The following is a 120,711-nucleotide window of genomic DNA, read 5'->3' on the forward strand; positions in this document are numbered from 1 at the left end:
CATCGTGTTTTTTCCTGATAATAGAAATCTTGCACAGCTGTCTGGTCAAATGTCAAATTCAGACCCAAGTCTCCTCAGTTTGCCCCATGACTGCTGACATAACCCAGGGTGAATTTTCAAATTAAGTCTACAAAGGCACTTAATTTTTGAGAAAATAAGTCTTTAATTCTGGAGTTACACTCCTAATCTTTACAGGTTGCTCCAATTGCTCAGTCTTACTGTCTAGGATAAGTTTTCCACTGGATAGTAATTTTCAGGTTGGTTGTATTTTATGCCTAAACTACATTATAATGCCCCATAAAACATTATGTTAACCGAGTTTTTGATTACACCATTTTGTCTGTGGTCTAGGCAAAATGGGGTTATCCCCAGGCAAACTTCAGATATCATTTCACTTTCTGCCTGGTTTAGCATAACACAAATTGCTAGTGATTAAATTTGCATGACTTAAGAAGTTATTGGACTTCAGCTGGTAGTTGCTGTCTCTCAGCTTGAATGTGATTCTAGCAAGGCCATTTCACTTGACGGGAAAGCAACTTCCAGCTGTGGGGAAAGAGACTTCTCTCTCTATTTCACTGATAGTAGCCAGCCTAGCTGGAAAAATCTGAATTATTTCACTATTTACATATCTGATCTCCTTTATAAATACATTTCCAGAGGACAGTTCATGATACCTGAAGCAGGAGACACTTTCTCTATTGCTGCATGCTTAACATGAGCACTGATACTTCCATGATAGCGTTAGACAAAATCCAGAGTATTTCACTCATTTTTCAGTGTACATCATTCTAATCAGTGACCACTTACTGTGTTTCCAGCAAAGATGTATCCTAACTGTTGTAAATGTATGTTTCTAGATTTTGTTGTCCACCAGATTTTGCCCTACCAGTCTGTTTCAGTGGATACGTTCAACTCAAAGAATGATGTGTTTGTAGCTATTGCACAGCCCAGCATGGAGAACTGCATGGTGCTGGAGTGGGATCACATTGAAATGAATTTCAGGAGTTACGACAATATCACAGGTATATGAACACTGGGATTCTAGTCACTGATGAACCGTTGGCATTTCACAAGGATAAGATTTGTAGATGAGATCAGTTTGTTGGGTTTTGTCCTGAATCCCTGTTGAATTTGGCTGATTGAAGTGAGTGATATTTGGACATGACTGACTCCATGGAGTAAGGCATCTTGTTGACACATGTACATTTAACTGTAGCACACAAAGTAGGCTTTTTTTGTCCAACCTTGTAAATTTTTCTGAAGGCACAAACACTTGCTATGAATGTCACACTATGGCCCGGCATAGCACCCACTGCCTTAGTTACACAGCAAGTTAAAGCAGAAGCTGAAGGAGCACTTGATCTTGCCAAAGTACCTGCAAGTATAAACAGAATATAAAAGGAATCTATTGCATGTAGGAGGAAATGGGTCTGAAGGATCCTTTTAGGGTGAGCTGACCAGGAAGCCAGTTAAAAACGGACAGAAATATTTAAGCTGTGATTGTTACTTGAAGAGATGTTCTGTAAAGCTTCAGCATTTACTTTCAATTTACAAACACGCTCAATTAACATCTTGACCAGATTACTGATCAAACAAAAAGCCTGTGTGGATGCCAGGTGATGTTCTAATGCTGATTTTCTAACAACCAATCCGTCCCTAACCAACACTTGTGGTGCTCAGTCTCACCATGACAGCAGAGACGGAGCCTTCAAAGCTGTTATCTGCTGCCTGATTTCCCAGATACTCCAAGCCAGAGGTTTTGAAGACTCAGGAGCTAAATTATCCATGGAGCATCTTTTCCTCCTGTTCCTTGTTGTCTGTGACTGATTATTTTTTACTTTATATTTTGGGAGACATAGAGTACACTGTGTCCTCCTCTGGTGTTGGCTTCTACAAAGGCAGCAAGCACTTACCCCCTGAGATCAGCTGTGTGTCTCAGTAACAAAAGTTTAAAAGAAGCTACCCCTCTGCCAGGAAATTTTGGAAATGAAAAATTTTGCTTTTTAAGGTTTCATTGTGTTTTAGCAGATTAGGGTAAAATATGCACCAAGGATGTAAACTGAGAAGTCAACAGCCCAGAGAGAGCTAGCTGAGCCCCAGAAAATCTCCGGAAATGAAATTGAGAGTTTGACTCATTTGTGAAGATAGCTAGCTGCCTTCCAGGTGTATTTCACCTTCCTCTGAATGACTTGATCAGGAGACATTTCTGCCAGGGACTTATGTCCTAGCTCCACACTCAGAGTTTGTTCCTGGGAGGTCTGAGCTGGAGCTCTGGACTATGAAATGTTCGTGAACCTGAGATTTTTGCTAGGGGACACAGGCACATAAAGAGCCTCCTGCAGAACCTGAAGTGTGTTTTGTAGAGCTCTGGAGCCAGCTCCACAGAGAATTTCACTACTTACCATTTGCTTGGCATTTGGATATCTAAATTTAGCCCTTTACAACGTAGGCTTGTGGAGCTGAGCTAGTTGTCAAGGTTGCCTTTACAGTGCACATGAAGAGAAAAGCATTGCTGTCCTCTGCAGAAGGAGACAGGTGAAAACTCTCCTAGAAGAGTTTGTGTTTTGACTAAGTTAAATCAGAAGAAGCCTGCATGATCAGCTCGACCATTCATGCCTGCGCTGCAGATACCTTGCTGTACTTGAGATGAAGGTACTCCCAGCTCTCCCACACTGGGAGGGTGGCAGATCACCCCAGGCCAGCTCTGAAAGCCATGGGTAGAGGACCAGCAGAGGAGTCAGGGTAAATCTCCTGTAGTGACTGGCCAAGGATGCACTGGGGAGCTTGTGCAGCTGCAGTTCTGCTTAAACTGTGGGCTTCACAAAGGAACTCCTCTCTCCTTCCAACAACACCTATCATAATAGTCTCATTGTTACTTTTTTGATGTGGTTCTTGTTTAGTGGAACTTGACATTCTCAAAACAGATCATAACCTGATCTGATCTGGCAACTGCAATATTCCGAAATATTTCTAGTTTAATAAAATCTCAAGAATACCTAACACAAACAACAGAGTTAGGTTTCTCTTTTTCATCCTGTTGTCAGGTGATATATCCAAAAGATACATCAATATTTCTATGTACAGTAGAAAAAAGCTGACTCTAACCCTTCTAGAGCAAGAAAAATATACTATATTTCATTCTTCTAGTGAAGATAGAAAGATAGACATTACAAGAATAAGAGAATTTCAGATATGCGACGAACGGCAAGATAAAAACTCTTGTCACTTCTAAATAATAAAATTCAGCTTAAAAAATTTTTTTGGATACTAGGGACCATGTGTTTGAACAAACAGAGAAATTAAAAGTATTTTGCTTAAAAAGAAATTAGCATTTTATGGTACATCATACTTGCACACATTGCAGGGTGGGACAAGTCATCTCTCCAGTTATTGGGAAACAAAAGGCTTGAAAAGATGCTCTGATGGCATGTAGCAGAAGACAAAATTATGAGATGGTGCAGGTTTAAAAAAAGAGGAGGGATGATTTGATAATGTCTATGGTGCAAAGGGTGGTTTGTACTGTGCTAATATGTGTGTTGTTTTGTTTTCTCTCTTTGGGCAATAGGTCAGTCTATAGTGGGATGTAAAGCCATTCTTGTTGGTGACCAAGTCTTTGTGGTGGTGGCACAGCTCTTTGGTGGCTCACACATATACAAGTTTGATGAAAGCTGGACGAAGTTTGTCAAATTCCAGGATATTGAAGTATCTCGCATTTCCAAGCCAAATGATATAGAGCTTTTTGAGATTGACAGTGAAATGTTTTTTGTCATAGCAGATAGCTCTAAAGCAGGTTTGTCAACGGTGTATAAGTGGAATAACAAAGGATTTTATTCGTATCAGTCTCTTCACGAGTGGTTCAGGGACACTGATGCTGAGTTTCTTGATATAGATGGGAAATCACATTTAATCCTCTCTAGCCGTTCCCAGGTGCCCATTATACTCCAGTGGAACAAAGCCTCCAAAAAGTTTGTCCCACACAGTGAAATCCCCAACATGGAAGATGTCTTGGCTGTGAAGAGTTTCAGGATGCAAGATGACCTTTACATCACACTCACGAGGTTCATTGGTGACTCCAGAGTCATGAAATGGAATAGCAAACACTTTGTGGAGATACAGGCTCTTCCATCCCGAGGAGCCATGACGCTGCAGCCTTTCTCCTTCAAGAACAATTATTACCTAGCCTTGGGAAGTGACTATACCTTCTCCCAGATTTACCAGTGGGATGGTGAAAAGAAGATATTCAGATTATTTAAAGAAATCTACGTGCAAGCACCACGGTCTTTCACAGCTGTGTCAACAGATCGAAGAGATTTTTTCTTCGCATCTAGCTTTAAAGGAAACACTCAAATATTTGAACATATCACCATTGACTTGAGTTTATGAAAAGCTGCTGGAGTGAAATTTATGTAGAATGACATTTATACACAAACAAAACAAAAAGAGACCTTTCCAAAAACAGGGTGCACCTATGGAGTATGATGACATTTTCTGAACTTTTCAGACTTGCATATTAATCAGGGACTGCATTTACTTGGTTACTGCATGACATGTCCATTTTATCCTTTTTCAAAGACACTTTGCAATCTGCAGTCATTCAAAGAGGAGTACAGCGCATTAGAATTAATGTTGACATCTAAGAGAATGATCTAAATTTTATCCAGAAAACTACCTTGAGCTGAACATCACATAAAGAAAGTGAAGAGTGAGCCAAACAAAGCAAAAAAAATTATCTTGACTCCTAAATTAACATTTTAGTAGTGTAAGTTTTAATATTAGAGTCAGTTCTTCATGGTTGCTGATGAATTGTAAAAGCAAACAGAAACATTCCAGAATACACTGAGCTCTCTCTTCAAGATCTTTCTTTCTGGTTCACAATAAATCCGAGACATCATTATAATTCATTGCAGACTGAAGGGAGAGTCAAAATCTATTTCCATTTTTCTTCCATTATTCACTTTTTTCCAGCAATAAATTGTGCATAACAAGTAGTCCAGCCCACAGTAAATGGGTAGCCAGGAAGAGTGTGTCTCTTCAGGACTGTGAGATCTTAACAAGTTAACAAAGACAGAAAATACCTGATGTCTGCATGATGCCATGAACAAATCAACTACAAATCCCACCCACTCTCTGTTTTAATAGGCATTCCAGACATCTATTCCATTTTGCCCCAATGCATACTTTTCTTGATGATTCCCAGTATACTCTGGGTGTTTAATATGTTATTTTGTGGTGAACCCTCATTCCAGAGGACAGAGCTTAAGTTTTGCCTGAAACACATATCAGCATTGATGCACTCCATGTTGTAGCTTCTCTGTACTCAGTGAGGTGATTTATTGTCCAGCATTTCCCCCCCAGCACAGCTCATCAGCAATAAATTCAGGTTCAGGACATGAAAGTTGTATTTCGAAAATCCTCCTTCTGGCTAAAGTCTAACTGTGACTTCAGTGTCACCAAGTCATCTGAAACCAAGCTGTTGGAGCTGTTTCAGGCTAGAACTAATCCTCCAAGAAGGATTTCCACTGGGTGAGTCCAGGCTGTTGCCAGGTTGCCAATCCATTGAAGGTTAAAAAGGAGGATGTGGACACCGTGTTTCAGTGGTGCTTACAGACCAAGGCATTCCATCACCCTAAACAGGGCAATCCTGGCACACAGAGCCTCTCTCAGGATAACAACAAGGGACTGTTTTCCTGGAAAGGCTCTTTGTCACCCTTACCCAACAAAATTGTGTATCAGAGCTTTTGTTTGTTCACTTACACAACATATTTCTTTAAGCTTCCATACTGCTTAGTCTACTAGGTTGCTGTATCATGTCTTGCTGCTGCACTGCTGCTTTGGATAATAGGGAGGCTTTGCATAAAGCAGGAGGAGCAAAGGAAACTGTCCTTTATTCCTTCATGCTTAGGCCTATCTCACCATCCTTCTGCTGAGTGAGTTTCACATTTTTCCCCTGGACGTGTGATCACAAACAGAGATGTTCTCACAGGCTTTCTGATACCCAGGGTGTGAAGTGTGCTGCACAAGAGGATTATGTATAATGACTCCTGTGAGGAGTCATAACCTATCAGTGACGTGGCATATCACAGTCTTCCCCAACTTTTGCCACTCTGCTATGAAATGCAATTATTACTGGCCTGTCAGAGACATAATTCATTCTGATTTTCAATTATGTGTTAGGGGTCTTTTTTCCTACAGAGTTGTTTGACCTGGTTTTGTTTTTAACTGCACTGGCAACCTGGCCCATCCCACCCTCTGAAATATTGAGCACTGTCCTACAAATCCCAGTGCAGTGTCATTCCCAGTGGTTCAGTCAAGACCAGTAGATGCAAACCAAGGCTCTGCAGCAGGGTTTAGCAATACCTCTCCCAGGATTAAGCTAACAAATCTGACAAAACAAAGAAATTAATGTCTGCCAGTACATGCAACTTCTTATGGTGTTACCAGTTTACTTTTTATAGTGGATATGGCTGGCAAGCAAAATTTATTTAGCCTACGTTGTGGGAAAGCATTTTGTATTGCTTTTCTGTCAAGCATGCAAGTTTCACTGGAGTTAGATATTCTGATCAGGGTGGCATTTCTCAGTGCACCAGCACTTTCTTTCAGGGCTCAACTGTGAGTTCTAGTTACTCAGGAAGGGGCATCAGTCAGAGTGAAAAGGTAGTTTAGAGAAATTGGATCCTTGAAGGGAAGCAAGAGGATGCTGGAAAAAGGCTTGTGTATTGAATACCAGAAGATTGTACTGTCTCAAGAGCCAAGGGGATTTTGAGACTTGGCTATCAAGTTGGATTAAATTAAAATGGTCTCTGCAGAGACAGGCTTAATAAAGAGGATAAAGTGATGCACAGGAGTCTAGTTCATTCACATGGGACCAGAAGAAGAAAGTGAGGGAAATGAATTCTGCAGGCAGGCTGCCACTTCTGCTGAGTAGCTGTGTTGGTTGGTCAGAAAGCCCAGCTCAGCATCCCTCCCAGCTTCAGGAAGAGCCTGGAGTCAGACACTGGCCTGCCTGTTCTGCTGAGTTCATGCACAGGAAGTCAAAGCAGCTAAGAGAGAGGACAAAAAACACCAGTTGAATTAAGAAAAGGTTATGGTACTTTACACAGGATTAAACAAAGGCAAGATCTCAAAAAGAGCCTTGTTATGCTCTTCCTGCTCCCAAGGAAAAGCTTCAGGATGCAGGCATAAAAACAAAAATCGCTAATAATTGAAAATACTTTCTGCCTTTCCAAATGCTACCATGGGTTTGTCTCCATTGCCTATATTCTGTAATAGAAATTGTTTTCAATAGTAAATAAAATATGCATATCCATAATTCATGGAAATGTTAGAGCATCAGTGAGTTAAAAAGGATAACAACATGCCACTGATAATTTTTAATGTATTCTAAAATACATAAATCTATGTAAAGATTATTAGTTTATATAAGCATTGATTTAATATGCACTAGCTACAGCAGCAGCATTTTAAGGTTGTATATACATTGAGCTTTTTTTAGTAAAGAGGAGCTAATGCAATCTATGCTACTTAGATGTGTATGTACTCTTTCAGTAGATGAATAAAATGTAGTTAATGTGACTAATAGTGGTGTGTTACACATAAAATACCCATGTTGTGAGGACCTACGCTGCCAGAGGAATGGACAGGGTGGGAAAACACATCACTGTCTATTTATGATCAGGTTTGGCTTTTGACAAGGTGGAGAAAGCCATGCTCAGATTAGTTAAATCTTTCTTCTGTGCCTGAGACCTCCAAGGTTTTGCTGTTCCCTGATTTTCCCCTTCACTCTTTCCTTACACCCCATCTAGTGTTAGCAAGTAAGTAACGCAGCTATTGCTGCGAGTTTCGTTTATGAGCTGTTCTTTATTACCACAAAGTAAAGAGGTCTTGATTTTCAAAATAATTAAAAAAAAAATACTTAAGGTATGTAAGTATACTTCTTACATGCTGAGTAAATAGGAACCAAGCCTTAAAATTACTTCCAAGACTTTCAGATCTTTGCTTCAGGGTCTCTTAAGATTTGTTAAATTTTACTGTATCATTGACATTTACTCTGAAATGGATAAAAAGAAATCTATCAGCAGTGAATGCATTTTATTTAAAGCAATCCTTGAGCGTTGCCCATTAATCCTGCTAGTCATTAAGACAGGGGGTAATTCTTTTGTTTCCTCTTAGTTCTTCAGAAATAGCACAACTCTAACTAATTATAGGCTTGTGCAATCAAAGACATGTCTGACATACCATAATGGGATGCAATTGCTGGGATCATTGCTTTCCTTCTGGGTATTCCACCTTTTTATGAGTCAGCAGCCGTTGTGGTGTGGTTCACTGAAACTCCATCATGGCTCAAACATCAGTTGCAAATCAGCACTGTTTCCCCACCTACCTTCCCCTGCTTCTTTTGCCCTTGTTAGGTGAACGTTTTTCTCCTGCTCATTACCACATTCTTCAAATCTTCCTTGGAAAGTATCTATTATTCCTTGAAAGTCATAGCAAGATGCCAAGAGAAAAGCATTCCTAAAGAGCAATGCAGGATGGTCACTCCTCTGCAAATTTCTAGGGGAAGACAGAACAGGGTGTTTGTGAGACATTAAGCTAAAGGCAGATGTGCAAGAACAGCTCTAAGAGTCCCACTCATCCCCTCAGTTCCACTCACTCTTGGCCCACAGAGATGAGTTACTACCACTGCTCCCTCTTGGCAGCACTGCTCACAGCCAGGAATTACTGAGATTTCTTTTTCACTCCCTATCTCAGTAGCAATGGAGCTGAGCTGCTAACACTGGTTGGGTTTCTTTTTTTACTTCCTAGCAAGCCAGGCACTTGACAACTCTTCCATTCCCTGTACAGTCAGTCTCCTTTATGAGAAACTGCAGGCTTGAAGGTCTAATGGACTTCAAAACTGACCTTTTGAATTGACAAAACCAGCTGGCCACATGATGTTAGATCCCCCACAAAATAAGAGACTGATACCATGAAAGCAGTTCAAACAGCAACTACAAAAACCTAATCTACCCCACAGTACCTCTTCCCCCATAAGCCATTGCCATTCTTGCCCCAGAATTGTGTGATGAGGAGTCAAACATGCCCACCATTACCAGGGACATTTTCAACTATATCAAGTAGCTCAGAGCCCTGTCCAACCTGACTTTAAATGTTTCCAAGCAACCATCACATACCTCTGGGTAACCTGTTCCAGTGTTAAACCACCCTTATCTTAAAAATTTCTTCCATCTACTCTGAATTTATGCTCTTTTAGTTTAAGACCGTTACCTCTTGTTCTACCAAAAAGTCTATCCCCATCCTTCTTAGAGGCCTCCTTTAAGTACTGAAAGGACACAATGAGGTCTCCCCAAGTATTTTCCAGGCTGAGGAACACCAACTCTCTCACTGTCTTCATAGCAGACATACTCCAGCCCTCTGACCATTTCTGTGGCGGCTTTTTGGATTTTGTCCAACAGGTCAATGTTCTTCCTGTGATGGGAGCCACATAGCTGGTAGGGTCTCACCGGAGCAGAGTGGAGGCGGAGAATCACCTCCCTCAGCCTGCTGGCCACACTACTTTTGATGCAGCCCAGGATGTAGTTTGCCTTCTAGGCTTCAAGCACTCACTATTGGCTCATGTCCAGCTTTTCAACCTCCTGTGACTCCAAGCCCTTCTCTGTAGGGCTGGTCTCAATCCCTTCAACCCCCTGTATTTATTCTGGGGGTGGCCATGACCCAGGTGCAGCACCTTGCACATGTTCTTGAACCTCATGGGATTTCCTTGAGCTCATCCAGGTCCCTCTGCATAACATTCTGTCCTTCAGTTGTGTCAACAGCACCTCTCATCTTGGTGTCATTGGCAAATTTGCTGAGGGCACCCTCAATTGCTTTGCCTATGTCATTAATGAAGATGTTAAACTGTACTTGTCCCAGTGTAGACTCCTGAGGGACACTGCTTCTCACTAATCTCAATCCAGACATTGAGCCATTGTCCACTACCCTCTGGATATGAATATACAACCAATTCCTCATCCACCAAATAGTCTATTCATCAAATTCATCTCCCCCCAGTTTAGAGAGAAGGATGTAGTGGGGAGCCATGTCAAAGCCTTTACAGAAGTCCAGATAGATGACATCTGTAGCTCTTCTTTTGTCCACTGACACAGTCACTCCATCAGAGAAGGTCATTAGGTTGGTTGTGGAAGGATTGAATGAGACATTTCTACAGGCATCTCCTTATTCCTGTTTTGCCATGTCAGTGAAATAGCCTAGGTAGAATTTGGTGGCAGCAAGGAAAGAAGGTGCCAGAAGTTTAATATAAGTAATATTGAAGTAGAGATTAGAAAACTAGAGATGGTGATGCTGTAGACAAATGTACAGTTACCTTGAGGGAAACAAATCACATTTTCTAAGCACAGAGATAAATCAATGTGAGATCAGGGAATCTGAGAGAATAAAAAGTATCTTTCTAAATAAAGGAAGGGAATAGGAGTGACAGCATATGAAGTGTGAGTTTACTTAATTGCCACGTAGAGAAAGTTATAAGTGCCTTTCAAGGTCACTCAGAGAATGCAATCCACATCATTTTCCTTTCAAGAGTCACCCTAGTTTATGCTTAATTAAACTATGCAAGCTCTGCACACTCTAGAAAATGCCCTTTTTATTACATTGTAGGCAATTTGCATTTCTGAAGGGCATTTGGGAACCATGACATCACCAGAATGAAGGGCTTCTGGTAGCATTCCTCACATTTTTATGCATTTGTAATTGTTGACTTCTATTCCAAAGTTCATTTCTATTTCCTGCTTGGACATTAGCACTGGATTGTACAAGAATGCTCATTTTCCAACTTCAGCGGCTGTTTCAGTTCTTCTGACTCAGCAGCCCCTTGGGGCTGACTCATCCTCCAGTTGCAGGTGCACCCTGACAATTAATTCCTCATTTTAGTCCCATGAATAAAAGGCCAAGAGGTCAAGAAAGTAGTCACTGCCCAAAGCTGGCGGGGTCAATGTGGATGGAGCCTATTCTGGCACATGGATGGAGAGACCTGTATGTGGATTCATCTCTTATGTTTCTTTCTTTTTAGTTTTGCCAGTATGGAAAAAAGTTTTTCCAGAGTTTTTATGGAAAACAATGGTGCAGGTTTACTTGGGATGCTTCTGAGACCAAGTTAGAAATAGGCAGAGGAAACCAAAATTAAATCAGCAACCCTGGTTAATGGCATCTGCCTACCATTTGTTTGCAAACTCTGAAGCCCAGGGGTCTCCTTGGATCCCAATCTTCTCTTGGTTCCTGCTGACAGCATTTTCTGACTCTGCTTTGTGCCATTAGCATCTGGGGAGAAAACTGCAGGCCTTTCATTTCAGAGGAAGGCTCATTACAATTATCTGTGTCTCTGTCACCTCAGGATCTGATTATGGTGCTTGGGTTGCACCTTGCAATCGTTACAATTAAGACTTAATGAAGTGAGTAACTACAGAGTCCTGCAGTTACTCCCCACAAACTAACTGCAGCTACCTCTATCTGAGGAATATCTACCACCCAATTATTATGATTTGTAATATTTGGAGCTTGTCCTATAAGCCCCCACACAGCTGGGACTGTGAAAGCCTGGCCAGCTCTCCCTCTCTGTCACAAAAACAGACTGGATGAGCTTGGAGCATATTGCTGGGTGAAGATGGGTGAAGATGGGTGAAGATGGGTGAAGATGGGTGCAGGTAAAATTAAAAAAAAACCCAACAAACAACAACGTTCACTGCTTTTTGAGCTGGAAAATTATAAAGAAATCCTGGATGACAACTGTGTGGAGCGGGCTGTGCTCACATCCGTGCTGAATTCCAGTCCCACCCCACATGGTAGAGCAGGTACAGAGGTGCAGGCAGCTGGTGTGCCTGAGCCAGCCCACTCCAGCATTGCAGGAGACACTGGCTCTCACATGGTTTGGTTCAATGTGCATTAAGGATGTACCTGACTCAGCCAAGAGAATAGAGTGAAATACAGAACAGGCACTTCCATACCTTTCTGCCACCCTTGGCTTAAAACAGAATGCACATATGTGCAGGCACACTTGCCAATCCTGTGCTGCCTTGTTACTAATAAATAGTGATTGGTCCCTTTGCTTTTCTCAGATACAGTTGAAGACAGATTTAGGGGTAAAATGGAAGGTAATAGAAAGTTTATCATCTTTCAATTTTCTTTCTTTGCTTGTCTTCATAATTGCTGTGAGATTATTATGTCTGAATCATCAGACTTGAAGAACCATATGCCATTTCCCCTTAAATGACAGCTGAGATATTTATCTTTATTGTTGTAGGGTGTCTGGTAGCAACATCTGCAGGTCAGCAGAGGAAAATTTGTCTTTTGATATTTTTGATAGACTATCAATGAGGGCCAGCTGGAGCCAATCATGGCCCTTTGGTGTGGTGGGCAGAGGAGAACAAAGAGATTCTTGTAACTTGGCACCAGTTACTTGCTGATGTGCTAACAGCTGTAGGGGTAAGGGGGTGAGAATTGCCTTTTGAATTTGGGAGTTTATGATGGTGCTGAAACCTCAAGGCTGCCAAATGGAGCTGTACATGTCTTTGTTATCTGGCCACAGGCACTTGGCCTTTTCCAGGAGTCTCACTTCAGGGAGAGCACTGAGAGGGAAGGATCCATTTGCAATATGTAAACTGTAGAGAGAGGTGTGCAAATCAAGAAGAGCTCTCTGCAGTGAGAAATGCTGCACATTTGCTGCAGTCATCAGTAGATTCTTTAGGAAAAATGCTAGATTCTTTAGGAAAAAATGCAGGAATGTCCACATTTTCAGCTGCTATTCAATTCCTTATGGGCGATGTCTTTAGTGTTTGCTTTATTGAGACTCCTCTCCAAGTTTTACTTAGTGAGCTGAATATTAATTTTGTCTTCTACCTTTGTTGTACATGTTGGTCAGACCTGTGATAGGAAGGATCATCAGAGACACGTCATTGTACAGATTAAATCAATTCCATGTCATTTGCAGCACCAAAGTGTTCCTAAGTATAGACCTAGCTTAGTGACCTTAGTGAATGTCAGCAGTCAGTTAAGTCACCACGCAGCACTGACACTGGAGCTATTTAGGAAGTAATGAGTTGGCACAGCACACTAACTTCTGGAATAACTGGGAGCTTGCTAAAGTCTGATGCATGTCCCACATTGTGGTATAATTTAGTCAAGAGGGTGAGTCACTTCTGGTCCCAAGTGCAGCCTTAGGCACGAAGTTTGTCTTCACTAAAAGCATCTCAGGCTCATCTATGTGCACCCTGCTGTGCTTCACCTTCACTTGTCTACACTGACAGCTAGCTCAGGATTTACCCCTTAAGCTGAAGAACACCAACTATCTGTAGTTATCCATGAACACTGACACTGAGGTAAACACTATAGAAATTATCTAGAGTCATAGCAACTGTGACAAAATGGTCTTTCACAAGCCCTTTGATCTGAGGTAACTCATGAGTTGCTGACGGTTGTCTCCCCACGGATGGGCTAAGGAGAATGCTTATTGGGCCCTCTACTATGTTTAACAGCTTGGGTGATAGGAAAGCTCAATCCTTCCCAATTCCAAGGGGAGACAGGGTCTGAGTCCCAGTCCTGGTGTGCCCCAGAGCCCACACTTGGAAATGAGAATAAATAAGCCACCCCTTTTCTTTCTTGGAAGTGATGGGTGGTTATTTGACACAGGCAGCATCCCCGAGTGCCCAGGTCTTTGGGGAAAAGACAGAATGTTATAAGCAGTGGATTTAAATTCTTCCAAGCAATAGAAAATTGGAATGGGAGCTGTTTGTGGAGCAGCTCTTCCCACCTAGAGAGGGTACCAGCATGTGGGAACTGCTCCTCTAGCTTATGTACAAAGCAAATTTCAGTCAGAAACACCTGATTTACATGAACAGTTTAGCAAGATAAACAGGGAGGAAGATTGTTCCAGTTGGTGCAAACCCTGAGGGATGGGATTTGAGCCTTCTCTTCTTATACTTGGTAAAACCTGGCAGTTGTTGTCACCAGGATACCAAGGCATAGCACAGTTACAAACCATATTGTGTGGGAAAGCAGATGCCCAGATGGTCACAGTGGCTTTCCACACTCCCTGCTTTTTGCAGCATTGTCTTGAGCAGGTACGGAAATGTGCCACCTCAATGTGCTAGGCTGTAACCTCCGGTTACAGGCACGAGCTCCAGTAGGAATCAATCCTGCATTATTCTGTATTTTTGTTTGTGCTCTCAAATCAAAATACAGCTTCAGTCTGAGGTAGCTTCTGAGCAAGACAGACTACTTCTTTCACCGAGTTTGTTCTCTAGTGTCAACAAATCAAATCTGAATTTGCTCAGTTTAAATATATTTTCAGAAAAATTCACTGTTGGATACATCCTATTACACAAGTGTCTGAAAACCAAAGGAAAAATGATTAGGAGAGGATTCTATCTTCTGTTTTTTACTGTTTCTTCTCTCTCTGAAATCTTTCACATGCAGATGTTGATGGTTTGTCAAGCACACAAAAAACAGCTCAGTTTCTGCAGATGCAAGGAAATAGAATATCTAAAGAAATTGCAAAGAGTAGAAGTAAATGAAAGATCTTTTTCAGTAATGTGCAAGGTTATGGAAAACAAAGATATTCATGAACCCTCTAAAACAATGCAAAGCAGCGAGACTGTATATACTCTAACAAGAGAGCGTTCTTTTGTCTCTGTATTTAACCCCAAAATATTTACATTGTCTCCCATGACAGCAAATTCAATCCTTTGGAAACATATTTGCCTTTTGCAAGTAATATCCATCACAATAAAACATATGACATTTGTTGTCAAGACCTTTGTGGGTGTTGTTAGATGGAAACTGAAGGTAAAAAAGAGCTGGTTTATTATACCACGAGTTCAGCACACCAAACTGCTTAACCTCTTGTCTCTAGTCTTTCACTCTTCAGGTCAGCACACACTTGAATTGTAGCCAAGATTACATACTCCTTTTGCATGGACTAGAGATTGTCCAGTTAAAGTCTGGACTAAAAAATGATTGTATGTTGCTAGGGATTTCTGCCTCATCCTGCTTGGCTCCCTACTGAGAAAGACCATGCAGGTAGTGTTTGCTAACAGGTTGTTAAATGACTTTCAAGAAACAGCATGAAAGAGCAACTTCAGCTGGTGCACACTGAGGTTGGTTTTCTTCCAGGCCAACGGTTAGGTAGGTAAGACAAACACCAAGAGCAAGATGTTTGTTCTGTGTGATTGCAGCACTGCTGGGGACCAAGAAGAATGGGAGACCAGCAAAATTTTCCCACCTCACATGGGTTCATGGCTGAGGCAAAGTATTGTACCAACAGAGCACTTCTGGACTGTTAGATCCTCAGGTCTCCACACTGCACATGTTTTTTTTTGGGCTGGGCATCATTGCAGTGCACACTGATGCAGGTGTGCCACTGTGCTTCAGTGACTGTAAATTTGGTGCCCTAGACAGAAAATTCAGAAGAAGAGATGCTCCTTTTTGCTTTCTGACTCTTTGGAATGAAAAGATTATTTCAAAGACCTTTCCTTGCCTAGTTCTCAGTTCCTCTATTGACACCTGAGATTTATGATAAGCATAAGATAGGGTTTCGAGCAGTTCCAGTAGTGGAGGGAGCCTTGTTCTGGAGGAAGAGGTGGTTTCTGACCAGGCAGACAACACATTGTTCTAAGCCATCTCTGCTCCTCTCTTGATGCAGCCCAGGCCCAGAGATAGGCTGGAATAACCATGCAGACATGTACCACTGCTGAGATGGTGCTGGCTGGGGAGGACAGCAGAGCAGGACTTCAGTGAGTTCTCAGCTGTCTATTTTCCTAATCAATTGCATAATTATGGTAGGTCAAGGAGTGACTTGGGGCTCTTCAGGTGGGAAGCAGACCTGCAAATACCAAAGGACTACTGCTGCAAATTGTGAGGAGGGAAGAGTGGATGGGAAGGGAGAGTAGCCCAAGAGCTGTTGTCTACATTGATGGGAAGGAATCTAAACCACCGATAAAAGAGGGGGAATGGATGTCTTGGTCTTTTTTTGTACATGTTTTCCTTCTGTGTTCTGAGCTTCTGACTACATTCTGTTCTGTCAGGCAAGATATTCCTCTTTGTAAACAGCTTCAGTTTGTCATATGTTTTGGACAAATGGGTGCATTCAGTCTTCTGGGGTTTCAGGAAGCATGTTTAGCCCATCCTATCACTCATTTGGTTGCTCTAAGTACCCTGAACCATAACACTCTGACAGCATGGCAATGTAGTCAAATATTCCCAAAATATAGTGTAGTGGAATACACAGCATATGCTGTGAAAACCTTTGCAGAGTTCAGGCACTGCATATTTCCACCTAAGACTTGCATCTTACCCCATTGTGTGGTTGAGAATAATGGAAATATTAGACAATGTTTTCCAGCAGTTTCTCTTCTAGTACTGCTGTGCAGTTCTGAGAGGGCTTTTCAGTCTGAACCCTGCATAATCTATGCCCCCAGAACTGGAAGAAAAATATGCTTAAGAAAACCAAAAACCAGCAAACTTTGGACTTTTCACCCCTGTGATTTTCCTCACTATTAGTCTAGTTTATGCTTCCAAAGACCACCCATTTATTTCCTCCTGGCTGTTAAAGCTACTTTTCTCTTATTCCCTCTTCCTACAGCTTTTTCACCCTACAACTGGTGTGGACAGCTAAGATGAAATAAAGAAAAAATGAATGGAAAAAGATGAAAGACCTCTACCAGGAACCTCTTGCAAAAGGAAATTTGATGTATTTCTGTGGTATGAGGGTAAGGTGTTTTGAGAGGTCTTCCTGTGTTTGTCTTTATTGTCTGTCAGACAGACAATAGCAGAATTAAAGTGCTAGTCTGAAATTGTTCCTGGGACTACATTCCTTAAGCCTTTATGGGGTGGTTGCATTCAAATGGGGCTGACTTCTCCCAGTGTTTGCCAGCCCCATTTGAATGGGAACCTCTCATCCCATTCCCAACATCAGGCTGAGCCTCGTGAGCATTTTTTCAGCAAAGTAACCCCCAAGGGCACTTCTTGCCCCCTCTGTGTTGATTTGATTAATAGACTGGACAGAGCACCATTGTCTTCTCAGAGCAACCTGATGTCACCAGGAGGGTGCAATGGCTGCTTTCCAAACCCAAACCCTGCAGCAGGGAGCACTAGGGCATAAGAGCTGACTTATATGTCCTCATATGCAGTGACAAAGGAAGCAGGGACATCAGTCACAAAGAGACCAGGGCTTTGACAGGGACAGTTAATGATATACAGCAGCTGCATTTGGTTTGCAGTCAGTTCATGCTACACTTCAGATGTTTATGTGTCTTTTTGGGATTTTTTCTCTTTTATCATATCCACGGAATTATGCACATTGTTCCAGTTGCTGTGTATATTCCAGCCTGAAAAATTGTTCTCTTTCAAATCCCTGGTGGCCTGCTAAAGCCCCAAAACAAGCTGCAAGGATTAATTCCTCCCCAGATAAGATTTTCCTAAACCCTAACAGATAATTTGTTTGAAGTTTAATTTTAGTCTGTTATTACACACATGGGCCTTATCTTCATTCAGAGTCGTTAGCAAAATTTAACAAGCCTTTGCAAACAGGAAAGGGAAGCATGAAAGAGCCCTAGCATATAAGTGACACTCAGAGTTAAAGGCACTAATGGTAGGCTTATGCAGTGCTGGTGAGTCTGAGCCCTCAAGGGACTGGTGATTTGTCATGATCTTCATGACCCATGCAGCAGGGGTATATCCTCCCCTCTGGGATCTCATGATGCTCAAGCTGCCTCTGCCATGGTCCATGATAGGGGACCTAAGCCTTGTCCCTCCTTCTAGTTAACAGGATGCCTCACTCTGTGGTTTCCCAACTCTTGCCCCACTCCCTACATTGCAGCAGCCTGGATTTGTTCTCTTAGATGCGGAAGAAATTACAGCAGCTGTGCTCAGTGGAACAAAGAGAATAAAAGCAAGGCCACACCACATCTTGTGTAATCCATTGAAATGTTCACTGAATCAGTGGTACCACTGATTGAAGTCTATCCTAACTGCTTTGCACAGTGGATCCATATCCCCACCAGTGGGCTGAACTCTTCCCTTCTATCCATCATGGCACAGGAGCCAGGGGAGAAAATTGTCTCCCTACTGAACCACTCCGTAAATAGGATTTGGGCCCTTAGTCTCAGGGTATAGGAGGGTGTCTGAACATGTTAGCACTGCAGTGTACTCCTGATCAGGGTGCTGTTTAAGGGAATATCTAGACACATTTGTGCTATTTCACCTCAGTCAACAATGTCTAAACCAGAGCTCATATATATATACCTCATATATAGTCTTGTCATTACAAAAAGCAAGACTCTTTTCAGGAAGTGCTCTGAAAGTCTCCATTCTCCAACTGCAGTTGCATAAAAATTCCAGATAAAGAAAAGATAAAAGGGACTACTATTACTAGTGACTTTAACCAGCCTGGAAAAGGAGCAATGCTGCTGGTCTCTGCCTTTAAATAAGTTTCTTTCTTCTTTAGCACTGCTGTGACCACCTAGGTCCCTCTAGAGAGTACATGAGTAATTCTGCTGCACTGGAGCTGAAAGGAATACTTGGAGCTCTTTAATTTAGGCATATGATTAGGCCTCAGGACAGGATGCTGAACACCTGAGTTGCATTTTCTACTCTTCCCCAAGTCCATAGGTCCATGATCAAGTCCCCTAGGGATAGACTGAGAATAATATCAGGAGGATGCCAATGAGCATCCAGCCAAAGGCTGAGGGCTGCCCTGACCTCTTCCACTACTCTTAGGTAGAAGCAGGCAACTCAGAAAAGATGAGAAATTGTGGTGGCCATTGTCATATTTCCTAATAATCCAGATGTATTATCAACATAGTCATCTAAGTTATTATTTTCCTATGGGTATAAAAATTATTATGATTAATAGAATTGTTAATTTTTAAAGAGAAAAATTATAATTTGGACTCTCTTTGTAAATCAGTTGAACAAAAATTAAGCAAGACAGTCTAGGTTAAGGTTGTACTCCCTTAATCTCCCATCCACACACTCTACCTATATGTAAAAATAGAAATGCATTATATGTATAATATTTCAATTACAAGAATTATAATATAATACATAATATAACTCTTAACCAGCTATTTTAGTGGTTACAAGTCTGCCACATATGTTTTAAGGACAAAGTAAAAGACATCACTAAAAAGTGAATATCACTAGTTTCTCATATTTCTCATAAATGTGAAAAATCTAGTGTGTTTCTACCACAGAAATGAAGACTTGCTGTCTTGTAAAGGCAGCCTTGTGGCATGGGAAATCTTGTTTCTGAACACCAATATGTTGCATCAATAAAAACCATTGAATTCAGCTATTATTTTTGTTGATGGAGAACTGGCTGTAATTTCATTTAGGGCAGCCTGCAAAAAGAAGCTCTAATAGGCAGAAAACGTCTTCATTCTCCCTGCTTTGTAAAATGGGTAGGTATGTGTAGAGTTAGATGGAACAGAGAACAATTTTTCTCCTGATTAAGTATTACACAGAAAAAGAACAAGAGGCAACAGACACGAGTGGCTATAATGGACATTCTTCTTAGAATCACAGAACAGGTAAGGTTGGGAGGGACCCCACTGATCTTCTTATATCATCAGACAAAAAGAAATAAATTCATTTACTGTGGTGAAACACTGCTCTGTGTTGCCCAAGGATGTTGTAGGATCTCTGTCCTTGGAGACACTCAGAACTAGACTTCACAAAGCCTTGTTAACCTGACCTAACCTTGACATTTCCCATGCTTTGAAAAACGTGTTGGCCCAAATGAGCTCCAGAGGTTATTTTTATAGTTCTATGATTTTATGATGGACACAAAAGTGCTTTTGATGTATTAGTTGACAAAGTTTATTATATTACCAAGAGGGAGCAACATGTTTTAGTTCACGTACATGAATACACATGCTATGCTAGATGACTAAAGGCAGGACAAAAAATACCATATATACTTCAAATACCTACATGTAATTTCACAACTTCAGAGAGCAGCCTCTTGCTCTGGGTCATGAGTGTGGCTGTTTCCTAGAGGTTAGACCACATCTTTGGTAGAGCATCTGACGCACTGAGTTCTATAGCTGAAAATAAAATTGGAAGTAATTTAATCAGAATTATATTTTCAGACTTTCTCCTTGCACTAATTTTTAGTGCTTTTCCCCCATTTTTCTCTCTTTCCCCCCCCCCCCCCCCGAAAGTATATACTACCTTCAAACAGACTAGGTAGTATTATGTTCCTCCAAGGGGTCACTAAAATCAGGCCAGTTCTTAAGAGATTATTGGCAGCAGGTAACACTTCAAAATTATTTATTTCCATAATATTTTCCACAAATAATTTTAATCTTTTTTTTCTCTTCCTTAACAAAGTGAGCTATTTTGATAGCAAAACTACTAAAAAATAGTGTATATATTCAAGTTTCTGTGAAAGCACTACAGAAAATCTTCATGTGTGTTCCTCCTCAGCTTGCACAGTCATGCCAACCTATTTGCTGTAAACAGTAACAGCATGTTTTAACTTCATACTGGGAAAAGCAAAAAAGCGTTTTCAACAGCAGTCTGAGTAAGATTGTAAACAACATAACAAGCTGTGGAAAAACTACAGTGATGCTCTCTTGCTGAACAAAGACCTCTAAATCACAGATAAGCAAGGTAAGGTACCTGGGTATCAATATGGCTAGTGCAGATAGGGGCTGAATCTGCATTTCTCTGCTATGGAACCACACGTACCCTGTGAGATGCAAAGCATGCTTTCGTAGACTGAAAGCGATTCTGATTCAAACAAAACATTGTAACTCATTCTCATTAGAAACAACTTAGGTAATTTAGATTAGTCTCAGGCAATTTAGGTCTCCAAATCCAAGGTTCAAGTGACCAAGGAAAAGTCCTCCTCTGTTTCAACATACTGCTCTCATATGCCTCAACATACTGTTCTCATACGGAAAATATGAACTAGTAGAAACTCAGGATTCAGAGACAAGGAGGCAGAAAACCCCTCAATGTTGTGACTCTGGTGAGCAGATGACAGGGCAGCAGGGAAATACCAGATATTTGGATTGCCAATGGTGGTGATATCAAGACTGATTTCTCTTTACTGCAATCACTTTTTATAGATTTATTTTAAAATTCTGTACTAGTTATTTAAAGTCATAGTTAAGCTGTTAGTTTTTGTGGGGAATCTGGCGCTCACTGGACAGTTAATTATATTTTCCTGAAAGCACGCTTCAATAAATCTTTATGCCAACAGAGTTCTGGGATCAATCAAACCTTCACGTGTTGTCCAAATAAACCATATTTTCAGACCTTTTGGGCTTGATCCAAAAGAAAAAGTGCTTCAAACACCTCAGATGTTTTGGGAGGTAAATTCAAAACTCCCACTCTAACGTGGGGTCACCTTTAACAACTTTATTTACAGAAGAAATATTCTCTCTCATCAAGAGAATGGTCCTGAAATTTATAATGGGATCTGATTTGTGTGGTTTGTTTTCATCTGGGATTTTAAGACTGTTGGTTCTTATTTCTTCATGTGCTATTGATTTGTGTTCCCTGACAGAATAAGCACAAGATTCATTTACATGAATAAACCCTGAGGCTTGAAATGCCCCAATACTCTAACAGAACACCTTATTTTTATTTATTTTTTGTGGGAGTGTATTTTCCCCCACTGGTTACCAACTGCTCTCATCCTAACATTATGCCAGTATAAAACCTGGGAGCTGATTCAAATCACTACCTTAGAAAGAAAAGACAAATGGTAGCTGTACTGGCAGGCATGAACCCAATAGGAGATGCAAATGGGGGGGTTCACTTCTCCATGGATTCTTGCTGGTGTGGTACTCACGGTCCAGGTCACACACACCAACACAGCCCTGCTTCCCACAAGATGTCTGTGGGAGAACATCTCAGGTGCAGCCTGCATGGGACAGGACAGCTCTTTACTTCTTATATAGAAAAGCCATAGGGTAAATGCTATTCTGTGGGCCGCTCAATTTCATTAAGTTTTTCGTCCTTTTATCTTAATTTTCTTTTTCCTGTATCTTCTTCTACCATGTTTAGTTTTTGTAAAATTTAGAAAAAATATTATGTATGTGGAATGGATCTTTGAGCAGGGAATGTTTAACAGAACTGGCAACACCATTGCTGTTCACTTGGAGCCCAAAAATGATGAATCTGACCCTTGAAAAGTCACAAAATCCTGCCATTTTTCACTTACATGTAGGATCATGTAACACCCCTGACTCTGTGTGTAGTTTGCACAGCGTGCAGCTTGCTGTTCCATGCCAGGACCGCTGCATGTGGGCTGAGAGCTGAGTAGCTTCATGTCCAACATTCTCCTGAGAATCTGCCTCTCCTCAGGTTCCTGTACTGCTTTCTCCTGTTGCTTGGAAGGTGTTTACTGCACTCAGACTCTGCTGGTAGGTAATGCCCTAGCGCTTTGACTCTACTACAGGAACATGCTTTCAGCTCAGTTCGGTGTTGTCCAAGTTGCTTCTTCCCCCTTTGTAAGTTGTTAAGGGGCTGGTTCTTTTACCTGTCAGCCTCTGCTTGGCTGCATTTTAGTCTCTAAAGGATTAAAAACACCATTACTGCCCGTATCCCTCTGCATTGTGCCTGTCCTTCATGCCTTGTGCTGCTTGGCGAGCAGGCATTTCTCACTGAACCATTCTGCAGCTGCACACCAGCACCACAACCTGACCTGCTCTGTGTGCTTGGACTGGCCATGCTTTGCATCACATGCTTGAACACTCTTGCTGCTGTGAAAAGAGGGCAGTCCAGCTCCCACAACCAGAACATAACATGCTACCAATATGTTCATCCTGATGAATGAAGGTAAGAAGCACCCCCTGGCTTTTCCCCAAGTAATAGCTTCCTTTTCTTTTTAGCCCTTTAATTTTCCTTTAATTTTCTTTTATTTTTTTGTCTCTTGAGGTGGAGCCAGTATTTGTCTTCATATGTTCAACAGTTCCCATTGTATTCTCAGATGAATGTTCAATGCACTTGGCTTAGCTCAAACTCATACCTTTTACACCCCTGGCTTTTTATGGTAGGTATTAATCTTGTTTGGTCAATTCTTGCGCTGGCATTAGCTGACATTTTGTGAAGTCCTGCCTCATACACCTGACCCACAGTCACAGGGAGCAGTGTGAATTCTCTGAGAGCCACAGATTGATCTGCTGGACCCAGCTCTTTTGTATCTCTCCTGGGAAGGTGATGGTCCAAGAGTACCCTGACAGACCCATGTTTGTCACACACAGCCTGTGCTTATACCCCAGTGAGTGTGGGGCTCAATCTGCTGCCAGTAGTTACTCTTGTGCTCTGACTTTTTCTTGGCTTGTGTTACTGGAGGCTCATGTAGGATGTGCTGTAGTGCCTCACAAGTGCTCCACAATGGCTTCTGATCCAGCTGCACACGTAGCTCATGCCCAAAAGTAACTGCCAGATTTACACAAGAGACAGTGGTCCTCACTGCCCTCATTTGAGATAGACATTGGAACCATGGGTTGGCCAGTGATGGATATTGGGATTCAGGCAAGGAAAGTCTCTCCAGTCTAGTATTTTATAACTGTGAACTAGTTCCTCAGTCAGACCCTGCTCAAAGGCAGGCAGACACATAAAATAAAGTCAGGAAAAGGGCCTATCTAGAGTCAAAGAGTAGAAAGAAAAAAAAAATACAAAGGCGGGGAGAAACATACAATGCAACAAAACCAGGGAGATTTAGAGTAGATTCATTGTAAAGAGGGAGAGGATGGGAAAGGGAAGATGAAATCTAGAAAGTTACTCAGTAGGCTAATAAAGAGCATATTCTCAGATTTTAATTGTCCTTCAGTAAAACTCTTATACTTTTATTTAGAATTAAGATAAGGAAGGTGGACTTGCCAGCACATAGCAAGCTTTTTTTTTGGCTTTTCTCTTTGATCTTGCAGATCTAGGGATAATATTTTCTATATTACTTGTGGGCTATCTCTATAGCACACAATTCTATGTAACCATGCCACAGAATGCAAAAACTTTAATAACTCCTGTCTCAAAAAGAAAAATCGAAACCTTGGCTTTTCTAAGGTCAATGAAAAAACTCTATTTCACTTCAGTGAGAATTCAGGATTTCATCTCAGACATTAAGGTTGTTCAATATTGAGAGTTCTGTGAACTTCAGGTCATCACCAAAGCCAAATCTTAGGATTCAGGTGTTTTTTTTCCCTAGAAGCTAATGTAAGTTGGCAGGAGTTTCTCCCATTCCTAACAAAGCAGAGAGGCTGTTCCAGGGTTAGTAAAAAATAAGCTGCAATTCTTCTGACTTTGAAGATGAATTCCTCTGTGTGGTGTAGCAGGGGTAGGTTTCACAAAGGTGATTAGAAAACAAGCATTTGTACATAGCACTTTCAATGACAACGTTATCTCCTCTAATCCGAGAATTCTCTTTTTTCCTGGCTCGGGGAGCAACGCTTTACAAACACAAAGGCAAAATAGCCATGTGCTCTGAATAACTTACATTCAAATTAGATTGACAACATAAGGAAAGCTGAATAGTTTTATATTTGGAAAGTCATTGATAGAAATCATCCTCAGCTCGTATCTTGAGACGATAGTAGGATGAGTGGTTATCTACGCCTCTGCTACTCTGCTTTTTCTTTCACAGTCATTTTTTATTTTCTCATCTTGCCTGGCACTCTTCAAAAATAGCCTCTTTAATATATGAAATTTATCTTTATTCTTTAAAAAAAAAAAATCCTCCTAACTTTCTGGATGGACCCTTATAATGCTCTGATAATGTTTTAGAGTTGGTGTACTCAAATCCTCACTGATTTCCAGGATGGGTCTTAACTCACACATTATATACTCTTATCCACCAATACTCTGCTCTGGATTTACAGTTCCAGTTAAAGTTACCTCTGTGAAGGAAGATGACATCTTGCTGCTCCCTATCTTTTTAAAATATCAAATCGATTTAAAGGTTTAACTTATTGTTATAGTTTATCCTGAACCTTCTGAATCAGTTCATTGAATTTTAGCTGTAGCTATATAAAATTCTATACACTGAAATTGTTTGACCATACTGAGAATGTCTATGCCATGATCCATCACTGCCACTAACTGCCAGCAATAAAGAAATTCTCCTTTATTCTCCATTCATTTAAGTGAATCTCTAAAACTACTATTGAACACCAGGAGTACATCTTACTAGATTTTAATTTTTTTCTTCTTCTTTTAAGGAGCACTTAATATTTACCTGAAATGCACTTCATTGTTGAGTGTCTTCAGTAGCTGTCAAAAAGAGACACTGGGAAGACCCAAAGAAATACAGACTTGTGAGACTGACTGTAGTAGAGAGCAAGATAATGGAAACCGTTATAAGGCAGATTACAATTCATTTAGGAATGTGATTTAGTAAAAGGAAAGCTGCCTGGTTCTGCTAAAAGAGGATCATGTTTGACAAATGTATTAGGGTCATTTCAAAGCATTGCTGAATTGATAAAGATGAAATCGTTGACATAATTCATCCAGATTTCAGGAAAGTATTTGTTACAGGTTGTACAGGAGATCAATTTACAAGGTCAGAAGGCTGAGCATAGGGGACAACTCTTGAAATGGAATACAAATTGGTTGAGGCGCAAGAAACAGATGGTGTCAGTAAAATGAAACAATTCAGGGCACGATGAGGTACGGATTTGCCTGAACATGAATACCGAATACCACACGACTCAGGTCCCAAATCATTTGTTGTGCTAGGAATGTGGACATGGGCAGGTCTTCACTGCTTCAGAATGAAGAGACTTGTAAGTCACTCTGGGATGATTGATTGAAAACAACCATGAAAATGCAAATCATGGTGGAGAAACCACCATGCATGCAGTAAATGCACTTCTCAAGTCCTCTGTGGACAGCAGAAAAATGCCTAAAATTCACAGGTGATTAACCACTTCTACCTGCTTTTTAACACCATCTGTGCACCTTGTTAAATACCAAATTGAAACAGATACATTTTCCTGGTGTGTCAGAATCTACCCAACCACTAAAGCTGAAAAAAATGACATTGTGCTTAATGAAACCCATGCACAATGCAGAATTGGAAGTACAGAGCGCACTCTCCAGCAGCAAAATGTCCAAGGAAGTACCTTAATAACCAGGCTTTGACTTCTTACTGAATGGATTTTTTTCTCCTTGTTTTTGGAATAGACTATTAAACAGCCTAGAATTGAGTACAAATATGACTGAGAACAGCAAACTCATAGGAGGTGCCTAAAAGCTAGCAATGCTCCAATAAAGACTCATTCTCTGTGTATACAGATTGGCTCAAACATGAAATGAGGGGCCACATAACTCAAGACACACTGTTAGATGATATGTTATTGCTTCTTTTAAAGGAGAAAGGTTACACATCTTAAAGTTTTCATGGGAATTAGACACCTTATAGCATTTAAAGTCCCACCATGGAACTCAGCTTCTAGCCCTGAAGTTGTTGGAACAGTATCATGCTTTTGGACCACACATCCAACAATGAAAGCATTAATTAATTTTATTTATTCTACCCTTTAAATGTATGTATTTCTAAAAACAAAGATACTTCTACTTAATGAGAATATTGATTTAAACCTTGAAGCCTATGACAGAGAAAACTCTTGATGAAGGAAATATTTTTGGCAAAAACATATAGAGTTTGACCTATTCAGCTGAGATGCGTCTTTGTCTCCTTATTTTTGGATACCACACCAAATTGTTAGTACATATCCACAAAACTACTTGTACTCTGTTATCAGGTTTCAGGAATCTCACTTTTAAAAGACAGTAGATGTAAACCAGATGGCTAAAGAAGGTACCAGAGATATGCATGGCATGTACAAATTAAATGAAATCCATTTTTTCATTCATTTAAGTATGTTTGATTTAAATTGTGATTCAGAAGCTCTTTTCATAATTTTTATTTGTCCCCACAAGCTGCCTCTGGAGAACAAGGCAAGGGCCAGGGAGAGACACTTCAGCCTGTGATTTCTACCTGCTACTGAATACAAGTCAGAGCCCTCAGCCACTACCTTATCTAGTTTTATGGAGTTCTTAGTACTGACTGTTTGATGCCTCCACCATTTGTCAGAGTGAATAAGTAAACATACCAGCCACATATGACCTCTCACTAGGACCAGTAGATTATATTTAAAATTGATTCAGTGACCAACAAGCATGATGAAAAAAAAAAACTTTCTCAGTGAAAGGAAAGAGTTTATTTTTAAAATAAACAGTAATAAATCAAGAACAAAAAGGAAAAAGGTATGAAATTCAAAGATAGATCAAACAGTAATAAATAAATTAAATTTATAGATCTACTTTCACTGGAATTACTTAATAAGATCATAATCCAATCAGTTAAATGGATAAGCCAACTGAAATTCTGGAGTAATGTTAAGACTTTCATGTAATATCTACATCTTGTCCAGAGCAGTTAAAGGGGAAGCATGTACTTGAAAAATGCTCCTAAGCAACCTGGTAGTACTAGGTATAAGAGCAATTATCTGGCATTGAACAACTAGAATTTACACAGAGAAAGAAGCAGGTGGTGTCCACCATATAAGAGAGCAGCAGGAGCAAAGAAAAGAGACAGTCACTCCAGAACAGCATCTACTCCAATGGGTCTTGTGATAATTAGAAGGTTCTGTGTCTTTCCATTTGATCCAGACCTGGAGCATATAAACAGATCCCTTAATTATTTCTGTTAAATCTGTTGTACTTTTATTTAGTATTTATTATTATATTAGTACTATTTAGTATTTATTTATTGAGTATTTATGTGAAGAGAGAGAAGTTATATCCTTTCTATTACAGTCCTATCTGGGATGAGAAATAAAGCTTCAGCTCCTTGATTCAACTGTTTTTACTAACTGGACAAGTTTCTAGGGAGATAAGGGAATGCTCACCAAACTTCACTTAAAAAAGGCTGAGGCTGAAGTCCCAAAAGTCTGTGTAATTTGAACATAAACCAGGCAAACTTAGCTCAGTACCACTGTCATTCTAAAGCATACATTTAGGGTTTGATGGGAAATTTCCTCAAGAACCCAGAGAAACTACACAACAAAGCTGAGAGATTTTGGTTTGTTTTTTTTTCCAGACAGACATTTTCAAATGAAAAATTATTCTGCTATGACATTCTCAGTAAGCTCTATTTCAATCCCATTTTTTGCTCTTTGCCAGTGGGCTTTTTTTCTTTATTCTCTATACTGACTAGAAAGAACAGGATCCAGCAGGCTGTACTTTGTGTATCCCATCTTGTTCTTTGCTTACAGTCTGCTGAGTATTGACCACATATGTAAAGTGACGGTCTACATGCTGAAGAATCTGGTATGGTTGCAGCAATAAACATCTCTACAATGGTTTGACAGTTTTCAGGGATTTAACATACCCCACCAGTTGAAAATTGAACCAACAAGTCTGAAAAATCACTCGTACGTCAGATTTGATGGTAGTACTGGGTCACTCCTTAATTTCACAGTAGCAGAAAGCAGGGTGAATTTCCCACCTGGATTTTTAGTAAAACGAACTATTTTTTATACTTTTTCTAGTGCACTCAGAGGAATACGGAATGCAGTACATGTTTGCTTAGTATCCATCAGTTGTGCCTGTCTGAGTCACTTGACAAAATATTTTCTCTGATCTTATACTCGATTTTTAGTTACATCAATACCAAGAAAAATTTAAGGAAAATAATAATAATGCGGGAGGGCAGTAAGAGACTTTCAAGTCTCTCTTGAGAGTCTGTCTTGACAGGAGGAATTTGATGCCTCTGGGAAAACAGAATTCATTTACACTAACTCTATTCAACTGTAATGACAAGCCTTAAAAGAGGCTCTGATATGTACTTGTTTTCTTTACTGCTATCTTTTAATTCCTACCGAATTTTCCTTATTCTTATGGTGTGGGAAGACCCACAAATTCTGCTAGTGAACATAACTTGTTATTAATCCCTCCATAGTTATTTGCTATTACTAGGACAGACAACAGTGCCAAACTTTTCCAATACAGCCTAGATCATACCAATTAATTTTACAGATGCTTTTAGAGAACTTAAAGCCTTCTTGTCAAAGTTGGGTTTGATGCCACCAGCATCTTGCAGAGCCTCATCCACACCCTGGTGTTCCTGGGGGACTTCACTGAAGACCATACTTGGTGTCAGGCTAAGTATGTCCACAAAAGAGAGTGCTTGAACTGAACAGCTCGATGTAATGGGTGTTTGCCAGCAATTTTTCGGGGCTGGTTACCTGCTCTAACACCTGTGCCCACCAGCCAACCCATTTTTTTAGCACTCCCACCCTAGGCAAGCTAGGAAGAACCCAATCAGTTGTTTTCCAATGAAGACTTAGGTATTTGGAGTCCAGAGGTTTTTCTAGACAGAAGTGTGCCTAAGAGTTAGATGCTGCAACATCACAGGGCTTTGGAGAAACCAGGGTTTAAAACAAAATTATTCAGAGCACTTGCATATGAACTTATGCATAAAATATTACTACTAGAAAATCTATTCAACAGAACACTCCTAACTTTGGATTTTCAGTCGCTCAGAAAATCTCAATGTTAAGACAGTTCTCTTGGTTATATGTGTTTGTTCATTTCCAAAATAATTTTGTTTCCAAGCTTGCAGTCTCTCCTCTGTCCCACCATCTCACAACTTTCCCCTCAATTCTTTCCATGAGGACCCTGACTGCTGCCTGCACTCCCTGCTCTTAACCACTGCTTTGCCTTGGATTTCCCCCCTTCTTCGACCAGACCTCACCACCAAGTTTCATCCTAGAGTTGGTTTGTGCAGATCATAGTCTGTTCCTGTCTGTTCCTCAACATTCTCTTTCTTCCACTCTCTCTAGAAGCCCTACTCCGAATTCCAGTATTCAGTTGCACCAACAGTCACAAAATAGCTTAAAAAAAGCAAAAAATAAGAAGATTATAAAGACTGCGTCCAATTTTAATGATACAGGAAGCATCTAATACACAAAGAAAAGCAATATACTGAAGGTCTGAAACCAGTGAACAGGAAAAGAGAAACACCATCAAGTTAGTGATCTTTGTTCTTTGCCTAAGATGTGTCCTTCACGGAACTTGACTGGCCACAAAAGGATTCAACACAAATTAATAACTGCTAAACTGCTTCTGATCTGCAGATCATATTGTCCTGCTGACAGATCATGCATGGTGAAGTAGAAGAGCTGATACAGGATAGTGAAACCAGCAATGAACCTGAGAAAATATAGAAGGTGCAGCTGGAATATAAATAGACAAAAAGCAGCCACTAAAAAAGGAAAGGAAAGAAAACAAATATGGGAACACACAAATGCTAAACGCAATGGTAACCCAAACAAACACAGTACACTTCCTCCAAAATGTGTGCATGAAGTTTTGAGCATGTGATTATCATCAGATTAGCAAGAACATGAAAAAGAGTAATGACAATATAAATTATCAAGAGTAAAATGAATGTTTTATTTTTGATAAGTTATATCCTCATTCAGAGGTATTTAAACCCTGATTAAATGGAACCCGGAAACATCCATGGACAATCAGATTGAATCAGGATTACATGTTTTCATTACATTTCAGTTATGTAGCCTGTCCAGATCTTAAGGATTTACTCATAAGGTTTTTACTTATATATTTCCTTACAGTTGGACATAGATATAATGATGATATTAGTGCAGCAGACAAATGTTGACAAAAAGAGGCAGCAAAATTTGAAGCAATCCCTTATCCCTTCATTGGTTTACCTGTGGATATAAACCCAGGCTATTTTCTTTCTTAATTTACGACAAAGACGCTGATTTCTGAAAGCTGTGTTTTAGAAATGTTGATTAAATCTCCTACAAATTAAAACTTGTTTAAATCTCTTACATATGTTTACTTGAGTACTTTGCATCAATGAACCACAGTAGCTTAGATCTGATTCTGAATGTGTAATTTGTCCAGGCCAAAAAAAAGTTTTTTTAAAAAGTTTGAAGCTTTCTTAATAAAACGTAGAAAATGCTTAGAGAAGTGGAGGGTAATCTGGTGAAAAGACGGATGAAATCAAGATACTAAGGGAAAGATTGATCACAAAGCAGAATTGCAGAGAAGGAAGATGAAACACTAGAAGCAGATAAGTTTATCTAGTGAATGTGTAGAGGAAGAAAACAGAGAAGATAACAGATCTAGAGACAAAGACAATGGGATGGTTGCTGAAGAGGAAGGTTGAGAGATGATTTTTTGTCTCAGGCATTCACTGTGTTCTTCTGGCAAGGCAATGGTGCAAAAGCAGTTACTGCATCAGGAAGGAAAAAAATCAAGACACACTGTTTGTTTTGCAATTAAAACAGCAAATTAGTACTCCTGAAACCTTCAATTTTGCTTCCTGGTTTTGTTTGAAACTTCAGTTTTCTTGGGCAAAGCAATCACTACTCTTCAGTTTCCTATTTATAAACTAGGGTGATAGCACTTATTTCCTGTCATCTTCTTCTTAACTTAGTTGTCTAAGTTATGACAGGACCCGTATCTCAGTCTGTTCCTGCCTAGAGGCTGGCAAAATAGCCTGGTTTGGACTGGGACTGCTACATTGGGGTTTTGCTGTAACCATGGTAAGGCAGAGAGGAACAGAAAAGCCAAAGAAACTGACAAAAGTCTTAATATCAGGAACTAAAAGCGATTACTTAAAAATACATATTTGTGTTCTTTTATTTTCTTTCTGATCCTATCAAATATAGTCAAGGTACATTTCAGCTTATTTTTAATTTATTCCCTTGAATCTTATTTTTACTTCAAAAGAAAGTGGTTGTTCTCATACAAGAGCTTGGGCTTTCTGAAAAACACCAGCTCTCATCAGCCTCTTGATAAAATCATAAGAGCTGAAAACATTGAGAGTTCCTTTTGTTTTAATAACCTCTCTTTCTTGAATATTTAGTGCTCATTTGAATACTTATCATCAATAAAAATTAAAACCTTATGTTTGCGAGGAGTGAGAGTATATTTAGGATTAAAATGAGTGACATCCCTCAAAAAAGAGGGCTTTTGAAGGGTTATCTTTCTTAAAGCAGTGCTCTTTCTGCAAGAGTATCCTGAGTCCAGCATGCTATACAAACAAGAAAACAAAGCAGAGGAATTCTGTAAATGAGAAGCAGAACTGGGAAAAAGATTCTGTTTGGTTCATCTGCACTAGCAGTTGTATAATTTTAAATATTAACAACACTAAAAAAATTAGTTTCTAATATAATTAACAATTCTTTAAACAGTGGTTTAAATTATAGTTATTTTTAATTTAATTTTCATTATTTGATATTTGCCTATACAAATAAGGTGTTGTTTTCAGAAACAGTTTGCTGAGAAGCCTGCAAGAAGATGCAGAATTGGGATATATCACACACACGACAATGTAAACCACAGAAAAATATGGACAAATAGCAAAGACAAATGTACCCTCTACAGCATTAAAGTTACAGAATGCCTAGAGATGAGGAGCAGCTAATATAGGAGAAAATGGTTTATAATTTGGAGAAAATGTCCAAGTTAATAATTTGCAGGTGAAATGTATGAACTTTGCAACTATCCAACTAAAGTTCCATACTAAAGCTAGCTGCTCTCCTGGACTTTTTTTTTTTTTTTTTTTTTTTTTAATATGGAGACAACCACTGGCATTCATTAAAATTTATAATCTTCCATTCAAAGGGAGTTCCTGCTGAGTTTAGATACGGCCTATATTTCTTTCCATATAAGCCATTAATTAAGCACCTGGAACAGAAATGTTCTCAGTGGCAAGGCCAAGGCATCACCTGCTCAAAGGGATGTGAAGCTGTCAAACGAGGCTCTCTAAGCCATTTTAGAAAACAGAAGGACATTGTGCCTAGACACCAAACCACAAACAAATCTTAACAATGGGTAAATTGTGGTAAGGAACAAGGCATGCATATTTTATCGTGTTGTCTTGTGCTGTTTGTGGTGTTATTTAAAACAAAGAGTACTTGTGGGTTAAACTGCTCAAATACTCCATGCAATTACACTTGGACTCGGCCTGGAAAACGTAAGTCCTGGGGACACTCTTAGTGTTAGGAGTACAATAAAGATGATGTGCCTCATGGCAGACCTGGTCCATGGGGATGCTGTACACATGGGAGCGGCTGAGAGCAAGGCTAGAGCAGAGCTATCAGGGTGAAGAGCGCTGTGTGGGTGCCTTGCTCGGGTTTCAGGGCTGATGGAGGAGCGTCTGTGCCGACGGGGATATAAAGAAGCCAGATCAAGTCCTGCATCATTAGGTTATTTAATAGGTGTTTCTCCGAGAACTGAGCAACAACAGAGATCTGGGCCCAAAGCGGGCAGTGTTCCATTATCACGTTTTGACAAAGTGGTTGCTTTGTCCTCCCGCTGTGGCTTACATTACACACACAACACAAGCGTGCACATAATTTTGTTACGCATATACATAGTACTAAAGCCTCCCTGTCGCCGCTCCCCTCACAGACCAGTCCTCACGGAAGTCTGGCTGTCCCGAGCCTGGCATGGCAGCAGTGCCAAGCTGTTATGCAGGAGACTCACGTAAGGAGAGGAGGACCCTTCTCTGGGACACGCACCCCAGGCACTCCCGCACAACCCTCGGCAGGTGCCGCTCGGGCCTCACCGCTCTGCCCGCGGCCCGGCCCCGTGCGGCGGCCGCGGCCGGTCCCGGCGGCGCTCGGGGGGCAGGGCGGGCCGGCAGAGGTGGCCGCAGTCCCCGCCTCTCCCGCCGGTTGCTCGGCGAAGGCCGGGCCGGGAGCAGCCGCTCACCGGCGCCGCGGCCCGCCGGAGCCATGAGCTCCCACCGCAGCGAGAGCGACTGGCAGGGGCTGCTGAGCGAGGTGAGGCGGCGGGGGGCCCGCGGGCTGGGGCGCCGGGCACCGAGGCAGAGCGGCGGGCGGGCCCGGCTGCTCCCCGCGCCTCGAGGAAATGCCGGGGAGAGTGGCACAGCCGCCGGCAGGGGAGCCGGCCCGCGGCCGAGCGGGCGGCAGCGGCTGGAGCGGCGGGCGGGGGGCGCCGAGGTGTGCCGGCCGCGGCTGCGCTGCGTGGCCACGTCTGCCCCTGGCCCTGCCCTGCTCGGGCTGCCGCCGCGGCCCTGCGCTGCTGCCGAGCACCGGCAGCAAGGGCCTGCGAACCTCCCCGTGTATCAGCCGCCCTAGGGCTGCAGAGAGCAGGTTGTAGGCTCTGGTGCTGCTGCTGCGGCTGGTTTGAAACCGCTGAGGATTCCCTGAGCTGCGGGGATGGCCGGGGCCTCGGGCCCGGAGGAGCAGCGCAGTGCAGCTGCGGCACCCGCCCGGGAGACCGGGCTGTGCCCCTGTGCTGTGTGCCTTGTGTTCTTACTGCACTTGAATCACATATGAAAGGGTTTTGAGACCCATGGTGGCATTTATACTATGGGAGAAAAGAATGTAATAGCACCGTGCCCATGAGCCTCAACAGGTGGAGGATTTTCCAGTTATGTATATAGAAACATTATTGTCCACTGCATCCCCATTAAAACATCCACAGCATTTACAGGTACACATTTTCATGTAAGGTAAGTTACCAAACTCAAACCAACTTGAGGTCAGTATCGTTTAAATGAGTATTATTGAAGACAAAACTGTTTATTAGCCAAACTCATGAAGTAGGCTGGCATGCTGACTTTTACATTGCATTACTGTAAAAATAGTATTTTTATGCTTACAGCTAGCAGATAAAACTGTGCAAATGGCATTGGCCTGGCCTGTCCTATAGTATGATGCACACGGGTGAATTCCCCTATTTTCAGGGGGGCTTTGCCTCCGTTATGTTAACTGAGTGTAAGGCCTAAGGCCCTGACCTATCAAAAACATCTTTGAGTTTAGGGTGTTGAACCTGTCGGTACTCCTGGTGATTTCAATGGGAGTTTGTATGGGCCTAGATATGTGCTGGTACAATATATCCAGAATTGGAGATTGTGTGTCAACACAATACTTCCAAAGACACAAAATGATCCAGGAGAAAGTGAAAAGTGCACTTTTAGTAGTATGCACTGCACCTTGTTGTGCAGTGTTGCCATCTCCTTTCTCAAATGGGGTTTTATTTGGGATGGGGGTGATTTCAGATGGGAGACAAATCATGAGGTGTGTTCAGAGGAAATGTTGCTATACCTTGCTTTAAAAAGTAGTTTAGAATTACTTTGGAGCTTTTTTACTGTTTATATAATTTAGCCAAAAAACTCAGTGCTAGAATTGAACACTTCAGTTTAGAGGCTTCTTGATTGTAGTAAAGTTTAATGAGTGTGATAAGCTACATTCTTGTAGATACTTAAACATACATATAATTTCTTTTTTTTTTTCAGGAAAAATTAGAAGCATAATGACTTATATTCCACCTTTCCTTCCTTTCTGACTGTTTCCACAGCAGGTTTGCAACCCATTTTTCTGGGTAAAGTCTGTAGTATGTGCTGTCAAGATACAGGTTTTTTGCTTTTGCCTTCCTCCTTCTTTGGCTGTTGTAATTCACTCCATGTGTTTTACCCATTAGCTCTAACATCCTAATGGGTCTGTGAGAAAGTGGCTTAGACTTCTGAAATAACTTGTAATAAGTTTTTTTAATTTACCATATCACTCAGTAGTACAGATATTCTCAAGGCCTCCTAGCTTCAGTGTCTGCTGGGTATTTTTTTACCCCTGTGCATTTCATAAAAATCCTGAAGTGCTTTCAAAACACAAGGTAACACAGGGAAGAAAAGACATGGTGGCTCTGAACAAACACTCTCCCATTGCAGGTGGTAGACAATTAAGACATAAGATGGAGTTAAAAATCTTGGTGTAAAAGACCAGAAGCTGATGGGTTCAGACCTGTGGTCACGTACTTTTTCGTTTCCATAAGCCAAATCCTCCAGGTTTGAAAGGTAGGAGTAATTGAAATACTTGTCAAGGCAATGGTAACTTTTAAAACTATGGTGCTACAGCTGTTAGGAAAAGTGGTAAGGATGTGTATTTGGTCCTTATGCACAAACACTTGTACACACAGCATTTATTTTTGTAGGCTGCCTTTCCATTTTTCATTAGAAAAAAATAAATTATTTTTGTATGTTTCAGTCTTTTTCTGTATTTACTTTTCTTTTTCCTTTTGACTTTGGTTCCATTTTAGTGCCTTTTGCTCTGTACCCTTTCACATACCTTTCTCTGTCTTTACTATTCTCAACACTAACTTCTTCCTTGTTCTTTTGCCTCCATATTTATGTATTTTTCCACTTATTTTACAGCACGTGTATTTCAGGCCTAGTGTGCACCTGGTACTCTGAACAATCTTTGCACCACATGTACCTTGAGCATTCTGTAAACTAACTGAATAGGATGACGTAGGTAGGAATACTGGGACAAAGCCAACTTAGCAAACACTGAATGGGCATAAAAGTCATTATTTCCATTGGTAGTCTCACAAACTGGATGCGGAAGTGCTCACTTCAGGAGCAACAATCCACATAAATTTTAACTGTTCTCTAGCTAAGTTTATGTATTGGTGATGGATGTATATAGATATATGAAAGATTAATTACTCTGTTGAGTTTTCATATAGTTTTTCTGCTTGGACTCTTGGTTTTTGTCTAGCATTTATGTCACTCAGTGACCCACATTAAGAGTATTTAGAAGCCAGGGCAAAGTTGTAGGGTGAAGACCTGGTCAATAACTGGTGAGATACAAGAGACCGAGCTGTAGCAAGGGCTTTCTTGCTGGCGGCCCAAGTCCTCCATAAACCAGTGATCTTCATAAATCTCAAAATACAATCCAAGAGTACATTCCATTCCTCATCCCCATCCCTGGAGTTGTTCAAGGCCACTTTGGATGGGAGTCTGAGCAACCTGGTCTAGTTGAGGGTGTCCCTGCCGTGGCAGCGGAGTTGAAATGAGAATGAATCTTCAAGGTGCCTCAGATTTGCCAACTTCTATGCTTCTCTGTCACCTCCCACACATTAGTGTTTAGTGCTGTTTACAGCTACTCATTTGTGACTGTGCCTCCTAAAGTTAGTTTGAAGAGATGTAATTTCCATTTAATTTTTCATTCACGAGAGGCTGTTTCTTGGTTATTGACTGCCTATGGTCTTCAGCAGCACAGACGGAGGTGATATGCTTGTCTTTTGAGCTCCCTTGCCTAGTAATTTTGGACTTACCAAACTGTTGAGCAGTAGTTCTAGCTAAAATAGCTAGATTTTAACATGATTTCCAGACATGAGTTCTGAAGAGATACCTAGCCTGCTTGTAATTGGCAGAGCACATCTTTCCCATTGGTTGCACAATTTTTTATGTGGACAAGAGAGAAGAGGAAGAAAAACTGGTGAGATTTTCATATTTCTATTATCTCTGTAACATTCTGTCATGTATCCTTCTCAAACAAAGCATGAAATACAAATTTGCCAAGCCTCTATGAGTGGCCCAGCAGGCTTTGGAGCCACTAGTTTAACAGCTTTTCTTGATGTGGACAAATACAGGGGCTGTAGGGAAGAACAAAGTGGAGCAGATACTCTAAGGTCTAAGGTCTGCTCTAAGGATGGCATTGTAATGACTTTGACATTTGGGAAATGAAATGAAAATGCTGAAAGAGTTGGCACTGTGATTTACTGTACTCCAAAATTCCCTGGAGCTGTGGGAGAGTGCTGTGAAGACCTGCATGCTGGACTTTTGGACAACCAAAAAAGTGTTTACTTTTTTAGATGTTTCCATGTTTCAGGTTGGACTAAGAGGCCCACACGGATGTTGTGAAACAAGCAGAGAGAAATTGATAATATTATCTGATACACAGCATGTAAATCTTCTGAGGGTTGGGCCACATTACACAGAAATGTTAACGACTAAATTGTGGTATTCCTAAATGGCCAGTGAAGATGATGTGGTGGTGTATTGCCATCAAGACAAGACATGGTGTTCTGAGGAGCTGCTTGTATCACTTCTATCATCAGTTAAAGATACCAGTCTGCTTTGTGTTTCAGCAGCCGGGAGGCAGCCAGTGAAGCAAGAGCTGGGCAGCAGGAAAAGCAGAGTTGATATGGTGGGATAAAACCAAGGTCACTGTATTATTTCAGGTTTTATCAGAGATAAATCACATCAGGAAGTGAGATGGCAAGCAAATGGCCAGTAATTGTATATTTCTCTGGGTCTGAGTGCTTGGCTCTCTTAGATAAGTTAACAGTTTAATCTGAAGTCAAGGGGAGCCACATTATAGAAACAGTCAGCAAACATCCCAAACGTGAGATTGCAGTGCATCTTGGGGCCCTTCAGTTTCTACAACAGAATTGTCTCCAAGAGTACAGTCAGGAGAAATTTGATAAAACTTCAGGCAATTTGGTAACAGCTGGATCTCTTGTCAAAAGATGGTGAGTAGATGTCATGGTTTCTCAGAGAGCAGGGTTGATGATAGGTTTCAAGGTCCAGTGTAATGTAGTAGCCTTTCAGCATTTGAGGACACAAGGTGCACAAGTGTCAAGAGAAGACAGAATATTATCCACAGTGATTCCAAAGCACAGATTGGAGATAGTATCTCTGCTTCTATTTGCAGAAAATTAGATGTTTTCCAAGACATTGTCATTAAATACCAAAATATAGGCCAGTAATTTGTACAAATTAAAAAAAAACAAAACTGATAGGAATTCAGTGTGTTTGTTGGTTTAAAAAACGTAAGTCTAAAACCTTGACTGTGTCCCAGCTTCATCAGATTATTAGACCGTGTCTACAGCGTCATTAATGAGATCTACCCAGATTTGTCACTAAAAATAGCAATGGACAAATAGTAAGTGTTCGATGCAGAGGGTCACCTTGGAGCAGTTACACTCTTCTGTAATGTCAGTCTCTTTTTACTCAATTTCACTAAAGTAGTCATCTGGCTGTAAAGCAGTTCAGGCAATAATGTAGGATGTCATATATATTCCTTTAATTATTATGATCTTCCTTGTAGCAATTGTAATTTACTTTATTGCAGATAACAGCACATTGGTAGATAAAAGTCACTAGACAGATATGTAAAGTTGTACATTGTATCTTTTAGATTCAATATATAGAAGCTGGTTCCCATTCGGCTTTGTTTTTAAATTCATAGATTATTTTGTGCCAATAATTTAAAAGAAACAAAAGACAATAAGAATATTTCATAATAACTGTAGTGCATAACAGAATTCAATTATTTGTCTCACTGACAGACAGCACCTGAGATGTGGGCTTTCCTTCAGTTGTAGGGGAGGGAGTCTACATGAGTGAATGTAGGAAGCATCTACATTTTTTCAGAATACTTTTATTATATAATACTTTTTTTCTGAATATTTTTTTTTCAGACTGAGAAAATTTGCCTTATTGCTTTCGTTGCTCCAAAATGACTTGTCAAACTCCTATGTTCTTTTTGACAGCATACCAATTTTGTTGCACTTATTTGTCCATATAAGGGAAATTGCTGATGAGACTCAGTTATTTCCCTGACTAGAACCCATTTCTCGTATACAGTTGTTGGGTCATTTTATGGCCATTATTGCTAGGCTGTTTTTTAACATTCAGAAACAAATACATTGAATAACCTCTTTGAGGTCTGTCTTTGTGAAATTTGGTTTTCCTTCAGTAATGGTAATGGGAACTGCAAACATAGCCCTGTTGAATAATCAGATTCCACAGAAATGCTCTGGCTTTATTGTTTCTTGTACCATAAGCTCATGGAAACATATTATTATGTTATTACTGGTTTTATTCTGTTTATTTGGGAAAGTCAATATGTATAAAAGGCAAAAAATTACTTCAAAAAGTCTTTTATGTGGTCATTTTTATATTAAAATCCAAATAGCACATTGAGAAGAGATGCCAACATCATCAGTATGTAGTTCATCTAGTTAAAACAGATTTTAAACAAGGAGGCCATCATTATTCCTTTTCATTTAGATCCTGAACATTACTGTCCCCAATCTGTTTATGGTTCGTTATCCTCAGGCTAATAGGTAGTGGAGAGTTCCCCAGCCGCTGCCAGTGCTGCTGCAAAAGGTGAAGCCTTCTTGTATGCTCTGAGTGTGTCCTTTGTAGAGGGTTGTGACTCATGGCAGAAGCAGGATTTGTTGCTGCTAGGTCTGTATTTCCTGCTGGGTAAGTGCTGGGTTTTGCCGTCTAATCCACATGCTCTGGTTCACTCCTGACTCTCATACACGGTTTCATCCAGCAGCACTTGAGGCAAGGCTTGCAGGCACCTGCAGGTATTGTGGGTGTATAAGGCAAGATGTTTGGCTTCTTTCCACTCTCACTGTGTGCATGGTATCGGCTGCTCTACTCCACACAGGTGTTGGCTGGATGGGCCGGCTTCATTCTTGTTGGGATTCTTCCTGTTAAAGGAACAGGTCAGGCTACTTGGTTCAGGGCTTTAGGCTGTTGAGGTTTGTTTTTTTTTAAGTGATTGGGTGGTTTTATTTTGCTCATTTTTATTAGCAACTACTTTATCAGATTGTTAATATTTAGAAACAGTTTAGCAAAGGCTTATTTTAGAATTACTTAGGGAATGAAATAGGGGAAAAAAGAAGAGAGATTGACAAATATTTCACTGTAAGGGAAGGAATTACTTTATCAAGTTTGAAGCAGTTTAGTATAATCACTTACTGACAATATTAAAGTTTAGCCTCTCATACCTTTCAGTCCTTTATCAGGGGATTTGACATTTGTGTAAGGTATCAGTAAGGACATAAGTACATAGGTACACTTTCCTTTGTTGATGCCAAGGCATCATAATCCAGAAAATTTATGGCAGGATTTCAACTTCAGTATTGCCAGAAATAAAATTAATCCAAGGTGGAAGCGTCCTTTTTGAGAGTTCACATCCTTCTTGGAACTGCTTTTCTCATTTCCTTCCCACTTTTTTTGCAAGTAAGCATTTACCATTTTTGGAAAAGGTTGTCTGTACTAATACACCAAACTCACTTTTTCCTTTCTCATTGACTTGAAATTGAGGTTAACAAAGTTAGTTCCAAGCAAGTAGTACATAGAAAGAATGATTTTTGTCCCAAAGAACAGCACTGACTTGAACAGTATGGAAGTGCTGATGTTCTTGCTTTGTGCAAGAGCCCATAATGACAAAGTATTCTTGTCAGAGGATATAATGAAACTATAAATTGTTTTCATGACTGCTGTGGTATTTGGTCTCTTGCAGATCACATTCAGAAAGTATTTAGAGCCACATCTTATGTCAGTAACATCAGAGATAGAAATACATACTTTAGCATGAGCAGTGTCAAGTGAAGGGCTAATAAGTATCTGCTGATCGAACATCATGTTAAGTGAAAAAAGTTACCTGAAAGTTCTGACAAGTAACATTGAAGATGACATACACGTTACTCTTCCTTTCAATGGGGAAAGGCAACGAAGCAGATCAGACTAATGCAGAACAGCTAAGATTTGCAAGTTCTGCTTCGCTTAGTGAGTGAGTCCTTCACATGAGAAGTGGCTGCAGGGGAAGGCTCATCTTCTGCCCTCCCTCCCCCTTTAGGTGTTTATGGCATTCCTGCATTATTTTCCTTTTTATTTTTGCCTCAAACAAGCATGTGCCTGTAGTATCACAGCATAATTAAGTTTCTTTTATGTGTGGCATTAGGGCATCACACTAAAATTGTTTCATAGTCAAGGTAAATTTTGGTTATCATTCATGCAGCCCCTTTTGCTGTTACATGGTGCTGTTTCAGTGTCCAGTTGGGAGGCTGAGTCCAGAGGACATTGCTGGTAGTGGGAAGAAGGATGGCAGTGGGAAGTGAAGCAGGAACGATTGGTTGCTACCTGGCAGCTGGTTATTGTGAGCACATGTATAAAGGGATTTTGCAAATGCTTCTTACTTCTAGCAGACTTGTCAGGGCTGCTGGGCAAATTGCAAGGTTCCTCATGCTATTGCATTTAAAGAAAAGAATGAGAAACTGAAATTGATAAATTTTTCTAAGTCACAGTGGTCAGGTGAACATGTGGCCTTACAGCTGGATTTCAAGCTTTCTGTATGAAATATCTTCCCCATGATTGTTATTAATAAGATGACTTGTGGCAGACTTTGATCTTCTGCAATCTTCCTCCAACTTTTCAGAGTAGAACTTGAGCCTCTTGAGTATCCAGTACTGACTTGGGCAGAAATGGCTTGTTACATGTATGGGTTTTTTCTTTTCTGCAGTATCTGGTGTGCAAAAGGAAACTCGAAAGTAAAAAGGAGGCATTGCTAATCCTTTCCAAAGAGCTGGACACCTGTCAACAAGAAAGAGACCAGTACAAACTTATGGCCAACCAGTTGCGGGAACGACACCAGTCTCTGAAAAAGAAGTATCGGGAGCTGATTGTAGGTTGTTCTTTATGAAGACTGTATAACTAGGGGACAAAGGTGAACCTCCAAAAAAAAATTGGAAAGGAGTCCATAATGGCTGCTGTAAAAATGTTTAGGTACTTGTTTGCAGTATTCCTGCAGTTGGACAGCCCTGATTATATTATTACTCATTTGTTCTACATTGATGAGGCAGTTCTTGTTATATAGGAGACAGAAACGCAGTGCATGCTCTGAGGAAATTAGTTTCAGTGATAATTCCATTTAAAAACTGACTGTGGTATTATTATTCGACAGAAACTTAATGTACCAGTATGAAAATTAATGCAACACAAATTTGTAATGAACTGCTGTTCTAGAAATCTAAACAGATCTTCAACTTTAGAATTTTTTTAAGTTGAAGTTAGTATTACTGGTATTAATCAGTAGTATTTTAAAAAAGTTTGATAGCATTTTAGTTAAAATATATGTTCTACAATTAGATTCACAGAATTAATATAGTTTCTGGTTTCAGGAATAATATGCCAATAAAATGTATCTTTTTATTTGTAGGATGGGGATCCATCGCTTCCACCTGAAAAGAGGAAACAGGTAGGAATTTTTTTCAGGTGATGTTATTTATCTGCTACAAAAGTACTTTGCAAAAGACTAAAAATATTAATTAGGAAATCTGGTAAAAAACCAAGCATTTCTAAATATTGAAAAGCTGAATCTTTAAAATGTGAAATTATGCTTTTGTCTACACGTTTCACTGTGAAATACCTGAACTACAGAATATATGACTATTGCTTTCATGTTCACCTGAGGCTGAAATTGGTCAGTGTATAGAGACTTGAGATTGTTCTCCTTGTTGTTTATTCTTCTGTATTGAGGCCTAAAATGGATTTGTGACAGAACTTCTCATACTTAAAAGTAATCTGGGAATGCATTGTCTGCTTTCCATAATTGTTAATTTATTGTTGTGAGTGCTGTTTTCCATTAAGTATTCTCCCAGGCCACTTGGACTCTGAGTTATAAATGGTAAAACAGTGATAATTGCATTTTATGGTTCCCCTGAAAAACTTCTTGCCTGCTCACATGCATTTTTGTTCCTGGATATCCATATAGTGTGTCCCTGTTGTGGAATGTTGGTTGTCACATCTTAAAATTAAGATAATTTTTAGAGAAAAATGGCACCCAAAAGTCAATGTGTGGAGCAGGGAGATGAGGACAACCTAAAATAACAAAAATTGTTGCAGTAATTGGTAGTTTTGGAAGTCTTAACTATGTTTAAAACATGGTTATTACATTCTGTTAATGGATCAGAAGTTTTACTCATCACCCTTTCCCAGAGAGTTTGCATGTAGTTCTTGCTATTTGCTTAAAATTTTACGGCTTAGGGTTTTGGTTGCTTTAAACTAAACTTCCAGAGGCAATATAATTACTCCTTCAGGCACTTAAACAAATAGCTGCCAAGAAGTCAGTGGCTCAGTGTAGAATCATTTAACTTCCTCATTATTTAGCATAATTTATTTGCAATTCTGTTATTTCAACAGAATTCTAATAAAACTTTATGACCAGATACAAGTTTGTGCATTTTGAGTGTTGCTGAGGAATATCCAGTTGAAGGAGAAAAACCAAAGCAATGTATGCATCATTACAGAGATAAGTAGGAAGAAAGATTTGCCATCCCATAGCTCATCTAATTCATCTTTCATCTTTCAAAATAAATAAAATTGGAAGTTGTTTCTAAAATACTAGCCAAATTCAGTCAAAATTCAGAAGCTGTGATTGCATTAAGTTTTGGCAATTTGTCTTACCAGGGCAAATGCCTGGAAAACCTTTTATCTACCTAGGAGTAATTTTTTTTTTTCTGAGGAAGTTACGTGTTCATGCTGGTAGCAGTGAAAGAAAGAAAATCTTGTCTTCAAATGGGGTCATTGATAGGTTCCCTCCTAGAACAATATATATGTTAGGTTGTACAGTAGTAGACTGTTAGTGTACTTCTTGAGTTTTCATTTTCCTGAAAAACATGTCTGTAGCATACAAGGTGGATAACCTAGAGTAGTTAGTGCAACCTTTCTGAAGAAGAGTATAGTTTTGCCTTGAGAAATGCATCAGAGAATAATAAAAGAAAGTTATGAATATTTTTCCATTATTGCCATACATATATTTCTTAGCATTTTCTCACCTAAGAAAGAGGAAAGTTCACTCTCCCTTTTGTGCTTCTTCCATTCCCTTTTTTCCTGGACCCCTAGATGTGTGCTGGGAGAAGTTTGTGACCTCAGTCACTTTATGAAAGGAGACCCTGGTCTCCAATGAATTCTGCACAACACAATGTGCATACTGTTTTCATGGTCAGAAATGAGATGAAAACATGATATGCTTAACAATTTTCTAGCTGTTGCATTGGTTTGCCACAACTGAGAAATTATTGCTTATTATTGAAATTTCAGTCTAAAACGTTAAATGTAATCATTTGGTTGTAATTGCTGCGGTCTTCTCGTCTTCATTTTTCCTCTTTATTATCAATTATTTTTGGTGACTGTTTCAAATGTTGTGTTTTCCACCATGCCTTCTCATCCTGTTTTCCAGCACAGAATTTTCATAGTTTTTATGGAAATATCATGTAACCAGGCATTTTCTGTCAGCAAGCAGCTAACTCAAAATCTGGTTTTGCAAAATTGTTACTTAAAGATACCTTAACATGCAGTGCTCTGTAGTGTTTTCCCTCTCAATGCTGTGTTTGCATCTCGGATCTTTTCCAAACTAAACAATTCTATGATACTATGATGATTCTATCCAAAGATTGCTCTGTGTGTATCACCTTCTGCCAACCAGCAGAAGCAGAAAATGAGAAGCAGTGCTACAGAAATCTCTATTTCTACTGTGGATATTTCTCATTAGTGTTGTTCACTTGTGAGCTGTCAGTGGCCCCTCGTGCCTAACACTCTCAAATGGTGTGGTTGAAGGTAGTTTCATAATGTCTTATGGTGTCAGGTGTAGAGTAATTTTTGGATAAGTAATGGAAGGGTGAATTGTTTCAGGACAATAGGAATTAGGAAGAGTGTGTTTTATGTTAAAATTAATTCAGACATGATTGTAGTGGTCTAATCCCAGCCGGCAGCCAAGGCCCACACAGCCCCTCACTCATTGTCTCACCAGGGCAATCAGAGAGAGAATCAGAAGAATAAAAGCTATGGAACTTGTGGGTTGAGATGAAGAGTTTTATAGGAAAAGCAAAAGCTGCTCACACAAGCAAAGCAAAACAAAACAAAACAAGGAATTAATTCACGACTTCCATGTACAGGCATGGTGTTCACTCATCCCTGGGAGAGCAGGGCCCTTTCAAGCATAATGGTGACTTGGGAAGACAAATGCCATCACACCAAACACCACCCCTTCCTCTTTCTTCCCCTCATTTTATATACTGAGTATGATGTCACATGGTGTGGAATATCCCTTGGTTCAGTTTGGGTCACCTGTCCTGGCTGTGTCTCCTCCCAATCTCCCAGGCACCCCTCAACTTTCTTGCCAGCACGACAGTACAAAAAGCAGAAAAGGCTTTGGGTCTGTGTCAGTCCTGCTCAGCAATAATGAAAACATCTCCATATTATCTGCTCTGTGTTCAGCTCAAATCTAAAGCATAGCCCGATATCAGCCACTGTGAAGAAAATTAACTCTACTCCAGCTGAAACCAGCACAATAGTAAACAGTAGACACTCCCTGTTTTGCAAGACATGTTACAATATTTCTCTGTCTACATAGCCTCTGCCGAGCATCCTATATAAATAGAAATTCTACCATTCTACGGTTCTGCAGTGATATGTATTTATATGCATTAATTGTGATGCAGGATGTTTTAATGGAAGTTTACTACTTATATGTTGGCCGGTGTTGCTGCACTGGGAAACTTAAAGAAAAAAACATAGATTGGATTTCTATAATTTTCATCTACATTAGAGTTTCAATATAGCTTCAGTTTGGGAGAAGCTTTGCCATTAATATAACAAATCAGTGAATCCTTCAACCTTCAATTTGAAATGGAAGTTTTTTTAATACAAATGAGATCCTTTGAATAAACAAAGATGAAATAAAATGCATTGTTAGGAAAACGGCTGTGCTGGGCTACAGTCCTAAATATACTTTCCTTAATTTGATCTCTGTGAGACCACTCAGTTGGAGATAATGGATTTGCACTGGGGCTGTGTGTCAAGAATAAAGCTACAATGCATGTGTCACTGGGGAGGTCTTAGATTTGTATTTTAAATGTATAAGGAATCAAATTAAATGGAACTGGGCACCACAAGACCACAGAATAGTGGAGGTGGAAAGACAGCTCTTGAGGTCAACTAGTCCAATCTTCTTGCTCAAATACAACTACCTAGATGAAGTTGAACATTTTCAGTATGGCTTTGATTCTCTGTGACTCAACAGCCTCTCTGGGAAACCTGTTCCAGTGTTTGAGCACTCTCGCAGAAAAAAGGGTGAGGGGCAGGACTCTTTGTCACCTTCTTGCTGTCCTAAGGAGCCTGTATCCCTTCATTGCAGCACTCCAGTTGTGTGAGCTATCCCACAGATTCTCCATGATCCCAAAGTTTGTAACACTGTAACTTACACACAGTCTTCAAATTCCTTCTGTTTATTCCCCCTGCTGCATGTGTTAGGGACCTTGGAGAGGCATCCAAGTGTGCTGGTTCTGTGGTACAGGCTTAGAGCTTTCCTACAAGGCTGTTCTATGGTAGTCTCCTTTGCTACATGCCTATGGTCAAAGGAATTACACTTCAGCTCAGTTGCTTTGTGAATTGCTATGTCCTTTCTCTTCCTTTGTCCCAGCCTCCTGGCTTGCCTACCCTATCCTAAGCTTCCTCCCACATAATTTCAAGAGTAAAGCTCTCCTTTTAAAGTTCTCCAGCCTACTGGCAAAGATACTTCTGCCTCATGTGGTCATGTGGATCCTGTGTCTCCCAAGCAGGTGTTGAGCCTTAGAGAGGATCCCATGGTCCTAGAACCGTCTTTGAGGCTCCTGTACTGAGTCCTGTAATGTAATTATGCCGTATTCCTAGTACAGAGCACAGCTTGATGATTAATCCTCCTACCAGCCAGAAAGTCCCACCAGAGAACCTGAAGGTCAGGGCCCTTAATGCTGTTACAGTTATCCGTAGGTATATGGATCTCAGCGTATCCATAGGAATGAATCCCAAGGTGATTCATTCAAACCAAGATTCTGACTGCTTCAAGGACCCTTGGTATCACAGCAGCATGGTACCCACTCACTGGGATGTTGGTCAGACAACTTGTCTCTTGCTAATGAATATGTCTGTGGGCATGACATTTTGGCACAGGCATAACATCAGAAAGACCGGAGGTTTCAGACAGGATTATGCTGTGACATGCCACAAATGGACCTATTTTGATCCCTTTCACTTCTAGCTCTAGCTCAACCTACTCGGCTATCACTATTCACTTCTGAAACAAACTTCAGGGATTACCTTATGACTGTTCATGACATCATCATAAATAATGACTAATGTGGCAATTTTTTGTTAATTAATGAATTCGCTAAGTTTTGCTAGGCTTGTGTTAAGGTGCACAATCTGCATTCAGATTCCTATGAGAAAATCTGTAGATAAAATACACTACAGGGTAAGGAATAATTTTGTATTTATCTCACAGTGGTGCTGTGAAGATTTATGTGATTTCCTCTTCTCTACAAGGGGTTTGAATATGAAAAACATTATGCATATGCCAAATGTGGACTGGTGCACTTTGCTTTGGTTTGTAGGTGCATGTGTTTGACTCCCATAGCATGAGGTAGCAGCTGGAAAACAGTGACACTGTTTGTCCTTGCAACACACAGAAAGCAATATTCCCATGGATTTCCTGGCTCCAGGAGCATAGCTAGTAGAGAGATTTTTGTTTCTGGACACTGAAATCATCTGTTCCATTGGTCAGAGCAGGTGGTAGTATGTAAAACCTAGAACTTGCTAGCCACACTAGGAGTCATGCTTTGTGAAGTGACACCATTGTTTCTTCAACAAATACATTTTGCACTGACACAGAATCATAGAATCATTTTGATTGCAAAAAAAGGCTCAAAGACCATGGAGTCCAGCCATTAACTTAATGCTGCCAAGTCCACCAGTGAAACCCAGAACAGAAGAAATGCTCATTCTAATAGGTATGATAGTCCCTCAGGCCTGATGTGTACAACATCTTCTCTGGTTGCTGTGTCTTACCTTAATGGAATAGAGAGACACTTGTGCATACCTCTGCACCTGAGTACTCTCAATAAATTTTCCATCAATTAATTACAACACTCAAAATGTTTAAGGGATTTTGACATTTTTTGTGCATTATCTCAAAGCTTAAGATGTTTTCAGGAGCTCAAAATATTTAGGAGAGGATTTTCTTCTTCTCTTGTTTTATGTCAAGTGACTGCTTGGCAAAGCTTTGATTTTTGGTGCTGCTTTTTTGGCATGAAAATATGACCGAAATTAAGTGTATTTTGTTTTGTATACTCAGGATCTGTAATTTTAAAAGTCTTCTCTGGTTTTTCTTCTTAAAGAGAAAAATACAATAATTTTGGGATTTTATTGCAAGGAAGCTAGTGCTAAGGGAGGTCATCAGTTGCCGTATCTTGGAGTGAACAGGGGTAGTTGGTAAGTAAAACAGGTTTTTCTTTATTAATTCAGCCATTGTAATCATATGAATTCATTGGAGGAGAAACTGCTCTTAAATTTGTGATCAGTCACACCCATCAAGTGTGCTGAACATATCATCAAACCTTTTTCTATCAGACCTATAATTCAGTGTTCTTCTTTGTTTGAAGGTGTGTCTGCAACAAACATAAAAGACTGTAAATTGCAATATAGGAATGTTTGTATTTAAAAATACTTTTAAATGGTAAAGCTGTGTTGGAAGTTTCCCCCTCTTCCCCCCTCCCCATATTACTTTTTCAAGTAGTACCCTAATGGCAAAATGTTCTTCTTTATTTTTTTTTTTTAAGTGTCAGATAAGATTTATGTGCAAGAGAATTGAGAGCTATATTAAAGACTGTTACTATCCATCATTTTTAAAGTGCTGTGGAGAAAAAAATAATGCTGTGTGTATGTGTAGCTAGATTTGCAAAATGGTTAAAGGGGCCAAACTCCAGTGTGGTGCATAATGCCAGGGATGACTATTCGGAGTTACTGTTTATTCTCATCAGGTCATTGGTCACTACTGAGCAAAGATCTGTTGCTGCCTGACAGGTATTTACTGGCTTATGCTAATAAGTATTTATAGATATTTTTATTGGTATTTTTTTTATGTTCATCTATTACTAAAAGAGTTATTTTCCAACTTTTATCCCAAAAAAATATTCTTGAAAATTTTAACAAAGCCTAAGTGGAAAAGGAGGAAGTCTGTAATCCCATCCCATTGAATCTTTCACTCTCTGTTCAGTTCTGATCTATCATGCTTTTTTTCCTTTATGTAATAAAAGTAAGCATTTCCCACTTGGCACTCTCACGGCCATCTTTTTCTCCTTTCTTCTTAGCTTCTGATGGGATTGTTGGCTGTGGTTCCACTTGCATTTGGTCAGAAAAGAAAGGAATGTGGGCACAGTGTCTTATGTCTAGTGCTGCAGTGGAGGTTTAGGCTGTGCTCAAATCTTGCTTCACTGAGAAGTCTGGGCACTTGAACATGCACCCCAGGGAAGTGGCTGCAGCACCCAGAGTTCAGGCAGCATCCGGACAACGCTCTTAGTATATGGCTTTGTTTTGGGGTAGTTGTGTGAGGTGGAAGCAGTTAGACTTGATGGTCTTTATGAGTTCCTTCCAGCTATTCTTTGAGTCTATGATACGTGCAAGCTTCCTGTAACAGATGCATATAAAACAAATAGCTTGTTGTGCTGCAGAGGTTCCAGAGAACCTGCCAGAAACAGAATGTGGCTAGAACTCTGGAAGCTTGTCTAATACTGGCCAGTTACAGAGACACGGCTGAAGCAATACTTGTTCCTTTGTATTAAAACAGCTCTGCTGAGAAGAGGGTAGGAGAAACAGTTTCCAGTGCTGCTGGTTGTTGCAGAGGGAAGACAAGATCAGGCAGCAGAAAGGTAGCTCTACATCTTTCCCTTCTTTATTCATGGCTCAGAAGCCTCTCTTCATTGGTACTTCAGAGTTAGTTTGTGTAGCGTGAGTGAAAAAGTAGTCTTTCACAGCTTCAGGAGCCTTTTTAAGGCTTCACTTAAAATCAAAAGAAACTGTCAAAGAAATTGAGTCTAGAGAAGCTGAATTTGGCTAATTTTCAGAGACCTGTTCTTGTTGCATGGGTAAATGATGTGAGCTTTATTGTCTATTGAAGTAACTCGTCTTGGATTTCTGAGTGAATTCAGAAATTGTTGTACTATGAATATTGAAAAGAAATTGCCATTTGGAAAAATGAATTGCCTTTGCATAGATTTCCCCTCTTTCCTCAAAAAATAATGTGCTTGCAGGTTCACAAAGGCAGTTCCCCATTGTTAGTTTTATCATCTTTCAAGCATATGGTACATTTTCTTATATCTGCCAAAGAATTGGTACCAAGTCCAGGTATCAATCAACATATGCTCTTGGCTGGCTGTCCTTAAGCCAAGTAGAGCACTTTTGAAAATCAAGTATTTCTCCTTCTAGCCACATTTAACCAAGAGCTTTAATAAGGTCTTGCCAAAACCTTTGAAACTCATAACAGTCTAAATTATACATTGTATGGAACCTCTAAACCAGGGGAATGAGTAATTACTGGAGACTACTTCTGTGACATAGCTTGGTTGTTTCAGTTTAACAGAAGTACAATACAAGGCTTGCAGGAAGGAGTAAATTTATACTTAGCTCATTGTAATGCTCTTGGCATGGTCAAACAAGGCAGGTTTATTTTGGTGTCTAAAATTCTTCGTTTCAAGTTTCTTCCAAAATCTCTGTCGTGAGTATAAAGGTTTTTGTCACGTTAAGTCATTTATATGACTGACAAATAAAATTCAGCATAGAATTGCAACCCCAGAGAAATGGTTTTAAAGGAAATAAATCTGAGCAGGAAGATTTAGTATAGGCACGGTAATGCCTTTCCTGCAGTTACTGGGAGCCAGGTTTTAACTACAGACTGCTGAAATCATGGTGTTATGGCTGTAAACACTGATTAGTGAGATTGAGTTCTTTCCAGGTGTTGAAATTACATGTGCTATTGCAGTGTTAGGAGTTGTTCCAATTCATCATAAAAAAGAACTTTATAAATAGAGGTGTTTCAGAGAGGTTTGTGCAAATCTTATTCCTTTTAACTAACGCAGGCTTTATTGAAAATCAACTTTGTTTAAAAAAATAAAAAATGGCATCTAAGCAGTAGCTGTAGATACTTCAGTTTAAATACAATTTCCTGAAAACACAGGTTCTTTGTATTCTTTCTTTTAAATGGCCATTAGAAGTACTTCTCAAAACCATTGATTGAATGTGTTCTGAAGCTCCTTGATTCATTCATCCTGTGAATGACTATTGTACTATTTGTTTAAGAGAAAAAAAATCAGTCCACCAAAGCATACATGAGGAATCTTTTGCCTTGCTTGAATGGTTGTTGTCTTGAAAATAAAATTAGAAGCAGCTTAATTTTAGTCCTGTATTGGCTGTAAATTGGCTATTTATAGGGGTTCTTTTGCTATTACACTCTTCCCCCAAATTATTTATTGCAGTCTTCAGGTTTGTCAGTAGTTTAAAAAATGCTTTAATCTCTTCCAAAACTTTGAAAGTTACCTTACTTTCTTCTGAACTTTTGGTCTCAAAGCATCAGAAGTATAGAAGCTCTAGCAGTGACTTAGGCTTCTTGTTCATCAAGTAGGATGTTGCCCGTTTCTTAAGTTATTTCTCCTGTTTAAAAGTTCGCAGCTATTGCTAATTTAGACCAATTGGATTTTGGAGTTATCTTCTTCAATAGTAATGTACAAAACTTCAACTTGATGGTAGCTTAATAGTCAATCCTGCAAATGGTCATATGCACGCATAGCTATGTTCATGTTACTGAACATTCACATTCATACATTCCTCTTAATAGTTCTCTTAAATGTAAAGCAGGACATGTAGAAATAGCAGTTGTTAGCGAACAAAGAGCAAGATTGCAGTAATGGCAATCAGATGCCTTGTTGATTTGACAGTGTATGAATTGTAAAGATAAAATTCATGGAAACATCCTATGAGACTCAAGTGGTAGTAGAATCACCGGGTAAAAGAGGCAGATTGAAAAAGAGAGATGTCAGAATAGAGAAATGGGAGAGTTGAAAGAGAATCACAGCAAGTAGGGAATCTAAAACTAAACCTAAAATACCAAGAGAGAGCTAGGAACTGTCACTAGATGAATTACAGTCAGTTAATGCATTTGCCTCAAATCCAGGGAGTATGTGTAAGGGTGGCTCAGAGATACTGACTCATGAGGCTTTACTAAGTCATGCTTAGAAGATCCAAAAATTATTTTTCATTTCTTTTCATACTCTTGAGATTTATGGCAATGGGTGACAGTCTGATCTGTCCATAGGCAATGTCTTTAAAGGTTGCACCTTAGCCACTATGATTCTAACTCTCTTAGAAAAGCTGTCATTGGTAGACTTTTCATGTGTTGAGTCAATGTTTGTGTATTCGTGAGACATTTTTAGGGTAAAAATGGAATACATTTACCTCTAGTATTTGCTCATTTTCAGATAGCATATATAGGAAAAGATTTGATTTATTTTTTAGTTAGTGATCAAGCTGATGGAATTTAATTGTAAGATCACAGACCAGACTGCTGGCCCTGCTAACTTAGTAGGCTAATGTGCATGGCTACTTTTAACTTGGATTATTTGGTGGGAAAAGGAGTGGGTTTTAAACTCCACCTTTCACCTCTATTTTTCCAGAATCTAGATGATACCTAACAACAAAAATCAGGTCATGTTTGAAGTTTTATACTAGTAGATATCCATGTTCTAGCTCCATGCAGGGGCAGGGACTTTGGCTGACAACCTCTTCACTTTCTGGAAATCTGCTCTAAATGCTATTGAGGACTTTTCTTTGTGTCATAATTCTTTCTCACCTCTGCCTTTTGTCTAATTAGATTCAAGTTTAAAACTATTATTTTGGCATCTTTGCATAAATACTGTCAAAGCATTCTGAATTTAATTCTTCCCACCAGCCACAGTACTGGAACTAGTGTAGATGTTTTCAATTTGTCTTGTTTGGGCTTTATGTGCTGTTCTGGGAGTCTGTATGCACTCATGCTGTATGTATTTCCTACTATGAAAGATAAAGGAACCCAGGTGACTTTTCTTGTTATCTCTCTAATGATGCATGAAGTCTGGGTACCACCAACAATAAAAATAAAGATTGTTGGCAGATAAGGAGTAATTCAAGGGTTTGTTTTCAAGGACCACTTAGACTTCTCTCCACAGACACTGACTTCTGATTGATATTTGCTCCTTTTCTAGGCAAATCTTGCTCAACTACTGAGTGAGGCTCAAGATCGAAATAAACATCTTGGAGAAGAGATTGGAGAGCTTCAGCAGAGACTGGGAGAAGTACAAGGGGACAATAAGGTATTACAAACTGCCAGTAAATGGCATGGAATGCGTAAACTGGGCTAGAGTTTTGCATTTACTTCTTAGGAAAACAAAATAATGGGTTACCAGACTTCTAGAATACTTTAATTAGAAAAGTGCTTAAAACAGTTAAACTGCAGAAGCTGTAAAGGATACTAGTAAGTGCATCTTATTATATATTTTTGTATGCTGCTTTTGCTCTGTTGTCCTTAACTATGTATTTTGTATTTAGCCTTGCTTTAATGCTCACACACTTTCTATGTTCCTTTCTTTTTTTTAAAAAACACATATTTTATTATTCATATTTCCTCTTAAAAATAAGTACAGATAAGCATGTGTTCTTCATGTGATAATTTTCAGGGTTTTGTACTGAAATGTAAAATTTTAGTAGATGCTGGAGGAGCATAATTTTTCCCTTAAAAAATATGGAGTAATTGATCAGAAACATGTATACTGAGCTTTCTGTTAAGCCCTCATCCCATTACCCTTACATAACCAATTTATTTCATTGCTAAATTTAGCAGGTTATATGGAACATTGCTCAAAATCTGCCATTTGGTATTAATCAAACTCCTGTTGTCTCCATTAATTGAAATATTTAAACTCAAGCCAAATGTGTGTAACATTCACAGCTGGAGCTTTAGGCAAAAGTATATTCAGAGATCAAGCTAGTGAGAGGTTGAATTGGAGAGTTGAGGTGGTTAACAAAGTAAAAAATTGAAACAAATAATGATAGCTTCTGCCCCTCAACTACAGTTTTTAAATTTAAATAAGAATGAAATGTCTTAATTATTTAGATGGGGTTTGTTTCTTTCAATTTAAGTTTATTTTATTTATTTTCTTTTAAACATAAATATATTGGGATAATACAGGTTTTTTTCACTGTCACAAAGACCTCCCTTGAAGGTGTTCATAGAGCTGGGAAAGGGTCAAGTGAAACCTGAACTTTTAGTATGCATAGCATTCAGCATAACTTGCTCAACTCTTCAAAGACCAGGTTTCCCACTGCTTATTTTCATTTGCTTGTTACTGTTTGAATGGTATTACAGTGTAGAAGTCAGTGCCTTTCAGTTCTCCTGTATCAATATTATACCTCACAGCCTTCCCAAGCCAGTCCTGAACAGATAGCAAGAGTTTGTAAGTACAAACAGAAAGCAAAGGTAGGAAAACTACAACACATTTAAATATCAACAGCAATATTGTAGTTCCTTATGACAGTATATGATCTTGGTAACCTAATTCCTTGTGCCTGAACTGGCATTGTTTAAGTTCACCAATAATATGGTATTAGCTAGTTATCTTTAGAACATCTGTATTCTCAGCATGAATTTAAATTCATGATCTCCAAGATGAATGGAAAAGTACAAAAGGAGTTATTCTGCCCGGTGTGCCTTTCTCTGAAAGGTGCAAAATAGTGCATCACTAAATAAAGAGTGGGAGGAAAGAGCTGCATCAGGCTCAGATTAATTTAGACTAGGATTTTCATTTTTGGAACACATTCTTCACTTTCCTAGTAAATGAGAAATAGAGCTTATTTTAGAGTCAGGTTGCTGGTTTTCAAAGTGCCTAAAAAAGCATTGCCATCTCTCTGAGGGATTTAACACTCTCCTCCTGTGTCAGATTTCTCTCCCTACAAGCTTCAGTGATAAAATTCTAAGCTTGTTCACAAAGCCATTCTCTTCTACTCATCAGTTCTTCTGTACTGGCAGCTGGGCTACCTCAGGCACTGGAGTCCAGATAATGTGTGGTATATACAAAACCCAAAAAAAACTATAATAATTTGCTTGTTCTTACATTTTTCCCCTGCATTCTTCTCACTGCTTTTTCCAAAGTGAGGGAGGGCATCCTGCCCAGCTGGTCTACGTCAGCCTTACTTCTGGCAAGAGATGAACAAACAGCTGCTTTTGCAGCAAGTGAAGCTGCTTATGGATGAACAATTCTGCCTGTGTCTGAGCAGGGGTGACTCATGCAGGCTTTGTCACTGAGTGGCAAGAGCTTTGCAGGACTAAAAAAGAAAAAAAAAAAACCCTCTTTAAATATCACACATTAGCTCTATTGATAAAGAAATGTTTTGATGGCCTGACTTGTTTTTCACCACTTTAATGTTTGCCACAAGTAGGATACAGTCACTTGGATTAGCAAGAAAACCTTGAACCGGAGGTACTTTACTTGTTAAACATGTCATCAGGCAATAACAAATTACTTGCATTTGGTTAAACTGGAATAATTTTTTCCTCTCATTTCAAGTTGATTTTTGTTGGCACAAATAACAAAACTTCTTCAGACAGTCTCTTGAAGCATTTGTTGCTGCAGTTTGAAAAATACAGCAAATAGTTAGACTGCAGCATTCCAGTGACAGATGTCTAAGGCTATTTATTTTTATGATTGATTACAATCTCCCAAATTCTGACACATGAAAGCTCTTCTATCTTTATGGTAGTTATTTGTAAATATTTCCCTTCCTAATGTTTTGGTAGCAATGCTTGGAAACAATTACTAAAACATAGAAGATAGCTAAAAAATCTAATTCTCTCATGTGGAAAGGTAAAAACAGAAAGCTTAAGAGAAACTGGAGACTTCTGCAAGACAAGATGACTCAGTTGCCTTTACCTGAACCCCTACCCACGCAAAGAATTTCTTTTGTAAGCTGCCAAGATCTTGCAGTGCTGAGCGAGAGGAAGGTGCATGGGGAGCAATGGCTGCGGTGTTAGTGTCCTTTCTGTATTGCCAGGCAGACAATCATTCGTGCAGCAACAGGGAGAAGTGTTAAATGGGGTGTGTGTGTTTTTCGGCAGAACTGGGACTTCAGGTGGCATATTTGCAAGTTCTGGTCCGCATTTTAAGATTTTGTAAGATAACATGGTGAAGACAATTGATGTGACTGTGGCTAAACATGATGGTTTCTGCCTTCTGTGAAGAATTGGTTATGCTTGTTTTCCTTTTCCTTCTGCATGTTTTATTGACAATCAGGAGTGTCCAGCTTTGGTGCAGACATTGTCTGTGGACTCCTAGACTGTACAGCAGCTGTCCCAGTGATGCTGCTTTTAGGCATTGTGGGGCTGATACAGTGTGGCTACTTTGTAAATAATTAGCTGAAAGTGGTGTAAGAAAAAGCTGTGATAGTAAAATAAAAAGACAGTGCTTGCAGCAGTGGATTGTTTTGGTTAACAATTTATGGGTTCTTGACAAACAAGAGTTTGCTCTGGTAAAGTGCCATTAATTTAAATCCGTTCAGCTGTGAATGCTGTTCACTGAATCCTGAGGGGTAGTGTTAACCTAAATGAAGTTGAATGGTCTTTTCCTCAGTGATCTCTGAATGACAGAAACAAAAATACAGCAGCTAGAGGGCAAATGTATAAAGTTTATAACAAAGCACTAATATATAAAATAAAACCTTAAACCTCTAGTTTAACAGTGTCTCTTTGGGTCACAGCATTTTCAGGGAAGAATTTTATAGCAGGTGGTGCTGCCTCATGAGACATTCGCAATGCAGAATTAAACGACTTGGCCTGTTCTGCCCTGTCAACTCTCTGATTGGCCAACTGTCTGGAAGAAGCACTCTGTTGTTTTATGGATTGATATTTTACTGTATTTTGTGTATGTGAATAATGCTGCTTTTACTGAATTTGGATTTCTAAAGCATTCTTTCCATAAGACTCTATGATTTTGGGGTTTTTTTGCCTTAAAATTGGTAGTAAATAAAAAGTTCTCCTTCTATTGACAGACTGTTTGACCTTGCAAGTTATAATTGCTTGCAGTTGTATCTTATGCTTCACCCCCTCCTGGGCTGGAGGAGAGTTGGTCATAGTGCATGAGTGACAGCTTTGGTCCAGTTCCTAGCCTGGTGCCAAGCGTTACACAGAAGTTTTGCTCTGCTGCAGGCATTGGAGGCATTAATAAAGGGTGATTCCTCTTCCCATTTCGAGCTTTTTTGAACAAGATTGAAACCTCAAAATGTTACCACATTTGTTTTGTGTGGTCTTTGTTATTAGAGAGAGATTCTGAAATTCAGTTAATCTATCTGAATTAAATGACATGACATGACCACACCTTTTGTTCATCACCACTTTAGCATTTTTTAAAAAAATCCAGTAGCTATAAATCTAGTTGCGTTTTTGACTTAATTGTTTTGATAAAGAAATTAAAAGGAGTTCTATCTCTTAGTATGCACTCAGCCTTACTAGCTATGCAGTGGTTTTACACTTTACCTGTGGGAATAGTGAAATGCAGTTTGCCAAAACCAGTTACTTTTGCAGCCACAGCTTCCCCTGAACAAGTGAACTTCTTATCAGCACACATTGTACTAGCTTCAGTGACTTGCACTGAACTGGAGCTGAAATAAGCGGGAAGGATGATTTTGGTAGTCTGTCTTGCATCAGCAGGATTTTAATTGGCATATTGTAGCTATGGTGACTGGCATCCCATAAATACCAAAGATAGATTTTCATATACAATCTTCTACTTCAGAAGATTGATTTTTTTCCCTAACTCTGCAATATAATGATGTGCATTAATTCCTCAGTGCAGTCAAAGATACAGGAAAAGTCAGGCTGGTTATTGTGGTGGGCTTCCCTGGTCTTTGCAGAGCTCCTAAAGATGAGGCCTAGTTGTACTGAGTATAAACAACAGTATATGCTGAATGCCTTATAGATTGGTATTTAATACTCCGTGGTCTTTGAAAGGTCATTGCTTTTTGATTTGGATATTGAATGTAAATGTGTCGTAAGTCAGACTGTTTTCAGCAGTCACAAGCTCAGGACTTCATCAGCTGCTTGAGCATTTTGGCCAAGTCTTTTTGTTGCTGGCCCATTTTTTTGCTTTTGACATGAATTAGCTTTTGTGAGTAGACTAAAAAAATAATGCCTAAGCACATGTATTAACAGCTATTCATACAAATTCTGTACTGATGTAGCACGGGGGAGTTTAAGTAATGTCAGTAAAATGAAACTGGAGTAGCCACTTTGTTCCTTTGTTCCTTTGTTCCTTATTAACTAGGAAGACTTCTCTGCCGCAGAGAATTTTAATATTTACGTATTTATTAAAAGGCTTTCTGATAATTCTCTAGTTTTAGTCTGAGTGGAATTAGTTCCTGTCACTCCTAAAAAGCATTGACCACATACCTGTGTTTTCTTGGTCTTTCATAATTTGTATACTCTGATGACTGTTGTTGCAGGGTCTGATTCAATTCCTGTGGATGCTTTGACTGTTCAACTGGATTTTTTCACTAAAAAATGTATTTGACCATCCTCTCAGAGGCCTCCCTGTGATTTAAATAATACTAGCCTTTTGGCCTGGAAGAGGCAAAATCTGACAGCTTTACTCTTTCTAATACAGATACACTCTGCTGCTACAGCCTATGTTTTCTTGCTTACTGAACTCTGTTTTTGTCATGGCAGCTCCTTCGAATGACCATAGCAAAGCAAAGACTGGGAGATGATGAAGTTGGGGCTCGCCACTTTGCAGCACATGAACGGGAGGACCTTGTTCAACAGTTGGAGAAGGCTCGAGAACAGGTAACAATTAAATGGGCTTATAGTATCATGTTTTACAGAGCTATTGTAGTAGTAAACAAATAGCAAGTAAATAATTTCTGTTCTGTTTGAAGGGCTGGTAGCTGTTTGATGTTGGAAGTAGTGGTTAGAGTGAATCCTAATCTCAGGAATTTTTTCTCTAGATTACTGAGTCTCCTTTTTAATGTCCAGCAACAACTTGTGACAATTGAATATTGACAGTGAATGTCAATGAATGTCAATGAAAGGTATCCTTTAGCAAAAGCTGTTACAGGTATTCAACACAGTGTACAGTGGCTGATGTACCTTCTAAAGATACCACTGAATCAAATTTTCAGTAAAAGTGTTGTTAATGTCCTCTTCCTCCTGCCTCCAAGCTATTTCTTCTCCTCTTTTGAAAAATTCTCACATCAGACCTGTTTCCCCTTCCTCAAGCCTGTATGACTGCTCTTCACAATGCAGCATCAGACTTTTTCCCTAACACTTATACATAAATTTCTGGACAGTTTTGCAGGTCTGTGGTTCTCACTTTTCCCCACACTTATTCTTACCAGTATCAGTTCCAACCTGAATAAGCCATTCTGTGATCGAGGAATTTCTAGTTTTTCAGTCTTCCCTCAATTGCAGCACTACTCTACTTTACCAGAAAGGCTGTTGGTCTTCTTCCAGTGTGATACTCCCTGCTAACTCTGCTACCAAGCTTGTGTTCTTTCTGTTCATCACCCAGCCTCTTTTAAATGGTAGTCTGTTTCCCTTTCTGGCATATCCATGTTTTCTAGGGTGTTGGAGACTTCTGTCGCTGCAGACTTTTCTCACATCCAAGGAGTTTCATCTTGGAAGTTTGAAGCTCTTTGTCCTTGAATGTGTTTCACACTGGTCTTCTTTGCTCTTTTGCTCAATAGCAAAGCTCATCCTGTTGCCTCTGTGTTGGTTTATTTTGTACTTTCGCAGTTCTTATTCTGTGAAACCTCATTGATCAAGTCCTATGATTAGTGTAAATTTCCACTTACAGGCTTTTTGACAAGTTTTTATTTAGTTGACTTAATTCTTAGAGTCCTAGAAATTATATGATAAAACCACCTTAATATGTTTGTAGAGTAAATTACAGTCGGGATTGAGGTTCATTTGCTGTTACATTTTAAGTGTTTTCTAGAAATTTTGTCAAACAAATCTAACCTGTAAATTTACTTAATTCCAAATTAATGAAATATTACTGAAATTGAGTAAAAATACCTGAGGTTATGAGCTTTGAAAAGACTTTTGACTGTCCAGAATCAGTATTGTTCAAACATGTGCTTGTTGCTGTTTTCAGGCCGGGTCCTGTGTTAGCTATTGTTTAAACTTACACTGATACAGCTCTCCTTTCTTCTCAGATTGAGACTCTGAGATATGATCTTCAGGCTGCACTGGATGAGTTACAGGATGTGAAAGAGGAACGTTCTGTTTACCAAGATAAGTCTGACAGACTAAACCAAGAGTTGAATCATGTCTTAGGAGGGCATGAAAACCGTATCATTGACATAGATGCTCTATGTATGGAGAACAGGTGAGTGCATTACTATTTCCCTAGAAAAACTGTGTTGTTGTAGTAGGAGTATCAGGAAGTCAGTCACAACAAAACTTTAAAGAAAATGTATCCAAAAATGAAAGCTAAGAGATTTTGGTAATTTGCTTTGCCTGTTTTGTTTATACTGTAATGTTTTATTACATTATTATTATTTAATGTAAGCATTAAATAATATTGAGGAATCTAGGCTACAGGAAATTACCAATGCTGTATTTGGCTACAGAGATGCCAGTGATGTTCCCATTAAAAGTTAAACAAGGAAAAGGAAGAGAAGACCTTTTTATTCCCAGCATTGTATGGCACCACAACCAGGAATATTAAAAATTTGTGTATTCAGAAATTCCCAGTGAGCTGTAATGGACTAATCTTGAATTGGTAAGAGAGACTTTGAGTACCCTGAGTTAACAGTTACAGACATAATTTTCTCCACAGGGAGAGGTTGTCAGCATGGAGTGATTTGCCAAAAAAAGTTGCTGGTGAAATCACCCATGTAGGTATTCTTGCTGGTTTCTTGGGAAAATAATGTGTTTTATGGTCTCTACTAAGGGTGACAGAGAGGAACCTCTGACAGAGCCATAGCAGGTATCTCACTTAATGTTAACAATTACCTTAAAGTGAAATAGAACTTGTAAGACAGTTTCCATTTACAATAACTTTGCTTTAGGCAAGAAGGTGTACTACCAAAGGCATTGCTTCTTCCCAGCAACTTCAGGGGTTTTTTTTTTTGTTTTGTGTAGCCTACACACAGAATTTTGTATTAATTTAAGCCTCCTGCTCCCCTGACAGTGATGTTTTTTCTGTGAAATAACTAAATTGTCACAAACCCTAATACAGCTGCAGTTGTACTACATGAAAAAAGATAGCTTATAAATATACATATATATATTTTTATATACTTATAAGTATTATTAATAATATACTTATTTTATACATAAAAAATATATTTTCCTGTTTGGAAATAACTGTCTCATCCAAGTGCATAAACTCTATTAGAGAGAACTTTGCTGTTTCATTCAACTGTGTACCATTTTTCAGCTATACTGTTAAATTTTCTACTTTGTGATCGCTAATGAGAAGTGCCAAGTAAGTGATGGATATTGCAATGCAAAAGTTCTGCATAGCTGAGTCTTGTGTTGACATATATACAAATCTTCATGTGTCCATTTCGCAGACCTTCAAGTACAGAGGGCACACATAAATGCTTCCTGACTATTTCCTCTAGACATAAACATATTCTTTCAGTTTTCTTTCCCAGGAACCTGACGACCAATACAAAATAGTTGTGCAGCATGCTTGACAAATCTAACAGGAGGGCAGCCTCCTGTTCTGATGCAATTTGTTTCCCTACTTAAAGTTTTATGGGGTCAAGAACAGTAAGATTTTGTTATTTCATCCCTCACAGAACTGCAGAGGGAAAAGAACTCTCAATAATTCAAAGAGAGAACATGCCAAATAGTAAAGAAGACTGCTTGAGGCAGTATTTGAAGGTAAGTAAAGGATTACATTTTTTTTTTCAGGTATCTTCAAGAGAGATTAAAACAACTTCAAGAGGAAGTCAACCTTCTGAAGTCTAGTATTACTAAATATAAGGTGAGATCCTCTCAGTATATCATCGAAACTGTGCTTCTTTGTTCATCGAAGTTGCTGTTCATTTTCATGTTAAATGTGTATGAAGAACAAATTTGTTCTTGCAAGAAAAATCCACCATTGACATTCTAACAATATTAGTATGTATACAAATTACGTGCTCATTCTTCCTTGTAGGCTTCTCAGCTGAGGGCAGTACAAGGGGATACCTGTTAAGAGTATTTTGAAAAATCAATGAAATACTTTTTTTAAGTTCTGTGGGGGAACCATCACTCTGCTGGGGGGCAGCTTCCAGCCAGCTGGTAGGTGAAAAATAGCAGATCATGCAGTGGTGAATGACTGCAGCTGTGTTGCCGTCAAAAAAAGACCTTGTTTCCCTGTTCTCTGGTGGCTGTGCTATTTCTTCATGTAGCTTAATGGTCACTAAGCTTTCATTGTTCTTTTTTTCCTGAGTTAAGGTATATACTGTTTTACATAAAACCTTCAGGACTGATTTTTGCCCTTCCCAGAAGCTCTATGCACTCTTATTTTCTTCTCCAAGGAATTTTTGGGGATTGGGAGGGGAGGGCTCCACTCCTGCTTTGATTTTGGGGAGTGGGAGGGGGAGGGCTGCTTGTCAGACCATGAGAAGGGTAATCTTAGAATTGTCAGTAGGACTTCTTCATTTAGGTCACTATAAAGTAGTTGCAGCCTTGATTGTTTTTTGTGCATGAGCAAAGCCCCTCAAAGTACCAACTTCATTTCATTGTCTATTCCTGCTTGCAGCTTGGGTCTCTTGAAATGTGAGTTAGTTTATTAGTGAGAACTGAGCATCTTGATGGTCTGGTGGGTTTCACAGAACTGTAATTGAAAGAGCTGGGCTTCTGTAGCAAGACCATTCTGCTTCTAATTCTTGAAAGTCAGTATTTGGTACTAAAAGGGCTTATAGAAACCCTGGTAGAGGAGTTGGAACTTTTCGTATGTAACCTATCCAAAGAAATGCTGGGAAAAGTCTGCTTTTGTTTCCAGTTGATGCTGTCTACAGGAAACTGCAGTATCTTCTCTGGCAGTCAGCAGATTATTAAAAAATAGGCAAGTCTTAAATATACATTGGGGGAGTGGTGGGAGAGACTGCAGTAAAGTGATTATGATGGGACAAATGAGTCTTTGTAATATTATGGAGACTTTAGGCTGGAGAGTATTAATCTTTGAGTTGCACCCCCATAGTTTACTATGGGTATAAGGCCCAGGCCTTGCAGAGTTGCTCTGAGACCAAAATTCAAAGTTCCAAAGTCTTTCCTTCTAATGACAGGATTTGTTGACTACTGTTTATCTAAATAAGTTATTTGTTGTTTTCCTAGAATGCACTAGAGAGACGAAAAAATTCAAAGACTCATAGTAGATCCAGTAGCAGTGCTCTGACTGGAGTCCTTTCTGCAAAGCAAGGTATTGCATAAATGCAGCATGGTGTTGCATATCTCATTGAATTCCTTTCATCTAACTTCTTAATTTCAATAATCCTTTCCTTACTAACCAAACCAAAAGCTCTCTTCTTGTTCCCTGTTTTTTACTATGTGCTATATCTGTCCTCTTCTCAGTTGACTTGACAATATAAAATTGGCCTCCAGATTACTGCTTCTTCTTTTGTTAATTCTTTTGCCATTCATTCTCTCCCCCATTAGTTTTATAAAATATTTCTTTACTGTCTATACCCTGACAAATCACTTCTTTATTCATCTCTTTGCTCTGCTAACAATGGCACTCACTATTCACATTCCAATGAAAAATAGACTGGGTGGTGGAGGAGGGGCACTAAGTCAGGTTATCTGCTACTGTTTTGGAAGCTTTTACATTCAGATGTTTTACAAGAAATCTTTGCGTCCCATGTTTCTTCATGGGTAGAAAAATGGAATAATCTCTTCTCCCTGTTTCAAAGAAAATATCAAGATTAGGAAAGAAAGGCAATGAGAAAATTCTTTGAAGCAAACAGTATACCTTGCCACCCTACTGTTTAAATGTAGGTATATTCATACACACATATGAGATCAGTAGTAAGTGTCATGGTAAGTTGAAACTCATTTCTCTGGTTTTGACTTCTCTTTTCTCCTCTTCTGCATGTACTGGCATACATGTACATATAGATATATATATTTACATAAAGAAGCAGAGCCAGATTCTATTTAGAGATTTTAATGATATTAGTGAATTTCTTGATTTGGCTTGAAGGTACAGACTGTGTTGCAAAGGAAGAGTTCATGGTTGACTGTATTTTCACACCAGTCTTAAATAATGTGAAGGATATAATGGTTCTAAAAATGAATATAAAATATTCCTTGGAGGTTTTAATGACCAGTTTTTACCAATTTGTAGGGCTGTAGAAGAATTGTTTTGTATCCTTCTGAACACAAAGAATTTTCCAAAAAGCAGAATTGAGTTAACGTAAGATGTGTCTGCCTATACTTGTTCTGGCTATTGCTGTGAATAACAATCAACTTGGAAAGCCACCATATTTTTGCCAACTAGAAATTACAGTTCTGATCTTTTGTTTTCTTTTATTCAAAGGAAAAATACATATATTCATTTAAGTAATTGGAATAGTTCCTTAATGCTAAGTAAATGTCTGTGTTTCATCTCTGCATGAGAAGCCAAAACTCATTTGTGTTTTTAATGTTATAGTCCAAGAGTTATTGTCGGAGGATCATGGATGTAGCCTACCAGCCACACCACAATCCATTTCAGATCTCAAATCACTGGCCACTGCATTACTGGAAACCATCCATGAAAAAAACATGGTCATACAACACCAAAGACAAACCAACAAGTAGGTGGCATGACTTCTAAGTAAAATATCAAGCTATGAGAAAGTTAGTTTGAGGAAATACTAAGGGAAATGGGAAGGAATATTCATTTTCACAGAAAATTCATCATCATGGTTAAATGGTTGATTCTTTACTTTTTAAGACCAGATTTGTGATTTGAGAAAAATTACATTTTCATCTTAAATTCTGGAGTTGACAGAGACCTGTCTGCCACTGCTAGGCAAGGATTGGTTTGCTGCATAGGTTATTGTGACTGTAATTACACAAAGCAGACTTCTAGCAGGAAGTCTGTAGGGACAGCTAAAGGAAAGCTTCTGGGAGGAAGGACACCCTTAAACTGGAGAGAAGGTATGTGGTAATTGGTTGTAAGTGTAGGAATTTTTTAATAAGCATTGGTGGGGTTAGTAAGTGTTGCTCCTAGAAAAGTCTGAAAGTGTTAATGTAACATTTGACACATGCTCAGTGGCCCTTTCATACAGATGATACCTGTTGCTCCTGTAGTTACTTTACTAAAAGTTGAAGGAGATAAACACAGTTGGATTGCTATTATATGTTTTTTTTAAAAAATCTGAACTGAACTTCAAAGGAGAATTTATTTACTCTTAGCTGTTCTGCTCATCAGTAGAATTCTTTGTGGCTTGTACAGTTCCTATCATGGCAGAATATAAAAGTTTTTGACACATTTTGTGACATTCTGATATTATTGTCCTTATAGAGTGTATAAAAATCAGAGCTAGGAAGTGGTTCCTTGATTTTGCACTCAATTTCACCCTCTCTTTTTTTGTTGGTGGGTTTTTTGTTGTTTTGTTTTGTTTTTTGTTTTTTTTTAACCCTGAGTCACTACTGGTAATCAGAGGTTATTCAGGCTTCTCAAAAGCACATCAGGACCAAATGCCAGCAACAGCCAGACATCTTTCCTGAAAAGAAGTAGTACTGAAGTAAACTGTATTACACTAGAATCAATGATTCACTTTGAAAATTGGTAACTTAGATACTAGGCAGACTCCATTGCATAATTCTGAGTGATGTAGCAACAGAAGTGGAGGAGCAGTTAATAGCTTAAATTATTGGGCATTTGAGACTAAAAATGCCCAATCAGCTAAAGGGAGATAAAGTGGTGAAACTGTAGTCCAGATCTAATGGATGGCAGCTCAGTAAATTCTTGTCCTGTGATGCAAGAGGAGTTGTTGCACAGAGCAGTGCTAGGGAAGCGCTAACACCTGCTTTCTTCCTTCTTACTGCTAGTGTAACATCGGAAAGAAAACATCCAGAGAACAACTGTTGTTCCAGGTGTAACCAATCTTTACCTTTCACATCCCGATACTGTATCACTACCCACTGTTTTATTTTGCATAATTTTAATTTTTTTGCGAAGTTCTTTCTTAGTTTTGTATTTCTCTTTGGTGATGTGCAGTCTCCTACATCTCTCAAATACCATTGTAATGATTGTTTTCTGATACTGCTCTTTCTGCTTTCAACTACTGGGTATGGGTTGTCTTGAGATAACCCACACAAAGAGATCTAGTTCTTATGTCTGCATGTTCACATATAAGCCATGAGAAGAGATTGGATATATGCAAAAGCTATTATTCTATGGCCAACAAAAGATCAGGTTTTAGAGAGAAGTGACAGTCCATATCAGTCCAGGGTTAGGAGTGTTCTCAGAACTGAAGTGTTATATTCAGCTCAGGATGGTTCAGGGGAAAAAGAAGAAAGATAAATCCTGATCAAGTTGAGTGAGGAGCCTCAAAAACATTCCTATGTAGTATTCTCATTCTTTTTGCCACTGTTGGCTTTAGGTGGATTAAAGAAGCTATTAAAGAGCTAGGAGGAATGGGAACCACTACAAGTGGAAACACCTAAGACATAAAAATTTAATGTGAAAAGGGGAAATGCAGGTAGGGCATCAAGGAAAATCATCCTTTATTTGAGATGCAAATAAATGGGGGCATGTATTTGCCACGTAAAAAGTTAAAAGTCTGCTGACTTGTGAAAACGGGAGAGAAACTGGCCACCTGTTGGACAAGATTAGATGTGAGGGTACTGTCAGTGCACAAATTAAATGGACAGGTTCATAAACTGGTACTAGTAGAAGATGCATTCTTTTGTTGAAGATATTTCTCCATTCAAAATAGGAAGTTGAGAAGGATATGAGGCTAGAGAAAATTGTAGTGACAAAAAGTTTTTACATAAATCACAAGATAGCAGTCTTTCCCTGTGCAAAGAGCATGTTTGGATGACACATTTACTCTTTCAGATTGTTGTTGGAAGAAAGGGAGATTTAGTGGGTAAAGAACATGAGATTTTGGGGTGGTTGTTTAATTTCGTGGAGGAAATTCTGCATTTGGTATTTGATGGGTGAATGACCTAGTAATGATTCTCTCACTATCAGTACATGAGATTTTTCAGACCATATAAACTTCCTTTCCCCCATACAGTTAACCTACTCTAAGGCCTACCTCTTCAATAGCTTGCAGATTGAGAATTGGCTGTGTAAGTTTACAATAGCAGAATGGTGGATATGCTTTCTGAATAACTGAAGAAATGACAAGACAATGGATTTTTTTTTGTGTAGATCGGAATTTGGATGTTCTGTTGAAGTTTACTTTCTGTTCTTGCACTGTTGTTAAAAAAAATTCATTGCCACTTGTTCTTGGAAAAGACACACTGCTGTTATTAGCAGTCTTCTAAAGATGTGGCATGATAGAAGGAACTGTGGGAGTATGTGCCTAGGAGCAAGTAGGCAAAATCTAGCCTTTGTTTTTCATCCTATTTTCAGAAAAAAAAAGAAGTTGTTGGGGAAAAAAACAGATCATTTTCCCAAGGTGGTTGGTAGCTACTAATACTAAGTTCAAGTAACGTCCTATGTTTTTCTTCACAAGCCTGTTAGCTTAATTTGTAAAGGCAGTTCTAAATTAATTCTCCATGCAGTAGTGTGTTGCAAGATTAAAGTTACATAAATGCAAAACCAAATGGTCCTAACTCTGCTTAGTAAATGGATAAACATCCTTTTTTTTTAATTCTACCAGCAATAAACCATTTATTAGATGCTCTTTTTAGTGCAATTTGTTCCTGAAATTGCCAGCACTTGTGCAAGCTGTATCAGCATAAAAGCTGCCCTGGTGGTTAGATACATTGCACTAATTTTAACAGTTCTAACTTGGGCAAGTTCAGTCATGTCCAAAATTACAAAAAGGATTGTCAGTCTGTAACTTGAGCACGAGTTTCCATGCAATGTCTAGAGCCAGATATGGGACTGTGAGAGACCTATTTACAGGCATTTAGGTGATGGCATTTGTATGAGGGTGTATGTCTTCTGTAGCAAGATCTAAAGTGAGGTAAGAGAGCTCAGGTGCTGTAAATCACCACAGCTCCCTTCAGATCATGGCCATGTATGTTGGAAAGCATGACAGAGCCAGTAAGAGGCTTCTGGAGTCAGGTGGCAGCATTGCTCCTGTTGCATAAACAACAGATTTCTGTAAAACCTTCTGGAAGGAGGTTTGTACTAATTCTTCTGTTGCATTAGGCACAGGACCAGAGAGCAGAGGAAATAGCTGTCAGCACCTGCGTCTGTGACATGATCCTCCTGTTTAATTGAAGGATCTGGTTCACTGTGTCTAGAGATAAAAAAAGAGATTAGGGAATTGGGTGCTACTAGCCCATGCAGCCCCTTTAAAAAGACCCACCCAGGTAGGCATAGCCAGGCCACCACAGCTCAGTCTTCCCACGGCATGTATGGAGGTGGCAAATTACCTGGAGGTCTCAGGGGAAAGGAAGAAATGTGATAAACCTTGTTGTGTTCAGAATAGCTTATGCATTTATCTTCAAAAATTGATTGTTAAAACTTGCAGCTTTATTTAGGGTTTATTTCTCCCATACCTGTCTTGAGGTAATGAGGTTTTTTAAGCAAACTAGAATGATACTTATCACTGAATGTATTTTGCTCTATTCCTCAATGAAAGAAGTGGAGTTACTGTCCTCTGCTGTTGCCAAGCATTGTTCTGAGACACAAAATGATCCTTCAATATGAGAACCTGCAACAAAGGTTAAAGAAATAACTAAGTGCCTCTTCTGAGGATTCCAAAACCATTAGAAATAGTGTGGTACAGCTGATAAATAAATGATAAAATTTAAAGGAAGCAAGAAAAAAGTGGCTTTGCTGTTGTTACCTGAATAACAGGAGCAGTAGCAATAACTTATTACAGAGGGTTGAGTTTCCTTCTATTTTATGGCTAGCTGGCAGGGAGAGCAGCATCCTTCTTCTGTTTTCTGCCCTGGAACTAGTGGTGAACTACTTAGAAAAATAATAAGGATTAGAAGTGCTAGACTTCTGACTCCTTTGTGGTGACAATCATTAGCCAAATTAACATTGTTTTGTCAGTTGCCTGACAGAATTAACATGATGTAGAAGAAGATTTACATAATGTCTCTCTGTTCCTCTGTAAGCCAGGGGAATTCCACATTCTTTAGCTGACCCTTGGTGAGACCTTAGGCAGGAAGGTGGGAATGGGCTCCCGGTGTACAAGGTGGAGTTTCCTGAAAGCTGCTCCATGCCTTTTGCTGTCAGCTCTCGTGTTGTACTGCAGAGCCCAATTGCCCAACTGGATGTCAGGGTTATGAAAACAGTGTTATTAAGGCTGAATTTCTCATACCAAATGGAAGCATTCTGAAAGTGAAATCTAGACTTGAATAATTTTGCTTTTAATTGGAGAAGACAGTAGTAGATCCATCATAACCTTTTAAACCTACTGAAATACTGAGTTTCAATGGGGAAATGAACCTAACTTTGTCTTTTCTCCTCTGCTTTTGAATGTGATAGACTGTTCTTAGGTGACACACACCCCTGTACCTCTCAGTGCTTTCTCTGATGTTTATTATAAGCTTTCTCTTTCTTTTTCACATTGTCTCTCATATTGATATTTTTGTAATCTTTAAAATACTTACAGGCTTTTATTGTGTCATTGCAAAGCCCTCACAGTAGAAATTTCAAAAATGCTTAGTCCTTGTTAATCAATTTTTTTAGCCCCTTTGATATTTGCTGGGTGTGCTATTCTTCACGTCCTTCCCAGAATCTGCCATCTTGTCACTAATGACATTCCCAGTGTACTCAAATGTCTGCACATAAAGCCCTTGCTGAGGAGCTCTCAGTGCAGTATTACACAGCTCTGGTATGCACAGGAAGATACTATTGCCTTGCTGGGGTGGGATATGCTGCTTCTCAGCATTCAGTTCAAATTTAACTGACTTATCCTGTTGCTGTAATTTGATGAGTAAAACTTGCTGTCCATAATCTCTGCTGTCATGTTTAGAATTGCTGCCTTGTCTAGGTTTCTCAGTCTAGTGAGTATTGTTTGGGATTTATTTAAAGATTTTGACTCTAGCAGACTTGCTGTGCCTGTAAAACACTTGCAAAAATTCATTGGAGAAACGAGCTTTCTTTGCAAGATAGAAATCTCTTATTTGATCTGTGGAGAGAATTAAGACTAAAAGTTAAATCCTGCAGGAGAGCTAACTGCAAATAGTATTTGTGTATGAAGTCAGATACAAAAGAAGACATGACCCGAGAAATACAGTGAATACTGAGTGGGTGATAAAGGCATTAAAGAGCTTGAAGCTTTTTAGTAAAGTAAAAAGCAGTTCAATGCTAAAAAAAAAAAAAAAAAAGGTGTAATAGAAAAAATATTCCTTGCCATTTTAAGCAATCTTAGTGATAGAGAAAGCTCCCTGAATAAAGGACTAGCAAAAATTGTGTCTTAGAACTCCAAAGTCAGTCTAGATACTGTCTTGAGTTTTCCATATTTTCTGTGTAGCTTTTACCTTCTGGTTTTAGCTATAAAGAAAATAAAGTGATATTTGCAGGCAAGAAGATAGAAATATTGTGAGTTGCTTTTCTTTTTCTTTACTGCAAAGATTGAATGTCCAGTACATGCTAGGCCTTTTGCTTTTTTAGAAGCATGTATAGATGAGACAAATATATTTAATTTTTTTTTAACTCCAAGAGAGGTTGTCCATTGCTGTTAGTGAAAAGAGATGATTTGCATACAGATTTACTGAACTAGTTAAGTAGCAATTAAAAAGTTCACCTGTAGTAATATAAGTAATTGGGCTTTGGTTACCTTGGGATAACAACTATTCTTTTTCCAAAGAATTCTAGGTAATCGAGTGGCAGAACTAGAAAAGAAATTAAGAACTTTGGAAATTGCAGGCTTGTGGAGTCTTCCAGGTTAGTAAAATTTCAAGTGAATAGCTTGCATTGTTTCATTTTCAAGGGTTTGTTTTCATTTAAGGGAAGTAAATTTTTAAAATTACAGTTATTTTCTGAATGTTCTATTCAGCACATCTGCAAAATTAGAAATGTCTAATAAATGTTAAGTGGAAAACCAAAATCACTAGACTTTGTAAACTCTTAAGTCAAATATGTGCTGAAAGTAACATGAAAAGTGCTAAAAAAAAAGGTTTAAATATTGAAGTAATCAAATTATTTACAGACAGCAGGTAGAAAAAAGTGAACTATTTTATTTAAACATTGCATAAAATGATACACAGGTTGTTGGTCATTATGTTTTTCAACCAATTTTATTTATTAATTTTGTACTTCTTGTAACCATGGATTTTGTTTTTTACTGTTTTTAAATACTTTTTTGTAGAATCATAAACTCCTAGAAATTGGAAATGTAAATGGTCCTAAATTTTCTAGTCCATCTCTCCAGAACAGGCTTATTCCCTATAGTGCCTTAAGTATTGTATTTGGTTTTAAATTACTCAAGTAATGGGAGATTAATCTGCTTCCTAATAGACATTGTTGTTAGGAAAATGTGCAATATTTAATTTACATTTACTTTTTTGCTTCTTTTCTTCCCATTGCACCTAATTGTGTCTTCTGTAACCACTGTAAATTATGCTACTTTGTTGGTGGTATTTGCATCATTAGGCTTTGTTGTTTACAGATTCTTATCAGTGCTAGTAAGAGTGGGAAAGAGTGGTTTAGGCTTCTGTTTTTTTTGGCTCTGTTTTTTCCACCTAACCTGTACATCTAGAAGAAAATGTTTGACAGAGCTGAAAAGCCCTTGTAACAAACCTATGCTGTTCAGCTCTTTGGGCTGATGTGGTATGTTTCCACTTCAGCTTGCCTGTTTGGGCTTTCTCAGTCCTACTTGACTCTTTCCAGAACTGGAGCTCCAAATCTGTTCCCATGGATTTCTCCACAGTTAGGTCACCTAACACGTGTAGTGTACTTAGTGCATTTGTGCCTCCCCATGTTCTCCAAGAGATGAAGGTGAGATGTTTGTCTAAGACCTTGCTAATGCAGCTTAGTACATTACTACAAACACGTCTCTCAAACTCACCAGTTTTGGGTACTTTAGGAGTTTGTTTTGTTTTGTTTTTCCAAACTAGTGTTCCATAAAGTTTTTACACTAATAAATGCAGCATTTCCCATGTTCGTAAAATGTATTTTAAAAAATGGAAGTGGGAACTTGCACCGTATTGATCTGTGTAGGTAAAGCATTAAATGAATGTTTATACAATAACAACTGTCTCTTTCCTTCCTTTCTTTTGCTGCCTGAAGGCCTGAGCTACAATGTCTCGGTGGGATTTGGGAGTAGGTTCTGCTTAACATATTTTTTTAGTAACTGATCCTAGCAGTATGTTAAATATTGTCATTGCATGTAAATAAATGGAAATGTTATCTGAACATTTTTATATCCAGCAGATTAAGATGCTCAGTCAAATGAGTTAGGTGACCACAGGAGAAATAGAGGCTGCTCTATGTGAAAATTAATTTGCATTAAGGAAAATAGTAAGAAGGGATGATCTTAAATATTTTTAAAGGATTTTTACACTGGATTGTGAGTTCTGTTGAACCCTGAGATTTTGCTGATTTTTTTGCTTGCCTTTTAAATCAGGAGTGCATTTTTGTTTCCAAGTGCACTCTGATCCTGAGGTAGTCAAAAAGACCACTGCAACACCTGATGGGTCACCAGTTTTCTTTTCAGAGCGTGCAAAGCTTCCGCTCCATAAAACATCAGTGTGTACAGTTAGTGTGGGAATACCACAGTGGATGCTGTAGCTGATTGTTGGCTTGGGTGAGGAGCAGAACATGGAGAGTATCTCATCTAGTCAGTCTTAAATCCAGAGTGAAAAAGTATTATTTCGTTGTGAGTGGAATTTTTTGTCATTGAAAAAAAAAAAACGGATAAAAGCTGATGCTCATTCTAGCACTGAAAGAAATGCACATTACAAATTGCAGGATTTTAATCTGAAGTTAATGTTCCTACTTAGTCATCATTATTTATATAACATTTATAACATACATTGTCACCATGATAATAATATCTTCCAAATGCTGTTAATATGCTTGATCCTATTGAAGAAAGATCTTGAATGCCTCTGGATTTTTGTTAGGTGACATATTTGTCATCTGCTTTTTGAGAAAGCCTTGAATGAACTATGGGGATGCTAATCAACAGGAAGTGCATATTTAATTTTTGAGAAGGTAAAATCTCATTCCCTGTGGATATTCTGCCTACCAGACTTTATATTGCCCTGCTTAGAAAATGGGCTTTAGTTAAATTAATCTCTTGTGAGGTTTGTTTTCATTGCTGAAAAGAAAGCAAGTTTGGGCATAGATTTGGCTTTGATTTTCTGTTTATGATTCTGCCTCCCTTGAGAAGAAAGCAGAGAATGTGATGTTCACAGAAGCATTTAATTCTTTGTCTTGGCTACATTGTGGTTGAAATACACACACAAATGAGTAAAATATATTCAATAACAGTATATAATAAACACCATCTTAGTCTTTTCACAATCTGATGTCACTAGATATTCAGATAGGTAATTCTGTATTTTTTTAGATCTATCATTTCCTGAAAATTCCAGATTTCCACTGAAAAAAAAAGTCTAAGAAAGAGCCAACTATGATTCAGCCTTTTTCTGTGTGGGATGATAAGAGAGTTTTGGTGCTGCCTCTTGCCCTGCAGTAATCAGTGTGGAGCAGAGGCAGGGCAGAATTAAAGGGCTCTGCAGCTGCTGTGGCTGTAGCCAGTTACAGTGGCATAGGGTGCAACAGAGGTTATAAGAAAATACCCAACCCTGGAGAAGAAAATGAAAAATTGACTACTACTGAAAACTTATATGTATTTTGAGATCTGTGTACTTTTCACTGTAGTCCTTGAAAAATGCATTAGAGGAACATGAAGCTATATAAGTTATGAAATTGAGCTTACAGAACAGCTAGTTGAAATTCTTTGTGTGTAATCCAACTTCAGATCGTGATTCACAGAATGTAGTGCAGCAGTACCCCTGTGTGCCTCCTTCATGAATGGATGTGAATTGCTGTTAATAAATAAATAAATAAATATTCATCAGACTCTTTGGGCCACATCTATTGTTGTGTGGATACTGAGCTTACCTTCATTATCTGTAACCAGGCTGGTTTTCAGAGAAAAATGTGAAAGTAAATATGTTTACTGTGTAAATACTGGCTGGAAGTCAAGAAGTATCTTTTGTGAAGCTTGTCTTGGAATCTTCAGGGACTTCAGCTCAGGCTTTACTTTTTTTATGAAATAAATTTAAAAGCCTCTGCTTTCTACTTTCATATTAAAACCTCTACCCATTTTTTTTTTATTCATCATCTTTTTACTTCCTCCGTTGGATTCTTTTGTATCTTTTTGGATATGTGGCTGCTTCTGACTGTGTGAATACCTGTTGGGTATTTTCATACCACAAGTTCCCTGTATGATTTGCTTCTTCCAACACAAAATTCCTTCACTGTTACAGGAAACTACATTCATCTAGAAGCTTTTGCATTTTGAAATACTGGTTGGATTTGTTTTGCCTTTTTTTATGTTTTTAGTTAATGTTTTGTTACAGTGGAAGGGTTGTCCTCTTTGCTGTTAGTTAATATTGGTTTTTATTACTGAGTCTAATGGAGGCAGAATTCTGATATATACTTGACAGGGGGATCAGATTTCTACAAGATCCATGCTTCAAAAGCATTAATTGCATTCATATTGCTGCAGTGTATTGCCTGACATGGCAATGGTATAAAAAGATCATTACTACCTTCAGGATCAAGGTATTTGCAGCCAGTGCACTTAAAAGGAATTAGGGATTGAGTAGTCCAGTTAGACTCCATGAGAACAGCTTGACTTTCATTATTCCTTAGTATGCACCAGAACTTTCTCAGAGCTGGATTTATTCCAGGTATTTCCTGACCCAGTGTTCTCTTGAAAGTCTTTGTCTTGGATGGGTGATTAGATTTAGGATGTTGCCTTAAGGTGAAACGTACAAACAGATTTAGAGGGGCGAAGTGGTTGTTACATAAATGTCGGTTCTCATGGAGATAAATAGAGCAGTATCTTGCTGCCTCCCCAGCCATTACTTATCAGTTGGCACTCGTTCTGGAGGCCACACAAACACCACGCTTAGCTGATCTTGCACATTTCCTGCCGTTTCCCCTCTAGGTTTAAGGTAGTGTCAGTCACTAAAAACACAAGCATCCTGAATAGTGGAGGACTTCCTAAAGGATCTGCAGGTGTTGCTTTCTGCATTGCTAAAATATGTAAAGACTAAACATCTACAGCAGAGTCCTCAAATGAAAGGTTTCTTGCACTGTTTTGTCTGCAGAAGAGCTGGAAAATTGCATTTTTCCATTTGGTTTAAAACAAAAATGCTCAGAAATGTTTGGGGAATTTTCAGATTAAAATCCCTCCTGTTCCCCAGCCATGTGTACTTGTTTGCTCCCTCAGTTCTTAATTATGTGAAGTTTTTAGGGTTGTTTTAAGGAAGCATTGCAGGATAATATGTAAATCTGAAGCATAAAGCTACATAATGATGAACCTGCTTGAAACACATATAGAATAACAGAGAGTAGAGAGTCCGAGCTGAACAGTTGCTGGTAATAGCATACAAGTGATCCATTACTTTACTATGATCTGATTATTACTATTTTTAATTGAATTTTAATTGCTAATTCAGTTTGCTGCATACTGCACCTGGTCTTTCAAAATCTGGCCCTTACTGAGTACTGCAGATAAAAACATACAGCTTTTCTGCCTTTGCCTTGCATATTGTGGCTCTAGTAAAGAGTATTTTTTTCCATGCTGTGAAAGGATCACATGAAATGCTTTTCCTGTTCTGTACTTTTCAATAACATTTTAAAAATTTGTAGGGTATGTTTGAATATCATTGATGTACAGTGGTTGTATTTGGTGAACCAGCAGTTCTAACACCGTGATTGTTCCAGGTGGGAAGGATACGATAACATTCAGTGACCCAACCCTGCCCGTGATACAGCGGTCCAGGTCACCGTTGTTAGCGTTTGCTGATAAGCCACAGAAAACTGAAGTACAAGGTGAGCATCTGGAACGTAAGAACGTGATGAGAGCTGAGTACTCATTTCTTTCCAAATAAAATGTAATAAATTTTCATTCTGGGATAGCAGAAGGCAAAGTTTCAGTGATCACAGAAATTGAATACATCATCCACAAGTAAAACAGATAGATGGTCCCAGTACAAATAGCAAAAGAATGACTGAAAACTTACTATTGAATGGATTGCATAAGGGTAGGGATCAGGTCTTACACCTCAAAGAATTTCCTGCCAGATAACATGACACTGTGAAGTTATTCATGCCATCTGTTTTACAGTTAACTGATTCCTGCACTTTTCCCCTCAGTTAAAATGCACAGTAGGAAGCAGTCTGTGGAACTGGTTTAGCACTTTCCTGCATTATAGGTGATGTCTAGATGAATGGCTGCCTGATTGCACATGGTAAATTGAAATATCCAACTCATTTTCCCAGAGAAATTGACTGATTTTTTCATAGTCTTACATGTGTTTTGTTAAAATCCTTCTCCAACAGCAAGCTTTAACATTTCTTCAAAGTCAAGCTTAACTTTATTTGACAGTTGCTGATAACCTTGATTTGTTTTTCCTTAGTTTTTCGTAATGGATGGGAGATGGATTATTTTATTTGCTTATTGGTATTTGGATAAAGTTTTTAATGGGCATAACATTATTATATGCCCAGATTTTTCTCAGCTAACCATGAAGCATCATAAACAATTTTTTTGTTAGTCCTGAAACTAAATAGATTGTGGCTTAATTTTGACTTTATAGTCCATGTCATTATCTGATAAAATGTGACAGCGAGGCTGATCTTTTTTTATAATCTTGATCAGCTGATATTTTTGCTAAAAATAAGAAGTGAAACTGTAATGAATAGTTCTCTGGTGAGTAATAACTCATAAATATTCATTCTTTTACCTACTTAATTGTTGATTTTTAATTAAATCTGCAGTTACTGAAAGTATTTACTTGGTGGCATTATGCTCTTTTCTTTCCATATTTGTCCTAGGTGAAGCTGGTATTACAGTTGTGATTGCAGGCTGATCAGACAGGCAGTCTGATCTGCCTGTCACATCTCATCAGACCCTCTTGCTGTTGCTTTGTAACACTGCCAAACCTTAGCTCTGGGCTGAAGCTTTACACGCTGTGTGTTTTCTACGTCAGCTGATTTTTTTTTTTTTTTTGAGACAGCCAAATAACTTCTTTTTTGTGTTAAATACTGATGACCACATGGGTTTTTTGGTGGGTTTTTTTTCTTGTCTTTTGTACGTTTGGATTTGGGTTGTTTGTTTTTTTCCAAATATGCAAGCATTTACTCAATCTACAATTAAAGGAATTTGAAATTTATGGAAAAGGTTTCCAGCCTGAGGAAGCAGTCTGGAGTTTCCACCTCATTCTGCATGATTCACTTACAAATCTCATCTGCTAAAAACAAACAAATGATTCTGTTGAGTTTACTTTGTGTCACCAGTGCTGGTAAAACTCCGTATGCACCATTCCTTTGAGATAAAGTAAACTTAGAGGGAAAAAAAATATGGAGCAGAGAGGGAAGAAAGGACAGGATCAGGACTCTCAAGTGGTGGGAAGACTAGAGTAGATGGAGTTTGACAGAGTTGATGGAAGTCTGAGGGAGGAGCGACCTGTGTGTGGCTGAGCAGAGGTCAGAGCACAGGAGTGAGGAATCAGAACGTTGGCAGTGAAAGCAAGATGTGATTAAAAGATATTGAAAGGTGGATGAGAAATGAGTGCAGTGAGTGTAGGGACTGGATAAACAAAGGGATGTGGAGCAGGAGCAGAAAGATAGTCAGGGGAAGAGAAGAGCAGAAGAAAACAGCCTTGGATAGGAAAGGACAGTCAAGGATTAGACCTGTGGCAGTCATAGGAAGAATCAGCTCCCAGTGGGTCATCTTCTTTCCTCCTCTGTCCCATGGCCATAAAGAGAACAAAGGTTAATCACAGAAATTCTGTCATTAAACTAGAGTAGGTTAAGAAATTACTATTCTGCCTACACAAACAGCTTGGGTGTTCCCTTGCCTATGCCCCAATATATCTGATAACCTGCAGTGAGAACTGAGGCAAAAGTTACCTCTGGTAATTCAACTGCAGCAACTTTTTGGTGACAAAGATGAGCACATATCTACAACAAGCTATGCAGGGAACACCATAGTTTCTAGCAGTAGATGATGCAACAATAACCTGTTCTGCTGCTCCAGATGCTTTTTCTGAAGGATGTCTGGGGATGCCATTTTCCCTTCAAAGCCTGAGAAGGAAGCAGTGTGTTTTTAGCTTTAGTTTTAGTGGGGCATGTCCCTGTGCTTGGAGCCACACAACTCCTCTGTGGTCAGCACCTATATTGGAATGATACACAGGTACCTTTTGTACCACTCTACACAGAGAATGCCTGCTGTTGAGGTTTAGGAACTTTGTGCATATTGCAGTTTTTCATCTATAACATGTACCTCCAAAATCTGGGGGACCTTGGCAACTGGGAAGAACACAGGAGTGTGTTCATCTGTCATCATTCACCAAACAAGTATGCTCTTAGTTAAAGTATTACTGAAATAAAACCAAAACTACTCTTATTTTCCTATTCATTGAATGATCAGTTGAGTGAAAACAGTTGATAACCAGAATAGCAATGAAATTCTTACTTAACATTATATATTAGACCTCATGTCACATTGGTCAGTTATGGTCTTTTAAAGAGTAGCATGGATATTTGGTGCCTGTTTGACCCAACAAATCTACTTAACTTTTAAACAAACATTTATTCTTTATCAGAACTTTTTATAATGCATCAAGTGTTGCTCCAGCTAGATCTGTAGATAATCAGAGGGCTTTTTCAGGCTTTTTTTATCCAGCCTATCTGCTTACCCTGATGTCATCAAAGCCTCCTTTAATCTGCACTTGTTATCACTGGTTCAGTTAAGCTGGATGGTGGATGTGTGTAGGATCTAATATGTGGTTCCTGTGTGAACATGCATAATGACAGAGTACAATCATATGAATTAAAGCCTGTCTTGTGCCACAAAATCTCTCTTTATCCAATGCACAGGATGGATAGTGTCAAGGGATGGACTGTACTTGAGCATCACAGCTGCTAATGAACAGCTATTTAGGGCTTTTCCACTCCGTTGTTGAATGCCTTGTCCCTGCTGTACTGCCTGGGTGCTATTTCAGGCATTCCCTGAAGAAAACAATGCTGTTCTTCTATGAACTTTTCTCCGGTCATTTAGTGCTTTGAGACAATTTATCTTCAGAAGATTGCAGCAAGATGATAGGTTGGTGTTGTTCTACTGTAAGAGGGAAGAAACCGAGGCATGCAAAGAGGAAGATAGAGTCCCTGCTAATTTCGAGTGCTAGTTTGAGGTACATACATTTTGGCTCATTTGGAGCACTTTGATGTACAAAACAAGCAGAGCAGTAGTGCACATCAAGCTTCTAGTTTTCCAGCTGACTTCTCAGATAATGAGGCTTAGATCCAGTGGGTGATCACCTTTTGAAAATTAATTTATCCCTGCCTTTTCCACAGACTTAAATTCCAGCTCTTCACAGTTGCATTCCTAGCTTTGTTGATGGCAGTAAGAGTGTCTGTTCCCTTTGTGCCAACCCTGGTCTCATTCACTCAGTAGCTCCCAAATTCTAAATGAGGCAGGTAAGATCAAGACAGTAGGGTGGTCCTGTGCAGCCAAGCAGTCCCATCCTTGTGTGAGGCAGGATTTCTGTGAGAGAAATGGAGTAAATTCTTATGTACTAAAAGGTAATGCATCTGCACAACAAGAGTAATTTTAGGCTCTCAAGGCAGACTTAATTTTGGTATTTCCTAATTTTTCTTTACTTTTCAAGCTTATTTTCAATGAGGCTTTCTGTCCTTTAGTGGTCACATTAAAGAACACTTTCACAAGGGTGTTTGCACATTGGTTTTTTCTTTATTTTGACACTTTTTTTGGTTTTTGACATTTAGTATAATGTTATACTTCAAATTCTTGTACAGCTGCTTTATGCTGTTACCCTAATCAAAATAATATTTTATGTTTGGAGAAATGTTGCAGGACCAATAACAAAACTTCATTATTGGATGAAAGCCTGTGAAAAGCTCCAAATAAATGGAGCTTGTGTTAACCCCTGAAACTGGTAGTGATGGGGGGATTAATGGTAAGCTGTGACAAAAATTTCCATAGCTAAGTGCCTTGGAGTTGATATTTCTCTAGAAAAGTTTTCCTAACCTTGCTCTTCTACAGTATGGTACTGTCTGACTCTTAATTGTTGGTTTTAGAGAAAGGCAGGATCCAAAACAGGGCCAGATCCAGCAGAAAACTTAGTGTCGATTGTTTATTGTCTAAGGAATAGGTCTGGGAAGGATAGGGAAGCACTCTTAAAAATTCCTTACTGAGATAAACATCTCTATGGTCCAGCACTGGTAGTAATATTTTTCAGATCAGATATATAACAAATGCCTCCAGCTGACTCGAGTATTTTGTTGTTCCATTTCTCTTTCAGCAGAACAGAAGGGAGAATGTGATGAAACTTATGCTGTTGCAAGTGAGTCCCTGGCTCCAGAGGGAACAAACTTAAATAACAGAATCCAAAATAAACATTTTTACCCTTCATTACCTCAGCTATCTTCTGAGGAAGAAGACATAAACAAGCTTGGAAGTCAGATAATTAAACTGACAGTTGCAGAACTGGAAGGGAAAAGAGGAGGCGGTCCTGTGGGAGAGCAGAACGTGGGAGTTGGAGCAGAGCTTAATGATTCACCAGAGGCAGAGTTCCCACTTCCCAGCCCTGATCCATCTGACCCCACAGATCCCTCAAACTCTGAGAATGAACGAACAGGTGAAACTGAGGTCCTGAAAGACAATGACAAAACCTTAGAGAGAGATTGTGAAATTCCAAATGAAAGAGGGGATCAAAATAGCAGCACCGTGGATGTGGTTCGTACTGAGGACCCTGGAAGGCATGGAGAGCTCAGTGTTAAAACTGCAGACACAAATAACAGCTTTGAGGAGCTCTCTGAATCTGAAAACAAGAAACCATCTGATGCTGCTGAAAACCGTGAATATTTGGATAACAGTTTGGCTTGAGGTATGAAATCCAGGCCCTCAAGCATCTTACTGTAATCCTTGTGCAGTGTCTGTGCTGTCGCAGATATGATCAGTAAAATATTGTGCTGTAGGGTTGATTATTTCATACTGAACTGTTAATAATTCTTTAAAAAAGATGCTTTTCTGTTAGTTCTGGCTGTAGTGTACCAAAACTGTAAATTACCTAAGGGAAAGAATTAGTGATGAGGTTTAGTCATGTTGGTTTTTTGTAATGATTCGAAGTTTCTATATAGATTGATGTAATTTACATTAGTGTAATTGCCAGTGATAATGATTTATCTTGTTATCACTAGGCTCCTGAAACATGTATGGTCCTAGTGCTGGACTGTATTTTAATGCTGAGAAATGTCTCTTGAAGATGAAAAATTTGGAGTGATAAATGGAGAAGCATCCTAAGGCTGCAAGCTTTTGCTTCTTTCTCAGACTGTGTTCTGTTTCTCTTTACACATAGTGACTGTCAGTACATCCTTAGAATAAGATCACTATTCCCTTACAGGAAGTTTCTGAAAACCATTCCTGCATGTATATAGTTCTCTCATTACAAACCTTTATACCTTTGTATTTTGTCAACTGTACAAAATTTTTCCTTTCCTCTCCTAGCTCACCTCATGAAAATGAAGCAAGTTATTTCACCAGATACTGAGAGCCCAATTTAATGAGGCTCTGAAGGAAACATCATCAGAGAATCCAGAAGTCTTACTGTGAGAAACAGCAATGCTGTTCTAAAGCAAAGAAAACAGCAAGAGGAGAACCGGTGATGTCCTGTCCAGATACTTGGCTGTCAGTTTCTGGAATTGCATTTCTCTTCTTTCAGGAGCTGGAATGGGCACTTGGGCTTAGTTAATGGGTGATAGGTTTCAGCCTACTCCATCTGTGCTTTCCTTTCTAAAGGAATTTTGTGTCTTTTTTATTTTCTTATTACTTAAAATTAAGGATAATTCTTCCTTTCCTCCTCATTTCAGCAGTCTGTGGTATGATAGAAGGATTATTTGCATTGTTGCCACTTCTTAAAACAACTTCTTCTGAAGAGGTTTAGTCATAGAGAAATATTCCTGTAATAACTGGGGGAAAGGGAGCTGCTGTGTCATTCCCTAGCTTGGTCCTGCTGCTGGACCTGTGCCACTCTGCTTCTAGGAAGGCAGCAACGAGGGAATACTTAACGTTGAAATTAGCAGCTGTTGGGGAAGGGGAGGCAGGTCTTTCCTCTCCTGTTTGTAGCATAAGGAATAGTCTCTGCAGCTGTGGAGCTTCTATGGGCCAGCAGCCGTCAAGGCAGTTTTTCTGCTGGCTTGGGACCTAATTGTCTGTAAATGTTCATTTCTCACTCTAGAACTTGAAACCAATCAGAGAGAATTAAAGCAAATTTAATAAAATACTACTAATAAAAATGAAAATCCCTCCCAGACTGAGTACTTCTTTGACAAATAACTGCCAGCTGCAAGTTTTTACAGCCCACTTGTCAGCTACTGAATAAAGAGAGTTTATATTAGCAGTACTGACAAACTCTTCTGTATGTGTAAGATGAGCTAGCAGGTGCTGCCATAATCAAGGTGTCAGAGCCCATGAACGGTTTGTATTCAGCAAAAGAAAGGCTGTATGTAAATTATTACATATAACTATAAGGAGTGATAGTTGGAAGGTGAAAACTGTGGCTTGTCTCTTCTCATGCGTTTTCCTTAGCAAGTGCATTTGTGTAACCCTTTCAGTGTCTGTCTGCAGGATATAAAGCCATACTTACAGTGCTCCTCAAAATATGTGTACTTTGTCTTTAAGGGTAATTGGACTTTGCAACGTTCCACTGATGTTAAGCAGCAGTCCTTAGGAACAGAAGTTACATAAATAGTTAAGCATATTAGGGACATGAAGCAGTAAAAAGTTTTTATTTTGTTATCTTGCTCACCATTAAAATTCCTCATTACCTGAAAAAAACCCAAGAGTTTAAGTGTTTGAAAGAGTGTTAAGCTGTTCCCAGTAATTGTAACTGACTGCACTACTGACTCATTTTTGTGACAGTCAGAAGGAAAATAGCTGTAGAAACTAAAATCTCCAGGAGAATGTGCAGGATTTTTTTTCCTCTAATGCCTGAATGTCACATGAAGTAACATTTTGCTTGAAATGTATTTTTTCCATCTTTCACAGACTGATCCTGCATAGAGCTAAATATCAATGCAGTCAGAACTGAGGCAAGCAAATAAGAAGGCCAAGATTTCATGTATTGAGCTCAGAAATGTTGAGGATCTTTTACTATTTCCCTGTGCTGTCTTTCCTGACAGAGAGATGTGAGAATGAGCATTTTGCTTACAGTCCCTTAACAGTCCCAGTTAATGCTATTAGTTAATTAAGAGCCTGGTGTAAGGTTGAAACAGTGCTGGATCAACAGCTTTTTAGTGCCTCATTTGCTGATTCTTTTCAGTATGTCTTTTTTTTGAGAGCATACTGATGTACAACCCAACAATTAGGGCATCTTGGTAATTGTCCTCACACCATTCTCCCTCTTAGATGCTATATTTAAATCTTTGCAATCACTAAATTTCAGTAAGATTCATAGATCTCTGAAAACCTCATTTCCAGTGTGATGTCACTGCTGCAATACTGGCCCTCTCCTTTCTCTTCTAGCAAATGCATATTCTAGCTACATTTTTAGCTTTCTCCCAGGAAGCCAAGACTTCAAAGCAAGGAGACTTACAAAAGTAAGAATTTGTTACTTCATTAGGTGATAAGTAATTAAATATTCTTGTCAGTTCTTCCTCAGATACTGCTTTAATTGATATTGTTGTGTTAATATAACAGTGATTTTTTTTTTCTCCCAGTAAATTTATCTAGTGGTTTTTTGTGGACTCTACCTTAAATTTGAGGGGTGTTTTTGTTTTTTGTTTCGTTTTTTAAGACCTATGTTCCCTTTTTCTACTACTTTAAAAGTGCAGAAATCACAACCAAACATGTAAACCTTGTTGGTGTTGGGCTTTGGGGAAGCAAACTGGGAAGGGAATTTTGTGGCAGGAGTATGGAGAAGCTGCATTTCACAAACTGATTTTAAGGAGGTTGTCATACCTAAAGGTAAAGTCATGCATTATCTGTGAGAAGGATTTAATTTGAAAATATGATGATGTGGTTATTGGAAAAATAATGTTCACTGAATTTGTAAAATAAGTGTGTGAAAATGACAGATTAAGAAGCATCTTTTAGAATGCTGCTTCTTTTCTAAGTGAGACTATTTCTAAGCATATGGGAACTTGTATAATAAAGACAGTGGAATTTCTTTAATCCCTATGAGCTCAGGAATGTATTTCAAAATCTTAAGTGAGATTAAGTTGAAAATCTGCTACCTTTCTAAGAGATAGCATTTTGTTTACGAGCTTCTGTTTTGTAGTTTGCTTTCTAAATTATGCAGTTTAATTTATTTGCAAACCAGTCTTTTGTTGCTGCCTGGATTAACAGCACAACGTGCTTAAATTATATTAATACATTTTGTCATCTTTAATAAAAACATTTCCTGATATACTTGCGCTACCTGCTCGTTTCTTTTTCTCTTCTTAGTATTAAATGAATGATAGCCATGGGGTGATGTTTTAATATTCTGTGTTAAATTTAAAAAGCAAAGCCTTATTAAGTTAGAGTTTTAAGGCTGAAAATTATCTTACTTTAATCTTTTCATTGTCACTTCTCCCAGCCCAAACTTTGTTCCTACAGTTTTGTATGGAGTAACAGACTCAGTATTTTTTTGCTTTGAAAAGAATATTTCTCTCTGATCTGCTAACTGTATCATCATGGTCTAAGCAGCATTATAACTTTTGTATATAACTTTGTTACTAACAGGCACAGACTGGAGACTTATACAAGGAGAATAATATAATGGGTCTGAAGTTCAACACAGCAATTTTTGTACTGTCCTTTTAGGGGAAGTCCACTACCAAGGTCTTTCACCACAACACCCAAGGCTGTTAACAGCATAGAGACCTTTCTGCTTTCCAAGTTGGCACCTAACTCCAGAATAGTGTCTAATGAGAGGCACATTCTTACTTTTTTCCTGTAGTATTTAACAATCCCTTAAAAGACCCTTACAGTGCACAGATTCTTTAGCCCATTCACCCTATCCATCTGTACTCTTGCTTACATGCATTCAAGTCCTAAACTGCATAAAAGGGAATCTTTTCCTTCAAGAAAACACAATGTTGAGTTGATGCTGGTTTTATTGATGGGCTTACATAAAGGAAGCTCTACAAAAGTGATATGGATTTCATAGAGGAGCAAGCAAATGGGAGTCCTTTAGCCATATATCTTCGTGGGCAACAGCACAGCCTGGGTTACTTTGTGCTGCCCTGGCTGTAGGTGGCATTTTGGACTTCACCTAAGCCTGGCTGTATGTTCTTTTGAGACCTCTCTTCTTCTTGTCCATAACCTCAGGCAGTTTCTCTTCCCACAAGTTCTTGTTGCTTATCCCAATCACACAGCAAGCCAGACGTTTCCCAGCATTTCCATTTTCCAAACTGGCCTTATTATTGCCCTTGCCCATGTCATCTTCCTGCTCGTGGATCACAACAGATCTGCCCATTATGGAATATGGACCAAAGACTGTGGCAAAGAGGTTTGTTTTGTATCTTCTGATTTTGCCTTCTTTAGGAAGAAAGTTGCCAAAATCTCCTGGGTGACGAGGGTGATTCACTCTGAAAGGGTTATAGTGTCCCCCTGTAGAATCACAGCCATTGCTGAGGTCTCCAAGCTCGTGGATGTGTATAGCTCTGCTAGATTGATTGTTATCCAGTGGAAACCCATCCAAGTAAAAAATGGCTTCCAGTCTTCCATATGGGTAACACTGCCTGAATAAGATTTGTCCAGTCACTTGTGGCTTGTCAGCATCTATTTTGGAGCTGGGCTTCATTTCACAAGTGGTGTAAATCATCCCATCAGTCTCGTTACCACGTGTTATTGGGTAGAGCAAATTCTGCCAGAGGTCGTTCACTTGTTTCTGTATTTCATGCAGTGACTCCTGGCGTGGGTCAGTTTCCTTGTCTGTTGTGACACCAGAAGCAGACAGGGCGAGCCCAGTGACCAGAGAAAGAATCAGAAACATCTTGGCAACTTCAAGCCTGCAAAAGATACAGGAAGGTACAAAGAATTCCAGGCGTTTTGCAGCAGGATGGCTGGAGAGAAAGGCACACACAGCCGGTGGTGAGCCGAGTGAAACAGCTGGAACACGGTCCCGGTGGACTGCTGCTTGCTGAACCTGTCTCATGTGATGAACTGAAACTCAGTCGGAATATGTGTATTTAAACACATGCAACTGGCACCCATGACTAAAAGAAATTCTAGTGATTATATATTTTAAATTAGATCTTGATCTCAAAAACTAACTCTGTTTCCCTTCAGGAAGCAAGCGAGCCAAAATGTTTTAAAATCTGAGTTTGTATTTTTGTATTGTAGAAAAGTAGGCTTTTCTGCTTTAACAAATTCCAGCAAGACATTTTGCCAGGAGTTTTTTCTTGGTCCATCTACTTAACCACTAGTTAGGCATTACAAACAAAAAGTAAAAATCCAACAAGTTGATTACCTTGCAGAACCTCTCAGTAGTAGCTCTTCACCTCTGCTCCCCTAAACGAAGATGTGATCGGACAGAAGGCCAGAGCTGCTTGAAGGTGATGCTTATAGAAACTGCGTGTTTGTGTAGAAATTAGGTAACGCTGGCTCAGGAGAGGCGGGAGAACTGCGGGAGGGGAGGGAGGCGGGGGCGGAGGGAAGAAGGAAGGGAGGGGAGAAAGTTCTAGGCATTTTTGTTTTGGGCAGGGTGAATACTTCATCCTTTCCTGGTGAGTTTGTGAGTCTGGCTCTCGGTCCACACCGGCATTTCAAAAAAAAAAAAAAAAAAAGGACACAAAACTTTGAAATTAATCTGCCTTTTGGTGACTTTATGCACTCATCTAAAACAAGTGAACTTCAGCAGGCGGGGAGGGGAGAGGAAAGAGCTTTATTAAGGCACAACCGGGCAGTTTGCTCACTTGTGTGCTGGTTATCTGGAGCTAGTTTGCTCACTTGTGTGCTGGTTATCTGGAGCTAGTTTGCATTTTTATTTTTTTTGTTAATCAAAATAGAAACTGGTACTTGAGCAACATAAACTGTTCTATATGGATGTATACAAAAGTTTTTGTGGATTTAGAAACAGTTTAAACTGTGATTATTGAGGTACATGTCAATGATGCCTCTCTGAAGTTTTAGGGTTAGTTAGCATCTGCTCTGCTGCTTTACTCACTAAAATATCTGATCCCCTGCAGCCCTCCTGCTTTTTTTTCTCTTTCTTTCTTTTTTTTTTTTTTAAACTACCAGTGATTTCTTTCCTAAGAGAGAAGTACTGAGGAAGTGCAACATCAGAGTGAGGTGCACAGAAATTGCTCAGAAGCTGACTGGAGCATGGAGAGTTCACATGTGTTTCATCATCCCATGAACTAAGAAGTGCTCTTCTCTCAGGGGCATTACCCTGCCCACAGCACTTCCCACTGATGTAGCTGAAATGTGGATTTGTCTGTCAGATCAATTTAACAGGGTGAGATTTCTGTGGAGAGAAAAGAGTAGTTCTTATTACTCTGGAACAATTCTCAATGCAAGAAAATTGCAATGAAAATCCCTTTTCCCAATCTTCTGCCAGCTGGATAAGGAATGGGACTGTCAGCTTCTGCAATGTAAAATTGTGTGTGTTAATCTTACCAGTATCATATACCACATCAGATGCAAGATACTCAGTTATGTGAGAGAGACAATTTTTTTTCTTTATGTATGAGTAGAGCTGAAGGAAATGTCAGCTACTCGGATCATTAGCCAGGGAAATACAGAATTAACTAACTTCATTTTTGAATATTGGAATATTGAATGTGTTACTTGAGCTCTTCAGTTCTTAATCTGTGAAACAGGACAACTGGTATTTCTTCAGTGTATTTACAAGTTTTTCAGATCACTTGGGCTCTGTGCAGTGCTCAGTGGGAGCTGACCTCTCAGAGCAGCTGAGTGCCAGGATTGTCCATCACCCCAAGGCTAACGTGGCCTCCTTTGCAGCTCTTCCCAGCTTTATTCACTGGCAGTCTCTGAGCTGGGAAAAGCCATACTTGCAGTGTGGTAATACTATGAAATTGCTTGGGTTTAAAGCATTTGAAAGTTTTATAATCAAGTTTTCTAAATAGACACAAAAAATGTTCAGCTAAGACTAGCCAAATGCAAAGGTTTAAGTTTGTAAAATCCAGGAAGCAAACATCCAGTCCAGATACTATTAGAAAAATTACTTCTTAGCAACATAAACCATTTTTTAAGGGGTCACAACAAATGGAGGGAATAAAAGAGTATCATTCATCGTTTACTCTTTGAGTCACAAAATAGTGAACTGCAATTGAATTTAATACTTTTACAAGGAAATTCTTGAGCCAACAGTCAGTACTCCAAGAAAATAATTGTAAAGCTTTAATTGAATTACAAGGCATTTTGAAATATGTAGGGACAGAATTTTAGCTGGCTTAAATACAGCAGTGTTTCTGACTTCAGTGGTATTTGTGCTGCCTACAGCAGCTGGGATTCCATCCCTGGAAAAACCTACTTGCTGCTTTTTTTTTGATGTACTGCACATGAGGGAGGGAAGCAAAAATGCAGAAGGTGTAAAGGAGATGATCAAAGGGACAGAAAGGACTGCAGCAAAGTGAAATGATGTATTTGTAGTGCTCTGCACTTCAGAGAATGAAAAGGAAATAGTAGCTGTGGGCCGCTGTCAGAAGGATGCATTTTAAAAAGAAAAAGGGCGGATAACTACAAGGAATGCAATTGCCAGGGTGATTGGGCATTCATTTTGAGTCTGAAAGATGGTCACTAAGTACTAACCAGGTGTATCATTAAAGTCTGCTACTACCCACTGCCTATGTTTTAATTTTCTGGTTACAAAGAGGTGCGAATAATGGGCTTGACAGCCTTTAAAGCAGACAGCAGTTACTGGGAAGAAAGTCCACAGTGACCTGACCATGCACTTGTGTTACAACCACTTCTCTAAAAAATAGACCTCTGCTTTTGGTCCAGTTCTACGAGATCTTTTGTATCCTGAGTTTCAAGCAATGTCCTAAAGTTTCCTGGGCTATAGGAGACAGAACAGTCAAAACAACTTCTGCAAGACTCTCTAGACCGCACAGGAAGAATTTTGTTTTATAGTGAGCTTTATACCAGACTCTGCTTACAAGCTCCCAGTCCGTGCTGTGGCCTTCAGGGTTGGTTGGTCAGTGGGCTTGTTTTGCAACGACACCATTCCTATTGCATTACTCTCCTGTTTGACTTAATATTGTTTGATTTGTCCAGCACAGAGATAAACACGATGAGGAAAACACTGCATAGGAGAGAATCCTTCTATAGCAAGCTGTAGCCTTTTTTGTATCTCCAGCAGTTGGACCTGCTCTTAGTGATTTTTTTGATAGAATGGTTTTCCATAAAAACAACACCCAGAGAAGGAAACTTGTATGTCTTTGGGAGTGAGTGAAGGAGCTGACTCCTTTTCTCCACATGTGGCAGAAGCTGGAGCAGCTGAAAGAAAGGGGACATTTTTAGTCTGAGGGAAACAGTCAAGATCCTTGGGCACCTGATCTGCTCCTTTGGTTTTGGTGGCTTTCTGCCATTTCTGAGTCACAGGAGCCACTTATGCTGGTGGCTCATCAGGCAGCAGCAGGAGCATGCAGCATTTGGTGGTGTGTGGAGTTAGAGACTGCAAGGCAGCAAAACTTCCACGTATTGAGATTGGTGAGGTATCGCATGTGCTGTGTGCCCAGCCCCGTGTGACATCTGGTGTGTCCCAGTACCTGCACAGGGTCTGCAGCCAAAGCCTGCAGTGTTGGCTTTTGTCTGTAGTGCTACGGCAGTGCAGCCAGGGGGGCAGGACAAGGAAACAGCAATGCAGCCAGGGGGGCAGGACAAGGAAACAGCAATGCAGCCAGAGGGGCAGGACAGGGGAAGCAGCAATGCAGCCAGGGGGGCAGGACAGGGGAAGCAGCAATGCAGCCAGGGGGGCAGGACAGGGGAAGCAGCAATGCAGCCAGGGGGGCAGGACAGGGGAAGCAGCAATGCAGCCAGGGGGGCAGGACGATGCTGTGGCTCTGGCTGTTCCCTGCCTGCCCTGTTGCCGACTCGACCTGTGAAGCTCTGGTGGAGCTCTGGTGCTTGCAGGGCGCAGCTCTGCCCTGGGCTGAGCTGGTTTAGCCTTTTCACCTGCATGGGGAAGACAGGGCTGGCCCTGGGCTGTGGGCAGCACCACATCCCACAGGAATTATGATGGAGCAACTTTGCAATTCCTATGGGGAAAAAAAAAAAAGAGAAAACAAAATATTTTGCTGTAGCAAATGGAAAATCCGTTGCTGGTCGTGACTTATTCTTCCTGTTTAATCCTGTTCCTTGACTTGGTATTTCTATTTAAAGAAATAAAAATATTTACTGCCTGAGATAAGCATCCATTTATAATATTCTTACAAAAGAGCTATAAGCATTTCCAACTTTTCAGGGCATTACCCGTAACAGAACTCAAATAAATAAACAAAAGGGAAATAGCACTGTTCTCTCTGGGGAATAATTTCTCTTGCAAATAGAAGCTCATGCAACTGTCAAACTACTCTGTGTCAGCCAATTTGAAAAATTCTTTAAATTCTTCCTCTTTAATAGCTTGTGAAGAAATCATTTTATGAGAGTGAGGGAGAGATGATCTGTAAGTAAGCTTTCAGAACAATCTGCATTCAGAAACTCATTCTAAGTCTGTCAACCTAATTTAAAAGAATTTCATCTTCACATGTGAATATAAAATATAAATATGTAATATAAAAAGTAGGGATGGAGCCCAGCTATTAGATAATTTAGGTTATTATTTGTGTTTGCATTTATTCCCTGATCTTTTATAAAATGTTTATCCTTTCCTCTTTGTAGCATTAATGTGATGAGGGGTTTGCTGTTTGAGACGAGGCAAGAAATAAACACAAGACTTTTTTCAAGCTCAGTGCTCAATGGCCACAAGTGGAAATATCTTGGGGTTTTTAAATTTCAAAGTGCACATTGCACACATTGTGCATATTTGCACAACTTCAGCTCTGTGCATAGCTTCATTTGCAGCTCGGGAGTCATAGGAAAGCTGGACCTATGTCAGATCAGATGTATGAGCAGTGGTTACCTACAAATAACTAAATACAAATAAATTCCTCTTTTTATGACACTTAATAGCAGCTGTCTCAGTAGTCTAATAATCATCACAGATTAACTGAGCATGATTTTCAGATATTTCTGTCCTTAGTGTACTAAAAAGACACAGCCATTGGTAACAGGCCACACCCTGCCTTCTGTTTGTTAGTATCATCACTGCTTGGTTTGTGTCTGTGCTATGGCCTGAAAGGGATTTAGAGGCAACAGACCAAACCTTACCAATCAAGACTTAGTAAACCAAGACTTAGGCTTCTCTATCCTGCTTTTAAAACTCAACATTGCTGGAGAATCTGCCATCAACTGTGGCTTGGCTTCCTCGTACAGGTTTTCCAGCTCTGTAGCCTGGTTCTCACTGCAGGTTGGAACCACTGTTCTGATTTTACCCACTACAGACACGGGGATAGATTATTCCCTTCTTTGTAACAGCCTCAGTCAGACTTGAGAGTTTAACTCTGTACCCATGGCTCCTCCATCTTTCAGCTAAACATTTCTAATTCTTTTAAGCTTTCCTCCTAAATTCGGTAGGCTCCTGTGTTAAGTACACCACCTTTTCCTATGGACTGTGCACTTCTTCCTGGAAGAGAAGGCACAAAGACCCCACTGTGCCATACAAGAATTACCACCATGCTTGTCATGCAGACTATATTATTCTCTACATCATAATGTGATCTTTGCCTGACCCTTTCCTGCAGAACTGCTGCTTATGCAATTATTTCCATTTTATATTTCAGTAGCTGCTATTTCTGCCATGTATGGGATTTTATTATTGTCTTAATAGAGTTATCTCCTTTATTTCCCCACCTCTTATTTCTCCGGCTTGTCATGAACATTTTGAATTCTAATCCTTCCTCACAGTGTATTTACAGCTCCTCCAGATTGGTGTCGGTTGTGAATTTAATCAGTTTACTTTTTGTTCTGTCATTTACGTCATTAACAGGAGGGCTGAATAAAGCTGAATAGACAAACTTCTACACCCAAGGCAGGCTGTTTTCCCTGTTGGGAACTGACAATTTCCAAACTGGCACAGATTTCCTGCCATCCCCATACCTGCTTTATAAGAATGTGATCAAGACTGCTATTTTCCCCAGCTTGTGTGTAAGAATGTCATGAGATAGTAGTTAAGATATTTAGCAAAGTTCAGATAATCACCTACTTCTCTATATGCAAGACTGATTATTCTGTTGTAGAAAGGAAATAAAAAGTTCCTGATGTCTTTTATCCATTTCTCTTTCTGACATTCTATCCATTCCCCTTCAGGTGAATGTAAGAAGTTTGCCTCTTTTAGAGGTTTTTCTGTGGCTGTGACTCCTGGATTAAGCTGCATTTGTCATTACAGAATTTTCAGACCTCATAGGAACCAAAATAATTTACTGGCCCTATCTCAAAGAATCTTCATTACTGTCATTACCCTGAGAAGCAAAATGTCTTTGAAGAGCTGCCTGGCACTAAGTAGTGTCTGAAACCTTAAGCATACAAAAACTAACAAAAAGCCACCATTTAAGTGCACATCCTCACATTGCTTACTCCCTTCTGCCAAAAGAGCCAATAGAAGCAAGGATTAGGTTAATTCATGCTAGCTAGACTAAATAAATTTCCAGAGGTTCCCATTTCTGACCCTCTTATTTCTTGCAAGCAGCACCTGTTTGTGAAAGTCTCCCAGTTCACCCATGTTCCTCACCACTTCATTACAATTGCCAATACTGAAAGCACACCTTGCCAAAACCAGGAAAATTAAACTAATTCTTAAGTTTGTGTTTAAATGTAGAATCATAGGTGTTTGCCAAGTCACTAGATAAAGAACAGTACCTTGATGCTTTGTTTGCCAATTCAGGAGGATCTTGGTGCTCCCATGCCCCATATGAGAGACGCCATTAGCGTTTAAATCCTGCAGGCACTGTGGGCTCTGATCTGCACTAGAGCTCAGCAGAAGCTGAGAGCAATCATGTTCCAGGAGGACAAAAGCCCACCTGGATTTAACACCAGGAGCAGCTCCTGCTCTGGTGAGAGCCCAGCAAAGGGCACTGTGTGTGGAGGCAGGGGCTGGTCACTGGCCCTGGATGGAGACAGCCTTGGTCTTTTGCTGGAGTCAGCACTCAGTAGCATCCGGGAGGATCCTCATCCTTGAACACAGAAAGGTGCAGGAGAGCCCTTGAACTCCTGGAGGCTTTCTCAGAGCAGCTATTTCACCTCAAATGGCATGGTATGCTACTATAGGATAAAATAATAAAAAAAGGTATGGCTTATCTATGTCAGATACCCACCTCCACTGAAAATTGTGTCATTCTGGACCTGAGCCTCTGAGTACTTACTAAAACAGTTTGTTGTAAAACCTTTGAACTTGTATCTTTCAGAACAGCAGAAATTATAAAATTTGAAAAATGCAACCTTTTACAGAATAAAAATCATTTTTATGGTAAACTGGCTCCCTCTCTTTTAGCCATGTGTATCCCAGTGGCTGACTTTTTTGAGAATAACTGAAACCCTGAGAGGCTGATGAAGTTTAACAATGTGTGTTCATTATATCCAATTTTGTTCTCTCGGTGAAAACACAGACTCCTAAATCCTATTTAAACTCTGAAGTTTCAGAGGTTCCAGCCCTCATCTGACCTTAACACCTCTTAGTTTTGTGCAGCTTTTGTAAGCCTGTGTATGTGTTTAAATTCTCCCATGGAAAATGGTTTTGGAGATCAGATGTTCAGGATTAAGAACACAACCACTTTTTGCCTTGTTTAAAATCATTTTGACATTTTAGTGGAAGTCATTAATATTGTTTTCTTGTACTCTCAAATGGGCCACAGTATGAGTGAGCCATTTTTAGGAAAATTACATAAAAAGATTTAAATTGCTAAATTATTCGCCTTGAGAATGTTAACACAAATATTTTGAAAACTCTGAAGGTTTTATCTGAGGTAAATATTTGCGCCTGAATTCCTCCTCTGGGAAGATTACTTTGCAAATAAATAAATTACTAAAATCAGGGGCCATTTTGAGTAAAAGCTTGTAGGAATAGTCACTTCTAGCTGAAGATGCTCTTAGTGTTGTCTATATTTACATTCTTTTTTTTTCTTTCTTTTAACTGTGGAGTGGAACAAAAACCTTCCCCAGTGGTGCCAGGTTTAAGGATCTCCACAGAGGTGCAGCATGGTTCTGTGGGTTCTGATTTCCAACCAGGAGAATCTCACTAGTTCCAGCCCAGCAGCACAAAGGATTCAAGCGTCTCTGAAACTGGATGTTTGGCTCTAGAAAAGCAGAGGATAGATAGGAGGCAAACACATGAAGGCACTCTGCTTTTATCAGCTGCGATGTCTGCATTAATAGGCAAGACTGAGAATGCCACCTGCTTACAGAAAGGCTTTCAACTCATAGGGCATGGAGTTCTTAATAGTATTCCATTAGATATAATGAGGTACGCTGGTGCAGATTTCCCCCCTGAAGTTTGCACGCATTTGTACAAAATAAGGCTCCTGCTGGGGGGTTTTATGAATGTGGAGTCTTTCAGTTCCAGTTAAATAGGATAACCAGCTGTTTTCCAGGGCACATGAAGAAATCCTTGGATTGGTTGTTGTCGCTACTCTCAGCATTAGCATGCCTGCAAAAAAAAGAATAAAAACAGAGAAATATTTTACTGTAACCTTCTTGAACGGAAAGCAATCCTTTGAATGCATCAGAAATCGTTCTAATAGATGCAGGGGAGAAAAGAAAGGATAAAAATCCATTTTCTTTCTCCCTTGATTGTGTTACAAACCTTCTTTCCATCTTCAGCCTCCAGGTCTCCCTCCCATCTATGTTGTCACTTACAAGACTTTATTCCCCAAACCTGCAGATGTTATTAAATTTGAGGATTATAAGGTTAGGTCAGACATGGTAGAAGCCAGATATGGATTGGATGTTTTTATTAGAGGATTACCAAATTTTGTTAACAGGAGTATGCCTGAGTAATTCTACTGGAAGCTCTGCTGTGCTTGTTATGAAACATCTGATCCTGAAGCAGATACAGAGCTGCACCATGGCAAGGCCCACGTCTCTTACCATGCCAAGGACAGGTCATGTTCATGATGTGTAAAGCTGGCTCAGTGCAAACTACATATAATAGTTTCACTGGAAAAAGGGTAATGGTTGTGGAGGAGGTACCTCACCATAAAATCCCAAATATCCCAACAACTTGTTCACTTCAGAATCCTTTTCCACTGCTGGTACATGTTATAGACAACAAAATAAAATAAATATACAAGGTGTGTTCTTCAATGTTAGTTTCAAATACAGTAAAAGTATCTAATGCTTTTATAACTTGCATATTCCTAGTATATGACACAAAGATCTTAAGCAAACTTGCTACTCCTAAGGCATGAGATTATGATGACATTAACTCTGTAAATGTCATTATACTGGTGTGTTTGTGAGTGAGGGGCTAACTCAAGCTAGAGAGCTTAAAGCAAGAAATCAGATGAGAGCGTTGATGAAGAATAATAAATAATCTGACCCTGGAGACACCATTTTCTCACAGTGATGAACTTGCTCAACAAAGATCACCCAACAGCTACTGAGGAGGAAACTTCTACTCTTCTTTCAAGAGGAAGGTGAGTGAGGAAATTTCCAGAAGCTATGAACAGTTTGCATGACAACTTGTACCCTGCTGTATTGTGTTCCCTGATAGGAAGCTCCTGTGCAGCCATTTGCTCCCCTCCAGCAGGAGGGCAGAGATAATTGGAAGGGCAAAAGCAAGAAAACCCATGGGATGAAATAAAGACAATTTAAGCAGAGGTGGGACATAGGGGCAAAGACAGCCTGTGATGAAAAAGCAATCACTGCTCTCACCAGCAGACCATTGCCCAGCACTGCCTGCAACAGCATCTTTGGAAATGCTTCGGTCCCTCCATTTATTGCTGAGCATGATGCCACAGGATGTGGAATATTCCTTGGGTCACTTGGGGTCAGCTGTGTCCCCCCTGGCTCCTTGTGCACCCCAGCCTGCTTTTGCTGATAGGGTGGGATGAGACAGAAAAGATCTTAACTCTGTTGTAAGCACTGCCGAGCAGTGGCTAAAACACCTCTGTGTTATCAACAGTGTTTCAGCCATAAATCCAAACAAAAGCACCATACAAGCTACTTTGAGGAAAATTAGCTCCATCTCAGCCAGACCCAATAACCCCGCAAGGCTGGATGCTGGCATAGCCCTGTACAGAGAGGAACAACAGAAAACAGGGGTGTGAGTCACAGATAATGCAGTTTGCAATTCCAAGAGAAGAGTATTGAGTAAAGAATTTGTGTTGTACTTCCAGGTATACATTTCCTTCTACTACAGGGCTGAATTACTGCTGCTGGAATAATAAAGTCCACTTGATTTATATGAGTAGATTCCTAATCACTTAATAAAGCACTCAAAAAGTTATTTGGTAGAGTGGAAAATTATTAACTGGCTGAAGATCCAGCAAGCAGCAGCTGTTTCACAGTAAAAACTTGACTGGGAGAACTGGCCCAAGAATGCCCATGTTCAGTGCCAGAAAAATTATGTTTTTCTAGTTTTAAAGTTATTCCCTGCTTGGGTCTACAAGGAAAGGGAAAACTCAGGTCCATGTATATAATTTGAAATTGTAATTAGTAGCATAAATGAACATTTGCTGTTTATACTAGATTTCTGTATTTCCTAGCTGTGAATTAGTCATAATCCTGTTCCAGTCTGAATCCCATCATCAGTTTAAGCTTTTCATAGACTCACAGCACAACCTGTATTGGAAGGGAGCCACAAGGATTGTCAAAGTCCAACTCCTGACCCTGCATAGGACACTCCAAAAATCCCACCATGTGCCTGGGAACATTGTCCAAATGCTTCTGGAGTCCTGTCAGGCTTGGTGCTGTGACCACTTCCGTGGTGATCCTGTTGCAGTGCCCAACCATCCTCAGGGTGAAGAACCCTTGATATCCAATCTAAACCTCCCACCTCTCCTAGCTCAGAGATGGCTAGGAAGTCTCCCCTGAGTGTGGCTATTCAGTTTATTAAATTCCACTTGTCTGTTTCTGCAGGAAGGATGAATATCTTTTGCCTTGGCTATGGATATTTACTCATGTTTTTGACTGGATCTAAGATGGAACAGTAGGATTCTTAGAGGTTTCTTTGATTTAATGGGTAATTGTTAACATCAAGATAGCTCTCACAGTGTCCAGATGGGTGAGGATTTTAAAATCAGCTTTGGGAGACTTCAACTAGAATTTCATTATGAAATTTAGATTTTAAGAAACCTCACATCAAAAGGTAAGTTTCTCTACAAGGTAAAATAGAGCATGCACACTCTATGTAATCACATAGTTACATAGTTCATCATTATAGCCCTACAGTCTCATTTTTCAGACAGTAGAAAAGAATCTGTGTTTTGAACACTTCTGGTGTTGATAATTGCTGTATGTAGTTTTATCAAAGAATATTGTCATGTCACAAAAGGAAATACGGTCCTAAGATTAAAAGACAGATTCATATTCTCTAAGCATTTTAGTCTTTCTTTTGACATGGAATTAGGAGTCTAGCCTCCTCTTACCTCCAATTTGCCCTTCTTCAAAATGTTGATAATGATGACTCACTTCCTCATGGGGGTACTTTGAAGCTTAGATGAAGTCTGAGTTGTTTCTGACACTGAGAAAATTGATGTCAGAAACTGCAATATTGGAATACTAATCTTTCAAGGCTAAGATAAATAATTGTCCCCAAATGAAAAGCTATTTTCTCTGCAAATTTTTTGCCCTCTCTATAATACTCTTTGAGTTAGTAGAGTCCAAAGTTAATATAGACAACAGAGGAGACAGTGGACACTGCTTGCTTAAGTAAACAGCAGCCAGAGTCCAAATTATTAGTAAATACTAAGGCTTCATTTAGGTTGAATAACGCTGCAATCCAACAAATAAATGAGCCATCAAGTTTGAATTTATGTAGCATACGAAACACATTAAAGCCATCTGACCATGACAAAGGCCTTTTCTGCTGTGAATAATGAGGCCAACACATTAGAATATCCTTTAGATGAGACATTAAACCCAAGGTCCTTTCTGTTTGTCTTTGATGGCTCTTCAGGTGGAAGTTAAAGACTCCATGGCATTTCACTAAAACCACAGAAAATCTCTGGGCCCCAGTGGTATTACTTTCCAAGTAAATAAATAAATTAAATTAAAAAGTTAGAATAGCCAAGGCTGTGTATGAGTTGAATATCATCGAGGAAAATGCCAGTTTTCCTCTACATGAGGGCAGCGAGGAAAGTTCTCTTGTTTCACAGAGAGGAAGGTGAGTGTACCTGGTATAAATATATGTCTTTAAGACTCCTTTGGGATTTTGAGAATGTAAAGCACAGAAAAATACTTAGTACTCATCAGTAACAAAAACTGTGGTAAAGGAGAACAAATCTAAGTCATATATGATATGTGTGCATGTATCTATGCTTACATAACTAGACTGCACTTTTACATGTGTAATTTCCAAGAAATGGCTTGGAGACAGAAAATATGGCAGGAAAATTTTTTTACCTCAGCCTGTATACATGTGATTCACTTTAGGAAGTCCATCTTGATTTTCGACTTCTTTTATGTAATATCAATGATTTTGCATCACTTGAGATAGTTTAGCTATGCCTTTAGTCTGAGTCTCAGCAAATGTTTATAATTTAGTGAAAACCAGGCTCTTGTTCCCTGAGCCTGCATCTTAGCTGTGCAGTTTCACACCAGCTTCTAAGCATTAGACACTCATAAGTAAGAGGCACAAGAGGTCACGTGAAAGGTAAATTTCAGACTCCTCTCATAGATGCAGATGTACTATTTTATTGTTATCAAGCTGACTCGTCCATTTGAATTTAAAAGAATTATAGAGAGAACGATCCTCTTGAAAGAAACACAAGAATTAGATTAGAACTGAACCCCCTTAGCAGCAGAGATAATAAAGCCTTTCATGAAGAACTGACTGATGAATCTGGGCATCATTCAATATTCTGAATAATGAGCCACTTCTTCCGTCTTGCTGAGAAACATATGGGATGTGAGGAAACCAGCTATAAACCCAGCCGTGTCTGTCCCATCCGGCATCCTCTCTGCTGGAGGCAGGGAACTGCTGCCTTATGAGGAAGGATGGTTTAAGGAAAACCCTGGTATTCAGTAAAAGCAAGCTCAGTCTTTGTGAGTCTTACATGGCTTGAAGCCCCTGTTTTATCAACAGGAATGCCACAGAGAGCTGTGGTACCTGTCCAACAGGGATGAATGCTGGCTGCTTTAGGGAATCCATCGTGTTTCCTGTTTTTAGTTTGTATCCCCTCGAAACTTCTGATGCAATGGAAATGTCCCACAGGTTGTGCTATACAAGAGAAGAGAGAGTAGTAACAGGTGAGCAATGTAAATATCTAACAGTGACACTTCTTCACATTGATTTCATCGACTTTCATTTCATTCATGCCCACATTAGGTATAGGAAGTCTAGTAATGAGGACTGAAAGCACATGCTGCCTTTTCTGACTAGTCTGACATACAGGGGATACATCTACCCTGTGAATATATCAAATGGATTTTTAAACCATGCCACTTCTTTCCTGAAAATAATTAAAGATGCCATTCTAATCTAAGGGGCCACATCCAGCCTGTGCTTTGTGACGGCCACTTTGCACAAGGTAACTACAAATCTTGTAACCAGCTTGTGTGGCATTCAAAGCAACAGTGGAGATTTCTTTTTTTGAGGATTTCTTCTAGACCTAGGTGAACACAGAGAAGAATTTGTCTCTTTAGATGTAGCTCACTAACTGCTAAAAAAATATTTCAGGGAGCTAAAAATTTTGTCTAGCCTTCCATTTTATCTGCTTTGGTATGATTATGGACCCTTCCAGGCATTACCTAGAGAGCTTTACTCTATGCCATAAAATATTTAATATTTTCAACATGTGGTATTCAACTTAAAAGGTTTATTTTTAAAGTTACTGATTCCTAACCTTCCTTTTCTTTGTCTCTTTAAGTGCTGCCCAAAAAAACTGGAAGCAGGGTGCTCCCAGCATAGGGTCTGTGATATATGAGTGGATTGCTTGGACTCCATTCAGAGGAAGGTAGTGATAGACATCTGCCCAAAAAGCAATTAACTGCAATGTATTTAGAGAGACAGAATAATTCAGTGGTGATTTACCACCTCAAAAAAGGTTTTGTCTTAGAAAAAGTGTTTTTATTTCTTGTGGATTTTTTTCAGATCTTTTACTCCCAGTTTTCGAGAATTAAGAAAAAGAGAAGTTGCAAGTTGTTTTACCATATAACACAGACAACAATATGTAGGAGTAATTAATAGGGACATTTGAAGGGAAAACAGGGTCGGACCATTAGCCCCTAATAAAATGCATCTGAGTTGATGAATTATTTTAATGGGACAGAATGACAAAAAAGGGACTGTTTCACCTAAGCAGGGACAGCTGGTCCCTCTGACAAGGATACATTGCTGTCTTGTGGAGTCTGCCAGCCAGCAAGGCTGAAATAATAGCACCGAGAGAGGTGTGAATGCTCCTCGTTCACCTAAATTGAGAGGTAATATGAGGTCTAATTATGAACACTTGGTATTAACTGCTTCGTGTCTGAAGGCAGACAGCAGATCAACTTCCCTCCATCATGGCCAGGGAAGGTCTGCTTTGATTTTACAGATGGCTGCGCATCCCGATGCCACCGCGCCAGCTGTGCCAAACAACATCCAACTAACAACTGTCCCTAGCAGAGGGTTTTGATCCCTATTTCTGTTCCTAGGCAATGGGAGTTTGAGACAAAATTTCCATCTGGGGACCAAACTGCTTTTCTCAAAAGCAGAGCTCTCCCTTACCGTAACCGGCGGTGCCAGCCCCGCTGTGGGGGGCCTTTACAGGCTGTACCCGCCCAGAAGATTTCTACACCTGCCCAGAAATCTGCCCTCGCTGCAAAGCCCGTGGTGCAGGGAGCCCTGGGAGCGGGGCTCATCCTGCTGCCCACGGCCGGCCTCCCGCTGCTGCCAGGGAGCACCGCCGCTGCGGGGCTGGGGGTGCAGTCACAGCGCGGAGACTCAACCATCTGCCAGCACTCAAAGCACGACAGGTGCGATCACAGGATTTTGGTGACTAATTGCAGAATTTACTTTCATACAACATGTTTGTGTGAAGGGGAGAGAGGCGGATTAATTTAGCTGGCAAACATTTCTCCAATTGTTTGAAAGGTGGTTGTAAAATGGCTATTTTGTCTTGCATCTCGCCCGCTTCTGAGAAAAAAAAGTGCTTAGATTTAAAAATATTTTCTAGATGGGGATGGGATGGCACAAGAGGCTGAGACTAAGGCTGCTGAGGCTTCTTTTGTAAGTCACACAACCAGAGCTAGTGAGGAATGCAAGGCACTGACCCTTTGCTGGTTTTTGTGAACTGGAAACCAGAGTTCAATTCCAAGAGAAACAAAGACCTGCTCCTACTTTCACTTAAACAGTGGTCCAAGCATGAATCTTAAGCACCATATCACAAATCCTCAGTGCTATTTTTAGGAAGTGTCCTGGCACCCAGGAGATGAAGGCAGGCAGGATTGGAGAGCCAGTGTCTGGTGCTGCCTGCAGAGCCAGGCTGAACTGCACTGTCACTGCAGCACTAACTCATCCTGATGCTCAGGTTCAAAATGAGTAAGTGGGGAGCATCTCCTATGTGCAACAGTAAGGAAAAAACCAACCCAAAAGCAAAAGCAAAACAAGAAGAACATGTGGGAGGGAGGGGAAGGAAAAGGATGGAAAAGCTAAGGAAAAACCAAAAGAGCAAACATAAATAGAAAATCCATGCCAAAACCAAAGCCTTTGGTCGCCTGATCAAAACAATTTCGATCAATGTAGCTATTCTCAGAAGTGCCCTCTTTCAAAAAGCAGCCAGCTTTCTAACAAATAAATAATTGCTCTGTGGTTTCCTTCCAAAGCTTAAATTCAGCTTTCTAGAGTAAGATGAAAAGCTAATTTTCTAGAAGTTTAACGTGTTTGTGTAAGCATGTCAGGTGAAATAAATGACATTGATATTCAGTGTGTATATAGGTGGCACCAGCTCCCAGAACTCTCTCTCTTTTTCATCTTACTGGAACATTAACTTATGCTCCTGAGGGCTATGTAGAATGCAGAGTGAGAGTGTGAACTTAAAGATAATTTATCATAGCTTTCTCCTTGTATCATTCTCTTTTCCTAACCTTTTCCAAATCAGAATACAGAGCAGAGGGAGTTTGCTTTTGCCTGAGCTGCTTCTAACTGCACCCATGCACGTTCTTACTCAAATCAAACCTTTGCATCCTGCAGATTGACTTCTCAGCATATTCCCTTGGTAAGTAGAGGAGTGGACGTTTTACCATTATAACTGGATCACAGGAACCTTAAAAATTGATCTTCTGAAGAACTCTAGTAACTGCAAAACATACCAAGATCTATAGTAAGAGCAGAGAAGGGATTTCATAGGAATATATCTCATCCAGTCTAGCAAGAACTGGCAAGGTGACAGAAAAGATCAAGGAGCACCATTCTTTACTCCTTGCTCTAAACAACTGTGAGAAACAGCTCTGGAAAGGCTTGGACTCCCTTTTTATTATGCACTTCTATACTCAGTGTGACAGAGGTGTTCTACTAAATGTGCTACAAAACAGAAATGTTTGTGACAATGTAGATTAGGAAGTGCTGGCACCCTGTTTCCCTCTTCTATTAATAATTAATACCCATAAATGAATCTGCATTAATTACTTAAACTTTTAATTTGACTTTCTAGTAGAGCTCAGTTTTTCAATTCACATTTTGCAGAATGGAAAACTGAGATGTACACATATTACATGACATTCTTCTCCCTGATCTACTGTTGAGTTAAAAAAAAAAATAAGCTGCTGATTACTGCCCTACAGCACTGAGCTGTCTTTCCTCTTTTTTTTTCCTTGGTGCTATTTTTGTTTGTTTGTTTGGGTTTTTGTCTGTTTGTTTGTTTTGGTTGGGGTTTTTTGGTTGTTGGTGGTTTGGTTTTGGGTATTGTTTGGTTTGAGTTTTTTGTTTGTTTGTTTTTATTATAGGAATAGCAGTGTTTTAATATCTAATGTTGCTGATTAGCATCAGCTTTGGAGATGTCTGGAGATGGCAGATTACATAGCTTTATTTAGAAAATAAAGTGTTCTAAAGTGTGATGTATTTTCCTGTATTTTAGTTTTTTGTTCTTCATTTGTACACGATGTTAAAGATAGAAGTAGGAGTAGCTGCAGAAAAAGTAGCAATCAATGAGCAGGAGGATGCCTGGCCCTTCAAGAGATGTGATTCTGGGTGCTGCAAATGCCCCTGAAGCACTGGAATCCAGAGTTATTGTAAATTTGTCTTTAGTTCTGTTTATAAGAGAATGAGGCAGAACTTGTCATAGGAGCACATCCTGCAAATTTGCTTTTAAGACCTTTACTTCTGTCCATCAGAGAGCCAAACCATGGGAATAGTCTTAGGCAGCCTTATTGCACAGTCTTGAACCCATATAAGCATGCAATATGTGGGCAAAAACAAGCGCAACAGAGAGGTCTTTGAAACATAAACTGATTATGCAAGGGGATGAATGATTGTGTGCTGGCTGAGGGCACCCACAGTGCTACACACTGCTCTTCCACCCATAGCTATTCCTGTAAGAAAAAAGCCATTTCACAAAAGCTTGCTGTTAAGGGGACTAAACAGTAGAAAGTCAAACTAGCGTGGGCTGGGCAGTGTGTGCTGCACAAAGGTGACTATGCCAGCTATGCAAGATTGTATCGCATGTATTGCATCGTGTCATGAACAAAGGTGTGTGATAAAATAAAATGTGGAGAATGCAAGCTCTATGATTGTCTAAGGAAACAGGCTGCTGACTGCTGAAGGCTTTGAGAATATTCTCAGGAAAGTCTGACGATACATTTGTTCCATTCTTGCAATTTCTCCTTACTCATAGGTTACTGGCCGTCATCATCAGACTTGCAGCCCAAACAGGTAGTCTCTGCCAAGATGTTGCACCAAGAACACCTTGGTTCAGTACAAATAACTAAGGAAGGAACTGTTCATCTTTGTATCTCCCTCTTTTAAAGGGAGTGAGACACTGATATTCTCAGCCTGTGAGTCGGTTTGCCTAGTCTTTGCATGGTTTTCTGCCTGTCCTTCTAATGATGACATGCTTTTCCATGACCTTCAGATTCTAGGAAGTTTATGATAATAGGAACACACAAATATCAGACCATGAAGGTTTATAAGGCAGGAGGATGGAGAAGGGGAGGATTCTAGAAAATCCATTAGATTGTGGAGGTTTTTATGGGGATAGAGTTAAATTTCCTTTATTGTAGGTGATGTGGGACTATGCTTTGGATTTGTGCTGGGAACAGTGTTGATGACTGTAGAGGTTTAGATTTGTTAATTTCATTTTCCCAGCCAATGCACCAAATAAATATCATGGTTTTAAGGCAGTAACTAAAAAAATTACTAGAAAACTTACTTATTTCTTGCTGTGAGATATGGATTAGAACAAGAGCAAAACAGGCTTAAAACTTGAAAGGAATAAAGAAAGTTTATTAACAAAACTACAAGAATAAAAACACCAGAATAAACCTCCAGAAAACCCTTTTATCCCCCACTACCCACCATTCCCTTGTTCACATGACAACATAGAGACAAAAAACTTTGGAACTTTGGTGTTTAAAACAGTCTCAATTCCTGCTAGAGTCTTTTCATCAGCCTTTGTAGAGAAACAAGTCTTCTTCTGGTAATCTATGGAGTTTCTCACAAGAAAACTATTTCTGTTATAATTTTCCATTTTTCTGATGCCAGCTGCCCGGAAATCTGTCATCAGTTCACTCCTCCTATTTCACCTCACTCTGAGGTGTGTATGGGCCATAAGTCTAGGGATGTCATTTTAAGGATGAGTTATTCAAAGGCAAAAGTTCTCTTCATCTGTCTCTGTGAGCTTCCCTGGAAAACAGTTTTCTCATTGCCCTCAAGCGGCCCCAAATCTTCGCTTCACCCTGTTCCAGCACCTCACTGTATCACAATTACTCTACTTTTTGCTCAAAATCCACACTTTGAACACTCCATTCCTCCCAATATACTCTGTCATGAATTAAAGGAGTTTTTTCAAAACACTGTTGTCCATCTCCATAGCTTTAACAGAAAAATATTTCAGCTTATAAAACATCTCCTTATTCTCTCTTCCCCATCTGAAACTTAACTCTTTTCTTCACTGTCTTCTTCATGTTGATTGTCTCTCTCTCTCTCTGTGTCTCTGGGAAAAAGGAGTAATCTGTACGTTTTATCCAGGTAGTAAAAGAATTAAAGTCTTGGAAAAGCTGCAAGTGTTCATGGTGGTTTCAGTCCAGCAGCAGAAACTGAAAACTAAGCTAACTAAGCTAAGCTGGCCGGCTCTGTTTCCTTTCCTCCCCCCCCCCCCCCCCCCCGCCTCTGCCCTCTGCGGCCTTCTCCGGCCTGGAGGGGGGGGGGGGGGAGGAGGCTGAAACAGAGCCTGTTACCTTGTCAGAAGCCAGAAACCCAAAAGAGCAAGAGAACCCTGGCTTTACATCTTAAGGTGGTCTTCACAAGTTGATCTCACTTTTCAATGGTCAAAACTGCTGTCAATTCTTAGAAATGACCGATAATTGGTCAGGAGAAAAGACTCCCATCAGGCACCAGCAGCTTCAACTTCCTTAGCTCCCAAAGCTATCTTAAAGGTAAAGTCACCCCATGACAATGACACAGAGATGTTGTAGTTACTGCTGAGCAGTGCTTACACAGTGTCAAAGGACCTTCCTGTTTCTCACCCCATCCCATCAGCGAGCAGCTTGGAGGTGCACAAGATATTGGAAGGAGACATGGCTGTGACAGCTGACAACTGCCCAGAAGGATATTCCATACGAGACAGCATCACGCTCAGCATATAGAAATGGAAGAGGAAGAAGTGGTGGGTAGGCTGCGGCTTGGGGTTTGGCTTGGTACCAGTGGGTTCGTGGTGAGTGATTGTTTTCATTTGCATCATTAGTCTTTCTGGGGTTTTATCTTCCTCTGTTATCTTCTTCCCATCTTTTCCTTACTTTTCACAAACTTTTATTATTACATCACTTCGATCATTAAACTGTTCTTATCTCAACCCACAAGCTTTTTTACACTTTTACCCCGTCTCATTCTCTCTCCATCCCACTGGTGGATGGAGTGGGTGAGTAGCTGTGTGGTGCTTAGTTAAACCATGACACATGGACAATGGTTTTCACATCATTTCATTTGCCATAAACAAAGGATGCTTGTTTATATCCAAGGATCTCAATTGATTAGATCCTTCATAATGTAAGCACTTTAGTGTGCCTTAACCATCCTATGCAAAAGTTGATTTCCAAGGCAAAACCGGTGTTTTGCAAGCAAGGAGAGCCTAAGAAAGAAAGAGGCCTCATACCATGTTCCCACCCAATCTTCAGCTGTTTTTTTCAGCTCTGCTGTCTGGCTTACCAGGAATCATTATGCTGCCCAAACTAAGAGAGAACCAGGTGTGTAATATGTCTGTGTCCAGAGAACAGGGCTGGCAAAGAAGTCAGAACCACCCAGCTCTGTGGTTGCTCTGAGCTGGCAGATGAGGCTATTGCCAGTCTAACAGGATTCCATTAGAGTTGTTGGCTTGCTAGCTCTATCAGTATTATCTATTTACTTATCTATCATTATGATAGAAATTATACAGGAATTATAACAGGAATATTCATGCATGCACTTTTTTTCTTTCTTTGTTCCCCACCATACTTCCTATAGCATCAACACCTTGTTAACAATAATGAGGTTAGGGCTTTTATGGATTGATCTCTGAGGAACAGTATGCTCAATGCCATGAAAATATGGCTGAATAATAACCAGCAACCTTAGAAAGTAAAGTCCAAGGCTTGGAATCTGAATGTGTTCATCAGAACACTTGTACTAGAGGTAACAAGTGATTTATATACCTACGTATATAAAGCTTGATTTGAGAACTGTCTTGGGACATGTTAAGTCCACATCAGCTACTGCCTAAATATAGTGCCCAATCTATTATCAAGGTGTAACAAGGATAGCCTTGCATGTGATATATGCATACAGATTTAAAGCATCCTTGCTATAGATGCTCCTCTGTTCCAGGTATTTGACCTCCAGGGTGACAACAATTCACAGCATTTGAAATCTGACTTAGATTTTCTAAGTGCATGTGGCAGTTCAAAACTCCATGGAGGTTGCTTAGATGAAGATTGAGTATTGGATACTATGGCCAGCAGGCTCCAGAGGCAGTTTCTATGCAAAGGAAGATCAAGTACAGTCTTTTCTCCTTTCAAAGCAATGCAGTTTTTCTCTGAGGCTTCCAGCCTCTATGGTTATCACACTAAAACTGAAAACATTTCACCCTTGCCTGTGCATAGCATGAAATCTTGTGGGCTTCAGCTAAGCTGCTTCCTCACTGGCAGGTACATAAAGGAGTGTAAGGAGAGAGCATGGACCCAATGGTGAGCTGACCAAAGAGGCTGTGAGTGAATACTCATTGCCTCTTATGTTCAGGGGTTCCTATGCCCCAGTCCTTCTCAGTTTTCCTGTGGTAATTGGAAGATTATAGCCACTGCCTGCAATGCCTTCTGGGGCATGGATATGACAGAAGAGATAGTGCATTTCCTCCTTAGCTCTCATAGCATGAACTAACGCAGGAGCTTATGGACTGATGTATTAATTTCAGCCACCACTGCACACATCCAAGGGAGGGATGCCAGACATTTTCCATAGACCACAAAGTGCAGCTGATACTTGGTCACTCTCTTGAGTTCACTGACACCTCAAGAGAGGACAGAAGCACAGCTACTACTAGAAGAGGTCCTTGTCTCTGGTAGAGGACAGCAAGATAGCTCCTCCAAAATACCCTCCAGAGTGACACTGTATTTGGGTCTTGGTAACGTTCTTGGATTTTCAGTGTTTCAGAAACTTGCCTCTGTGCGTCTCTTTTCCTTCTGCAGGTCTTCCACCCGCAGGTCAGCCTGGATACTGCAGCTGAAGTGTGACCTGCACTTTCTGGCAAAACTAGCCAGAGCAGCAGTTTATTCCTATATTTCCAGCAAAAGGCAAGGAGAACTCTGGCTTTACTTTGGCAAGTAAGACTTCCCAGAGTCAGGGACTGCTGGTGAGAGGCCCATATCTGAGACACAGCCATTTCAGCATAGGAGGAAGAGTGCAGCTTCTGTATCTCTCACATCTGGATTCACCTTCTCGTGGGCATAACATGAAGTACTCATGGTTATTTTAGCCAGGTGGGTTTTAGAAGAAAGCAAAAAGCGGGAAGACCTCACCATTTGCAGATGTGGAAACCATTTCTATTAGCAGCAATGTGCTTTGGCCATCTCTTATCAATGTCTTTTGATGATCTCCTTCAGAAATCAAATGAACTGGGTGAGCACAGAGACTGTGTAGACAAGGAACATCATTTGCAGCAACATTGACACTGTGCTCCTTCTTAGGCTTCAGAGAGGTTTACTCATTAATGTGAAAAGGGTATAGAGGCTCTCTTTGCTGACCTACACTGTATGAAACAAAACACAGTTAGTAAAGTGGGATGGCTAACTTCACTATAAAGGTCTAAGTTTGTCTTCTCCCTTGTTTGATAAATGGCTGTCATCAGAATTACTGCATTCCCCTAAAGCAATTAGTCATTATTGGATGATCAAAGTATTTATCAAAACTTCAGGTGCAGAGTGATTGATCTTCATTTGGGTTGGAAGGGTTTCCTTGCTGGGTTTTGGAGAAGGAATCCGTCAGTGGCATAGCCATCAAACAGAAGGCAGCAGGTATATCCTTGTCAGAGAGATATATGACTATGCAGAAATCCCAAAAGGTGCCAAGAAGTGCAGCTCAGTAGCAGAGGTAGCTATTGTCACCTTGCAAAGCTGTTGGGTTTTAGGAGATAGAAAGAACATTTAACCCACCCACCTACATCAAGACTGCCATAGCTTACCTTAGAGGAATTTTAATTCAAGGATTTATACAGTGGTGGAATCCTGAAATCCTCTGAGTAATGTGCAGTGGTCTGAAATGCTCCTGGTAACAAATGGTGCTCCAGTATTTGCCACATTAAAAACCTACAGAGGAGCTATTTCCACATGATAAGTTTACTTTTACAGAAAACTTAGCTTTAAGATAAGCAGCCTGGATCAAAAGTAATCTAAAATGTCATTGTAGCTGCATTGTAGCATGAACACAAGCACTGTGTTCATGAGCAATACATGCACTTGAGAAGACTTCTCCGTGGTAGCTCTTGACCTTATAAAATGCCTTTAGAACCAGTGCAAGGTTATTGATCTTTAAAATACTTAATTTCAAGGTTTCCTGGTGTCCTGACTAGTTTGTGACTAGACATAGTGCAGAAACCCTCCTTATAGGTCAACCACTCTTTCCATATGTGAAAGTAAATGCTTACTCAGGAAAGGCAGCTTTGCTCCTCAAGACATCAGTTTCCTCTTGGTATCCTGTAATTCAAGTAAAAATAAATTAAATTCCCCTCTGAACTGGAAATACTGTAACTGGGAATTGCATTTGCAATTGCCTTCCTTCCTTCCTGGGGCAAGGATTGAAATCAAAGCACCACTCATTTTGACCATTCAATGAACAGGCAATTTTTTTCTGATTAATCTCATTCTTTTATTTCCATTTATTTTTTCCCCTACCCATTATTTATTTAAGTTAAAAGGGGCCAGTTTTTGACCATTTTTATAAAAATGGGTACAAATTCAGACTAATCTACTGAATACAGTTGAGTTACTCTGGACTAACAGCAGTATAAATAACAGCAGAACTTGTCATCGTGTCTCCAGATTAATAAACCTAAATGTTTTCCAACTAATGAAATGGCTTGAATATGATCAAGCAGATTTTGCTTTTAATCTGTGAAAGAAAAATGTGTTTGCCTGACCTGTAAAGCAAGTTATGCCAAATTTGATCATGAAAAAGTATTTATGACTAATTTTTAATGCACTGAAAACAACTGAAGTGGGAAATGTTGATACACTAGTGTAACTATGACTGTGGAAATTGAACTAATGTAATAACTAAAACGAATGGGTGTAATGAAAGAATAAACCCATGGAGGCTGGTAATGCCTTAAAATGTTGTGATTTTGAGACTAATGTTTATGGAGAAAATGAAGAAAAAAGTCAGCAGCTACAGCATGTGGCAGGAGTCTTTGCTGACATTTGCAGAGCATCATGGTGTGCCAGCACTGTTATAAGGCGTGTCTAAGAGCAAGAACATCACAGAGTAATGAACTCTGAAGCATAGTGAAAAACAATTACATATGTGGACATAAAGCCCAGCATATTTCTATTGAAATGGCACCACAGCTAATTTAAAAAATAGGCTCAGAATTTTTTCTTGGTGATACACGGTATCTTCCCATTCACTATATTTAAAAAAAAATAACAAAATTCAGTAGGGGGCATATATTTTTGACAGACAGCACAAGTGATGGGGTGCTGACTCTGCATATCTCTGAGAATGGAAGTAATTGTACTGCAAAGTAACATCGGATAAATGCAGAGAAATTGCTTCCACTGAGAGTGGTGTTTCGTTCTATTTTGAAAGTATCATTTAAATGTTGTTAATAGATCTTCTTAAAAATCAAATATTTAAGGAGGCTTATCTTTAAAATACTACTAGAATTATGATTAGAAAATATATGAATCATTGCTATTCCATAGCACAATTAATTTTCATTGCCATGTTTGTGACCTACTTACAGAGACCACAAACACTAATCTCACTGGATAATTAAGAGTGTAAATATCATTTGTCCAGTCCCTGATGACTGGTCTTAGAAATCCAATGAGCTCTTTACATTAAACTTGCAGATAAGAAATCCTCAGTTACATACAGACTTTAATTTTCACATACCACTAATGATTCTTAATACTTGGTTTCATATTTTACACTTAGAATAATATGAACTGTATTTAACATGCAATTAAATATTTTCACACATAAATTAATTTTTCTAGATGTAGCATTCTGGTGCAACAGTATGTAGATACATTGTACAAAACAGGAAAATACATTTTTCTTCTATTTAGTCTTGGATAAATTTTTTTTTCATATTTTTGTTTGTGTAAATGAGGTTTTCTTTAAAGCTTACTGCTGGCCTTCTAAATATAGATGTATATTTTGGGATTAGACCAAAGAAATTCCTTTCACAATCAAGAAAATATTTGGCTAAAAGCCATCCTGATTGAGTGATAAAATAAATGTAGCAATTAAAAATCACACATATTAGTTGCATGTATAATAAATTACATTGGGAGTCATAACAAATGGGAAGTGGCACTACAAATAGACTGAATGTTACAAGCACACAAATTAACAAGAGAAGCAAGAGACAAGGAAAAAATCCATTACAGTGAATGATAGTTTTATAAAGTATAATAGGAATAGGAGTCCCAGCAATGCTATAAGCTTGTAACTACCTAAAGATAGTAAAAATGTGAATAATTACGAGGACAGACAAAGCATTATTTAATTTTGAGTGGCTTCTGTTGGAAAGAAATTGGATGGCATACTTGTTTAACATGAATTGCTTTCAAATTTACCGGTAAACGGTGAATACTGTAGCCATGCATACTTGATACGTCTATATTACATGGATAGGTAAACATGCCTTCTGGCCTTAAAAATGCCTCCTAGAAGTATTCCAAAGACAGACCTTGATTTCTGCTGCATGTTGGTTATTAAATTATTTAAATCAAAGATAACTCAATCTTTGTTGGATATGTTATAGATAGTTCCAAAGATCAAAGATCCACAATAGTAGTTCTAAAATTGTAGGAACTCCAGGAAATATAAATTTAGGGGTGAATCATGCAATAGCCTTCAGTACAAGATCTCAACAAGGGGTGTCAAGACAGTTGGTTTTTTTTTGTTACTGTGCTCTTACCAGAACTTTGCTCCTTTATCTACCTGTAATTAGAGTCCAGGTTCCAAGCAATCACCATGTGCTTTACCACTTTTTTTTTTCTTCCTTTAAATATCTGGAATCCAGAACACATGAGTTTCAAGACCAACTTTATAATTTGTTGCAACTGAATAACATGCAAGCCTTCGGTAGAGAAACCACAGAGAGCTGCTGCTTGCACCTCCTTCTCCACTGTTGACCATTTGCTCCCTCAATTTGTGATACCCAGTTTTCTGGTCCTCTCTACTCTCTTTGTTAGCATTCAGGAACACACATAATCACGAATGATTATATGAAGGTGCTTTATTGAAGAGCTCTTGGGTGTCAGGGGTACACATACCCAAATCTGACCCAATTTGGTTTTGAGTTGAACATATTTTATACTCTATCATTATACAACTTACATATTAATTATTAAACTTATATTGTTCTATTGTAAGCAATGTTTTTACCCAAGCATGGATTTCTCATGATCCCCCCTAGCCCCCTAACATTGTTCCTCATGTTCTTTAAACAATAATTATATCTAATAATTAATCTAACTATTGTATCATTTATCATATACTGACTACACAGGTGCAGTTTGACCTGATCTTTAGCAAGCACAAGGCCTAACATTTCTCAGGGCCTACTTTTCCCAGGGCTTTCCAAACCTAACTTTCTTTTTAAGTCTCTGAATTTTCTAAGATTTTAGAACCTTTTACTATCATCTTTACCCAACTAAGTACACATGATTGAAAGCAATGCCAGCCAGGCAGGTCTAGTGATACATGCTGAGACAGGTGTGACATTTTGGACATGGATTTTTCCACCTGTAAGGTGAGCAGCTAAAACCAGCTCAACTGAACAATGATTAAAAATTAATCTCTAAGCGCTTCTATGTGAAGGGACCAATACAGGTATTGTTACACTAAACACTCTGGAAGCACTTCAAACTAAGAATTGGAAAAGGAATTGCTTCAGCTACAGGGAATGGTTTTACGCTAGGAATCATTGTACAAGAACTGTTCTCTATTTAAGCTTGTGCCTTACTTTGTCCCGGAGTAATGTTTGTGTGTACATAAGCCATTAGGCCCATCCATGATGACCTTATTTGAAATATTCCTTCCCCTAAATCAAGCTATTAGTATACTGTGGAATAATTTGCAAACTCATCAAGAAGGCTGTAAATTGCATCAGTCCTGGAGGCCAATCAGTTGTCCCCAGGAGGCACATCCTTCTTAGACTGAGGAGGAGCAATATAGACATAGTTGTATCTTTGGAAAACTTTTCTTGTAGATAAACAAAGGATTTAATTCAAAAGACCTATTAGCTAATACTTATAATTGATACTAATGTATTTTTAAACTGATGACTGTTATTATTCTTATATAGGCAAAACAGTCTATTTGCATAACATACACACAGAGCTACACAAAACACAGCAGCCTGAGGTTATACATCTTCTTTCCCTGACCCACTTTGTTATCTTTAATGTTTCTTTTTACTCTTTTTAGCCTTCTCCATTCTCTTTTTTTCCATGATAGAAACATCATTATCCTTTATCACGCTTTCCTTACTCTTTCTTTTTTTTTCTTTCCTTTGCTTTCTTATTCCCTTTTTTGATCTTCATCTGCCCTATTGTTTCTTCATTTTTCCAAACTCCATCCTCTTCCATGAGGTACAGATATTGAGCAGTTGTCTTATAATCTGGCTGTCCAATCCACTAGTGGTCTCTTGCTTTCACAGAGACTGAATGAAACTGCTACTGCACCTGATCCCACAGAAGAGTGTTTCTCCTGCAATGATTGTACACCAGTCCCCAGACACTCAGTACTGTGATAAGGAGCAACATCTTAAAGTAAATAAGGATTGCTATAGTAGACGTTTCAGGCCCTAGGTTTTTGTTTTGTAAGACTGATGAAAAAAGCCTAGAAACTATTAATAACAATTGCGGATAAAAATAAGGCAAGTGACTAGGTTTTATCTCAATTCCACAGTGCATCACCCTCAGGGTTCTTTGTCTCCAGGACATCTGTTACCAGCCACCCCACTCCTATAAATTTCCCTGTCATCCTTGGCATTCAGTCCATCAGTAGAGGTGATCTTTAGGCTCATGGGCACAACCCTATTCCCCTCAAACCATCAGGAGCTACTGTTCTATGTCCTCCATCTGCCTTTTAGTCTTCACCCCAAGTGTCTAGCCACACCTTGTGGCACTGCAGCATCAGGTTCTTCCCAGTCCCATCTGCCCTTCTCATTTCCATTTTTGGAGGCAATAGTGCTTCTACTGGCTAAATGCACAAACCTCTATCAGTACACTATTGACACATGCCAGTAAAATGCTATAAAAATGCCATGAACTCTTGATTTTGCTTGAGCAATGATAAAAGTCAAAGCACGATTATGTGCATTACTAGTTTCCTGCATGACTGTCTTGATGTAGCTTTTAAAGGAGAGTTTACTAATTGCTGAAATGTCATCTTTCTCTACAGGAGAAACTTATGCCAACATTCTAATAAGAAAAAACAGACTGACCCTGCAAAGATATTGACATTCTTCCACACTCTAAGATGAAGTGAATGCTATTCACTGTAAAAATGCTATTTGGCCACCACTTGCTCTTGTCATAGCTCTAGCAAAAATGAGTTGCAGACACTAACTTGAGACGGTAAGAGCAAACATGTGGAAATTACCATCAGAGACTGTTCTGAGAGAGAAAAATTACTGCAAGTGACACAGGGAAATCTGAAAAAGGGTTGTATGAAATGAGATTACTCTTCAGCATGTAGCATGCCTAAAGTGGAAAAAAAAAATTATTTTTGTACAATTTCCTCCTGCATTTGAAGAATTATTTTAGCAACTAGAAAATACTTCTTTGCCACATAGATGACTTAACATTTGGTAAACAGGTTTTCTTCTAAACTGCCTAATTAAATTTGTCTTGTGTATAATGCAAGCATAATAAATTTCAGCTCTAAAGGTCACGTTTTGGAAACTTTATAAGCCACTTAACATCAGAAGCTTGGAAGGAGAATGCTTTCTCAGCCTTTATGACTGCCTTGCAATGCTGTAATAGCACTGGGACAGCAGTATCACTGTAATTAAATACCCTTCACAGCAGCCTGGAGAAGCGGAAACACTCTGGTCATCCAAGATGTGTAGCTGAGTAGCACCCTTGGGACAGAGATGTTTATAAGGGTTAACTCTTTCTTTCTGTAATGTGACAACACCAGCTCCCACACATACGGCTCAGCCAATGAGCTTGTATTGATATAACGACGGAATTTATACATTTTATTGGTCCAAATTGTTGTATTAATGAAGGATGGAATTCCTAAAGCTGTCTGGTAAGGGATTCAAGATACGTAGCTTCAGTCAGTTGAGACTGTTCCCCTCCTTATGCTGCTGTAGTTACACTCCAAGGGCAGAGACAGTGGGATGGGATGTGCCATAGTCAAAGCAGCAGCTACAATTCACCTGGGGCAGATGGATGGCAGAGGCATACAGAGGGCTCCCATGGGATATAAGCAGCCTCCTAGATGGGATGGAAAAGTTGGCAGACCAGGAACATCCAAAATTGTCCCAAATGAATCCTCTTGGGCCCATCTGTCAGGATCTCATCACCACAGACACTTTGCATTAGAGAAATCTGATACTCAGATGCTCCTCTCTTACTAGCTACAGGTTTCTAAGCACAAGTTTGAGAACAACAGGTACATATCCATATGCAATATGAGCTTCTGTGCTCTCTAAGAATTCCTTGGTGGCTAAAGGACAGGACAAACTTTGGGAACTGCTCACTCTGATAACTGACATTCTATTCTATGGGAATAAACTTGTATGCAGTCACAAAATCATTAAAATTAAAACTATAGCAATAACATGATTTCTACAGTGTAAAAAAAAATAGCTGATAATTTTGGATAAATTATATACCGTTGTCAAACAGCCATCATTTTGGCTGAAAGCAGCTTGGTCCTTATCCAAAACTAAAAAAACCTACCTAGCCTGCAGAGCAAGCTATGAAAGTAAAATGTATGAGAATAGTATGCTCTCTGGAGTGACAACGTAGAAACACATTTAGAAAAGTGGCTTTCATATTTCCTTCCTGCATGTTCATTCTACATGTCTTTATCCCACAGCAGCTTGAATCTACCAGTAATATTTTCTTCTGCGGTGTCTCCGTGGCCCACATGGAAGGTTTTCACTGTTGCAAGCAGAAGATTTTTTTAAATCTGAGCTTAAAAGTGAAGCTAAGAGGTTAAGCTGAGAGCTACAACAGTCATACTCTCTGGTTTGGGCATGGATGACATTGTGCAATTCATACCAACCACTGAGTAATACTTGTACTGACTTGCTTCATTGCATTTCATAGCTTGTGTTATATTCTGAGTCCAAATCTATGGTACAAAGAGTGGGATTATACTACTGTAGTAACTTTGTTTCTAAGTGTTTTAAAAATTAGGATTTGTTGGACTGTTTACAGCTTACCTGTGCACTTAATGTATTGAAAATAAGTTGCAAACCCCAATACAGTATTTCTACATGCTACTAAAATGCAGAAAATTTCCTCATGCCCTCCCCCCACTATATATTCATAGTTATGTCTGCCAGATGGTGTGGAGCAAATTATTCTAGAACTCAGACCATGTGAATTTTAAGCAGATGAATATAGCAGTCTGCGCAGCACTTTGCCTTCTTTTATCACTGACTGTAGGGCTGGCCTGTTTGATCATACCCCACAACAAACAAATCTCATTAATCAGTGTTTTCCTTTTTTTTCCCCCTTGGCCGGTTTTTCTTTTCTGTTCACTTACAGAGAATTTCTTTGGAAATCCTTGTTTTTAGAAGGAGAAAAAATTTTCAATCTGCTTGGTGCTTTTATTTAAAAATAAATTTAAATTAATAATTTATAATTAATTAACTAATCAATTAATTAAGCTTTACAGAACAGTGGCGGTATGATAAAACTGATCAAGAATGCAGTTCCTGTATAAATGAAACTTGGCCTGGACATCTCTGATATAAGTTATCCACTAGTACTCCTCAGCAATTTACATCTCTAGAGTTGAAAGGGCAATGTAATTTAAAATCCATGTACTTTACATTACTAGAACTCTTACTGAAACTGCCATTGAAGATTCTGAATTATGCAATTCAAGTATAGTTACTTCACCACAAATGTCAGCGACACCAGCCAAACAATAATTCGATGATGTTGCTTAATCTACTTTGCCATGACTGAACTGATCTTGAAGCACTCCTGACTTTTTGTTTTATTTTTAGTTCACAGAGTCATAAAAATATTGGTCAGAAGGGACCTTTGGAGATCATCTGGTCTAACCTCCTGTGTGACTTGGGACTCTTGCCAGTGCTAGATTAGGTTAGCTGTGGCTTTATCTGTATAAATCTTGAAAAGCCCCAAGGATGGAGATTTCACAGTCTCCCTGGGGAAATAATGGTATGAACCTGCTCCTACCTCCTACCGAAGTAGTCCAAACCTCCCTAGCTGAGATCCTTGTTATCCTATCTGTTAATATGGAGGAGAGTTTTGCTTCACTACCTTTGTGACTCCCCTGCAAGTGTTGTAGGCTGCTAATAGATTACTGCTTAGCTCTTCCTTGGCAGAGTGAACAAGCTCACCTCCCGCATTCCTAATGGCTGACCACTCCTCCTTGATGCCACAACTGTCCTGGTGACCCTCAGATGGATCCTCTCTACTTTGTCCACTTCCCCTTCAAAACTGGACACAGATTGCAGATATGCCCTGGCCAGCATTCCTCACTGACAGGGTCTGAATGAATCACACTTTTCACTTTTCACAGCTGTCTTAGGAAAACTGGTACTATTTAATACTGTTAGCTAGTGAGGTCCTGCAGTAGATTTCCTGTACTAGGACTTTGAAACATAAAAATCTTTAGTTCTTAGAGAACTGTTGTGGAATGCATAACTTTTAGTACTGTGTTGGTTTTGCTTCTTTACTGTACCTTATACTGTACTGTACTGTACAGTATAAGGGCTGCTTATACTTTCAGAAGATCATTCCTGTAGAACGTTTACCTGGTAGCATGAATATATTGTCCACAGTTCTCCTCCAAGCTAAGAAAAGAAGGTAATGAAGTCAATTTGCAGGCCAGAGCACTACCAGTTGAGCATATTTCAAATGAATATTGAACAAATATAAAATCTGATTTTTGTTTTCCTTAAAAACTTCTTTGATGGGGGTGGGAACAAGCTGAAGGTTTGGGTATTGCTTTTATGGGAAGGGCAGATTGTAATGCTGGTTGCAAGACCTAAATTCTAATTATGTGGCAATTTTTTAACATATTTCTCTTACTGGAGACTTATCTAGAAATACAGAATGCATGCTGGGAGGGAGCCTTAATCTCAAAGGTACAAAATCAGTGTAGTAAGTGATAAAGAAACCCCTACTTATCTCCTTTCCATAATTAGAAGTGCTTGTAATATTCCAGCACAGACCTGGTTTATGAAGCTGCTGACAACAGCAGCAGATCTATTTGAATTGAGATGAAAGCTGATGGAAGAAATAAGAAATACAGTGCAGCATTTCATTGTGACACACCACACTGAGAAATGGGCAGGAAGGAAGCACCAAGAGCAGCATTACTGCAGGCTGGAATCTATTGCATTACAGGTGGCTCAAAAGAAAATATGAAACTCAGAAAGCTGCGTTCACTGAACAACAGCAAGGTCAGAGCTTAGGCTAACACATTCTGATCCTGCCTCGGTTTAGGGTAATTAGATTTAGGTGGCATTTAAGACTAAGAATCTTTCTTTTCCTGTTTCTTCTTTCTTATTCTCACTTGCCTCAATGACAGAGTTGCATTCCACATAGCACCTGGACTCATCTCCTGGGAATTCTGTGGTATTGTACCTAGAACTTGTGGCTGCTTTACTCTTTCCCTGACCAAAGTTCTATCTGCAACCTTCTTTCTAAATTTGTTCTATATTCTTCTTTTCCCTCCAGTGAAATACTAACTATGCTCCTCCCTCCTTTGCCATTTAGAGATGGTAGCTTGCAAATTACTTGTAATTCAAAGTAAATGTTGGTTTGTGAGTGTACCTACACAGCCTGTGCGAGGCTGTGCATGCATGCAACAGAGAGGAGGACTGCTGAGGACAGCCACCAGTTATATGTATTTTAGAATACTAGGATAACAGAGGAACAGTGGAAAAGAAATGAGTCTGAGGTTTGCAATTTCATACCAGTGTGCTGGTGAAGACACACAAGCTTTCACATTAAATGCCTGATGGGGGGGCTTTAAGCTGAAAAAAGGTGATAGCTTTCCTTTTCCTTAAGTAGTTTGTCTTTCAGTCTTACTTCCTGTGACTCTTTGTCTTCACTTTAAATCTTTATCCCTTTAGAAAGACTGAGAAGAATCTTTGTTCAGAAGGCTGGATTTTATTTCTTCTTTCTCCTGTTTCTGCTTCTCTCTCCTGTCCCTGTCAATTCTTATGTTCTTCTCTCTCTTTGCCACTACTGTTTTTATCCTTGGCATTCTCATCTTTTATACACTCTGCTCTTTTTCCTTCCCCCTGGGGGAACACAATGTTGGAACTGAGAGAAACCTAGAGAAGTAGTGTTTCTCCAGGGAGCATCCAGATGATAGTCATGAGCAGAACTGGATGATTTTGTGAATGCAAGTGTGTATAGGACAAACTACAACTTCCTGGTGAAATAAATTAGGATTTTGCATGCTGACCATATGAAATAGCACAATTTTTGGATCAAGTCAGCAGAAGTTTTTAAAAGCAGTGACACCAATCTCAATCTTTTATGGAATTAGCACAGGAATGTGATTTATTTTTAAGATATGACAAAGCAGATTATGGACATGTCTCTTAGCTATTTTTTAGTATTAG

The 120,711-nt window shown here is 39.4% G+C and overlaps 3 protein-coding genes across 8 annotated transcripts in view; 2 read left to right on the forward strand and 1 right to left on the reverse strand.

Annotated features, from left to right (window-relative positions):
• LGI2 (leucine rich repeat LGI family member 2) overlaps positions 1 to 7,545 on the forward strand; it is a 19,785-nt gene extending 12,240 nt beyond the window's left edge. Inside the window, exons 7-8 of the mRNA XM_058839071.1 lie at positions 858 to 1,022; positions 3,566 to 7,545. Coding sequence (XP_058695054.1) covers positions 858 to 1,022; positions 3,566 to 4,383 — 983 coding nt within the window. The 3' untranslated portion in view covers positions 4,384 to 7,545. The remainder of the gene's footprint in view (positions 1 to 857; positions 1,023 to 3,565) is intronic.
• Positions 7,546 to 33,675: 26,130 nt separating this feature from the next.
• On the forward strand, positions 33,676 to 85,222 carry CCDC149 (coiled-coil domain containing 149). Of its 6 annotated transcripts, none has more exons than XM_058838339.1 (13): positions 33,676 to 33,827; positions 42,117 to 42,278; positions 42,813 to 42,851; positions 53,701 to 53,808; positions 59,208 to 59,324; positions 60,695 to 60,867; positions 62,291 to 62,375; positions 63,816 to 63,900; positions 65,131 to 65,275; positions 71,420 to 71,496; positions 76,519 to 76,626; positions 81,123 to 81,707; positions 82,328 to 85,222. In XM_058838339.1, exons 1-12 carry the CDS (start codon positions 33,780 to 33,782, stop codon positions 81,704 to 81,706), a joined length of 1,731 nt encoding a protein of 576 aa, XP_058694322.1. In that variant the 5' UTR covers positions 33,676 to 33,779; the 3' UTR covers position 81,707; positions 82,328 to 85,222. The 6 variants fall into 6 exon arrangements, with proteins under 6 accessions (XP_058694322.1, XP_058694323.1, XP_058694324.1 ...); XM_058838340.1 differs by having other exon boundaries at positions 81,126 to 81,707; XM_058838341.1 differs by lacking the exon at positions 62,291 to 62,375 and adding an exon at positions 62,406 to 62,478.
• Positions 85,223 to 85,899: 677 nt separating this feature from the next.
• SOD3 (superoxide dismutase 3) lies at positions 85,900 to 87,433 on the reverse strand. Its single transcript, XM_058838346.1, has 2 exons — positions 87,276 to 87,433; positions 85,900 to 86,814 (listed from the first exon to the last, which is right to left on the reverse strand). Exon 2 carries the CDS (start codon positions 86,796 to 86,798, stop codon positions 86,076 to 86,078), a length of 723 nt encoding a protein of 240 aa, XP_058694329.1. The 5' UTR covers positions 86,799 to 86,814; positions 87,276 to 87,433; the 3' UTR covers positions 85,900 to 86,075.
• Positions 87,434 to 120,711: the final 33,278 nt, after the last annotated feature.

Source organism: Poecile atricapillus, chromosome 4 (assembly GCF_030490865.1).
Source record: "Poecile atricapillus isolate bPoeAtr1 chromosome 4, bPoeAtr1.hap1, whole genome shotgun sequence".
In the NCBI taxonomy this organism is placed as follows: domain Eukaryota; kingdom Metazoa; phylum Chordata; class Aves; order Passeriformes; family Paridae; genus Poecile; species Poecile atricapillus.

What these genes read in the sequence shown, in the direction of transcription:
- CCDC149 (XM_058838339.1), top strand. Translation starts at nt 33,780, where the DNA reads ATGAGCTCCCACCGCAGCGAGAGCGACTGGCAGGGGCTGCTGAGCGAG. An exon ending in TGGAGAAGGCTCGAGAACAG is followed by an intron (nt 59,325 to 60,694) that starts GTAACAATTAAA and finishes CTTTCTTCTCAG; the next exon opens with ATTGAGACTCTGAGATATGA. An exon ending in AGGCTTGTGGAGTCTTCCAG is followed by an intron (nt 71,497 to 76,518) that starts GTTAGTAAAATT and finishes TGATTGTTCCAG; the next exon opens with GTGGGAAGGATACGATAACA.
- SOD3 (XM_058838346.1), bottom strand. Translation starts at nt 86,798, where the DNA reads ATGTTTCTGATTCTTTCTCTGGTCACTGGGCTCGCCCTGTCTGCTTCT.